Genomic DNA, 141,294 nt, shown 5'->3' with positions numbered 1-141,294 from the left:
GAGGGTGCTGAGATGCACCCCCTGGGGAGGGTGCTGAGACCCCCCCCAGATCACTCACTACTATAGCCAGGCCTGCCTGGGACGCCTCCAGCAATAATATTTCATTTAAAAAAATACTGATTTGGTCATTTTCTGCTTCCAGTCAGGCTAGGGTGAAAGGAAAGAGACAGGAGGAAGACGGCCCCCACACCCCTACCCTCCCCCTCCACCACCCTGGCAGAACGTGCAGCGGGCAGACCCTGTGGCCGTCACGCCCTGCCACTCTGGGGCAGGGAGCCAGGCTGAGCCTCTGCCACGTGGGAGAGGGGCTGTTTCCAGCCACCACCCAAAAAAACACCAAGGGTCAGTCCTAGCCCACCCGACGGCTTCCCTTCCCAAGCAGGGGTTTCACGACAGTGCATCAGGGAGAGCCACTGACAGGCTTGGGACGCGTGCCCAGCTCCTAGGGGGTTGGGAGGTGGCCGGGAGGGGAAGGAGATTCCAGTTAAACTACACGCCCAGGGCTCCCAGCTCCCAACCACCCTTTAGCCGCTTCCAGAGAAATAAGGCTCGGAGCTGTCTGAGGTCAGAAGAAAGAGGTGCCAGACGCCCTGTGGCAGACAAGAGGGCAGGGGCATCTGAAATGCCTCCCAGGGCCAGGCCGCAGCCGCTGACCCGAGGGGAGTAGGGAACCCGGGCGGAGGGGAGAGTGGGGAGTCCATAGGGGTGACAGGTGGGGGCACCGTTTTCTCTGGGGTTTCCAGTTTGAAAGGCAAGGGGGTTTGCCTCCCGCCCCGGAGCCCACCTGGAGGAGAAGGGGTTAGCAGGGAGGGTTGGGAGGAGCCGCCTCATGGGCAGGGGTGGGGAAGAGCGGGCAGGGGTGGGGAAGGGCGGGCAGGCTCTAGTACTCCCAGAGCGAGGCGGGGTCCACGGTCTCTGCCGAGGCCTTCAGGACCCCTGCATGGTCGCCCTTCAGGTAGCGCCCACCCACCTTGATGGCCACCTTGTTGTAGTCGCAGAACTCGAAGAAGTCCACAGGAGCGTCGCCGCTGCTGGTGACCGCGGAGTCACTACCCACCGTCCAGTATTTGCCTGTGGAGTCTTTGATGTTGCAGGCGCCATCGTTGAATTCCAGCTGGAAGACGTCATAGCTGGAGCGGTTGGCTCCAGGGTGCCCGTGACCTTGCGGCAGCCGATGAAGCCGTGCTCCCCGCGCGGAACACGATGATGGGGCGGTTGATGAGCTTCATGAGGAAGAGCTCTGAGTCCCCTGCTGTCTCCACCGAGGCGGCCAGCTGCCCATTCTTCTTGGAGGTCACAAACTTGCCATTGGACGCCCGCAGTGTGATGCGCCGGTCACGCCACTCGATGTCGAAGTAGCAGCTGGCATTCTTGGTGGAGGCGGTGGACTGCACGTCCCCGGTGGCTGTCAGCGTCCAGTACTTGCCCGTGTGGGTACGGAAGGCACACTTTTTGGTGTCGCGGTCAGTCTCCAGCTGGAAGGTCTCCTGGTCGGTCTCCTCGTCCTGATTGGCAGACAGGTCCATACCCTGGCGCGTGGACACGTTCCTCTCGTTGGCCGCCTGCAGCACCACCTGGACGCAGCTCTGCTCCAGGGCAAAGAGCTCGTCCTTGCCCACCTTGGTGGCCTGGCCCGCCTTGAGCGTGCCGCTGGGCCTCGACGGCGCCAGGTAACGGCCCTCGCAGTCGCGGAAGGCCACCTTGCCGGAGCGGAACTCCAGCATGTAGCCAGTAGCCTGCTCGGGGCGCGCCACCAAGCGCCCGTCGTGGCGCAGGAAGCGGTGGTCGGCGGTCTGCACGCTGTAGCGCTGGTCCTGGAAGGCGAGGGTGATGAGCGAGTCGACGCCCCAGGGCACGTCGCGGTCCACCGCGATCTCGTCAGCCGGCCGCGCGCTCAGGTGCGCGTAGCGCTTAGGGGTGACGCTGTAGATGTTGACCTGCGGGTGCATGGCGATGTGCACGCTCCACTTCTCGGCGGGGGACACCGTCTGCGCGAAGCACGATAGGCGGTCCTCAGTGCCGCCGAAGTAGCGCCTGTGCGCCTCGGACTGCAGCGACCAGCGGCCGTCGTCATGCGCGACGATGAGGAAGCGGCAGTAACACGGCCGCGCTGCCCGCCTCGTCGGGGGGCTGCTCCAGCGTCCAGATCTGCTTCTTCTTCAGGCTGCTGGCAGACGCGTTCACCTTGAACCCGAACGCCTCAGCCGTCAGGTACTTGTTGCCGCAGTTGATGAGGCCGAACTGGATCTGCACCGCCTCGGCTGTGCCGTTGGCGGTCATGGTGGCGGTGGACCGGAGGCCGCGGCGCGGCCCCGGGAGTTGGGTGGCGGGTCCCCGCGGCGGCGCCCCTGCTCCTTTGTTCGGCAGCCGCGGCCCACGCGCACCCTCCGCAGCGCTCCACCTCAAGTGATTCTTGTGCTTCAGCCTTCCGAGCAGCTGGGATTACCGGCATGCATGAGCCATCACATTGGCTACTTTTTGTATTTTTAGTAGAAATGGTGTTTCACCATGTTGGCCAGGCTGGTCTCAAACTCCTGGCCTCAAGTAGTCAGCCACCTTCAGTCTTCCAAAGTGCTGAGATTACAGGCGTGAGCCACCGTGCCTGGCCTTTTAAGCAGTTTTCATTTACAGAAAAAAATTAGGCTGGGCATGGTAGCTCATGCCTGTAGTCCCAGCACTTTGGTCGGTCGAGGTGGGCAGATTATCTGAGGTCAGGAGTTCAAGACCAGCCTGGCCAATATGGTGAAACCCCTTCTCTACTAGAAATACACAAATTAGCAGGGTGTGGTGGCTCACGTCTGTAGTCCCAGCTACTCAGGAGGCTGAGGCAGGGTAATAGCTCAAATCCAGGAGGCAGAGGTTGCAGTGAGCCGAGATCATGCCACTGCACTCCCGCCTGGGTGACAAAGCAAGACTCCGTCTCAAAAAAAAAATTAGCAAAAAGAGCAAAGTTCCCATAACATCCCCACTCTTCCTTCAATTTCCCCAGTTTTTGTTTTTTTGGTAATTACAAAATTGCTTTTATTTAAAAATCCCCAATTTTTAACATCTTGCATTAGTGTGGTATGTCTGTTAGAATAGATGAGCCAATACTGACATTTTGTTATTAACTAAAGTCCATAGTTTACATTAGAATTCACTCTTGGTGTCATACATTTTACAGGTTTTGACAGATGTCTAGGTGTACATCTGATATAGCAGGTTCAGTTATGGGCCACTGGAATAAAGTGAGTATCACAATAAAGCAAGTCACACAATTTTTAGTTTCCCAGTACATATAAAAGTTATGTTTACACTGTCACACTGTAGCCTATTAGGTGTACAATAGCATCATGTCTAAAAACAATGTGCATACCTTGATTTTAAAACACTTTATTGCTAAAAAGTGGTAACAATCATCTGAGCCTTCTGCTAGCTGTAAGCTTTTGATTGGTGGAGGGTCTTGCCTCAATGTTGATGGCTACTGACCAATCAGGGTGGTGGTTGCTGAAGGCTGTGGTGGCTGTGATGACAATTTCTTAAAATAAGACAATGAAGCTATTGACATCAGTGGATTCTTCCTTTCATGAAAGATCTCTCTGTAGCACACAGTCCTGTTTGATAGTATTTTACCCACAGGAGAACTTACAAAATGACAGTCAGTTCTCTCAAACTCTGCTGCTGCTTTAACAACTAAGTGTATGTAATATTCTTTATCATCTGTGGTCATTTCAACAATGTTCACAGTATCTTCACCAGAAGTAGATTACATCTCAAGAAACTACTGTCTTCGCTCATACATAAGAAGGAACTCCTAGTTCATTAAAGTCTTATCATAAAATTGCAATAATATAGTCACATCTTCAGGCTCCATTCTAATTCTAGTTCTCTTGCTATTTCTTTTTTTTTTTTTTTTTTTTTGAGATAGAGTCTCGCTTTTTCACCCAGGCTGGAGTGCAGTGGCGCTATCTCGGCTCACTGCAAGCTCCACCTCCTGGGTTCACACCATTCTCCTGCCTCAGCCTCCCGAGTAGCTGGGACTATAGGCATCTGCCACCATGCCCGGCTAATTTTTTGTATTTTTAGTAGAGACTAGGTTTCACTGTGTTAGCCAGGATGGTCTCCATTTCCTGACCTCATGATCCACCTGCCTCGGCCTCCCAAAATGCTGGGATTACAGGTGTGAGCCACTGCGCCCCACCTTCTCTTGCTATTTCTATCACATTTGCAGTCACATCCTCTATTGAAGTCTTGAATCCCTCAAAGTCACCCATGAGAGTTGGAATCAACTTCTTCCAAACTCCTGTGGATGTTGACATCTTTACTTTCTCCCATTAATCACTAATCTTCTTGATGGAATCTAGGATGATGATTCTTTGCCCACATTCATCAGAGAAATCACTATCTATGGCAGCTACTGATTTACAAAACATTTCTCAAATAATAAGATGTGAAAGTCAAGATTACCCTTTGATCCACGGGCTGCAGAATAGATGCAAGCATGCAGGAAAACAACATCAATCTCTTTGCACATCTCCATCAGAGCTCTTGGGTGACCAGGTGCCTTGTCAATGAACAGTAACACCTTGAAAGAAATATTTTTTTTCCTGAGCAGCGGGTCTCCACAGTGGGCTTAAAATATTCTGTAAATCATGCTATAAACAGATGTGCTATCATCCAGGCTTTGTTGTTACATTTCTAGAGCACAGGCAGAGAAGTAGATGTAGCATAATTCTTAAGTACCCTGTGATTTTCAGTATAGTAAAGAGCACTGGCTTCCACTTAAAGTCACCAGCTGCATTAGCCCTAACAAGAGTCAGCCTGTCTTTTGAAGCTTTTAAGTCAAATATTGGCTTTTTCCCTCCAGCAATCAAAGTTCTAATGGCATCTTCTTACAATAGAAGGCTATTTTATTTACACTGAAAATCTATTGTTGGCCCTGCACAGTGGCTCATGCTTATAGTCCCAGCACTTTGGGAGGCTGAGGTGGAAGGATCACTTGAGCCCAGGAGTTTGAGACCAGCTGGGGTAACATGATGAAATCCCGTCTCTACAAAAAATACAAAAATTAGTAGGCTGTAGTGGTGTGTGCCTATAGTTCCAGTTACTTGGGGGACTGAGGTGGGAGGATCGATTGAGCTTAGGAGATTAAGGCTGCAATGAGCCATGATCATGCCACTGCACTGCAGCCTGTGTTACAGAAGGAGACCCTGTAAGAAAAGAAGGAAGGAAGGAAGGAAGGAAGGAAGGAAGGAAGGAAGGAAGGAAGGAAGGAAGTCTACTGTTCGTATAGCTCCTTTCATTAATAGATCTTCTGGATCACTTGCTGTAGCTTCCCTATCAGCACCTGCTGCTTCACCTTGAAATTTTTTGTTGTAGAAACAGCTTTTCCCCTTAAACCTCATAAACCAACCTCTGCGAATCTCCAGCTCTTCTTCTGTAGCTTCTGTACTTCTCACAGTCTTCACAGAATTGAAGAGAGTTAGGGCCTTACTCTGGATTAGGCTTTGGCTTACGGGAATGTTGTGGCTGGTTTGACCTATCCAGACCACTCAAACTTTCTCCATATCAGCAATAGGGCTGTTTTGCTTTCTTATAATTTGTGTTTTCCATGGAGTGGCACTTCTAATTTTCTTCAAGAGCTTTTCCTTTGCATTGACAACTTAGCTGTCTGGCACAAGAGGCCTCTCTCAGCTTTCAAAATATTTTTCTCACTAAGCTTAATCATTTCTAGCTTTTGATTTTGCTTTTGTTTTTTTTCAGAGACAAGTCTTACTCTATTGCCCAGGCTGGAGTGTAGTGGTGCAATCATAGCTCACTGTAATCTGAAATTCATGGGCTCAAGTGATCCTCCTGCCTCGGCATCCCAAGTAGCTAGGACTACAGGTGCATACCACCACGGCCAGCTAATTTTTAAAATTTTTTGTAGAGACAAGGTCTTGGTACGTTGACCAGGTTGGTCTTGAACTGCTGGCTTCATGTGATGACCTCAGCCTCCCAAAGTGCTGGGATTACAGGCATAAGCCACTGTGCCCAGCCCTCCAGCTTTCGATTTTAAGTGAGAAACAGGTGACTCTTCCATTCACGTGAACACTTAGAGCCCATTCTATGGTTATTAACCAGCCTAATTTCAATACTGTTGTGTCTCAGGAAATAGTAAGACCCTAGGAGAGGGAGACAGGAATATGGCTGGCTGACGAAGCAGTCTGAACACACACCATATTTATGTATTTATTTTTTATCCTCGCCAAGCCGGCCAGCATGCACTGCCCAAGCCGGCAAGGCTCACACGCCACATTTACAGATTCAGTTTGACTTTGTGGTGCCCCAAAACAATTATTATTGTAGCATTTAAAGATCACTGATCACAGATCACCATAATAAATATAATAATTTTTAAAATATAATAATTTTTAAATTTGAAATATTGCAAGAATTCCCAAAATGTGACAGACACAAAGTGAACACATGCTATTGAAAAATACGGCACCAATAGACTTGCTCAATACAAGGTTGCCACAAACCTTCAATTTGTAAAAAAAAAAAAAAAAAGAAAGAAAAAAAAAGTATTATCTTCAAAGTGTAATAAAGTGAAGTACAATAAAACAAGGGATGCTTGTACAATGGCATGTATCCACCACTACAATATCACATGGAATCACAGTGTTGCTGCTCCAAACCTCAGTGCTCCCTCTATTTATCCCAACCTCCTTTCCCGTGCAACCTGTGGCTGTTTTCCAGCTACCATAGCAGAGTTGATTAGTTGGAACAGAAATGTATGCCTTGCAAAGCCCAAAATTTTATATCTGGCTCTTTAGAGAAAAAGTTTGCTGACCACCAAGATACAGAAACAAGCTAAGAGCCATTAGTGGGTAAATGGATAAAGAAAATATGGTAGAGATACACAATGGAGTACTATTCAGCCTTAAAAAAGAAGAAAATTCTGTCATCTGTGACAAATGAAGAAACCTGGAGGACAGTACGCTAAATGAAATAAGCCAGGTATGGAAAGAAAAACACTGCATAGTCTTACATGTGGAATTTCAAAAAGTAGAGCTTACAGGAGTAGAAAGTAGAGTGGTAGTTACCAGAGGCTAGGGATGCAGCCGGGGCAATTGGATGGGAGGGGAATATGTCAGTCAAAGGGTACAAAGTTCCAGTTAGACAGGAGGAGTAAGTTCCCAAGATCTATTGCACAGCATGGTGACTATAGTTAATAACTCCGGGCATGCTGGCTCACAACTGTAACTCCAGCACTTTCGGAGGTCGAGGCGGAAGGACTGCTTAAGCTCAGGAGTTCGAGACCAGCCTGGGCAATGAAGCAAGACCTTGTCTCTACTACTAAATAAAATAATAATAACCCAGGCATGGTGCTCTGTGCCTGTAGTCCCTGCTACTCAGGAGGCTGAGGCAGGAGGATCACTTGAGCCCAGGAGGTCAAGGCTGTAGTGAGCCATGATTGCACCACTGCACTCCAGCCTGGGTGACAGAGCGAGACCCTGTCTCGATAATAATAATACTACTACTGCTAACAGTGTATTATATATTTTGAAATTCCCAAATGAGTAGATTTTAAATGCTCTCATTACAAAGAAATGATAAGTATATGAGGTGATGGATATATTAATTAGCCTGACTTAATCATCCTAACATGTATACATTTATCATAACATCACATTATACCTCACAAATATACAGTTATTATTTGTCAATTAAAAATAAAATTAAAAAAGAAAGTTTGCTATCTATGACCCCTGGAAGAGACAATCATTAAGGTTCCTTCCAGTTTCCAAAAGCAACTACCAGAATTGACTTACCATTAAAGACAGTGTACCATATGTCCACACAAACACTTGTACACACATGTTCACAGTAGCATTATTCACTACACCCAAAAGATGGAAACAACTCAAATGTCCATCAACTAATGAGTGGATAAAATGTGGTGTTTCATGCAATTCCTTTTCTGGCCATAAAAAGGAAAGAAGTACTGAAACATGCTACAAGATGGATGAATCTTGAAAACACTATGACAAGCGGAAGAAGCCAGACTTAAGAGGGTCTATATTGGATGATTCCATTTATATGAAACATCCAGAATAGGCAAATTCAAAGAGATAGAAAGTAGAAGAATAGTGGCTCTGGGTTTAAAGGGTGGGGGATGAGGAAGTGTTTCTTTTTGTAAGGTGAAGATGTTTTAAAATTGTGGCAATTGTTGCACAAGTCTGTGAATAAGCTAAAATTAAACAAGCTAAAACCACTGAATTATACTCTTTAAATGAGTAAATTGTATATTAATAGTATACAAATTATATATCAGTAAGGATTTTTAAAAATTTATTAAATTTTTTTTTTTTTTAAGGCTCTGGCTCTGTTACCCAGGCTGGCATGTTCTTGGCTCACTGCAGCCTCTCTCCAGCTCAAGCGATTCTCCCACCTCAATCTCTTCCTGAGTGGCTGGGTCCACAGGCATATGCCACCACCATACCTGGTTAATTTATTTGTATTTTTTGGAGAGACAAGTCCTCCCTGTGTTGCCCAGGCTGATCCAAACTCCAGGGCTCAAGCGATCCTCCTGCCTTTCAAAGTGTTCAGATTACAGGCGTAAACCACCATGCCCGGCCAGGATGGAACTTTTCACTATACATCCTATAGTGCCTTTTTAACTCTTTCATGTTGAGAATGTATTTTTTTTTAAGTAAGGGGGGAAAATGACATAGAAGAATCTGGTTAAGAATTAGTTTTATCAATAACTCGGTAATGAGAAGAAAATTTGTTTTTGTTTTGAGACAGAGTCTCTCTCTGTTGCCCAGGCTGGAGTGCAGTGGCAGATCTCGACTCACTGCAAGCTCCGCCTCCCAGGTTCACGCCATTCTCCTGCCTCAGCCTCCCGAGTAGCTGGGATTACAGGCGCCCGCCACCACGCCCGGCTAATTATTTTCTATTTTTAGTAGAGATGGGGTTTCACTGTGTTAGCCAGGATGGTCTTGATCTCCTGACCTCCTGATCCGCCCGCCTCTGCCTCCCAAAGTGCTGGGATTACAGGCGTAAGTAACTGCGCCCAGCCCGAAAATTTGTTTTTTTAAAAATGGCATTTGTCAGGAATTGGACGTTTTTCACTTGTACACACATTTTTTCCCCAAGATTCCGTAAACCTTGTATCGATTCAGAAGAGAACCTGGATTTATACAGCCTGTGAGTGAGAATGGTGTAAGTCTTGAGGGTGGGCTTTGTCCCAGATTTGTTTGGATTCTTAGGAAAACCAGGCATTAAAAGGATTTATACTGAGAAGTAAAGAGCCCAAGGGTTAAAAATGGAAAACTCTGGTCTGAAGAAAATGTTCTATGGAGGTTTAGCACAGGTCTTAAAAAAGAGAAAAAAAAGTTCACATCCTTTGATCCAGTAATTTCAATTATAAGAATCATGTCCAGGATAAAAACAAACCAAAAACATAACTGAGGAAGAACAATGCAAAAATGTTTATTACAGAATGAATTCTAACAAAACTAAACAGGAAACGACTGATTAACGTTCAACATTAGGAGACTGGTTAATTACAATATAACCGTATTGTATACAATATAATTGTGTAAAACAATTCAGTCATTCAAAATTATGTTTATAAAAACCTTGGTGACATGGAATAGTATAAGAGGCAGGATTTAAAAAATTATGTTTATCATGACCTTAACTCTATTTTTAAGAGTCAGGGTTCTTAGAAAATACCAAAAAGTTAGTAGTGGTGCCTGTGGGTATCAGCATTTGGGGATTTTTTTTTTCCTACTTCCCTATACTAATATACTTTATAAATGTTCTATAATGGCATTTATCAGGACCTGGACATTTTTCGCTTACACACACATGTTATTCCAAAATTCTGTAAACCGTGCATCAATTCAGAAGAAAACCTGTATTTATACAGCCTGCTAGTCAGAATGGTGAAAGCGTGTATTATTTTTACAGTTAGGGAAAAAATCTAAACTGAAGAAAACGCGTCACTGAGGTTGTCTCATGCCACTACTTAAGTTTACAGAAAAGATACTGTAACCTTCAAGAGCCGAACTATTGTCCCGCAAGTTGAAGCACTTGATTCCAAGGGAAAACAAGCGAGCCACACTCTGCCAGGTTTCCAGGCCGCGCGCTCAGCAGCGGGACTACGCCGGGCCGGGCCCGGCCCTGCCCACCGCCCGCATTCCCAAGCCTCCCGGTTTCCAAAGAGGAACCGAGTGACCCAGACCGCCCCCATGCGGTCTGCGGAAATTAAGGAATTAGGGAAACGTCACATTCCTTTCCTTCCAACCAAGACCTCAAAATACACTGACTCTGCCATTCTCCGACCTCCCCCTAACGCCTGTCCCTTAACGCCCACCCGGCAAACCAAGGTCATCGCCAGGCGATCGGGGGCGCGCCCCGAGTGCTGAGCGGGCTCCAAGCCCAGCCGCCCGGTACTGCGCGGCGCGCTCCCAGGTCCCTAAGCAAGGAGGACCGCGGGAGCGCACAAAGGGAGGGTGCCGCCGGCGAAGCCTCTCAAAGAGCCCCACCTCCAGGCAGAGGCCGCGTGCTTGGCACTTACCTGGGCCTCCAGCGGATGCTGCCATGGTGATGACGCCCGCCGTCCGCGCAGGCGCCCAGCGGCTGGCACCCCTGCTAACCGGGCACTGGTGGCAGGGAAATTCGACTCCACAAACCACAGGCCTCCGGCAGGGGAAGAGCCAGGCGGGCGCCAGGGAAGCGGAACCAAATGGAGCCGCGGCACGCAGGCGCAGAGGCTGGCGTTCGAGGTTCGCTTTCGCGCCGGTTGGCCGTGCAGGTGTTGGCGAAGCGCTCCTCCTCCGAAAGGTTTCGGAAGCAGGTGGTAGCTCTGAAGATAACGCTGCGTTAGGGAATACGGCGGCGGAGGATGGAACTCCGATTGAAAGCAGTTGCTGGAGTGGAGCACGAATTTCAAAAGTTGTATATATTTTCTTTTAAATGTTAGTAATATCCTAAAAGGGTGTGGAATCATTACTGATAAAAATCAGTGTTTCTGGCCGGGCACGGTGGCTTACGTCAGTACTCCCAGCACTTTGGGAGGCCGAGGTGGGCAGATCACTTGAGGTCAGGAATTCGAGACCATCCTGGCCAACATGGTGAAAACCCGTCCTTACTGAAAATTTTAAAAATTATCCGGGCATGGTGGCGCGCGCCTGTAATCCCAGCTACTAGAGAGGCTGAGGCACAAGAATGGCTTGAACCGGAAAGGTGGAGGTGAGCCGAGATCGCACCACTGCACTCCAGCCTGGGCGATAGAGGTAGACTCTGTCAAAAAAAAAAAAAAAAAAAAGTTTTTGTACAAAGTTACCGAGCAGATAACCTGAAGTTTTCTTCTCCCCTTCTGTCTCTCTACCAGTGTTCACTCAGAAAACGCTCCCAGCAACTGGGTTCTCCCATCCACTGTCTTTCTAGGCCTCCTTAACTCATTACTTTCTGATGCCAAACTAGTGATCAGAATTAGTAACAAAGCTCTGCCATTTTCGGCTTCTGTGACCAAAAAACTCAATCTGCCAGTGGTAGAGTTAGGATAACTATCATCACCTGACACATAATACAAAGGGGAGCGATTCTTGCCCAGCCTTTCAGATAAAATATTTTTCATCACTCCAAAGCAACCACTCTCCATTTACCCTCTTCCTACCCCCAGACAATAATTCATCTACTTTCTGTCTCATGAATTTGCCTATTCTGGAATTTGATGTAAATAGAATCACAGACTGTATGTATGATCTTTGTATCTGGCTTCTTTCACTTGGCATGTTTTCAAAATTCATCCATGTTTTAGCATGTATCAGTACTTTCTTCCTTCTTATGTTGGAATAAATTCCAGTTTGTATATACCACATTTTATGTGTGTCCATTCAACAGCTGATGGATATTCGGGTTGTTTCCACATTTTGTCTTTTATGAATAATGCTGCTATGAACATTTATCGACAAGTTTTGCTTGGACATATATGAACACATTTCTGCGTACATATCTGTGTACATACCTAGGAGTGGAACTAACTTGTTCATATAGTAACTCTGTTTAACTGTGTGAGGAACTGCCACTTTTGCAAAGCAGCTGTACCATCTTTCATTCCCATCAGCAGTGTATGAAGATTCCAGTTTCCCCCCATCCTCACCAGTACTTCTTATTATGTGTTTTTTAAATTATAATCCTAGTAGATAGGAAGTACTACACCATTATCTTGATTTGCATTTCCCTACTAATAATGTTGAGCCTATTTTCAGGTGCTTATCGGTCATTTATATATTTCCTTTGGAGAAATGTCTTCTCAAATCCTGTGCTCATTTCAATTGTGAGAATTCTTTGTATAGTCTCAATACAAGTCCCTTAACAGATAATTTGCAAATATTTGCAATATATTCTCCCATTGTGCAGATTGTCTTTTCACTTTCTTGATGGTATTGATTGCAGTACAAATCTTCTTTAAAAAACTTTTCTTTTTTTTAGATGAAGTCTTGCTCTGTTGTCCCAGGCTGGAGTGCACTGGCACGATCTCGGCTCACTGCAACCTCCACCTCCCGGGTTCAAGCGATTCTCCTGCCTCAGCCTCCTGAGCAACTGGGATTACAGGCATGCACCACCATGCCTGGCTAATTTTTGTATTTTTAGTAGAGACAGGGTTTCACCACGTTGGCCAGGCTGGTCTTGAACTTCTGACCTCAAGTGATCCACCCCTCCTTGGCCTCCCAAAGTGCTGGGATTACAGGCATGAGCCACTGTGCTCAGCTATCTTTTTATTTATTTATTTATTTATTTTTTAACTTTTAACTTCAGGGGTCCAAGTGCAGGTTTGTGGTTTTTTTTTTTTTTTTTTTTTTTTTTTTTTTTTTTTTAACTCCAGGGGTCCAAGTGCAGGTTTGTTATATAGGTAAACTGTGTTATAGGGGTTTGTTGTACAGATTATTTCATCACCCACGTATTAATCCTAGTACCCATTCATTATTTCTCCTGATCCTCTACCTCCTTCCACCCTCCACCCTCCAAAAGTCCGAGTGTAGTGTTCCCCAATCTGTGTCCATGTGTCTCATCATTTAGCTCCCACATTTATAAGTAAGAGCATGTGGTATTTGGTTTTCTGTTCCTGCATCAGTTTGCTAAGTTTTTATGACATATTGGTCACAATATTACCACAATATTTTCATATATTTTACAATATTCCTCTTCACTGTCCTTATTTTTAGAGCTGCATATTGAAGTGTGAGGCATGAAAGGATATGTCTGATATTTGCTTTAAAATGCTCCAGCAAAGAAATTAAGGGATGGATGAAGCAAAAGAGGCAAATCTTGATAGTGTTGACTTGGAGGACTTTGTAAGCTGGGTTTTCATCCTACTATTTCCTTTACTTCTGAGTGTTTGGAAATTTTATGGTAAAAATAAGTCTAATTACTTTTTTGGCACAAAACAACGGTTTTGTAAGTTAAGGGTACATGCTGCACTGGGGAAAGAATATAACAATTAGAATGTGACAACAGGCCCCAGTTTGAGTCTGGGGCTGCTTTTGGTGACATCTAAACAGGAATAAAGGCGAGGCAGGGTGGCTCACACATGTAATCCCAGCACTTTGGGAGGCTGAGGCAGGAGGCGGCCAGGACCTTGAGACCAGCCTGGGCAACACAGTGAGACCCATCTCTACAAAAAAATAAAAAATGAGCCAGGTGTGTTGGCATGTGCCTGTAGTCTCAGCTAATCAGGAGGCTAAGGTGGGAGGATTGCTTGAGCCCAGGAAGTCGAGGCTGCAGTGAGTCATGATCACACCACTGCACTCCACCTGGGCCACAAAGCAAGACTCTGTCTCAAAATCAAAACAAAGCACTGCATGAATACAGCTTACCTCATTTTCAGAGAATCCTAATAGCTAGAAAGTTTTCCCTTAAATTCCAATTTAGTTTCTAGCTGTGTGACTTTGGTCAGATTACTCTCTCTCTGAGCTTGGTATCTAGTCTATGAAATGCAATCATAAATCACAGGGGAACTGGGTACAGTGGCACGCACCTGTAGGCTCAGCTACATAGGAGGCTGAGGCAGGAGGATGGGTTAAGAGCCTAAGTTCAAGGGCTGTAGTGTGCCATGACTGTGCCTGTGAATAGCCACTGCACTCTAGGCCTGGGCAATACAATGAGACCCTGTCTCATAAATAAATAAATAAATAAATTAATTAATTAATTTAAAAATAAATTACAGGTAATATTCCTTGTTCTGAAGTTTGCTTTGATAGCAAAATAACCACTCCAGCCCGTTTTCTTCTTCTTTTTAGTGTTTGCATGGAATATCTTTTTCCAACCTTTTACTTTTTACCCTGCATGTACCACTGTATCATAAGTGGCTTGTATAGATAGCATGTAATTTAGGTTTAAAAAAAATCCATCTGGCTGGGCATGGTGGGTCATGCCTGTAATTCCAGTCCTTTAGGAGGCCAAGACAGGCAGATCAGTTGAGGACAGGAGTTCAAGACCAGCCTGGGCAAAATGGTGAAACCCTATCTCTAATAAAAAGAAAGAAAATATTAGCCAGGCATGGTGGTACATGCCTGTAATCCCAGCTACTCAGGAGGCTGAGGCAGGAGAATCACTTGAACCTGGGAGGTGGAGGTTGCAGTGAGCCAGGATCATGCCACTGCACTCCAGCCTGCATGACAGAGTGAGAGTCGATCCAAAAAAAAAAAAAAAAAAAAAAAAAAATTCCAATCTATGTGTTTTAGTTGCCATATTTAGACCATTTACATTTAATGTAATTGTTTTTTATTTTTATTTTTAGGGACAGGATCTTGCTCAGTGGTCCAGGCTGGAGTACAGTGGTATGATCACAGCTCACTGCAGTCTCAAACTACTGGACTCTAATGATCCTCCCACGTCAGCCTCCTGAGTAGCCAGGACTATAGGCATGCACTACCATGGATGGCTAATTCTTTTATTTTTAAATTTTATGTAGATACAGGGCCTCACTACATTGCCCAGTCTGATCTTGAACTCCTGGCCTCAAGTAATCTTCCTGCTTCAGCCTCCTAAAGTGTTGGGATTATGGACATTAGCCACCACACCTGACCTACTGTGATTTTTGATACAGCTGGATTTAAGTGTACCATTTTATCATTTTTTCTTATTGGTCCCTTATTTTCTTTACACTTGTTTTCCTTGCTGACTTTATTCTGAATTAATTATTTTTCCAAATTCCACTTTATATGTTGGCTTTTTAAACATATCTCCTTGCATAGTTTTTTAAAATGGTTGCTCTAGAGATTATCATTACATACCAAACTTTTTGTAACCTACTTAGAATGTTTTACCACTTTAAGTGAAATTTAGAAACCTTACCATGTAGGTCCTTTTACTGTCCCCTTGGTTAGGATGCAGTTTTCATCTGTATTACATCTATATGCATTGAAAATCCCATCAGATGATGTTACAAATTTTTTGTTTCAGCAGTTACATATATTTTAACAAACGAATAAATTTATTTGGTTTATCCAGAGATTTGCTATTTTGGTTGCTCTTCCTTCTTTGCAATCATTTTCCTTCCCCATGAACTTCCTTTAGCATTTCTGTTACAGGAGGACTACTAGCAATGAATTATTATAGCTTTTCTTTCTTCTGAAAATGTCTTTATTTCGGCCAGGTATGGTGGCTCATGCCTCTAATCCCAGCACTTTGGGAGGCCGAAGCAGGTGGATCACCTGAGGTCAGGAGTTTGAGACCATCCTGACCAACATGGTGAAACTCCTCTCTACTACAAATACAAAAAAAGTAGCCAGGCATGGTACCACGCACCTGTAATCCCAGCTACTCCTCAGGAAGCTCAGACAGGAGAACTGCTTGAACCAGGAGGTGGAGGTTGCAGTGAGCTGAGATCGCACCACTGCACTCTAGCCTGGGCAACAGAGCAAGACTCCATCTCATTAAAAAAAAAAAAAGGAAAGAACAAAGAAAATCTCTTTATTTCATCTTCTTTCCCAAAGAATATATTTGCTGGATAAAGGATTCTGTGTTGATGGTTTTGCTGCTTTTTAAAAGCACTTTATAAATGTTGCTCCATGGTTTCTGATGAGAAATCTGCCATCACTGAAATATTTGGTTCTCCTATATACAAAGTATTGTTTTCTGCCAGTTGCTTTCAAAATATTTTCTTTACACTTGGTTTCATCACTTTGATTATGATGTGCCTGGGTGCAGTTTTCCTTTTTGGGATTTGCTGTGCCAGTAGACCTGCTTTAAATAGAATACTTATGTAAATGTATGTAAATACTTGTCTTTTGCCAAATGTTTGGAAGTTTTCAGCTATTATTTCTTCAGATACTTTTTTCTTCCAGTTTTTCTTTTTGGACTCCTAAGACATGAATATTAGACCGTTTGATATTGTCCTACAGATCCCCAAAGGTCTTCTCATATTTTTCACTTTTTTCTCTTTGTCATTCAGACTGGATAATTTCTGCTCATGTATCTTCAAATTTACTGACTCTTCCCTCAGTCATCTTCATTCTGTTGTTGAGACCTTCCAGTAAATTTTGTTATTGTATTTTCAGTTCTACAATTTCCACTTGATTCTTTTTATAGCTTCTATGCTGAGACTTTTAGCTTTCCATTTATTTCAACAGTGTTTACCTTTACTTTATATATTTCCTTTGGAGAAATGTCTTCTTTACTTTGTGTAGCATGATTAAAATAACTAGTTTAACGGCCAGGTGTGCTGGCTCATGCCTGTAATCCCAGCACTTTGGGAGGCCCAGGCAGGCAGATCACTTGAGGTCAGGAGTTTGAGACCAGCCTGGCCAACAGGATGAAACTCAGTCTCTACTAAAAATACAAAAAATTATCTGGGCATCGTGGTACACACCTGTAGTCCCAGCTACTCAGGAGGCTGAGGCAGGAAAATCACTTGCACCCTGGGGCTGGAGGATGCAGTGAGCCAAGAGTATGCCACTGTACTCCAGCCTGGGTGATAGAGACTGTCTCAAAAATAAATAAAATAAAAAATAAAATAACTAGTTTAAGTCTTTTTCTGATAATTCTGACATTTGGGTAACCTTAGAGTTGGCTCTTGTTCATTGTCTTTTCCCTGGAGAGTTGCTTAGGTTTCACTAGTTCTTTGCCAAGTAATTTTGGATTGTTTCTGGGATATATTTGGAATATTGATATTCTCTATCCTGTTTAAATCTTCATAAGAATGTTTTTGTTTTGTTTTTTTGTTTTAACAGACTATCAATCCAGTTAAGTTTCAGAGCACACATCCTAGCCATTTTTTTGGTGGCTGTGGTTCCAATGTTAGTTTTCACTGCCTTTGTTAAGCTGTTCTCTGCCCCAATTGTGCACCATCTGGTGGCTAATCTGAAGCCTGGACAGTGGCCTACACTGTAATTCAGGGTCCAGAACCTTTGCTCACCTTGCTTCTGGTGAGTTTCACACATACACAGCTTGGGAGATGATCCCAGGATTTTATTCACAGTTTTAAGGGTTCCTTTCCTTTAGTTTCCTCCTATTTGTGATCTTACCTATACTCTGGTTTCTAGGACTCCATTCTTGGTTTCTGGCTAGAAAGTCAGGGCTTTAGCCTCCCCACACCATTGCCAGTGTTCTGCCCTACAATGTCTGCCGCTAGTGCACCAGGGGTAAGAGAAGAGTGATACCTCTTTACTGCTGCGCGATTGATGTAGAGCAAGGAAAGTCCAGAAGGTTCCAAGTCATTACCCATGGTGTCTACTGTTGGGGAGGTGGGTCTTACTACATCTTTCCTGAGGCTTAGAATAGTACAATTAAATTAAAAACGGTTTTGTCCCATAGCCTCCAACCTCCTTTCTGGTCCACTGACTAGAAAGAGCAAATTGCTTCTTGGACTCTTTTTCTCTGTCAGCTAGCATTTCCAGTTGTCCTGTTAAATGTCTTTTTTCTTTTTCCTTTTTATTTATTTATTTATTTTTTTTGAGACAAGGTTTTGCTGTGTTGCACGATCACAGCTCACTGAAGCCTCAACCTTTTGGGCTCAAGTGATCCTCCCACCTCAGCCCCCATGAAGCTGGTACCACAGGTATAGCCACCACACCTGGCTATTTTTTAAAATTATTTTATTTTGTAGAGACAGTGTCTCCCTGTGTTGCTCACTCTGGTCTCAACCCGAGCTCAGTGTGAGCCACTGCACCTGGCCCTGTTATGTGTCTATGTGTGGATTTTCTAGTTTATTCTGTTTGGGATTTGTCTGGCTTCTACAATGTATGGGGCCATGTCTTTCATCAGGTTTTAAAATTCTGCATTCTAAGTATTTTCTCTGTCCTATTCTCACCTCTCCTCTCACAGCTAATGAAGCACATTAGAATTTTTCACTGTAGGCCGGGCGCGGTGGCTCAAGCCTGTAATCCCAGCACTTTGGGAGGCCGAGACGGGCGGATCACGAGGTCAGGAGATCGAGACCATCCTGGCTAACACGGTGAAACCCCGTCTCTACTAAAAAAATACAAAAATCTAGCCGGGCGAGGTGGTGGGCGCCTGTAGTCCCAGCTACTCAGGAGGCTGAGGCAGGAGAATGGCGGGAACCCAGGAGGCGGAGCTTGCAGTGAGCTGAGATCCGGCCACTGCACTCCAGCCTGGGTGATAGAGCGAGACTTCGTCTCAACAAAAAAAAAAAAAAAAAATTTCACTGTATTTTCTACGGGTCTTCTGGTTTTTTCCAGCTGTTTCTCCCATGTTGCTCTGTGAATAGTTTCTCCTGAGTTATCTTCCAGTTTATAAATTACCCCTGATTGGCTGTTCTATTACATCTATTTACTGAGTTTTAAAGTGCAGTTTTTAATGTATATTCTTGAAATGTTTATATTCAGTTCTTTTCCAGATTAGCTCCACAACTTTTTATAGTAGTTTCCCATTTCCTGCAAGTACATTCACACACCTAACTTTTTCTTAAGCAAAGAAAACAAATCTAATACCTACATCTGTGAGTTTGTTTTCATTGCTTCAAGTAATTCTTGCCTCTGGAATCTAGTTTCCTTATATGACTACTTAGTTTTTTACTATGTGTTACTAGACATATTTGAAAAGTAATTTGAGGACTACAGAGAAATTACTTTTCCATGGAAAGTATTTACATTTTACTTTCTCTGTCACCTGGAGGCATTACTAGTGTGGGAACACTTAAAGGAAATTCAGTGCTTAAGATTCTTTAGATCACTGGGGCAATTCTAAACTTGCCTGTTCTTTTACATTGATTCTTCCACCTCTGATTCATTATCATCCGAAAGGTGAAACTATTTGGGGATCTCAGCCTATTGTGTGGAGGGTCTCCTGTTAGGTGCATCACCTTATATGGGCCCTGAACTTTAATTTCTGTCCCCCTCACTCATAAGGTTTTCAGAGTAAGGGTCCACGCTCGCTTCTCTTATTCTCTTTACTTTTGGACTAGGCATTCCTTATTGTCTGGAAAATCTCTTTGATGTTTTAAGATTATTCTTGTGTTTTAATCAGGAATTGTTTTCAACAGGAACATGATGTAAATATCCAAGCATGCAATTTTCAGAAACAGGAAGTTTCCCACAATTGAATCTTTGTTCCTACATGGCCAAATCCTACTCTTTCTGTTGTCATACTCTGCACTTAAGCGCATACTACTTGTGGCATGGAATCCATAAATGTTGATAAAGAACTATGTCTAATTCTGTCAGAACAATTAATCATTTTTAGAAATTTTTGCTTAGAAACCTGGTAAAGTGCTCTGCATGTAGCAAGTATAAAAACACAAAGTTTGCTGAACAGCTGCATAAAACAGATGGGCTAGATTTTACTTCATATTTCAAAATTCAGAGAAAGAGAGTAGTATTAAAAGACATAAGCCAAAAATAGATCATTGCAGACTGAGTACAAAGAACTATTCTATTTCTTCACTCTTAAAAAATTAAAATTTCAAATTACGTACCAATGACCAAATAAGTAACATTCAGAAACATACTATATATCTACAAAGAATACTTCAAAATGTGCCTCCAAACTTCAGGCACGTAATTCCAATTTTTATTGAATGTAGAGATTTTAAGAAAACAATAGCTATGGAATCCAAAGCTATTCCATCATGTAAGAGCCCTCTACCATTTGGTTATTTTAAGACTGTGCAGTTACTTACACGGCAGAATACACACACTATATTAAGAAAACATAAATTGGGTTTGATATGCAATTGTTTTCATCTTACACCATTTCAATACATTTCACAAATTATAACAGGTTGCCATTTTAGTGAATATCTGCAACACTTTACATTGTTCATGAAGTAGCTACTTCCAGAAGGCTGATATTCTCCTCCAAATTGTCTTTGGCTAGTACTACAGATGTGATTCAGTCCAAACTATATGCCCAAACTGATTAAAATTCTCAGTCTCTCCTAGCTTGAGACCTCAGATCCTGAGTTATAACTTTGACTTGATCTTCAAGTTGAGATGCTTCATAAATATTTTTCTTAAAACAGGGCTATTTAACATAATTTATTTTTCTTGAAATATATGAGTGTTTTTGATACAAAAACATATTACACATAAGAATGTTTAAAGCATCAAAATAATGATTAAATTTTTTACATAAATGACAGGACTACAGTATGCCCCCCACTTTTTTGATGTTTGAAGAGGAAAGCTCTGTAACAATTTCAAATACATAGGATTTAACTTATGTTAATATCCTGTTATAAAAAATAACTACCATATAAAGAATTTAAAATATGCAAAAGTAATTAGTTTATTTAAATTTATACTTATACATTGGTGTCAGTGAAAATATGCTGAGTTGCCAAGAAATTTCAAAGGATTAAAGTGGAAGTGAAAAAACCTGTTTCAGGCTTCATTTATTGCTACATAATGACTACTTCAAGGGTCATCTGGCCTGTCGTCAGTCACTCTTAGAAGTGGTAAATACAGTGGTATACTTTGGAAGGAAAGGAGGAAAAAAATAATGCACTGTGATACAAAAATATTACCTATATATAAATTATTAAAGATTTATAAAACACATTCAGAATATGTTCTTGCTATAAAAACAATATACTTAAATATAGAAGCAAAAAGTCCTGAAGCACCCACAATTATTTTAATATCCATTTAATCAGGAAAAACTATATATATGGATATATAATACATACATATATAATAATTTGAGAAGAAAAAAGGCAAAATTCTGATTTTAATCCAAAAAGAGTTTATCTAATTATGGAGGTAGGTCTCCACTCCAATTATACAAATAAGTTATCAGCTTTATTCAAAGAATTATAAGTCTAAGATCTCGAAACTGGTTTTTGTGCCACTGAAATACAATTTTGACAGACTTTAGAAACCAGTATTCTAACTGGCATATACACAAAACAGATATTTCCTTCATAAGGTTACATCTGAAAAGAGCTTCATTAAAATCATTATTGGCATAAAGAGGTATACCTAAGTGCAGATACTTTGGCTTAGCATTTAAATAACACAGTAAATGCTACAAATTTCTTAGAAGAAATCTTTGTCTTTTTAGTACTTACATTAATTGTAAAGCTTCAAAAAGTATGGATCTCTTAAATTTGTAGATATTTAAATATTGTGCTAATGATCTGAAAAGATCATTCCTGCCTAAAGAGCAAAGCTTATGTGTTTCAAAAATCAGACATATTTATACTTTTAGTGTTTGTGGCATTTCAGCTTTAGTGCTGGAGTTAGTTTTAACAAATCAGGTTGCAATATGTAATACGGCACATTCTTTCACTAAAAAAGATGTTCTATAATGAAAAACACTAATTCTATTTCTAATGGTAAACTAGAGTTGGAGGTCCCACCATGGATCACAGGTATCAGAGCACTATCAAGATCATTTAGATAATGCTGAGGCAGAAGTTGGCCTTCAGATCCTGCCTGAAATTCAACCTGGAAAAAAAAAAATCTTGATAAGAAAATGAGCAATCTTGTCTAGCTCAGAATGTGAATATAAAATAAGTGAAATATTTTAAAATATCAGTTCAAGTATGTTAAATAAAATATTGATATATTTATTTTAAAAATTCTACATTCTCCTGTATCTTTTATCTGTCTACTACATAAATTATAATTGTCCCTCCCCATATATCATAAAGATAAAATTCCACTATGTCATACTTTATGTTTCCTCTAAATGAACACATAAACAAATTAGAGGGATTAAGCTTTGAATAACTGCCAACACTACTTAAATTAAAAACCCCATGGTATTAAAAATACTTAAATTTCAAATTTGTTATTGCAATAATATTTAATATTAGACTCTAACATTGGTGCAAATTACATTTTAATACATTTGGCTAAAAAAAATTTACAGTGCTTACTCAAATATAGTGGGTGCTTCCTTGAAAAGAGGGCTTTTAATAGTGAGATACAAACAAAACCCCTTTTCCAGTGAGAACTATGAGTAAAACATATCCTGGCTGGAGAAAAGCAAACCTTCAGCATATGAACTCACCCATGTTTAGATTAACTATTCTAATGAAGTCTCTGATTTGAAAATCTATACTGGATGTTGGAAAGAGTTACTTGGATGTCAGAAAGAGAACTTTCAGTTCAAATCTGTTAGGAAAATAAATATTCCTATTCCTAAAAAATTAGAAATATTTTCCTAACAGATTTCAACTGCAAGTTGAGAGAAAAACCAATTGTTTTTACATGCAAGATGATCATCACTCCTTGTTAAGAGAAATATGCATTAAAATAACACCGGGGGCCAGGCGTGGTGGCTCATACCTATAATCCCAACACTTTGGGAGGTCGAGGCAGGAGAATTGCTTGAGCCCAGGAGTTCAAGACCAGCCTGGGAAACACAGTGAGACCCCATCTCTTTAAAAAGTAATAATATTCATAATAATGCAGTATTATTTTTTACCTATCAAATTGTCCAAGTTCAAAAGTTTGATTATATACTTCTTTGATAAGGATGTGGGGGAGGCCAGGTGCAGTGGCTCACATCTATAATCCCAGCACTTTGGGAGGCCAAGGTGGGCAGATCACATGAGGTCAAGAGTTCAAGACTGGTCCAGCCAACATGGTGAAACCCCATGTCTGCTAAAAATACAAATATTAGCAAGGTGTGGTGGCACATGCCTGTAGTCCCAGCTACTTGGGAGGCTGAGGCAGGAGAACTGCTGGAACCCAGGGGGTAGAGGCTGCAGTGAGCCACAATCATGCCACTGCACTCTAGCCTGGGTGGCAGAATGAGACTCTGTCTCAAAAAAAGGATGTGGGGGAAAGAGCTCTCACAAATTGCTGGAGGAAATAAATATAAATTGACATAACTTCTATATGGGATAATATGGTAACATCTATTGAGTATATACTCAGGCCTGGAAATTCTACTCAGAATTTTTCTTATAGATATACTATGTAAAAGCAAAATATTGTGGACAACCTGAATGTCTATCAACATATATCAAATATGCATGAATAACGAGTTAGATAAATTATGGTACATTTATATAATCAACTACTATGCCACTGTTAAAAAGAACGTATACCAGTATTAATATCTTTAAGATATATTAAAGAAGGTAAAAAAATCTGTAAAAGGGGGAGATGAAAAAGGAGGACACACACTTATTTGCTTGTACATGCATAAAATCACAAAGAATACATAAGAAATGAGTAACACTGATTGCTTGGCTGGAGAGGGAGGATAAAGAAAAGTATGGAGGTGAACTGATGGGTTGGATGTCAACAGTAGGAAAGATATTTCCAAGGCTGTTGCCTTATACAACTCTACTGGGAACCATTTACATTGCAGTTTGGAGTTATTATCTCGAGTCCACCAGTTACACAGAATACAGTGTGAATGCTGCTGTCTGCAAATATTTGGTGAGGTGGTCCTGTTATATATACACTTTTAGACTTTTAAGATTTAAATCATGTACATATAGAATCTAGTCAGAATCAGTAAAATTTAAAACCTACCTATAAAAGGCAGAGTAGTCATGGAGAAGGGTTCAGTAAACTATGGCCTACAGGCCAAACTTGGCCCCACTGGGTAAACAAAATTTCACTGGAACATAGCCACACTTATTTGTTTACATACTGTGAATGGCTGCTTTCCCAATATAACAGTAGTGTTGAGTAGTTGTGAAAGAAACCATACTGCCTACAATGTCCAAAATAGTTACTGTCTGTCCTTTTACGGAAAAAGTTTGCTGACCCCTGTTGTGGAGATTAATATAGATAATATATGTGAAGTGTGTAGCACACATTTGATGCTCAACAAATTTTCATTCTCTTTCATCTCAAAAGGTTGAAGAAAAATTTGACTATTTTAATATGCAATACATTCATTTCAAAAATACATCACAAAAACAGGCCTCACCATATCAGTGTCAGTGGAAACTCTGAGTCCAATTTTATTCATCCCATTACTCTTTAGAGTTTTCAGGTGAGGGCACAGGGCAGCACTACAAGCCATGGCTATTTCTTTTGCAAACTGATAACAAGTTGATAAAATAGATAAATCCTGGTCCTTTAGAAAGTAGAACACCTGAAATGTATTTAATTAGGCAACAAGTCATGATTAAAATTAAAAGTAACTTTAAAATGCAACAATTGCTGCTTTCAATTCAAGTTTAAATTCCAATGTAAAGTACCATGAAAATCATTAGTTGTGAGAATTCAATATCAATAGCTTGATCTGTACTATAAGTAAAAACATAAAACCAAAAGTTATGGTAAATATGGAAACATCTCAGCAATTTTTGCCTGAAGTTAATTTGTAGCAAGGAAAGCCTTGTTAAATCAGTATGAGTCTATCCTGTAAAGAACACCTATATGAAGTTAAGATAAAACAAATCATGTTCCATTGTGCCTATATTCTCTATAGGTTCTATTTTGCACATGTAATAAAATCACAAAGAATGCATAAGAAATAAATATGAGGGGGAATAAGGAGGTAGACTAAGGAGTTGGGGGTCTACAGTTTCATATCTAATTTAAAGAAAATACTAAAGCATGAAAAAATAACTTTCATATGTGAATGCTGATTATAAATAAATGACAATATCTTATTTTTCATAATATCTGAGGAAAATGAAAATACGGTCAAATAATATATTACAGTACTAAGATGGCAATGCTGCCAACACAGATGGTAGGCAGTACCACCATTTGATAGCCTGAACTAACCCTATAGAAATCCAATTCTGGTGTATAAAAGTCTGGGGTGGAAATGTGTATGTCTCCAAGTGTAGCAATAAAAAGTATAATAAGCTACACATAAATATTTAGAGGTTGAGAATGCACAATCTCCAAAGAACAAAAATCATACTGAAACACAGCATGTAAAGGGACCTTCTTTCTTAGCTACCTCGGTACACTTTACAATCTTCTCATCAGTTTCAAAATCTGCTTCCAGTTTTACTTTTTCACTTGGAAATCCTTGTAATGATATTCCATCCACTGAACTGGTAACACTATGAAATAAAACATAATACAATAGAATTATTGGCACCAATGTGTTTTTTGAAATGAATTATTAGATTTGAACAGACGGAATGAGGGAAAAAATATAAAAGAAGATATCTCCATTATATACAAAATAATTAAATCTGTAGTTCATATTCATTTACCAAGATTTGATTGTGTAGTAATCTTTTTTCGTTCATCAATAAATTATATCTCCTTTTTCATATGCCCAATTCAGACCTGAAGTTTAAAATACCTTAGACAGTCTAATAAAAAAGCTGCCTCATGAATTCAAAAACTCTATTTTGGAATCCTTCAGCCCTCTTCTTCCTTCTTTGCTCCAGACCCCTTAGCCAATCTCAAAAAAAGAAAGAAAATGGGTAACTGAAAAGAGGAAGGAGTGGCAGTAATAATCTGTAAGGCCTCTAATGTAAATATTATTAAATTCAGTTGTTTGTATTTATAGTGAATCAAAATAATACAGTATATATCTTCCAAAGGGAATCTTTTACTTATGTGACAAAAATAGGTACCATCTGAAAGAAAAAGTGTCTTGCCTTTCTCAGCTGTGGCATCAAGCCCACACTGCTACACAATGGATGTTTCATCATCAAGCCCCTCCCAAATAGACCATCCTGGCCCCAAAACCACACCACCATTTATGAAGTTAGTTAGGTACATATTTGAAAAACAGATTGCATTCATTAATTTGAGTAAAGGCATTTAAATTGATGGTATAAAAATTGATTTGTTCATAAAATATTTAATTTTATTAATAGGATGTTTTAATCCTGCACTTCCCTTCAAATCAATTATATTTTAGCATTTAAAAATTCCTACCCTTTGTTTCCTTTTTCTTCAGCATCTACCCAGCAGATATCCACATATTCTCTCAGGTCTACTGCATCAACTTTCCCACATGTAATTTTAAAGTCTTTCTGCTCTCGTAAAGCTAGCCGCAAGCCATTCATGGTCTCTGGAGTTATTTGTACCATTAAGCCATCTAGAAATGAGAGTAAGTTTCACATTTCTTTTGCCAAATACCAATGTGTATATCTAAGCCATAAAATTTGCTACCAAAATATGTTCTGTGTAAGATTCAAGTTTTAAATCATTTGCTAATCATCTTAATGGTTGTTTTCCACTAGGAAATAAGTATTTTGCAAAGTTAAGAATTTTTTTTTAAGGTTGAAACAAAGATGAGAATTTCTGCTTCTGGCTATGATGAAATAACTCATACCAGATAGCCCTTTCATGACAACCAATCCTAAGACTAGACAAAATATATGAGATAACTGTTTTTAGGTTCTGGACAATAGGCAGTGCAATACTGAGATCCCTAGAGGGAATCTGAAGAGGTTAAGCCCACAGTTATCTCCAGGTACAGAGAGGAAATTATTCCCAGACAGACAGCCCTTACTCTCTGCCCTGGGCTCTCTGCGTGGGGATAATTTCTTCAAGGTGACCCACTAAGTCTACAATGGCCCTATTGGCTGAGAGCTCAGAGATAAAGAGTTTGGTGAAGCCTAGAATCTGCAGTCAGGACACTTAAGAGTGGGGCACTAGAAAACTGCATGGAAGACTTTGAAGTCTTTGGACTAGAACTGGGGACACAATGACAGAGACTAGATGAGGCTTAAACATAGCATAGTGTTATAGCATGGGGAACAGAATGGAGATAATAGAAGTTAAATAATGTTGGGGAATTTGGTCATGTGGACCAACCAAAGTGAATAGACTTTATTAACACCTCATTAACAAGCATTGTAGACAAGCCAAAATGAAGCCCTTACAAAATCTATAGGCAAAATAGATTTGAAGACTGAGTACTGTCAAATTAGTGGGGACTGGGAAACACCTTAGGATTTCTACAAATCCATCTTAATAAAGTGAAAAATCAAGTCTAGGCAATGTCAAGCTTATCAACCATGAAACTGCCTACTAAAACATAAACAAACCTTCTTCAGCAAAATGTAATTAGAATCTAGTTTCTAAAGCACGTAACAATGACAAATACACAATCAAAAATTACTAGACAGGCCAGGTATGGTGGCTCACAACTGTAATCCCAGTGCTTAGGGAGGCCAAGGAGGGAGTATCTCTTAAGGCCAGGAGTTCAAGACCAGCCTGGACAACACAGTGAAACCCCATCCCTACAAAACGTTCAAAAATTAGCCAGGTGTGGTGGTGTGCACCTGCAGTTCCACCTACTCAGGAGGCTGATGCAGGAGGATCACTTAGCCCAGGAGTTCAAGGCTGCAGTGAGCTATGACTGTACCACTGTACTCCAGCCTGGGCAACAGAGTGAGAGCCTGTCTCAAAAAAAAAAAAAAAAAATTACTAGACAGAAATGAGAAAATGTGACCCCTTCGGCAACTGAAACCAACTTCAAGATGGCCAATTAAGCATATAAAAATTTTAAAAGAGCTATAATAAATATATTCAAAGACAGGCTAGGAGCGGTGGCTCATGCCTGTAATCCCAGCACTTTGGGAGGCTGAGGCGGGCGGATCATGAGGTCAGGAGATCGAGATCATCCTGGCTAACACGGTGAAACCCTGTCTCTACTAAAAATACAAAAAATTAGCCAGGCGAGGTGGCGGGCGCCTGTAGTCCCAGCTACTCGGGAGGCTGAGGCAGAAGAATGGCGTGAACCCAGGAGGTGGAGCTTCCAGTGAGCCAAGATCGCGCCATTGCACTCCAGTCTGGGCAAGAGAGTGAGACTCCATTTCAAAAAATACATACACACACACACACACACATATGTATATATATGTATGTATATTCAAAGACCTACAGGAAACACATTCAAAGAATAAAAAGCAAATATAGGCTAAATAAAGGTATAATAAATCTTGAGAGAAATACCAACTGGAAAAAGAAACAAAAAGAAATTCTGGAACAGGAAAGTACAATCTAACTAAAACTGAAACCTCAAAGGAGAGACTTAACAGTAGACTAAAGAAGGCAAAGAAAGAACTGGAGAAAATAAAGAAAAATCAGAATAAATAAAGAAAAGTATGCAATCTGAAGAACACAAAGAAAAAACATTGAAGAAAAAATGAGCAGAGCATCCAGAATCTATGGGATAACACAAAACAATCTAACACACACGTACATATATTTGCGTACACAGACACACACACACAGTGACAGAGTCCTAGAAGAAGAGAGACTGGGATCTAGGCACACATAGTTAAGCTGATAAAAAACAAATACAAAGATGGTATCTCAAAAACAGACTGATGCCAGTGGCTCATACCTGTAATCCCAGTATTTTGGGGAGGCTAAGGTGGGAGGATCACTTGAGTCCAGGAGATTGAGACCAGCCTGGACAACATAGGAAGACACCTCATCTTTACAATCTTTTTTTTTTTTTTTTAATTAGCCACGCATTGTGGCATGTGCTTGTAGTCCCAACTACTCAGAGGCTGAGATGGGAGGATCGCTTGAGCCCAGGAGTTCAAGCCCCAGCCTGCACGACATAGTGAGACCTTGTCTCTACAAAAAAACAAAACAAAAAAAATAGCCAGGTGTGGTGGTGTGTGCCTGTAGTCCTAGCTACTCAGGAGGCTGAGGTGGGAGCACTGCCTGAGCCTGGGAGGTTGAGGCTGCAGTAAGCCATGATCATGCCACTGCACTCCCACCTGGGTAAGAATGAGATCCCGGGTGAGAATGAGTCTCAAAAAAAAAAAAAAAAAAAAGAGAGAGAAAGAAAAGAAATGAGAGGAAAAATATTTGGATATCTCAAATTCCATTATCAGAGTGACAGATATGGCACATAAAAATTAAACATGGATCCAGACAGGTGTGCTTATGATTATTGCTTCTATTATATTAAGAGTCCCAGTCAGTAACCAAAATAAATAAAGAGCATAAGAATTGCAAAGAAAAAAGCAAAATTACACAATTTGATTATATAATTTTAGCTACACAGAAAAGTCTAAAAGAATCTACAGATAAATTATTATAAATAAGAGTATATAATGTAGCTGAATATGTTTAAAAATGCAGAGATAAATTCATTTCTACATACCAGAAACAGATTACAATTTTAATTTAATAAGATACTATTTACATCGGCAATAAAATCTATAAGGTAAAGGAATAAATCAAGAAAATATATACAAGGCCTAAACCAAAAATCATAAAGTCACATACCACAAAACAACATTTCAGTCAATGAGGGATCACATATACAACAGTAATCCCATGAGATTATAATACAGTATTTTTTTTACTGTGCCTTTTCTGTGTTTAGATATGTTTAGATACACAAATGCCATCATATTATAATTGTCTACCATATTCAGAACAGTAACATGCCATAGAGGTTTACAAACTAGGAGCAATTGGCTATACCATACAGCCTAGGTATGCACTAGACTATACCATCTAGGTTTGTGTAAGTGCACTCTGTGAAGTTTGCACAATGACAAGATTGCCTAATGAAACATTTCTCAGAATGTATCTCCATCACTAAGCAACATATAACTGTAGATTTGAAATAAGGTGAGAGTCTACTATACGGATAGGAACACTGAAAATGGAAAATGTGCCAATTTTCTCAAAATTAAGCTAATGATTTAATGCAACCCCAAATAAAAATTCCCATAGACCTTTTGTAAACCTGACAAGTTGATCCTAAAATTAATATGAAAAATCGAAGGACTTACACTGGCCAGGACACCACTGAAAAGAAGAATAAAGCATATGGGTGCCATCAACCTCCTGAGTAGCTTGGGGTACAGGTGCATGCCACCATGAAGTTTTCATTTTAATTGTTGTAATTTTTAACTCCAGAATTTATATATTTTTCTTATAATTTTATCATTTCTATTACTTCATTGATATTCTGTTTGGTTACACATCATTCTCATGCTTTCCTTTGGTTGTTTAGACAGAGTTTCCTTTAGTTCTCTGAACATATTTTAAATAATTGATTTATACTCTTTGTCTTGTAAGTGTAATGTCTTTGTTTCCTTAGGGACAGTTCCTGTTACTTGCTTTTCCCTTCACGTATAGACCATATTTTCCTGTTTCTTTGCATATCTGGCAATTTTATGTTGAAAATGAGACATTTTAAGTAATTAATAAGGCAACCCTGGAAATCAGATTTTGTCTTCTCCACAGAGTTTGTTTTTGTTGCTGTTTGTTGTTATATGGCTTTTTTGAACTAATTCTGTAAAATCTTTGTCATACATATGTAGTCACTAAAGTCTCTGCTGAGTTAGCTTATTAGTTGTCTAATTATTGAACTGAGATATCCTTAAATGCCTGAAACCAATAACTATCCTAGTCTTTGCTGGAAGGTCTATGTGCTTGTTAGGGCATGCCTTCAACATTCAAGTCAGGCAGTGGACAACTCCACCTTGGCCATCACTTCCTGCTTGTGCAGAGGCTCAAGGTCCATCTGAGGTGGACACATATGACATTCCCAGGTCTTTCCTGGGCTTGTGCACAGCCTTGTACTTGCAACTTGCATGTGACTCCTTACCAACATAGCATTCTCCAGCTTTTACTTTTAACCTTTAGATTTGCCTGTTGTTTGCCTCAATTGTTATCCACAGCTAGAGGCTGGTTAAATGCTTGCTGTATGCATAATCATTCAATTTTGACAAATGCTCCCTGAGAAAAGATTTTTCCCACTGGGTAAGCTTGGAGTCAGGACAAGTAAAACAGCCTTGTAAGTAGGGTCTTCCAGGAAACCACCTGAGAAGTCAAATAATGACAACTGTCTGATAGTAAGTTTTTGAAGGAGCTCCAACCCCTTACTGCCCCCTGTTGGTTTTCAAGGATTCTGCTGTGCTGCAGATGAGAGGATAGGTATAGGGCAAGTTAAAATAACAGAAAGCTTGCTATTCTTACCAAGATTCTGTCATTTTTTCTTTAATAAACCATCCCCAATTGCTATAAACTTTTGGTTAATTTCCAGAATTCTGAAAGAGTTGCTTCTGATTCTTTGCCAGTTTCCTCATTCCTTTTATGGGGCAGAGTATTTTTTGAGGTTTTCAGTGTGGCAACTTTCACTAATGTCATCCTCCATAGTATCTCAGTTACAGAGCTTTATAGGAAACCCTTTTATCCAAAGAAATAGGAAAATATGGCCTATACACGAAGGGAAAAGCAAGTAACAGGGACTGTCTGTAAGGAAACAAAGACATTACATTTACTAGACAAAGGGTATAAATCAATTATTGTAAATATGTTCAGACAACTAAAGGAAACTATGTCTAAAGAATCAAAGAAAGTATGAGAATGATGCCTAACCAAACAGAATATCAATGAAATGATATAAATTACAAAATTATAAGAAAAAAATTCAAATTCTGGAGTTCAAAATTACTATTAAAATGAAAACTTCACTAGTGGAGTTCAACAACAGATTTGACTAGGCAGAAGAATTTGTGAATTTGAAAAGAGACCAACTAAGACTACCTGGTCTGATGAACAGGAAGAAAAAAGAAGAAAAATGAACAGACCCTCAGAGACGTTGTGGGTATATCAAGAATACCAACATATGCGGCTCGGCAGAGTGGCTCATGCCTGTAATCCCAGCACTTTGGGAGGTTGAGGCAGGTGGATCACCTGAGGTCAGGAGTTCGAGACCAGCCTGGCCAACATGGTGAAACCCTGTCTCTACTAAAAGTACAAAAAATTAGCTGGGCGTGGTGGTGGGCGCCTGTAATCCCAGCTAACGGGAAGCTGAGGCAGGAGAAATGCTTGAACTCAGGAGGCGGAGGTTGCAGTGAGTCAAGATCGTGCCATTGCACTCAAGCTTGGGCAACAACTAGGAAACTCCATCTCAAAAAAAAAAAAGAATACCAATATATGCATAATGAAAAACACTAATCTGAACATCTAAGAATCACGGAGAATTCCAAGTACACTATAAATGCAAAGGGATCCAGCCCTAAACACATCATAGTCAAATTGTGAACGACAAAGAGTGACATGAAAGCAGCAACAAAGCAAATCATGACATACAAAGGATTTCAAATAAAATTAACTGCTGATTTCCTAATCAGAAATTACGTAGAGACTAGGCACAGTGGCTCATGCCTATAATTCCAATGCTTTGGGAGGGTGAGGCAAGAGGAATGCTTGAGCCTAGGAGTTTGAGACCAGCCTGGGCAACACAGTCAGACCCTGTCTCTACAAAAAATAGAAAAAAATTAGCTAGACATGGTGGTACATGTCTGTAGTTCCAGCTACTCAGGAGGCTGAGATGGGAGGGTCATTTGAGCCCAAGAGTCAAGGCTATAGTGAGCTGTGATTATGCCACTGCACTCCAGCCAGGGTGACAAAGCTAAATCCTGTCTCAGAAAAAAGAAAAAAAAAGAAAGAAAGAAAGAAAAGGAAAAAAAAAAAAAAAGAAACCACGGAGGCCAGAAGACAGTGGAAAGACATATTCAAAGTGCTAAATGAAAAATATTATTAACCAGAAAGTCTATGTCCAGCAAAACTCTCCTTCAAAAATGAAGGAGAAATTAGCACATTCCCATATAAACAAAAACAGAGAAAATGTGTTGCTGGCGCATCTCAAGTACAAGAAATACTAAAGTGAGTACCTCACACTTAAATAAAAGGATGCTAGACAGTAACTTGAATGCACATGAATAAAAGAATAGGTAAGGTAACTACATAGGTTAATATATAAGAACATACATGTATTTTGGGTTGTAACGCTTTCCTCTTCTCATTTAAAAAACATCTGCATAAATCAATAATTATAAATCAGTGTTGATGGGCACATAATGTATACACATGTAATTTGTATGGCAATAACAACACAAAGGAGGAGAGAGGAAATGATAAACAGGAGAAAACTTTTTATATACTATGGAAATTAGATTGGTATTTATCTGAATTATATTATTAAACATTTAGGTATTAACTGTAATGCCTATTAAATAACTAAAAAATATATATTAAAAGAAGTGACAAGTGAATTAAAATGGTACACTAGAAAATATCTAACACAAAAAAAATATCTAACACAAAAAAAACAGTAGGGAAGGAACAGAGAAACAAAATATAATTGACAAACCTTTACTAGAATAACCAAGAAAAAAAGAAGATTCAAATTACTAAAATCAGCAATTAATAAGGGGACATTACTACCAATGTCACAGAAATAAAGGATTATAAGGGAGTACTACGAAGAATGCTATGCCAACAAATTAGATAACATAAATGAAATGGATAAATTCTTAGTGATATGGTTAGGCTTTGTGTTCCCACCCAAATCTCATTTTGAATTCTAATCCCCATAATCCACACATGTCAAGGGAGAGAACAGGTGGAAGTAATTGAATCATGGGGGCAGGTCCCCCCATGCTGTTGCTGTGATAATGAGACAGTTCTAGAAAGATCTGATGGTTTTATAAGGGACTCTTCCCCTTAGCTCAGCACTTCTACCAGCCGCCTTGTGAAGAAGGTGCTTTGCTTCCCCTTCACCTTCTGCCATGATCATAAGTTTCCTGAGGCTGTGCTGAACTGTGAGTCAATTAAACCTCTTTCCTTTATAAATTACCCAGTCTTGGGTATGTCCTTATAGCAGCATGAGAACAGACTAATACAGTAAATTGATACCACACAGAGTGGGGTGTTGCTATAAAGATACTTGAAAATGTGGAAGTGACTTTGGAACTGCGTATCCAGGCAGAGGTTAGAACAGTTTGGAGGGCTCAGAAGAAGAGAGGAAGATGTGGGAAAGTTTGAAATTTCCTAGCGACTTGTTGAATGGCTTTGACCAAAATGCTGATAGTGATATGGACAATGAACTCCAGGCTGAGGTGATCTCAGATAGAGAGGAGGAACTTGTTGGGAATGAGAATAAAGGTGACTGTTGCTATGCTTTGGCAAAGAAACTGGCAGCATTTTGCCCCTGCCCTAGAGATCTGTGGAACTTTGAACTTGAGAGAGATAATTTAGGGTATCTGGCGGAAGAAATTTCTAAGCAGCAAAGCATTCAAGAGGTGATTTAGGGGCTCTAAAAAGCATTAAGTTTTACGCATTCACAAAGAGATACTTTGGAACTGAAACTTATATTTAAACGGGAAGCAGAGCATAAAAGTTTGGAAAATTTGCAGCCTGACAATGCTATAAAGAAAAACCCATTTTCTGAGAAGAAATTCAAGCTGGCTGCAGAAACTTGCATAAGTAATGAGAAGCCAAACATTAATCCCCAAGACAATGGGGAAAATGTCTCTAGGGCATCTCAGAGACCTTCACAACAGCCCCTCCCATTACAGGCCTGGAGGTCTAAGAGGGAAAAATGGTTTTGTGGGCCGGGTACAGGGCCTTACTGCTTTGTGTAGTTTCAGGACTTGGTGCCCAGTGTCTCAGTCATGGCTAAAGGGGCCAACATACAGCTCAGGCCATTGCTTCAAAGGGTGCATGCCCCAAGCTTTGGTGGCTTACAGGTGGTGTTGGGCCTGTAGGTGCACAGAAGTCAAGAACTGAGGTTTGGGAACCTCCACCTAGATTTCAGAGGATGCATGGAAATGCCTGGAGGTCCAGGCAGAAGTTTGCTGCAGGGGTGGAGCTCTCATGGAGAACCTCTGCTAGGGCAGCGTAGAAGGGAAATATGGGGTTGGAGCACCCACAGAGAGTCCCCACTGGGGCACTGCCTAGTGGAACTGTGAGAAGAAGGTCACCATCCTCCAGACCCCAGAATGGTAGATCCACCAACAGCTCGTACTGTGTGCTTGGAAAAGTGCCAGATACTCAACGCCAGCACATGAAAACAGCTGTGAGAGGCTGCACCCTGCAAAGCCACAGAGCCAGAGCTGCCCAAGGCTGTAGAAGCCCACCTTTTACATCAGCATGACCTGGATGTGAGACACGGAGTCAAAGGAGATCATTTTAGAGGTATAAGATTTGACTGCCCTGCTGGATTTCAGACTTGCACGGGGCCTGTAGCGCCTTCATTTTGGCCAGTTTCTCACATTTGGAACGGGTGTATTTACCCAATGCCTGTATCCCAAATGTATCCGGGAAGTAACTAACTTGCTTTTGATTTTACAAGCTCATAGGCAGAAGGGACTTGCCTTGTCTCAGATGAGACTTTGGACTTGGACTTTTGGGTTAATGCTGGAATGTGTTAAGACTTTGGGAGACTGTTGCAAAGACATGTTTGTGTCTTGAAATGTGAGGACATGAGATTTGGGAGGCGCCAGGGGAAGAATGATATAGTTAGACCTTGTGTCCCTACCCAAATCTCATTTTGAATTGTAATCCCCATTAATGCCCGCATGTCAAGGGAGAGACCAGGTGGAGGTAACTGGATGATGGGGGCAGTTTCTCCCATGCTGTTCTAATGATAGCAAGTAAGTTCTCACAAGATCTGATGGTTTTATAAGGGGCTCTTCCCCCTTAACTCAGCACTTCTCCTTTCTGCTGCCTTGTGAAGAAGGTGCCTTGCTTCCCCTTCACCTTCCACCACGACTGTAAGTTTCCTGAAGCCTTCCCAGCCATACTGAACTGTGAGCCAATTAAATCTCCTTCCTTTGTAAATTACCCAGTCTCAGGCAGTTCTTTATAGCAGTGTGAAAACGGACTAATACACTTAGAAAGCCACATATTACCACAATTGATTAAAAAAAAATTAGAAAATCTAAATGTATAGACAGAAATGTATTCCCCCAGAATTCATATGTTGAAGCCCTAACCCCTAAATGTAACTGTATTTGGAGTTGGGCCTTTAAGGAGGTAATTAAAGCTAAATGAAGTCATAAAGGTGAGGCCTTAATCTGAAAGGACTGGTGTTTTTTTGTGTTTTTGTTTTGTTTTGTTTTGTTTTTTGAGACAGTCTCTCACTCTGTCACCCAGGCTAGAGTGCAATGGCATGATCTCGGCTCACTGCAACCTCTGCCTCCCAGGTTCATATGATTCTCCTGCCTCACCCTCCCAAGTAGCTGGGATCACAGGCACCCACCACTATGCCCAACTAATTTTTGTATTTTTAGTAGAGATGGGGTTTCACCATGGTGGCCAGGCTCAAACGCCTGACCTCAAAAGATCCTCCTGCCTCAGCCTCCCAAAGTGCTGGGATTACAGGCATGACCCACCATACCCAGCCTAGGACTAGTGTTCTTATAAGAAGAAGAGATACTGGAGCTCTGAGAGTGCACACAGAGAAAAGGCCATGTAAGGACACAGCCACCCACAAGCCAAGGAGACAAGCCTTACCAGAAACCAACCTTGTTGGCACCTTGATCTTGGACTTCTAGCCTCTAGAATTGTGAGAAAATAAATACATGTTTTTTACATTACTCAATCTGCTGTATTTTGTTATGGCAGCCCAAATTGATGAAGATGAAGTAATCCCAAAAAAACCTGAAAATACTCATAATTAAAAGAGTAGACATAATTATTTGCAGTGACTGGATCTTATTTGGATACCGATTTGAACAAACATTTTAAGTGAGAAAATTGGAGTAATGTGACTACTGATTGGATATACAGGAATTATTGATATAATATTTATGTGTGATAATACAGGTGTCCCTTATCAGAAGTGCACAGGGCCAGAAGTGTTTCAGATTTCAGATTTTTTTTTTGGATTTTGGAATATTTGCATTATATACTTGGCAGCTGAGCATCTGAAATTGAAATGTGAAATCTGAAATGCTCCAATTTTTGAGCACTTCTATAGAGTGTCATGTCAGCACTCAAAGAGTTTAGGATTTTGAAGCATTTCAGATTTCAGGTCTTTGGATTTGGAATGCCTAATCTGTAGTTTTGTGCTTATGCTTCTTAAAAAATACTTTTTCTTTTAGAAATATATATTATTTGTGAATGAAATGATATAATAAAAATAATACAATGAGAGGAGAGTAGGTAAGGAGTATGGATAAAGTAGGATTGGCTACAAATTGATAATTGTCAAAGGTGGGTGATGGTTCCATTAATGTTAATCATATTATCCTTTTTTGCTTTTATACATGCTTGATTTTTTCATAGTAAAAGTGAAAATGTTTACAATAATAATAAAATAGTACGGAATTGGTACAGAGTTAAGCAAATGGACTAAAACAAAACAAAAGCTAAGAATATATAGCCCAGAAATGGACTATTGTGCAAGTAAAACATGCTATGTGACAGAGATAGCATTAACAATTACTAGGGCAAAGGGAAAATTCAATATCTGATGCTGGATCAACCCCTATTCAAATGACAAAAAAAGTCACTGGATTTCTCTACCTCACACAGCACACAAAATTAAATTCCAGATAAATTAGGGACTAAAGTATGAAAAGCAAAACTTTAAATCTTCAAAGACAACATAGGAGAGTATCTTTCAAAACCATATGATAGACTTCTTAAATAAAAAACATTAGCCATAAAAGAGTCATAAATTATACTGTATTAAAATGAGAACTTCTATTTAAAAAGACACTAAAAATGGGAGAGGAGGAATATAAAATACATAAAATTGTGTAACTACAAGTCAGTCAGAAAAAGACGCACAATCCAATAGAAAAAAGGGCAAAAGATACGAATAGACATTTCACAGAAGAGGCAACATGCATATCCAATAAATATGTAATAGGATGCTCTGCTTATTAGTAATTAGGGATATGCTAATTATGACTATATTCAGAGACACCTACAGGATTGACACAAATTAAGCAGTCTGATAATATCATGTTTGGAGAAAATGTAGACCAATCATAAATTTTATATATTCTGATGGTAATGTAAATTAGTGCAACCAATTTGGAAAGCAACTTAGCAATACTTTGTAAAGTGAACATTTACTAATCTATTAGCCCATAAATTCCACTCTTGCATATATATTTTAGAGAAACTCTTGAATATATTCTTAGAAGAGAAACAACCCAGAAGTTCATGATCAGGAGATGAATATACTGTCATACATTCACAAAATATTTAATAGCATTTAAAATGAATAAGCTATAGTTGTAAGAAACAATATGCATAAATTTTAGAAACTCATGTTGTATGAAAATAGGGAATTCCACCTAAGTATGTGAAGAATGATTTCACTTTTATTTATCTCTGAAATAAGCATAAACAATATGTTGTTTAGGCAGATGTATATACAAAGTGAAAAACAATTAAGCAAGAGACTGATAAACACCGTATTCAGTCTAGTCACTAATTCCTGGGGAAAGGCAGAAGAGAGAGGTAAGTCTTCTACTTCTTGTGCTGGTTGATTTCGTAAGTTTGTGGTACTGTGCTTTATAACTTACGTATGTTCTTGTGTAAATATCAAATATATTTTTAAAAGGTTACAGAAAAATTACTCTACATTAAAACATCATTAAAAATGAAATTCATACCTTCAACTATGCTGGACTTAGCAAGAAATCCTGAAGATGTTTTTAGAGCTCCATTGAATACCACAAAACTTGCACCTGTCACTGATCAAGAAATACAACAATTATTTGTTTTAAACTGCTCATTTTTATGTTACACATTTGTTAAATGCAGAATGTGGATTGCACATAAGTACTCAATAAATGTTATACCCACACAAACTAGAAAACTAATTAAAAAAACAACAAAAAAAAGATAAAATATTACATTAAAATAATGCGACTGGACGCGGTGGCTCATGCCACCAGATTGGTGGCTCAATCCCAGCACTTTGGGAGGCCAAAAAGGGCGGATCACCTGAGGTCAAGGGCGGATCACCTGACCAGCCTGGCCAACATGGTGAAACCTCGTCTCTACTAAAAACACAAAAATTAGCCAGAAGTGGTGGCAGGCACCTATAATCCCGGCCACTCAGGAGGCTGAGGCAGAACTGCTGGAACCCAGGAGGTGGAGGTTCCAGTGAGCCGAGATTGCGCCACTGCACTCCAGCCTGGGCGACAGAGCAAGACTCTGTCTCAAATAAATAAATAAATAAATTTATATTTAATAAATTAATATTTTTATTAACAATTGATGGAATATTATACTGTTTTAAATGTTTGAGGGTGTAGGAAATCAAACATTCACTACTGGTGACAGCACAAATCAGAACAGTCTTTACGGAGCCCTAACTTGGCATTTTTCTATTAAAATTACAAGTAAATGTATCCTTTGACACACCAATTCCACTTCTAGGAATTTATCTTACAGATAGGTTCAAATGTGTACAAAACAGCATGTGTACAAAACTATTCACTATAGCGTTTTTATAAATAGCCCCTAAGGATTGGTAACAACTTATGTCCACCAATAAGGGACAGTTAAATGACATACAACATATAAAATGGAAAGTTCTGTAGAATATAAAAGCTCTTTATATACAAACATAGAATCTCCAAAGTGTGTTAACAACAACAAAAAAACAAAGTATAGAATGGAGCAAATATTAGGACTTGTCTAAAAAAGTGGAAGAAAGAGATAGATGTGTGTGTGTGTTTCTTAAATATATATTAAAGCAAAAATGTCTCTGAAAGGACATATAAGAACTGATAACACTGGTTTGGTTGCCCGTAGGGGAAGTAAGAGGATGGCTGGGTGGTCAAGGGAGGAAAGGAGATTTTTCACTATAAATATTAATAACTTAAATTTTACCACATAAAAATATACCTATTCAACAAATAAATATTAAAAAGTTGTTAAATTTTAGTGGCAAAAATGCCAATATCATGTTAAGTGATAAAGTACAATATAAAAGTATAACTATCCAGTATAAAATCATCTATTTAACATATATGTTAATATAAGAAGGATATGCAGTAAAATGTCAATAGTGATCATATCTTGGCACTTTTCTCTTTTACTACTTTTGTTTTTTCTTGAGATAGAGTCTCGCTTTGTCGCTCTGTCACCCAGGTTGGAGTACAGTGGCATGATCTTGACTCACTGCAAGCTCCGCCTCCAGGGTTCAAGCCATTCTTCTGCCTCAGCCTCCCGAGTAGCTGGGACTACAGGTGCATGCCGCCACACCCAGCTAATTTTTTGTATTTTTAATAGAGACGGGGTTTCACTGTATTAGCCAGGATGGTCTCGATCTCCTGACCTCGTGATCCGCCTGCCTCAGCCTCCCAAAGTGCTGGGATTACAGGCGTGAGCCACCACGCCCGGCCTCTTTTACTACTTTTCAAAATGTATTTTCCAAGCTGACTACAAATAAGTATATATTACTTTTATAAGCAGAGGAAAAAATTTTATTAGCAGCCAGGATGTCAAGACTTTTAAGTATGTTATCCTATAATAATGTATTAATTTCATGAAATGCTTCCATTTGACTTTCAATTTGTTAGGCCTTCTACTGCAAGGGTTTGGTAATCATAGCAATCACTGAAGCCATTCAGCCAGAACCGAGAGTAATGTCATTCAGATACTGCTTGTTATGTTTTATAAATCATTCTTATCCTTATCATCCTGTGCTCCCCAAACTAAGAGGAGTCAGAGCAGAGAGTGAACAAATGTGAAAAGAAATACCTTATTTCAGAAAGAAAGTACTCAAAGAAAGACTCCCACCCTATGGGATATACTAAATCTAAAGATATCAAAAGGAATACAGTCTTCCAAGTCTGTAAGCCTAATGCAGTCCAAGAGAAAAACAAAAATTAGAAGCAATTTTAAAATCTGTTGTATAGCTAAAATTTCAAAGCATACTGTTTTATCACCAACAATTCAGCAAATAAGTAAATATACATATATTTCCCCCTTGAAAGGAATTCTATTAATTGAGGTGGTTTTGTAAATTAGCACTAGGAACCATGATGCTCACCTTTTCTAGGATGGCCAGTGGCACTGTTGGCCTGGGTTTGATAAATTCCATCATTCTGTATACACACTAGATGAGAATCTGCTTCTGTACTGAAACTAGCTCCAATGCTAATGACATGCTCATTAGAAGAATTTAGTACTTTCATTACCTGGAAAAAAACAAAAACAACATTTGTTTAGAAACACTTTTAACATTGTATGCCTATTCTAAGAGCCACGTTCCTGACCAGCTTCATAACTGTCAAGCTTTGGTCTGGACAACTCCCTGGGAATGTGACAGAAACAAATGTTTTAAAATAAAATCACTTGAACAGTAATCACCTCAATAAAACAGTAAGGAGAAAAAAATATGATCAAACAGATTATTTACTAGCAAACAAATTCTATAATTTCAAAAACAATGTTTGTTGCCATAATACATTAGTCTAATGCAAAACAAAAAATTTAATGTGACACAATTCTAAGGAACTCTAATGTTCAATAATTGTCATTTGAATAAAACAATTATACTTACATCGCTGTACTTTTTCCGTGGTATTTTTATGCAGCTTTTTCCCATTTCCATATGAATCAATAGTTGATCTATATTATGCAAGGTATACTGGTAATTTCGAAGGTCCTACATAGAATAATCGCATTACCATAAACTACTAACCATGAGCATTTTTCCATCCATTAAATCCTTCTTTAAGAAATCCTTCTCCACAACAGTAATAAAGAATATGATTCTCAGGAAAAATTTTGTAGTATTTAGGGTATCTCCTCTTTCTAGTTACAGAACTTCCAAAACAGAAAAGGTCTTCAAACTATGCATGGATAAATACAAGTGAGTCCACTGAAATATTTTTCTATGGTAACAGGGAAACACAAAATTACAAAAAGTATAAGTGGAAGGGAACTTTAGGTATCATCTAATCCAACATTTCCTATTATAAACGAGAAAACTAAGGCCATAATTTGCTCAAAATCACAAGACTGACTGACTTTACTAATACATTTACAAAAGTTTCAACAACTTTCAGAGGTCTGTATAGAGTTATTACATTACCTAAACATCCAAGAACTGCAGGAGAATGAATCAAAAGGCAATTAGAATCAGGTGCACACACATGAGGAGATAGTATGTTCTAAAAAAGCAATTCATCAAAAACTGAGCACTGATATGTTAAAATAATTAGGATTTATTGTAAATGAATGGTCATTATACCAAACATGGCAAATTAAAGTAGGAAAATATAAATGTGTAAACTTTGCTAAATGAAGTTTTAAAGTAACAGTATAAAAACACCTAATAAAATAGTTCAATTACTCACAACAAGTAAGTTCATAATAGTGTGTCCTATTTCTCCAAAAAGAGATTTTCGGCCTCTGATACTTGTTAGAGGAGCAGGATATGCTATACATAAGAAAGGAAAACTGGTTACTATAACAAAAAAAAAAAGCCCAAATTATTGAATTTATTACCTTCAATGCTCATTCTACAAACAAACATTATGTAAAAATATCACCCAATCAGTTCTTAAGGGAGAGAGATAATTTTTTTTTTTTTTTTTTGAGACAAAGTCTCACTCTGGTGCCCAAGCTGGAATGCAGCGGTGCGATCTCGATTCATTGCAACCTCCGCTTCCAGGATTCAAGCAAGTCTCCTGCCTCAGCCTCCCAAGTAGCTGGGATTATAGGCACATGTCACCACGCCCGGCTAATTTTTGTATTTTTAGTAGAGACAGGGTTTCACCATATTGGCCAGGCTGGTCTCAAACTCCTGACCTCAGGTGATCTGCCCACCTTGGCCTCCCAAAGTGCTGGAATTACAGGAGTGAGCAACCACACCCAGCCAAGAGATAATATTAACACTTACTGTGTATCTATGTATCTACTAGATGCTACATTGAACTGGGAACTATACATACGTTATCTTATTTAAATCCAACAACAACCTAATGAGTATGTCTATACTATTTCATAAATGAGAAAGTTGAGACACAGAAATGAATCAACTTGTTCCTAGTGACTAAGTTAATAATTGGTGAAACAGATTTGGAACTAGGCTTATCTGATTCCAAAGTATTTCATCTTTTCATTATACATCTTGTTTCCGCAAAATTATAGGGGGTGGAAAATTACGATAACTGGTTAGAACTCTACAAATTTCTGATAATTTAAAGATAAATACAAAGAACTAAAGACTTTTAAGGCATTCATAATTAATATTCATTTGTGCTAATTTACGAATGGTAGTAAACTTTTAAAGTTCTTGGTTCAGCATGATAAAAGAAATATACAGATAGAGTCAGGGAAACTAATGCACAAAAAGGGAAGGATCATGAGGTTGGTTACCTAACTATTTTCTTTCTTTAGAGCACCATAAATACTGGACACCAAAAAGGAAAAGAGACCTTACTGGCAACACAGCAGGGATTCTGAAGGAAAGAAGGCAAGACTATTTCTATAGTGATAACACACAGACACATCTGTAACCTTCAGTTCTCAAGTAAACTAAACTCTTTAATGCCTATTACACAAATACACTTCTTTAAAATTCTAAAGAAGCACCACATATCCAACATAAGCTGCTTTAAAGACTTAAGTCAAAGTAGTCATATTCTTGCTAGTACAAACATATTTTGTAATTCTAAAAAGGCAACTAAGTTATTTGAAGGACAGTGGGTCTAGATTAGAAAAAAATACAAGACATTAGTGTTAAAAGACATACAAATGATAAAGGACATGATTAACTGCTAACTTTTTGCCTTATATGAATAAGGGGCATCCTTTGCAATATGAAGAGGTAATTTTGTTTAAAACACTGTTCTCAACAGGTTATAGCTTAGAATGACACACTATCTGAGTTACAAAGGGACCTTATAAATCATCTATTTGAACATTTAATGGTATTCAAAACCAGTGATCTCAGCATAAAACCACAGATATTTTCAAAAGCATTTAAAAATTACTAATTTGAGACAGTTACTTTCAGTCTTTATTCTTGGGACTTTAACTTTCACATTAGTTTTTTCAAATGTACGTTACCTCTGTAACAAAACACACACACACACACACACACAGAGTTCACATCTAAAAAGACATGGGCACCAATAATGTCAAAGTGCCAGTCTATGTAAAATCTAGTAGAACAGAAAGAATTCAGAAAACAGCTGAGGCGAATTAACTATTATATATAACTGACAATTTCCCCTCATTACTACTAAATAGCTTATCATAGCTTTGCAGTTCCAATCCCTATGATTTATGAGAAGCCCTTCATATTGCTCCATGATTCTCCAACCTTCAGTGTGAGAAAACCAGACTATCTAGAAGTGCTACTGGCAAAAATACTGGCCATACTTACAGACATGTTCCATAATAATTTGATTAGCTAGTTTATTCCCCTAATCTTCTATTAAAAAATATTAAATCAGAGGCAAAATACTGGGCTGAATTGATGAAACACTTGGCTTAAAGTGAAATGTCTTAAGCTCTTTGGTTCACACAGTACAAAACCTGAGATGCAAATTAAATTTTGTTACTTTTCCCACAAGTTAATGGCATCACACATGTAAATCTTAAATGGTAAGGAACACCCATCCCCAAAATCACAATTTAATAAAATTTGCCAAATAGATTATCTCCTCTTTTCAATTTGTCTATTCTGAAATAGTAATCACCACTTTTATAGCTTCTCAACATTTAATTTTCCTCCAAGAAAATCCCTACCAACTTATATTAGAATCAAATGTCTAAAAAGTTAATTAGACGTGATGTACTTCAAATGCAATAAATATACTTCTTTAAAAAAGTCAGAGATAAAAGATACAGGAGGAATTCAAAAAAGTTTAACACTAGAAATGATTCTAACTCAGAAATAACCATATATATAAACATCACAGCAGCTTTAGAATCACCAGTTGTATCAAGGGTAGATAAGTAAATACACACACATGCCCATACACATGAATGATACAGGCTATATCACCTTTGAGAGATAAACATCAGAATATAAAAATAAGAATAATCAAGCTTAGAAAAATAACCACAATTTTTAAGTACTTCCTTCCCTAAAAATAGTTAGCTTTTAATTATAGTCAGTAACTGAAAACAATAGCACTGCTAACCCAAAAATCCTTTATGTTTGGCTTTATAATATAGAAAAATGGAGAGAGGCAATGATTTACCTTCTTAATATGCAGGCAACATAACAAACTCCCAACAGTAGATACTTTTAAGAAAATTTTAGCAAAAGTAATTAACACATGTTGAACATCCCAAATTTAAAAACCAAAAATCCAAAATGCTCTACACTCTGTAACTTTTTCTTCTTCTTCTTTTTTTTTTTTTTTTGAGAAATAGTCTTGCTCTGTCACCCTGGCTGGAATGCAAAGGCACGATCTCAGCTCACTGCAAATCTGCCTCCTGGGTTCAGGTGATTCTCCTGCCTCAGCCTCCTAAGTAGCTGGGATTACAGGCACCTGCCACCTCACCCAGCTAATTTTTGTATTTTTAGTAGAGACAGGGGTTCACCATGTTGGCCAGGCTGGTCTCGAACTCCTGACCTCATGTGATCCACCCACCTTGGCCTCCCAAAGTGCTGGGATTATAGGCATGAGCCACTTGCCCAGCCTATAGCTTTTACAAATGCCAACGTGATGCTCAAAAGAAATGCTCACTGGAGCATTTCAGACTTTGAATTTGGGATGCTTAACTGGTATGTATTCTGTGAATATTCCAGAATCTAAAAAAGTCCAAAATCCAAAAAACTGATCCAATACATTTCAGATATGGCATACTCAACCTGTACTGTGAAAGTTTTCTGTTTTGTTCTGAAATTTAAGAAGAAAAGTTTTAGGTAACAAAATAACTTATGAACATCTAGAAACTTGAAGATATACCACAGTTATCTAGACCAACCTGGTAGCAGAAGAGGGTTATCTTAGAACTTTAAAAGCATAGCAAAATAAAAGTTAATCCATTAATCCATTAAAATTGATGTTAATGATTCCCTGAAAGTCTTTACATTCTTTGAAAATATGCAATTTAACTTATTACTCTAAAACTTACCTTTATATTCTGCACCCAATCTCAACATTAAACGCATAGGAAAAACCTTTGCCCAGGGAATCTCAAGCTTCTGGATAAGAATTCCACAAAGAAAAGGATTACTTGGTAATGGGAGATCATCAAGTTTCTGAAAAGTAGGTGTAATAAACAGGAATCCTCCGTGATCCTTGCTACTGAGAAAACTCTCAGTAAAGGTAATACTATCCAAGTTTTCTATGTATTTTCCTGCAAAATAAAATCATTAGTAAAAAGATTTTAAGTTGTTATTGTTTTGAAGAAATGTTCTGAGTTTGAATGTCCCAATATAAACTGTCTTAAGACACTACAGATTTTTTTTCTTATTTTTGTTCTTGCAAAAGCATCTATTAAATACCTTCTGTACACAAAGCTCCCAGTTATTCCTGGATATTGGGGATTATGAACAAAAACTTGAAAATGTTTCCAACCTTTCAGTTTTTCTCCTTACTGCATGGTCATGTAAAAAATTATCAAATCTCCTAGTCTTGTACAGACAGTAAGGAAATTACATAGATACATTTAAAAATCAAGGAGGCAAGCCAGGCACAGTGGCTCACGCCTGCAATCCCAGCACTTTGGGAGACTGAGGCGGGCGGGTCACTTGAGATCAGGAGTTCTAGACCAGCCTGGCCAGCATAGTGAAACCCTGCCTCTACTAAAAATACAAAAATTAGCTGGGCATGATGGCAAGTGCCTGTAATCCCAACTACTTGAGAGGCAAAGGCAGAAGAATCGCTTGAATCCGGGATGCAGAGGTTGCAGTGAGCCAAGATGGTGCCACTGCACTCCAGCCTGGGTGGAGACACTGTCTCAAAAAATAATAATAATAATAATCAAGGATATATTTCCATTTTTTAAATACAAAAATCTGCATATAGACACTAATCACATAAAATGTTAGTTTTAAAAAGACAAAATAATTATTAAGCTATTTTCAGAAATCAGCAATCTCTTCAAGAAATAATTCTTTAGTATAGCTAGCACAGGCAAAAGCATAAATGCCTTTAACTAATTTATCCATTCCCTAGTCTGAACAGTTCAAAATAAAATGCCATACCTTTTAGAGCATCCTTATATATGGTGATAAATAGTCTGAAGATGTCCTTAGGAATAGTATCTTCTTTTGGCAAACATAACAATAGAATAATAATTTCTGCCTGTCCCAAGCCATGCAATCCATTGGTTGAAAAGTACCAATATTTGTCTGAGGAATCTTAGATGATAAAAGAATATAACAATTAAGGTCAACTTCTATTAACCAAGAAACTAAGAACAATTGTTTCTGCATTTAACTTTTCTTTCTTTTTTTTTTTTTTTTTAAGCAGAGACAGGGTTGCGCCATGTTGGACAAATTGGTCTCGAACTCCTGACCTCAAGCGATCCACCCACCTCGGCCTCCCAAAGTGCCAGGATTACAAGCATGAGCCACCGCACCCAGCCATAACTTTTCAAATTCCTTGTGTTCCCAAAGTTCTCCTTATGAAAACCTTAAATTGAATTGTATAAGATTCATATAAAGTAAGAAAAAGGATTATCATAGGGAGCCAATTAACAAATAACACTAAAATAAAAGATGCACTAAATGCTGAAATGTAGTGGATAAGAATCTAGTTTCAAATAGAATGAAAAGCTGATAGATGCATTATGGAGTAGTGAGGATTATTAATCATTAAGGATTACTTCCTTACTCTTTAATTAGGTCACATGTCACTTATTTAAAACTGTCTTTATTGCTACTAAATCAGGATTGCTGCTTATTTCGGTTACTAAATTTCAATTTATCTAAAAGCCACAGGACATATAGTCAATTGTATCATGAGAATCAAAATACAGCTCAGCTATATAAGCTCATGACCTAAACCTAAGATTGACTGAGGGATGCTAATACAAATCTGTAAGCTCATGTTTCAAGTCCTACTGAACATAAATTTGCAAAATTTATTTACAGTCATGTATGGCTGAAAAACCAATATCCAATCCTGCTTATTTTTCACCATTGCCAGTCAAAATCTAACCTGAAGATGTAATTAATTGAGAAATCCTGCTTACCAATTAAGGAAATAAGGATAAATTATTACTTACAAAATACGAATTTGACATTCACGAGCAGATTTGCATTTAGGACAAATGTAACAGGATGAAAGCCTTCACCTTCAAGAAGCAAAATGATCTGCTCATGAGATGGATGTTCTTCTACTACAGGCACTAAATGATGAAAGTAATATATTAATCAGGATAAATATCCTGTTAAATGTGCTTACAAATGAGAAAAAAACAAATTTATAAATCCACTAGTGGCCTGATCAAATTTAAAAACAAAAGCAAACATGTTTCATAAAATCAGTCAACAACCTAGACAACTGTTAAATAGTAATCTTTACTTTTCTTTCCATGTAAAGTTATTAATACTGTAATGCATATAGTATATTTATACTATGTTGATTAAACAGCAAATGTATACAATTTTAGCACCTTCAAAGTTTTAAGACAAACGTTTTTATAAAATGGATTCCAGTTTGGTAGGCACTCCATTTATAATTTTTGAAATTTACAAGTCTGTGAAAGTAGTCTAGACCCACGTTACATACGCTGCTTGCTACCACACGCCTGTGTCAGCTACTTGCTACCATATGCCTATATCAGTAACCAGGTAGCAAAAAAATAAATAAAAATAAAATAAAAAATCTTGACAATCAATAGAAAGATACGCATGGCACACAAAGAACAGGGCTTACTATATTTTTGCCACTAAAGCTAGATTCATGTAATGACTCCTGCTGATAGAACAGAGATCCGAAGCTTCATTCCCCTACGCTATCACACAGAGAACCGCCATGTGACATAATGCCTGGAGTGACAAGTGTCTATCCTAGAAACCACTTTGGGGTGGGGGTTAGCCATAGAATCTCCTGCTTGAAAAGGACCTTAGAAATCATCTAGGTTCTCTCTATTTACGAAGGAAACTGAGGCCCAAGGAGATTAAATAACACATTACAAGTCACAGATGTAACAAGTAGCAGACAAGGAACTAAAATTCCTAGCTTTGCCATCCAATCTAATGCTCTTTTCTTCAGGTATCATGCTCATTAAAAAAAAAAAATATTAATACAGTGCCAAAATTCTAATACAATGGAAACATTTCTTCAGACTAAAACTCTATGAGCTTCCCTATTACACTGGAGTTTGCATCATTTGAAATTAGGGAGCCAGATGTGATAAATGGATCATAAAAGTTCAAATACTTTTAGAATTTGTTTTTAATATAGTAAGACTTTCTGTAAACAAGTTACCAACCCTAGTACATATTGCAACCAAAGTAAGTTTTAAAAAAATCCATTTCATATGTCACAGACAAAACTGATCAATATATATTTTTTAATGTTTTTAAATTTAAATAACTGCTCTCCTACCTGATCCCTTTTCTCCAGATGCAACCAGAAGTGGGGGCAAACTGTCCTCATCATTAGGTAGAAGACTAATCTTATTGCAAACATACTTGTTAATATCACACAGTAACCTATAATCTGAAATACCAGCAATAGGTAAATTGCTGTTAACTAAGGCAACAGTAGCACTAGATGGTTCTTCAATTTCTGCAAAAACATCATTATCTAGTGTAAATGAACCAGAAGTAGGCAACCCCTCATTTCCTGTGTTTATAGGCAATTTTTCCACTGATGGAACCTGAGAAATAGGACTCTGAATTATCTCATTTCTTGTAATATCTCCTGTCTCATTGTTTGGTTTTTCCACTGTAGTAGAATGGGAATGATCCACTGTGTTTACTGTCTGTAAAACATGGAATAAAAAAATTAACAAATCAGTTCATATTCTCTGTTCAACTATGAAATGAGATCACTATAGCCAAACATCTTTTTAGTAAGAATAAAACCAAAATGGGTTCAGAAATTCTCTTAAAGTCAAATTTCCCAAGAAACAGTACCATTTTGATTCTTCAAATTCAGGAGCATAACGTATTTAGAAGTATAAAGTTTTAGTTTTACTGCATGCTCAGTTAGGTATTAATGACTTAATATTAAGACTGGAAAAAATGAGGCAAGAAGAACTTCAAGATCCCATACCACATCACACAGTGAGCAAGCTTAGTTCAATCCAAGGCTCTCCCCTTCTTATGACAGCCAAAAACCCTTGGGTGGGTAGGGAGGAGGGACAAGGCAGGAAGAAGGGGAGGGAGTGGTTAGGAAGCAGCGCATTAGCTATATTCCACAAGAGTAACCACCTGGAATACACTACCCATAAAGACTATTTCAAAAAAGCCTTCTTCTTTTTAGACTGTACAAAGTCAATATGAAATAAGAACCATTTATGAACTCAATATTTACTAGCCTGTTCAGAGTTTTCATTAATATAGATTGACAGTAGGTGCTAGCTAGGAAACATACCCATGGTAATTACAGCTATTTGTAAAGTATAGCTCATGAACTCTTAACAAACAGCATATGTTTCTACCAAATATAAACTTCAACAGAGCCGGTAAGTATCCATCTTTTTTTTTCTTTTTTTGAGATGGAGTCTCACCCTGTTGTCAGGCTGCAGTGCAGTGGCGCAATCTTGGCCCACTGCAACTTCTGCCTCCTGGGTTCAAGTGATTTTCTCCTGCCTCAGCCTGCCCTAGTAGCTGAGATTACAGGCATGCGTCACAACAGCTGGGTAATTTTTGAATTTTTTTAGTATAGACGGGGTTTTGCCATGTTGGTCAGGCGGTCTCGAACTCCTGACCTCAGGTGATTCACTCACCTTGGCCTCCCAAAGTGCTGGGATTACAGGGATGAGCCACCGCAGCCAACCTAGTATCCATCTTTTCTAATATATATATGTAGCTAGAATCACCCAGGTGACTGGCACAGAGTAGATGCTCAATAAATCTATTTAATGCATAAAACATTACTAATTCATACATTTATACTTGCTTCTATGAGTATGTGCCACTTTACAATGAGAATTCTTAGTGATCTGGGGTTCTGTATTATATATCTTATGTTTAACACCTAGCACATTTAGGCAAATGCAAGCATAAGTATCATCATCACATACTTTCTTGAATGTTTTAAAATAACTAAATAGATATTAGTATAAATTAAATTACTAAATCTGTTACATTTCCCCAAACCAGTGGTTCTCAAAATGTGGTCTAGAGATCCCTGGGGTCTCCAAGACCCTTTCAGGGAATTGGTGCGGTCCTACGATTTTTTTCATATAATTTAACCAAAAAAAAATGTATCACAACACACAGAATGTAGAACCAGATGTGTGAATATGTCTTCTATTAAGTCAGGCATTAAAGAAATTGGCAAAAAGGCAAAACAATGCCTCTATTCTCACTAAATTTTTGTTCTGAAAAAATTTTTTCATAAAATATTATTTCTGCTAATGTAATAGCCTTATTTTGTAATTAGTTAATAAATATTTAAATTTCTGAATTTTAATTTTAATATAGTAATTATCAATAGGTATAACCCACGAAACCTATAGTGCTTTAGGGTGCTCAATAACTTTTAAGAGTATAAAGAGGTCCTGAGGCCGAAAGTGTGAGAACCAGTCCCTTAAACTGACATTTAAAAAAGTAAAATCTGGGCCAGGTGTGGTGGCTCACTCCTGTTATAACTAGCATTTTAGGAGGCCGAGATGGGCAGATAACTTGAGGTCACAAGTTTGAGACCAGCTGGCCAACATGGTGAAACCTCGTCTCTACTAAAAATACAAAAATTAGCCAGGTGTGGTGGTGGATGCCTGTAATCACAGCTACCCGGGAGGCTGTGGCAGGAGAATCACTTGAACCCGGGAGGAGGAGGTTGCAGTGAGCTGAAATTGCGTCAATACACTCCAGCCTGGGCGACAGAGACTCCATCTCAAAAAAAAAAAAAAAAAAAGATAAAATCTGCCAGGTGTGGTGATTTATACCTGTAATCTCAATGACTCAGGAGGATGAGATGGGAGGATTACTAAAGATCAGGAGTTTGAGACCAGCCTAGGCAAAATAGTGAGACCATGTCTCTTTTAAAAAAAAAAAAAGGTAATTTAAAAAAAATCTTTTTTTTTTTTTTTTTAAACAGTAAAGTCTAAACCAGGCATGGTGGCTCACATCTGTAATCCCAGCTACTTGGGAGGCTGAGGTGGAAGCATCACCCGAGCCCAGGAGTGAGTGGTAATTATGCCACTGCACTCCAGCCTGGACAACACAGCAAGACTATCTCTCTTTTCTTTTAAAGGCGATAAAATCTAAAATGTATCAATACATCTCTTATTTTAGGAAGCTCAAAGTGTTTAAAAAAAAAAAGTACTCTAATAATCACACCAGGAATTATCTACGAAATAAAATTTTATTTAGTCAATAAGTTATTCTTTGAATTCCTTACCACAGGCATATCAGGTGAAAGAGGACTAACGTCTTCAGAACATCTTTTACTTCCAGATGATAATTTTGTTGTATCTGCAACTTCACCATTGGGCAATATACCATCTGCAAACCATACTCTCTTCTGTTCTTTGGAGCACAGTCCTAGAATCCCAATTGAAAAAGTAAAACATTTTAATCTGGTAATATGACAATGATTTAATGCCAAATAGATTAGGAAATGTTTTCAAAAGCTTTTTGCTATGCACTGACAATCCCTGAATTCTCAGGGCTACAAAGGTCTAGAGAAATAGCCTTTTGTGATCCCTCTACCCTGAGTGGAGTCTGCTTCTATCTAATTCATACAAAGGGAGCATACTAGACCAGGAATGGCCTTGGCAATCATATACTATGAAAAGCAATAGACAGGAGATCTATATAATTTGAGAGCATATTAGACCAGAGGTGGCTCTGGGAATCACTCTGAAGAGGAGTAGACAGGAAAGATTACACCTTAAAGACAATGGGGAAGGAAGATTTAAAGCCTATATTATTGAGACTAAGTTTTTGTGAGTACGGAGTGGAGACTGAATAAAACTTAGGGACTAAGGTACAGTGATGAAAAGTGGAGTAGACTGAAGCGCATATATATATATATATTGCTTATCTATATATTCCTCATATATATATATATATATATAAAGAAAAAAGAAATTTAAAAACCTCAAAAAAGGTAACAAGATCACTTGAAATGTCTTAATATCACAGGACATTTCTTACTTTTATTTAACAAGAGAAGTATAACATTTTTTGTTCTTATAATGCAGATAATGAATTTCGTTAATACTTATTATTTCCTTCCAAATTTGAAGGAAATAACCAGACATCAGCATAAACATTTTTCTCTTTTCTTACAAAACATCCACAGAGGAAGGTTATGAAAATCTCTGCCAGATGATTTTAGAACAATATTTTTTTAAAAAAAGGTCCAATGTCTACTTTCCAGAATATAATAAAGATAACTCTGAAAAAATTGGAATTATATATATATATTTTTTGCAATGTAGGTAGACATATTAAATAACATATCTTTCTTGTATTTGCAACATTTTTATAATTTAATCATTTGGGTTATCAATATAAGAATATGTACATACTTTCAAACACAAATTATTCATCTTTAGGCTATAATATACAACCATATAATGCTGAGTCTCCTTATTTCATTATAATAAATGGAAAATAGTTACTGAGTAATAAAAGAGAAGTCCACAAAAATAGAAGGATCCAAATTTGCCATTATCTGACATTTATGGTTTTTTTCCAGCATGTAAGAGACTAATAATTCATATGTAAAGACATACATGTGCCTTACTCAAAATGCTAATTGGTTGTAAAAACGAGCAATAACTCAATGATTTAAAAATAGATTTAAAAAACATTATTACTGTGGTAAAATACACAACTACAAATAGGTTTTTAAGGAAAAGGAGATAGAACAATTATTTATCTATCGCCTCTCAAACCCAAGCTCACCCTCTAAACTGGGCTCGTGGATGCCAGGTTGGAAGTCTGGAAAGTGCAATTCCCAGACTCTTGTTACTGGCTTTGGTCAGCTTTTTCCAATAGCAGGCGCTGGTGGGAGACCATAAGGTGGGAAGAAATGAGAAAGAATTCTTTGTTTCTGGATCCTGCCAGGATCTTTGCAGCAGCAACACCGCTAGATACAGCTGCTAGACTCATGATTTTCAGTATTCCTAACATCAAATCTGGAGCTCTACTTCAGTCATCTGAGCACCAACTTTATGAGGCCTCTTGATGGTGCTGTGACCATGGTTTCTGACTCCCACATCTGAGATCCAAACACCTCCTGGTGCTCCTACACTGAGCTCTAGCCTCTCCCCTTTTGTAGCCCCAAACTCCAGTTGTGGTGGTTGCTGACTGCAGTTACTAATTGCTGAGGCACTTGAGCACAGACTTTTTGCTCTTCCAGTCTTCCAGGCTGCATGTGTAACCAATTCCCTGTATTAAATCCCTCTTGATATCTAATCTGGTTTCTGTTTCCTGACTACATTAGAGAATTTCTGGCTACATTAGAGAATTTCTATTTTGATAATTTATCTTTAGGCTTAGACACAGCATTTTCTTCTATTACCTTCAACATTTGGTTGTTTAAGTGCTGAGATTGGCAAAGTTGTTGGTGAAGGTATACTGGACGTCTGGTTCTCCTGAGGAGACTGGACAATAGTACATTCATCGGAATGATTAGATTTAAGATTAGAACCAGTTGGACTCATCATCCTTTCAAATGCCTGAGCTATAAAGGGGAAAACAATAGTGTTAAAATCTCAGATGTTTTTGTAATTTACTTCGAAGTAAATTTCAATAAATATTCTATTTTTCAAGTTGTAAGGAGAAAGAAAGAAATGGCTAATCAAGAAAAAGAAGTAGCACTTGGCAAAGATACTGTCTGAGTTGGCAGCATGCCACTTTGATAAGCTACCAATAAGTTATTTCAATATTATATCTAAGGTGTATATTTGATATCTACAGAGAATAACCCTTATTTAACATGACTGTCTCTGTTTTTGTCCTTGTACCCCTAGAGTCTATTTCCAACATAGTTTAGAGAGATTCTTTTAGACATAAATCATATCTCATTATTCCCGTTTAAAATATTTTAATGGCTAACTAAAGTGAAAATTTAAGTTGTTACAATGGCTCACAAGACCCAACATAATTCATCCTTACCTCCTCTACTTTCCCAGTTACCTGTTTGACCTCATCTCTCACTACAATCCCACTCATTCGCTATGGTCCAGCCACCCAGACCTCCTTGTTCTTCAAGTAAGTACTCCTACAGCTTAGAATCTTTGCTCCTATTAGTCCCTTGGCCTAGAATGTTCTTCTCATACTCACACAGCTTTATTATCTCACCTCCTTCAAGACTCTGCTCACATGTCATATTACCATAAAGCCTTACTCTGACCACATTATAAAAAATACTACCTAAGGCCAGGCACAGTGGCTCACGCTTGTAATCCCAATACTTTGGGAGGCCAAAGCAGGTAGATTACTTAAGCTCAGGATTGCTCTGAGACCAGCCTGGGAAACATGGTGAAACCCCATCTCTATCATAAATACAAAAAATTAGCTGGGCGTGGTAGTGTGTGCCTGTGGTCCCAACTACCAGGGAGGCTGAGGTGGGAGGACTGCTTGAACCTGGGAGATGGAGGCTGCAATGAGCTAAGATCGCACAATTATACTCCAACCTGAGTGACAGAGTGAGACTCCATCTCAAAAAAAAAAAAAAAAATTCCTTTTGCCACTGATCTGTTAACTATCTATCACTCTTACAGTTTTTAAATTTTTTAATTTAAGGTAGTATCACCATCTGATATCTTTTTGTTTACTATCCATCTCTACATACATTCATAAATTTCATGAGAATATAGCTTCTATTTTGCTCTCAGCTTGAGCTTCAGAATGCAGACTAGTGCCTGAATACTGTTGAGTGATTCTTCATCCAGAAAACAAGGTACATTGATAGCTCTCCCTTCAGCATTTCTCCAAACTGATCTGCTATAAATGTTGCCACTGCTAAAACAATCTTCCTCAAGTGCCACTGAATGATGGCACTCATAAAATGGCTTCCATTAACCAAGTGAAGTCCAAATATCTTACTCTCGATTTCAAAGTAATTTCTAACTTGCCTCAAATCTACTTACTTTACATTCACATGTGCGCTTCCTTGAAACTCACATAATCTCAGGACAGCTTTCTCATTACCTATTATCTCTATTCAAATTATCTTTTTCTTCCAATCTTTCATGTAATGTGTCTCACAACCCATGAACCATCTTTCTCTTCTCATTTGATACCATTATTTTAAAAGATCACTTCTATTATTTTCAACCCTAAAGCTGATGTTAACTTTTATTTATGCTTTCCTGTGGCATATAAATTAATAATAAATAGCACCGTAAATGAAACTATATGCTATATCAAAATAGGATAAATTTAAACAGATAACTAAATAAACTAATTCCACAGTATTTTATTTGATAAACCAAAGCTTGATTTCAGTATTCTACTGAATTTCTTTAATGATCATATCTTCTCCCCTCCTGGACCCTTAAAGTCAAAATATGTCTGAATGCTCACCCAAAAATCTGACCTGTCAACATAAATAACGTTTCAAATCTTCATGGATGCTTAATTTATTTTTAACTGGGGGAGATAATTATGTGGGAGCTTGCTCTAAAATTTCTGAATTCTAGCAGATTGCCTTGGCTAACAGCACCAGCAGTCATCTTCTAGGCTACTGAAACAGCATAAGAAAAAAAAAAAACAACTATAAGCACTTAAACTGACCTCTTCATAAACAATGGCGGTAACATGGAAACATAAAAAGATTTACACTTTGTTATCTTCCAGAGCAGAGGTCAACAGCAGTGAGAAAAGCAGCTTACCTCAGGCTAACAGACTGACATCAGAGCTTTTTGGAAAATTGCTGAAAAAAGTTATCTTCATTCAAAAGAGAAAAACAGATTATTATCAGGTATTCATTCCCCTGGCTAACAGGAAGCAGTGCCTGAGGTAGTGCACAAGTCTGGTCAAAAAAGGCCCAAGTAATATTTGCTGGGAATTAAACTGTCAACGAATCTTTGAAAATGCCAAGTGGTACTCAAAAGAATAAACATGGACTTGGGGGAAAAAACACAACACACACACACACACACCCCACACACACACAACCTGTGAGAACTCAAAGACCACCAGGACAATTCTAATAACTGTAGCTAATTAGAGAGCCAAAGAAATAATGGGAAGTATACATATGCAAAATTCTAAAGTTGAGAAAGCAAAAAAAGATGAGACAAAAATGTGCAAATAGTGTGGCAGTCCTATGAATTTATAAAATCATAAATATTACCACCTTATCTTGTACTATCATTTTAGGTTGTTATTTTCTATAGGGTTTGAACTATTATCTTGCCCTATGCTATTAATAAATAATATTGAGTACTACTTATTGGTAGGTATCTACAAGTGTTTATTTAGATTAAGATGATGAACATGACAATGATGATGACAAAAACAAATAGGCAGATGAAATGCAGCATTTAGGGACTTGGTACCTGTTAAAAGTTAATGAACTGCCACTCCAGAAACTGAATGCTTCCTTTCCAGATTGGTAGTATTAATTGTGAGAGTGGAACAAAAAGAAGAGAAACCAAGCCTTGGGATGTCCCACCTAAGCCAGATAATTCAACACTAGGTCCTTGCCTTAAGAAAATAAAGAAGTTTATCTTTGTCACAATCCAATTAATTTTAACATATATTCAATTACTGGAAGAAAATACATCAAGTTAATACTCACCTTTACTAATAGTTTCATAGCAGACTACACATACTCTTGCTTCCTTTTCTAGATATTGCAGTTTACTCTTCCTATTACAACAGACACCACAAAATACCTACAAAGAATAAAATATCAAATTTATTTTTGTTTCAAGAATACTTATACCATCTAGAACTAGAAATACCATTTGACCCAGCCATCCCATTACTGGGTATACACCCAAAGGATTATAAATCATGCTGCTATAAAGACACATGCACACGTATGTTTATTGTGGCTCTATTCACAATAGCAAAGACTTGGAACCAACCCAAATGCCCATCAATGATAGACTGGATTAAGAAAATGTGGCACATATACACCATGGAATACTATGCAGCTGTAAAAAAGGATGAGTTCATGTCCTTTGTAGGGACACAGATGAAGCTGGAAACCATCATTCTCAGGAAACTATCACAAGGACAGAAAACCAAACACCACATGTTCTTACTCATAGGTGGGAATTGAACAATGAGAACACTTGGACACAAGAAGGGGAACATCACACACCGGGGCCTGTCCTGGGGTGGGGGGAGAGATAGCATTAGGAGATATACCTAATGTAAATGACGAGTTAACGGGTGCAGCAGCACAGCAACATGACACATGTATACATACATAACAAACCAGCACGTTGTGCACATGTACCCTAGAACTTAAAGTATAATAATAAAAAAAAATAATAATAATAATACTTACACCTACTGGAGGCAGTGTGGAGAGGTCCTAAACCTAATTAACCAAAACTCTTTTTCCTTATTATATAAATCATTTCCTAATCACCATAATCATAGGTGGAATTCTTAAATGATTCTTTTTTTTTTTTTGTAACTTAAATGAAGTTTCTACAATTTGATACCGTATTTCTGATAAGGAGAATTCCTCTAAATCAATTCTGTTCATTGGAAAGGGAACAAAAACTATCTTTAATGAATACATTTACAATATTAAAAGTTATCTAATTCTTCATTTAAAACTTTTTAAAGTAAAATATTATTTTGTTAAAAAAAATAGGACTGATCTGAAACCAACATATTACTGAAAAATCTGAATAAAAATGTAATAGGATTTCTATAGGCAAGCCTTAGAATTTATAGACAGTCTTTTTATCTTGACTATTACCAGTCAGAACTCAAGGTCAGCCTCAGAATTCTGAACCCTGTGGAAGCCAATTTGCTCCGGAGTGTTTCCCTGGGCACTGATCACAACGCTAGCTGTAGATTGGTCTTGAAATTAAATGTTTGAGGACAAAGCGGAATCTGACCAAATCTGGAATATTCAACGTGTCAATATTACAGAGATAAGAACAAATATTCTTAAATGTCACAAAAATTAGTAATTTAATAATTATTTCTCATTTCCCAGCATATAATTAATGCCCCGACAATGTAACATTTATTCAACCATCAACCAATAGGCAAAATAACACTGCTTTATTTATTTCCCTGACTGGTAGATGAAAAACACTGATTTTAAACTAACTCAATCTTGTAATTATCTGTTAATCAGCCTTTTCTATCATATTATATTTGTTTAAAATGTCTCAAAAGAACAAAAGATTTAAAGATTTTTATAACTTACTTTCCCACATGCTCGGCAATGGTGTCGTCTTTTTGTAAAAGTAAATTTGACTTGGCAGTTCATACAGTTTGGAGCTTCTGAATCAGGAATCCAAGTAGGCTGCTTCTGGCCCAAAACCAAGCCTTCTTTGCAAGTGTTTTCAGGTAGAGAATCTTCATTTGCAGTTACAGAACAAGATCCACCTTCAGAATTACTTTCTATATCAATGTAATTAGAGTTGAAGCTAACCTGAGGATCAGCTGTAGAATCCACAGCGCAAGTGACTGGAACAATGGCATCTGCTATGCTGGGTTCACTTTCTATTGTATTTGGAACATCTGGCTTATTTAGGTCTTTTGAACTCCTTGTTCTTGATGGAAGGCCAAACAATTGCTTAGGTCTGGCCCCTCCAACAGATTGACTATTAATATCAGAGACTGATAATTCATTTGTAATCTCAGACTTACTGGTAAGTAAGCCTTGTTCAACTGGAATTGTGCTTTTTTCTCCTAAAGAAAGGCCATTTTCTATTGTATTTTGTTTATCAACTGTTTCACAAATTATATTAATACCGTGACTTTCCCCAATAGCTCCTGCTTCTGCATTGAAATATGCATTATTGATGTTTCCGTCATCTAAGTCTTTCATATCTATCTGATTCATTTGCAATTTAGAGTCATTTACATTCTCTTCAAAAGACTTTATGTTAGTGGTCTGAAGATACTGTTCTGTCAGAAAGGCATCAAGTTCAGCATCACTAATTAGTGTGCCACTTTTTGTGCCTTCATCAATATTAAAGTAATCTAAGTCTTGTCCATCCATATCATTGCTTGAAAAAGTATTAATAAAACCTTCACAACAATCGGAAGACTCTAGGACATTAGTGCCAGAAAGCCCCTCTTGAGATTCTACAACTGTAGAATTGGTGTCACCACCATCCAAAGACGCAACTCTGATTACCATCTGGTCAGGATCTATCTTTCTGTCTTCAATTAATGGCTGAAGGACTATGTTTTTACATTTTTCCTGTTTCAAAAGATCAGTCTCCTTGAATGGTTCCCCACCTACAACAACACTGTTCTGTATTTCTTCATGTATAGTCGCGGCATCTTGTATATTATCTTTATGTTCATGCTGAGGTAAAAAATCACCCCATGCTTTACTTTCAACTAATGATCCACACATAGACCCAGGTACGGGAAGACAGGACAATGAGGACTGCAAATCTTCACCTGAAACATGTAAAGCTGAAGAGGAATCTTGGATTACATCATTATCCTTAAGGTCTAAATTTCTTGAGTCTTCTTGTGCAGATTGTTTTATAAATGTAACAGTCTTATCTTCCTGAAAGGAAAAGTCAGGTAATTTGAAATTTTCATCTCTTGAATTTAAATCATTTAAGCATAAATCTTCACTTTTTGGAAGGCTGAAGGTCAAAGCACTTGTCTTGCCCTCTTCTTTTAAACATTCTGCAGCTGTTATGACTGCCACATCTATTTCCTCTTTTACTAAGCCATCATCTTTTAGTAATTCACATGGCTGGCTCTTGTGTTGTAGCTTGTCTTTGGCATCAAACATTTTGGAACTTTGCTGAGTCAAAGCAGATGACATGTTAAAATCAACAATTGGTTCTAAGTGATTAAAGATCTTTTTATCTTTTAAATTTTCTGTTCCACTGTAATTACAGGAATCTGAAAGTGTATCTACTTTTATACCCAATTCTTTTATTCCTCTGATTTCTCTATTTTGTAATTCAGAACTGATATCATTCTGTGGTTCTCTGACAGTATCACTATCATGGTCTGTTGAAGAAACACAAGGAGTATCTGACACTGAAGATAAATCCAATCCAATTGAGGAATTTGCATTAGACTTAAAATCATCTGGCAATAATTTTTTAATATCTTCTTCACTATTAGTTGCATGAACTAAGTTACCCATGTCACTTATCAGATCACAGATAGGTTTACTACATCGTCTCATATATAAAGGCTGGATTTCATCTGAAGTACCACCATCCACAGAAGAAAGAAGATCAAGTCCTGTTACATTTTTTTCATTTTGTATAGAAGTAAGTCCCTTGAGTGATTTTTCATTGAGGGAACTCTCATTCGTTTCATAGCTTGTTTCTGATGAGGTACAACTATTAACGCATTGTTGGTCTCTTGGGAGCAATGAAGTTGGCTGTGAGGAAGTCAACTCTGAAGAAACTGAGCAGTGGTTAGAATCATATGCATTTTGCACATCTTGAAGATAATCTTGTTCATCTGAAATAGAGAAACAGTGTTATTCGGGAGACTCAAATCAAATAAAAATTATTAAACATATTATGTTTCCCAAGACTTCTAAACTAAATAAGCTTTTTTTAAAGAACACAGATTATCCTTTTGCAAAGCAGAAATAACCTCCAAAACTACTTTTTTATTTCCTTTACAGCATTTATTTTTATCTGAAATTATCTTGTTTATGATTGTTGGCTGTTTCAACCACAAAGTAAGTGTCACAAGTGCAGGGACCTTGTCTCTTTTTTTCTGACTTATACCCCCATTGCTTAGAATAGTTCCTGAAACTTAAGTGTTCAAGAAATGACTGACTGAATAAATGAACGTTGTTAGATCTTCATCTCATGCATAGTTGCTCTAATAATTTGATCTTGATCTTTCCTTTGTTTGGGAGGACTCCTCAAGTTGGTTTTCTACTTGTTCATTTTTCTATCACCTGGATCCTACCCTTGCTCCCCTGTGGTGCTCTAACTGAGGCTGCCAATTGTAGTAGCATCACATACTATGGCCATAGTGATGGGCATGTGATTGTTTCAAGCTGGGCCACTTAGAGGCATTCTCCTGATACTCCAAATTTGAAGAAAGGAAGGACACTTCTCAGGGGACAGTGTGAATCTGGGGCTGTTGGTGGCCATAGCCACATCCAGATAAAATAAGCCAATAGTTCTGCATGGCCAGGGAAGCCTCAGGAAACTTATAATCGTGGCAGAAGGCAAAGGAGAAGCACCTTCTTCACAAGGTAGCAGGAGAGAGAACCCAAAGCTATGTTTATTTGATTTTAAAGTACTTTCTAGTTTTTACTTTGGAATGCAGATATCATAAGTGATAAAAATTCCACTCAAAATAACTTAGTTGTGGCCCCGCGTGGTGGCTTACAACTGTAATCCCAGCACTTTGGGAAGCCATGGTGGGAGGATAACTTGAGACCAGGAGTTCAAGACCAGCCTACAACACAGTGAGACCCCATCTGTAAAAAAAAATACATATTTTCAAATTAGCCAGGCATGGTGGCGCACACTTGTGGTCCCAGCTACTCAGAAGGCTGAGGTGAGAGGATTGCCTGAGCGCAGGAATTCAAGGCTGCAGTGAGCTTATGACTGTACCACTGCACTCCGGCCAGGGTGAAAGAGCAAGACCCTGTCTCTCAGAAAAAAAAAGAAACTTAGTTGCACTATAAAAACCAGACTAAGGAAGAGCTGAAAAAAAATCTAACCTCTGTGTTCTGTCTTCCAGTTTCCTAGTCTTCATTTTATAGAAAATACCAGCCAGGCGTGGTGGCTCATGCCTATAAGCCCAGCACTTTGGGAGACTGAGGCAGGCAGATCACCTGAGGCCAAGAGTTTAAGATTAGCCTGGCCAACATGGTGAAATCCCATATCTACCAAAAATACAAAAATTAGGCTGGGAGCAGTAGCTCACGTCTGTAATCCCAGCACTTTGGGAGGCCAAGGCGAGTGGATAACAAGGAGTTTGAGACCAGCCTGGCCAATATGGTGAAACCTTGTTTCTACTTAAAATACGAAAATTAGCTGGGCACGGTGGTGGGCGCCTGTAATCCCAGCTCTTTGGGAGGCTGAGGCAGAAGAATTGCTTGAACCTGGGAGGCAGAGGTTGCAGTGAGATGAGATGGCGCCACTGCACTCCAGCCTGGGCAACAACAGTGAAACTCCATCTCAAAAAAGAAATAATAATAAAATAAAATACCATCTCTTGTAATGAAATACCAATTTATGCAGAACTCTTAGGTTGCTTTTAGCTTGTTCATATGTTGGTTTTAAAGGTCTTTCTGGGGCCAAGCAGATGGCTCATGCCTATAATCCCAACATTTTGGGAGGCGGAGGCAGGAGGATTGCTTGAATCCTGGAATTCAAGACGAGCCTGTGCAACATAGGAAGGTCCTGTCTTTACAAATAATTGAAAAATCAGCCAGCATGGTGGCATGCACCTGTGTTACCACTTGGAGGCTGAGGTGGGAGGAATGCTTGAGTCCAGGAGGTTGAGGCTGCAGTGAGGCTGATTGTGCCACTGCACTTTAGCCTGGGTGATGGAGTGAGACTTTGTCTCAAAAAGGGAAGGGAAGGGGAAGGGGAAGGCGAAGGGGGAGGGGGAGAGGGAGGGGGAGGGGGAGGGAAGGGAAGAGGATTTTCTTTTTTTTCTTTTTTTTTTTTTGAGACGGAATCTCGCTCTGTCGCCCAGGCTGGAGTGCAGTGGCTGGATCTCAGCTCACTGCAAGCTCTGCCTCCCAGGTTCACGCCATTCTCCTGCCTCAGTCTCCCGAGTAGCTGGGATTACAGGCACCTGCCACCTCGCCCGGCTAATTTTTCTTTGTATTTTTAGTAGAGACGGGGTTTCACCGTGTTAGCCAGGATGGTCTCGATCTCCTGACCTCGTGATCCGCCCGTCTCGGCCTCCCAAAGTGCTGGGATTACAGGCTTGAGCCATCGCGCCCAGCCAAGAGAAGAGGACTTTCTTATAGCTAATTTGTATCTAGAAAAAAACCTTCTAGGTTCCTTACTTCTGTTTCTGGCTATGGGTCCCATTCAGTCTAAGAATCAACTAACATCTTATTATGAAATAAATGAACTTTTTGCAGAAGGCAACAATGTGACCAAAATTGAAAGAAAATTTTGCTAATATTACTATATACCTGAGATAACTTAATTACAGATATTTTAAAATCCCATTAGTGGCAAAAATGGAAAATCAACAAACCTGGGTTCTGTTCAAAATCATCAAGGAGTTTGTCCAAGTCACTGACAGCTGCTTTAAAATAACTGTCCATCCTACCTGTAGACTTATTCAGAATTTAATTCTTGTATGCCTAAAAAATAAAAAGTATAATAATATTTCATTTAATTCTGTAACATAAATATTATCCCATGTATTCCATGCCAGGAAAAACAGTCAAGAAATTGACACAGAAATAAAATTTAAGAGTGCTGCTTTAAGGAATATACAATTTAGTTGGGGAAATTGCCCCTGTATATGTAAAAATGACATGAAAACCAACTCTAACAACATAATATTTGCCTCTAGAAACTATTGTAAATTTTTAAACACTTACCTAAATAACTCAAAGGTTAAAGAACAATTCAAAATGTAAAGCTAAAACTACTTATAAATACAACATATGAAACTACAAACACATAAAAACATGCACATAAAAACTCTGGGATTCAGTAAAAGTGGTACTTCAAGAGATACTTAGAGACTTGAACTTTTTTTTTTTTTTTTTTTTTGAGATGGAGTCTCGCTCTGTCACCCAGGCTGGAATGCAGTAGTGCTACCTCCGCTCACTGCAACCTCCATCCTCCAGGTTCAAGCGATTCTCCTGCCTCAGCCTCCAGGGTAGCTGGGACTATAGGTGTGTGCCACCAGGCTCAGTTAACTTTGGGGTTTTTTTTTAGAAGAGTAGGGTTTCACCATTTTGGCCAGGCTGTCTTGATGACCTCAAGTCATCCGCCCGTCTCAGCCTCCCAAAGTGCTGGGATTACAGGCATGAGACACTGCTCCTGACAAAAGAAGACTGAAAACTAATAAACTAAGAGCAAAATTTTAAAAAAAGAAAACAAGCATACAAGAGAGTTGCACAAGAAAACTAAAAGTTAGTTTGATGAAAAGATGAAAAAAGTAGGCAAACCTCTGGTCTGGAACAGAAACTACACCAAATAAGCCTGAGAAACCTCACAGGAATCTGTCAATAAGTAATGGGATAATATCAAAAGGATAAAAGTCAAGTTGAAGGGCACCGGCTTAAATGGGACAAGTGAGCATCAAATGAATGAAGACTGCAAAGGACTAAACATAAATCAAATAGATTAAAAAAAAAAAAAAGATAAAATAATACTAAAGACAAAAACAAAACATACCACTCACTGGAGGGGTAGCAGGGCACTAACCAATTACTCTAAAAATTGATCAATTAAGGGAAAAAAATCAAGAATTTATCCTACCCAAGGACATGAACAGGCACTTTTCAAAAGAAGACATTTATGTGGCCAACGAACATAAAAAGGCTCAACATCACTGATCATTAGAGAAATGCAAATTAAAACCACAATGAGACACCATCTCAGGCCAGTCAGAATGGCAATCATTAAAAAGTCAAGAAACAACAGATGCTGGTGAGGTTGTGGAGAAACAGGAACACTTCAACACAAAGACAGTGTAGCGATTCCTCAAAGACCTAGAATTAGGCAGATCATTTGTCACAGCAAATTCCAATTACTGGTATATATCCAAAAGAATATAAATCATTCTATTACAAAGATTCATGCATGTGTATGTTCACAATAACAAAGACATGGAATCAACCCAAATGCCCATCAATGATAGACTGGATAAAGAAAATGTGGTACATATAACACCATGGAATACTATGCAGCCATAAAAATGAACAATATCATGTCCTTTGCAGGTACACAGATGAGGCTAGAAGCCATTATTCTCAGCAAACTAATGCAAGAACAGAAAACCAAACACCTCATGTTGTCACTTAAAATAAGTGGGAGCTGAACAATGAGAACACGTGGACACAAGGAGGAGAACCAGACACACTGGGGCCTGTTGGGGTGGAGGGTGGTGAAGGGAGAGCGTCAGGATAAATAGCTAATGCATGTGGGGCTTAATATCTAGGTGATGGGTTGACAGGTGCAAAAAACCACCATAGCACATGTTTACCTATGTAACAAATCTGCATGTCCTGCACATGTATCCCAGAACTTAAAATTTAATTTAATTTAAATATATATATATATATATATATCAATCTGGGGAACACTGTCCTTAATAATATTGAAATTTCCAATTCACGAGCATGGTATATGATGTGATTAAGCCTTCTCTGTTATATTTCAACAAAGCTTTGTCACTAAAAACATGAATTTATCCTGCCCTTTATTTACAAAATATACTTTATAACAAAATAATTACTGATGAAAAGTTCTTTAGATAAGAATTCCAGTGAATAAATGCAAAAGGATATTAAAAATTTTTAATTCATCTCTTCATAATCCCTAATGCAATAAATAGACTATAGGCAATGGCTATAAATGGATGTTTAAAGGCTAGAGGAAAAGGTTTATGGGGAGTTTTACAACGGTGGGATCAAGTCAACACGTCCAAACCCAACAATCAATTTCACCATCAATAAATGTGGAAGAACAGTATCACCTAAAAAATATTACTGCTTAAAAAAATTGAATTAGAATGTAATCAAACTAACTGCTTGTTTACAGGAAATTCAAGCATAAGGAACAAGTTAAATGACATAAAAAGAAAGCAATCAGCTAAGCTAACCTGGAAGGTGAAACACTGTACAGCAACATTCCTCAAACTGCCTATGGTAAGTATTTTTCTTACACTTCTAATCCATTGCAAACTGTTACTTTTTAAAAATACAATAAAACTAAACAAATTTGTAATAATAAATATACACAAAAGAATATACATTATTAAACACATCTGTTTGGCTACCTGGCATGGGGACTAGGAATAGGAAATGGGGGTAAAAGACAACAAACGAATGACAGGGCTTTACAAGAACTAATTATGATTGTGTGCCATCAACTAAGGACATCTGAGGTCCAGAAAAAATAAATAAATAAACAAAAAAGAGATACTTTAAAAATGGGCTTGAAAATTAGGCAGAGCTTAAGAGAGAACTGAATGACATCGAAGACCTATCTGAAGAAATTACCTAACATAATGCCCAGAGGGACGAGGAAGAGAAAAATATAAAAACTAGGTTAAAAGGTATTGATGACAAAATGAGAATGGAGTACTATAAGGAGAAAAGACAGCATGGGACAACTATATTTGAAAAGATAATGCTGGGAGTTTTTCCAGAATTGATGAAAAAGCTAACTCAACAGATACAGGTAACAAATTATACCAAACAATACAAAAAGAAATCCACATTTAGACACACTACTGTAAAACTACAGTAGTCTCCCCAAAGATAGAATAACCAGAGAGAAAAGGTCACTTTCAAATGAACAATAATTGTGCTGGCAACAAACTTAAAACTAACAGGTACACTTCAGAAGAATTTTCAATAACACTGGTATGGCATCTTAATTCAATAAAGCATGTTACCTTTTTTTGCTTCAATTTTTAAACTGTGGTTGTACCATACACACAGAAGACTGCACAAAATAAACAGACACCAAACAAACAAAAGGAATTCGGAGGCCAGATGTGGTGGCTCATGCCTGTAATCCCAACACTTTGGGAGGCCAAGGCAGGTGTACTGCTTGAGGTTAGGAGTTCAAGACCAGCCTGGCCAACATGGTGAAACCCCATATCTACTAAAAGTACAAAAATTAGCTGGGCATAGTGGCGCACGCCTGTAATCCCAGCTACTTTGGTAACTGAGGCAGGAGAATCACTTGAACCTGGGAGACAGAGGTTGCAGTGAACCAAGATGACACCACTGCACTCCAGATTGGGCAACAGAGCGAGATCCTGTCTCAAAAAAAAAAAGGAATTTGGAGGAAGACACAATGCAAGAGGCATAATAAAACTTCAAAGAAGCTAATATTCTCAGAGACAAAAAAGCAATGCAACTATGAAACAGGAACACGAAGCCATAAATAAGAACTATATAGAGAACCAAAAAAGATCATGGAACTTGATTGCAGAAATCTTAAAATTCAAGCAAGGCTTGTGAGCTGCAGTGAAAGCACTGCTTAAGGGACAGTGACAGCACTAAAAATGCACATATTGAAAAAGAATTTGGGAGGCCAAGGTGGGTGGATCACCTGAGGTCAGGAGTTTGAGACCAGCGTGGTTAACATGGTGAAACCCCATTTCTATTAAAAAATACAAAAATTAGCTGGGCATGGTGACAGGCATCTGTAATCTCAGCTACTCAGCAGGCTGAGGCAGGAGAATCACTTGAACCTGGGAGGTGGAGGTTGTAGTGAGCCAAGATCCGGCCATTGCACTGCAGCCTGGGCAACAAGAGTGACACTTCATTTCAAAAGAAAAAGTAAAAGAAAAAAAATCTAACGTCAATAAGCTTCCACCTTGGGAAACTAGAAAAACAAAAACAATTTTGGCCTAAAACAAGTAGGAAAATAAAAATTAGAGCAGAAATAAATGAAATTTAAAACAGGAAAACAATAGACAAATAGAGAAAACCAGTAAAACAAAAAACTCATTCCTTTAAAAGATGAATAAAATTGATAAACCCAGTTAATTAAGAGAGAAACAAATGTTCAATTTCAGAAATAAAGGAGGAGTCATCACTACTGATGCCAAAAAGGATAATAAAGGAATATTATTAACATCTCTGCCCACAAATTTGGTAATTTAGATGAAATGAACCAATTCCTCAAATGATACAAACCGCCAAAAATCATACAAGGAGAAACAGATAACCTAAAATCCCTACATCTATTTTAAAAGTTAAATCAATAATTAATAATTTTCCATAAAAATAAATCACCAGATCCAGATGGATCAACTGGTGAATCCAGATGGATCCAGATGGATCAACTGGTGAATTCTGCCAAACATTTAAGGAAAAAATAATAGCAATTCTCTATAATCTCTTCCAGAAAAAAGAAGTAGAGGGAACACTTCTAACTTATACTATAAGACCAGCATTACCCTAATATCAAAACCAGATAAAGACACTGCAAAAAAGGAAAACTACGGACCAATATTGCCCATGAACACAGATATAAAAATGCTCGAGAAAATGGTGCCAAATTGAATCCAACAATGTATTAAAAAATTATATATCATGACCAATATAATTTATCCAGGTATGCAAGGCTGGTGCAACATTTGAAAATTAATCTATGTAATCTACCATATTAACAAACTAAAGAAGACATATATAATCACATAAATTAATGCAAATAAAAACAATATCCAGGCTGGATGCGGCACCTCACTCCTGTAATCCCAGCACTGTGGGAGGCTGAGACAGGCAGATCACAAGGTCAGGAGTTCTAGACCAGCCTGGCCAACATGGTGAAACCCTATCTCTACTAAAAATACAAAAATTAGCCTGGCGTGGTGGTGTGCACCTGTAATCCCAGCTACTTGGAAGGCTGAGGCAGGAGAATCGCTTGAACCCAGAAGGCGGAGGTTGCAGTGACCCGAGATCACGCCACTACACTCCAGCCAGGGAGACAGAGCGAGATTATCTCAAAAAAAAAACAAAACCAAACAAACAAACAAAAATACCCATTCATGAGAAAAACTCTTAGCAAACTATGAGTAGAGGGAAACTTCTTCAATTTGATAAAGAATATCTATAAAATACCTATAATTAATAGCATACTTAATAAGAAACTGCCTTCCCTCAAAGATTGGGTTCCAGGAAAGGGTATCTTCTCTCATCACTCCTATTCAATATAATACGGAAAGCCCTAGCTAGTGCAATAAGATGAGAAAAGAAAACAAGAGGTATACTATTTGGAAAAGAATAAATAAAATGGTCTCTATTTGCAATTTGCAGTTACATAATTCTCTATGTAGAAAATACCCAAAAATTGACCCCAAAAATGTCCTGAGTATAGTAAGGTTGCAGGATATAAGGTCAGTACACGAAAGTCACTTGCATTTGAATGAACAACTGGAAGTTGGACTTTAAAATACCATTATAAGAGCACCTTTAAAAAGTGAAATACTGCACACTTGTAATCCTAGCACTTTGGGAGGCCGAGGCGGGCAGATCCCTTGAGCCTCCCTTGAGCCCAGGAGTTTAAGACCAGCCTGGGCAACATAGTGAAACCTCATCTCTGCAAATACAAAAAAATTAGCCAGGCATGGTGGTGCACACCTGTAGTCCCAGCTACTTGGGAGGCAGAAGTGGGATGATCACTTCAGCCCAGGAGGTTGAGGCTGCAGTGAGCAGAGATCACACAAGTGCACTCTAGCCTGGGCAACAGAGTGGAAAAACAACAACAACAACAACAACAACAACAACGAAATGCTTAGGTTATAAATCTAAAAAATATATACAGGATCTATATGTGCAAAAGTATAAAACACTGATTAAAAAAGAAAGAAAGAAAAGAAAAGAAAAATTAAATAAGGGTAGGCACAGCGGCTCACGCCTATAATCCCAGCCACTTTGGGAGGCCGAGGTGGGCAGATCACCTGAAATCAGGAGTTCAAGACCAGCCTGGCCAACATGGTGAAACCCTGTCTCTACTAAAAATACAAAAATTAGCTGGGCATGGTCGCGGGCGCCTGTAATCCCAGCTACTTGGGAGACTGAGGCAGAAGAATCGCTTGAACCAGGGAGGCAGAGGTTACAGTGAGCCGGGATCACACCATTACACTCTAGCCTGGGGGACAAGAGCGAGACTTTGTCTCAAAAAAAAAAAAAAAAAAAAAAAAAAAAACCCACAAAATAAAATGGGGCATATTCCATGTTCAAAGATGGGAAAACTCAGTATTAAGATACGTGCCAGGTGCAGTGGCTCATGTCTCTAATCCCAGCACTTTGGGAGGCCAAGGTGGGTGGATTACTTGAGGTCAGGAGTTAGAGACCAGCGTGGCCAACATGGTGAAACTCCATCTCTACTAAAAATACAAAAATTAGCTGGGCGTGGTGGTGCCCACCTGTGCCTACTTACTCAGGAGGCTGAGACAAAAGAATCGCTGGAACCTGGGAGGCGGAAGTTGCAGCGAACTGAGATTGTGCCACTGCACTCCAGCCTGGGCGACAGAGCTAGACTCCATCTCAAAAATAAAATAAAATTAAAAAAAAAAAAAAAAGGCTGGGAACAGTGGCTCACACCTGTAATCCCAGCACTCAGCACTTTGCGGGGCTAAGGTGGGCAGACCACAAGGTCAGGAGTTCAAGAAAAGCCTGACAAACATGGTGAAACCCCGTCTCTACTAAAAATACAAAAATTAACCAAGCGTGGTGGAGTGTGCCTATAACCCCAGCTACTCAGTAGGCTGAGGCAGGAGAATCACTTGAACCCAGGAGGTAGAGGTTGCAATGAACCAAGATCACACCACTACACTCCAGCCTAGGCGACAGAGAGAGACTCTGTCTCAAAAAAATAAACAAACAAACAAAAACAAAGATATGGATTCTTCCCAACTCGATCTCTAGATTCTTGTGCAATCCCAACTAAAATCCTAGCAAGTTATTTTGTAGGCCTCAAGAAACCAATCCTGAAGTTTAAATGAAAAGACAAAGAATTGGCCAGGTGTGGTGGCTCAAGCCTGTAATCCCAGCACTTTGGGAGGCCGAGGCGAGTGGATCATGAGGTCAAGAGTTCGAGACCAGCCTGGCCAACATGGTGAAACCCTGTCTCTACTAAAAATAAAAATAAAAAAAGAAAAGACAAAAAATCTAGAATAGAATAGCTAACATGATACTGAAGAACAACAAAGTTGGAGGACTCACACTACCTAATTTTAAGATGACAAGAAGGTTCTAATAATCAGGGCAATTTGGTATTGGCAAAAGAACAGACACATAGATCAATAAAACAGAAGAGACCCCAAAAATGGCCAGGCATCGTGGCTCACGCTGTAATCCCAGCACTTGGGAGGCCGAGGCAGGCAGATTGTTTGAGCCCAGGAGTTCAAGACCAGCCAGGGCAACATGGAGAAACTCTGTCTCCACAAAACATAAAAAATAAGCTGGGCATGGTGCCATGCGCCTGTAGTCCCAACTACTTGGGAGGCTGAGGTGGGAGAATAAGCTGAAACCAGGGAGGTTGAGGCTGCAGTGAGCCATGATTGCACCACTGCACTGTAGCCTGGGCAACATAGTGAGACCCTGTATCAAAAAAAAAAAAAAAAAAAGGCCCTAAAAATAAACCCACACAAATGTAGTCAACTTATCTTTGACAAAGGAGCAAAGGCAATTCAATGGAGAATGCACAGTCTTTTCAATAACAGGTGCTGAAAAAACTGGACATCCCTATGAAAAATATGAACCTAGACACAGACATTACACCTTATATAAAAACATATTCAAAGTGGGTAACCTAAACTTAACATGCAAAACTGTAAAATTTCTTCAAGAAAACATAGGAGAAAATCTACATAACCTTGGTTTGGTGAGCAGTTTTTCAATATAACACCAGTACCATGATCCATCAAAGAAAAAAATTGGTAAATTGGATCTTATTAAAATGTAAAACTTCCACTCTGCAAAAGATACTGTTAAGAGAGTAAGAAGACAAGTCACAGACTGGAATATTTGCAAAACACATATCTGATAAAGGACTTGTATCTAAAAATCTAAAAAGAACTCTTAAAATTTGGCAAGAAGATAATCCAAGGCCAGGCACGGGGGCTCACACCTGTAATTCCAGCACTTTAAGAAGCTGAGGTGGGAAGTTCAATTGAGGCCAGATGTTCAAGAGCAGCCTGGGCAACATAGAGAAACCTCATCTCTAAGAAAAAAAATTAAAAATTAGTTGGGTGTGGGGGTGCATGCCTATAGTTCTAGCTACTTGAGAGGCTGAGATGGGAAGATAGCTTGAGCCCAGGAGTTCAAGGTTACAGTGAGGTATGATTGTGCCACTGCACTCCAGCCTGAGAAACAAAGTCAGACCCTGTCGAAAAGAAGGGGGGGGGGGGGGGGGAGGGGAAAAGAAAGGGCAAAGGAGAGGGGAAGGGAGAGAGGAGAGGAGAAAGAGGAGAGAAGAGAAGAAAGGAAAGAAGAAAAGAAAGAAGAAAGGAAAGGAAAGGAGAGAAAAGGCAAAAAGTGAAAGGAAAGGAAAAGAAGAAAGAAAACAATCCAATTTCAAAATTGGCAAAAGTTCTGAATGGACATCTCACCAAAGAAGATATAAGAATGGAAAATAAGAATATGAAAAATACTGAACATCATTTGTCTTCAGGGAACTGTAGATTAAAATAATGAGATATTCACCTCACATCTACTAGAATGTCACTGAGGACACCAAACAAGAGAAAATCTTATTATTGCCAGTGGGAATGTAAAATGGCATAGTCGCTATGGAAGACTATTTGGTGGTCTCTTACAAAACTTAATACTACCATATAATCCAGCAATCATGCTCCTAGGTATTTACCCATCTGATTTGAAAATTTACATTCACACAATAACTTGGATGTGAATGCATATAAACATAACTGCCAAAAACTGGAAGCAATTAGGTATTTGGATAAACAAACCATCACACATCTATCCAATGGAATATTATTCAGTGATATAAAGAAATGAGCTATCAAGCCACAAAAACACGAGTGAATCTTAATGTATACTGCTAAGTGAAAGAATTTACATACTACATTATTCTAATTATATAACATTCTAGAAAAGGTAAAACTACAGACAGCAAAACACCAATGATTGCCAGTGGTTTACGGGGGGGAGAGCTGGATATGTGAAGCACAGATTTTTTAGGGTAGTAATGGTGAACGTAAGATTATCACGTTAATATCCATAGAACTTCACAGAAAAAAGAATAAACCTCAACACGCAAATTTTCAAAAAATTATTTAGGGAATGGGGGAATCCCAGATTGGCACTCAGACTGTGACAAAGAGTTTAATTGTATTCTTAATGTATGAAACAACCTCATCACAGGGGATGGAAGAATAAGGTGCTGACCTTTGGCAATGAGTGGAATACGTAAGACTAAAGAAAGGAAAGACAGGCACTCTACCCTAGTTGATAAAGTTGTTTTCCACAGTGGCACAGGTTAACAATTCTGAAATCACTATACCTGTATACTGAAACTGAACAAGTAAGTACATGGATGACTGATCGTGGAAGCCAAGTTTCTCACTGTTGAAGGAGGTGGTTACGGCTATACAGGGGAGAAAGATAAAATAATCTATCTGGTAATGGATTTGAATTGAAGACATCAATATAAATTCATGTTTAGCTTAATATGGATACCGATGGTCACACATAGAAATATTTACAGATATGTGTAATACAGGTTAGTATGAACACATATACTAACATATATACTAACATATCTCCTTGTGTTTGTCAGAGGGCCTAGAAGCAATACCATCCCAGGGGAAGGAAACATACTTAGCATCCAGATCTTGGTTTCTAATAAAATTCTCCAAAGAAAGGAACCAACGCTCCTTGGAAAAATGGCTGCTTCTAAAACTAGGACAGGAAATAAACAAAATGAGCACAAAGCATCTTGTAATGCCAAGAAGTAAAAGTTCATGTACACACATACAATAACGGGAGTATGTCAAAGAGATACAAGACCCAAGTGAAAGAGCTCCCAATGGCCAAAGCTGGGACAAAATAAAAGAGCAGTACTGAAGTATAACCCAATACATTAAAAAAAAAAAAATCAGCTGGGCGCAGTGGCTCTCGCCTGTAATCCAGGCACTTTGGGAAGCCGAGGCGGGCAATCACCTGAGATCGAGATCGAGACCATCCTGGCCAACATGGTGAAATCCCGTCTCTACTAGAAACACAAAAATTAGCCAGGTGTGGTGGTGTGTGACTGTACTTCCAGCTACTTGTAAGGCTGAGGCAGGAGAATCGCTTGAACCTGGGAGGTGGAGGTTGCAGTGAGCCGAGATTGTGTCACTGCACTCCAGCCTGGGCAACAGAGTGAGACTCTGCCCCCCCCCAAAAAAATCTATGTGTTCATAGTGATGTAAGTAAATGATTAGATAAATAATTGGGGAAAAGACAAATCTCCCATGCAATTTAAAAAAATCCAAATAATTTATGTATAAGATTTTTGCTCTCAAGGAAGTAGAACTCCCCATTCCTTAAGTGTTCAGTGCACAGTGACTTTCTATTGAAGAATACAGGAGAAAAAAAGAAAATACTAACTTCAAAGTGAAGAAACCTAACAAACACTACCTCACATCAAGTGATCAAGGTTAACATTAAAAGTGGCAAGTTGGCTGGGCGCAGTGGCTCTCGCCTGTAATCCCAGCACTTTGGAAGGCTGAGGCAGGTGGATCACAAGGTCAAGAATTGGAGACCAGCCTAATTAACATGGTGAAACCCCACCTCTATTAAAAATACAAAAATTAGCCGGGTGTGGTGATGCGTGCCTGTAATCCCAGCTACTCGAGGCTGAGGCAGGAGAATTGCTTGAACTCGTGAGGCAGAGGTTGCAGTGAGCTGAGATTGCACCACTCCACTCCAGCCGGGGTGATAGAGCGAGACTCCAAAAAAAAAAAAAAAAAAAGTGGCAGTCACATTGACAGTATATATTGATGAAAATTGTACTTCATCTTTGTTGCCTTTCTCCCCAAAACGCACCACCCCAATATAATGAGAGACGGCTGGGCATGGTGGTTCACGCCTGTAATCCCAGCACTTTGGGAGGCCAAGGCGGGCGGATCACATGGTCAGGAGATCAAGACCATCCTGGCTGACACGGTGAAACCCCGTCTCTACTAAAAATACAAAAAATTAGCCAGGCGTGGTGGCAGGCACCTATTGTCCCAACTACTCTGGAAGCTGAGGCAGGAGAATGGTGTGAATCCGGGAGGCGGAGCTTGCAGTGAGCCAAAATCGCACCACTGTACTCCAGCCCCGGCGACAGAGCAAGACTCCGTCCCAAAAAAAAAAAAAAAAATTAAAAAAAACAATGAGAGAAACATGAGACAAATTCCAACTGACATTCTACAAAACATCTGACCAGTAATCCTCAAAACTTTCAAGAGCATCAAAAACAAGGAATGTCTGAGAAGTATCACAATCAAGAGGTGCCTAAGGAGACAGGACTACTCAATGTAATGTGGTATCCTGGATGGGATCCTGGAACAGAAAAAGTGTATTAGGGGAAAAATGAGGAAATGTGAATAAAGTATAGCCTTTAGTTAACAATGTATCAATACTGGTTCACTAATTATAACAAATGTACCATATTAATCTAAGATGTTAAAATAAACTGGGTATGGAGTGTATAGGAACTCTATACGGTCTGCAGTGATTCTGTAAATCTAAAACTGTTCCAAAATAAAATGTTTATTTTTAAAAATGCAATCAAGGTGTTAGAAAATAAAGTTGAGAAACTATCCTAGAAATCAGAACAAAAAGAATGGGATGGAAAACAGGAGAGAAAATATTAGAAATCAGAGAATCAATCTAATGAGGTTTAATATTCTAATAAAAGAAATCCAGAAAGAAGGAAGGGAGTGAAAGAAGAAATTGTCAAATAAAACACCACAGATATGGTCTCCAAATGGAAAGGGCCCATTTGGGGCCCAACACATGAATGAAAAACTCTTATCAACCAACATCATTGTGAAATTTCAGAATACCTGAATGGTTGAAGAGAAGATCACCCCATTTAATACTAAAGTCTGCATCCCCTACCTCTCCTTTCCCCAGTATTCCTGAACTTCCCACCCCATCCTGCTCTCCTTTTTTCTCTTTTCTAAAGCAGTTATGTACTTTACAAACTCCCAATGTTTTGTATAATTTATTATATTTGCGGTTGAACAACTCCTTCCTCCCTAACTTTAAGCTCCACAAGGACATGAATCTTGGATTTTTGTTCACCTATATATTCAAAATGTCTTGGCCAGTGCACAGCTAGCACATAAAATGTGTTTAATACATACTTCTTGAATAAGTGTAAAAGCTTCCATAGAGATATTACAGGTCATAATCAAAGGATTGGTTATAAATGTGAGGGTTAAATAAAAAATGTTTGGACATGCAAGAACCTAAAATATGTGCATCCCATTCAGTCTTTCTCAGGAAGCTACTGAAAGATGTACTCTGCCAATATAAGGGAGACACCAAGAAAAAGGAAAACCTGAAATCCAGTAAAGAGGCTACCCACATAGAAGAGACAAATGCAGTTCACAGATGACTGTAAAAGGGCAGTCCAGGAAGACAGTTGTGCAATAGGCCTAGAGAGCAACCCATCAAGATGGAGGCAGGATGACCAGCACATTACAGGAAAGATGTTACAAAACCAACAGATTATCAGATGTGTTTGAATCTACTAAGAGGAGATTGACGTATCTGGTTCAAGAGGTTAACAGATCAAATAAAGAATATAAAAGACACATTAAAAAGATATAAAACATATATTTATAAAGAAACATAAAAGGTACATGTACAAAAGAATTAAGATGATTATTAACTAGGAAAAACAAAAATTATACAAGAAAGGAAACAATCTCACACTTACCTGGTTCAGCTACATACAATATTTACATAGTTAAAATGAGGTAAACACCAAATACCAAAAAGTTAACGTACAACTAATCTGGTAATAGAGAAGGGAGAGGAGAAGTGAAACGCAGTGTTTAAAGGTAGGAGTTGGTGCAAAAAACCTAAACTCCCATCTTCTGTAACAGGAAATTAGTAAACGATACCTAAAATTACATTAGGATGGGAATGGGAAGGGGATGTCGCCATATATCTAAATATGTTATTTTTAAAAACTGGAAGTGATAAGGAATTGAAGTCACTGACTCTGGAGCAGCCTTTCTCAATTAAGGTCCGGTGAGAGAATCAATCTTTAATGCCCTAAGGCTTCCATTTTATGTAAAAAACTAACTTCTCTCCTATGCATCTATCATATTAGCTACATACTCTCCTTGAGAGAATTAAGAAAATAGTTGCTCAAATCATTTTTCTTGTTCAGTGATTCACACAGAAAGCACTGATTGAGAAAGACTGCTTCTGGAGAATGGGATTCAGGGGTACTGGGGCAGAAGATTGTTGTTTTCCTCTTTCTTTTTTTTTTTTTTTTTGACAGAGTTTCACTCTTGTTGCCCAGGCTGGAGTGCAACGGCGTGATCTCAGCTCACTGCAACCTCCGCCTCCCAGCTTCAAGCAATTCTCCTGCCTCAGCCTCCCGAGTAGCTGGGATTACAGACACGCGCTACCAGGCCCGGATAATTCTGTATTTTTAGTAGAGATGGGGTTTCTCCATGTTGGTCAGGCTGGTCTCGAACTCCCGACCTCAGGTGATCCGCCTGCCTCAGCCTCCCAAAGTGCTGGGATTGCAGGCGTGAGCCACCACGCCTGGCCCTCTTTTCTTTTTTGAGACAGGGTCTCAGTCTGTTGCGCAAGTTGCACTGTAGTGGTAGGGTATCAGCTCACTATAGCCTCTGTGGCCTCAAGCAATCCTCCCACCTCAGCCTTCCAAGTAAATGGAACAATAGGTGCGTGCCACCACGACCCAGTTAATTTTGTTTATTTTTTGTGGAGACAAGGTCTCACTATGTTGCCCAGACTGGTCTCAAACTCCTGGGCTAATGTGATCCTCCTGCCTCAGCCTCCCAAAGTGCTGGGATTACAGGCATGAGCCACTGCACCCAGACAGATTTTCATTATAATCCTTGAAGTATTATTTGACTCTTTATGAACAGGTATCCCTTTGATAAATACAAACATTAAATTTAAAATAAACATAATAGTAAAAAGTAGTAGTAAAGGAACTCTGAATATAGGATGTATTTAATGAATAAAGCATAAAAACTGAAAGGTCTAGAAGTAGTTTCTTTTTAGTAAAAGTCAGAGAATTTTTTAGAAATAAATTATGGAACTCATTAAATAACATCTACTTATAAAACATTCCTATCTATATAGCAATGTTTTACTAAGCATTAAGTTATTTGAGGTGCCAAGAAATATATGAAAAAGATAATATAATTGTAAAAGGTATGACAATGTAAATATGGTACACTGAAATGTTTTAACATGAAACCTTATTAAGCTGTATACATTTCCCATTTAAATCAATCAGGACGTACTTTTTGTGCCAACAAGCTACCATATCCAGTAGAAGACATAAAAGAAATATAAGATATACTTCCTTTTAAAATAGGTTTATTTATGTGTACATATAGCTGATTTTAGGTTTTTACTCACTTGGCTATTTATATATTTTTAGATTTAAGACAACTTCTTCATAATATTTACAATAAAATGGCTTTCAAAAATCTCTTCATGATTACAAAAATTGGCAGTAACATGGAAGATTAACCAGAAAACCAACAAAACCAATAGCAAGGGGACACCTAAAATGGTTAAGGTAAGAGATGAAGGCCTGAGCTGAGATAGTGCCGTGGAGAAAAAAAGGAAACAGATATAAAGATGGCTAAAATGAGCCAGGCATGGTGATGCCCGCCTGTGGTCCCAGCTACTCCAGAGCCTGAGGTGGGAGGATTAGCTTGAGCCCAGGAATTTGAGACCAGCCTGGACAACACAGTGAGATCCTGTCTCAAATAAAAATAATAAAATTAAATAAAAGTGGCAAAAGAATGAGAACTTTTGGAGACTGAAAGCAAAGGAGAAAGCTGGATTAGTGCCAGGTTTCCACCATGAATGGCTGGGGTAGATGGTGGTGCCACTGACCATGACAGGCAATACAAAGAGGAGCAGGATTAAGGGAAAACATGAGTTCACGTTTGGACTGTTTGAAGTACCTTGAGAACATCCTGGGAGAGATATCCAAAAGGCAGTTGAATATAATAATCTGGAATGCAGGAGAGAAGTCTGAGATAGATAAAGATTTGGGAACTGGCAACACACAGCTGTTAATGGATGAGATCACCTAGGAAGAGAATACATTTAGAAGAGGACAAGAGTCTGCCATCAGGTAACTAAAGATCACAATTCATGTTCCTAAAACCACCCAGGATAAAACTTTGCCCAGTTATATGGACTTCGGTAGAAAAATATCCAACATATAATGTTAGATGAAAGAAAATCAAATCACAAAACTTTATGCATTGTGCAAACCTATTTTTACAAATAAGTTGTAAAAAAATTAATAAAGGCACAGTAAAAAAAATATGAAGGAACAAACATTAATGATGTTAGTAACACTATAAATGTAGGAATGGGATTATGTAAACCTTTCAGAGCTACATGATATGTCTTCATACTATTTTACTTTTTATAAATAAGCATGTACTCAGCCAGTGTACTCAGGTGACTCGCGCCTGTAATCCCAGCACTTTGGGAGGCCGAGGCAGGCAGATCATGAGCTGAAGAGAGATCGAGACCATCTGGCCAACATGGTGAAACCCCATCTCTACTAAAAATAAAACAACAACAACAATTAGCTGGGCGTGGTGGTGTGCGCCTGTAGTCCCAGCTACCTGGGAGGCTAAGGCAGGAGAACCGCTTGAATCCCGGGAGGCAGAGGTTGCAGTGAGCTGAGATTGTGCCACCGCACTCCAGCCTGGCGAGAGAGCGTGACTCCATCTCAAAAAAAAAAAAAAAAAAAAAAAAGATATGTGCTCTTGCAAACAGAGAAAACATAATTTTGTTCTTTTCCTTAAAAAAACGTACAGCACGTTTCCTAAGGCCGGGCGCAGTGACTTATACCTGTAATCCCAGCGCTTTGGGAGGCTGAGGCGGGCGGATCACGAGGTCAGGAGATTGAGACCATCCTGGCCAACACAGGGAAACTCCGTCTCTCCTAAAAATACAAAAATTAGCTGGGCGTGGTGGCGTGTGGCCATAGTCCCAGCTACTCAGGAGGCTGAGGCAGGAGAATGACCTAAATCCGGGAGGCAGAGGTTGCAGAGAGCCTAGATCGCGCCACTGCACTCCAGCCTGGGCAACATAAGGAGACTCCACCTCAAAAAAAAAAAAAAAAAAAAAAAAGTACAGCACGTTTCCTTACAAATATTACAATTTGAGAAGATAAAAATGTGTTAGAAAAACACTTGGACACTGGACTATAAATGGACAAATAACATCAACAGACAACCAGTAAGATTATGAAAAATATTCAGTGCACTAGCAAGGTAATGAGAATTAGAACATATACCATTTATTGTCTGCTAAATTAAAACAATTTTTTAAAATAATAAAAGTATTCAATGTTGGTAAGGGTGTGCGTGTGTGTGTGTGTGTGTTTTGTTTTTGTTTATGTTTTTTAAGCATGACAGACACTGCTGACAGGAAATAAACTGGTACTATCTCCCAGGAAAACAATGTGACAATATGTACCAATAGCCTGAAAAAGATTCCTAATATTTGATCTAACAATTATCTTTTTGGAAATTTTAGAAAAGAATCCATGTGTTACAGCTCTTTTAGAATGTATTTAGCAGTTGTCTGGTTTTTACTGGACTTCTTCCAGCCCCCCCAAAAAGAAAATAATTCAAAACAACTAAAAACATGCAAAGATATTTCACCAAATCATTAGTTGAAACAATCGAATCACCAACATTAGTGCACAACAGAAAATTATACAGGCATCAAAAGTAATGTGTTCAACAAACTTTTAAAAAAAAAAAAGCAAAACTCTATGACCTAGCAATTCTACTTACAGAAAAACACTAGCACGCATACATCAGAAAACATCACAAAGAACGTTCACTGTTGTAATGGTTGCAATAGTGTACAATTTTAAACAACCTAACAGCCCATCAATCCAAAAACGGTTAAATCAGCTTTCTCAAACTGTGGTCTCAGGACCCCTGGATGTCCCCAGGAGCCTTTCAGCAGGCTTGTAAAATTTTTCCTTTTCCTACTACATATCTGTGCAAGACTGGTGTTTTCTTCATATGCTTCAACCTAAACCAGATAGCACAACAGACGCAAATATGAAAATCCAGCTGTCTTCCATAAATCAGACATTAAAGTGATTTGAAAAATTTAAAACAATGCCACGCTCCTCTAAGTTTTGTTTCAGAAAATAGTTTTTTCACTCAAAAATTATTTAATATGAGTCTGTTATTTTTAAATGAATAAAACATCTTCAGTTTTCTGAGTTTTAATTTCCAAAATGGCAAATATACTGCAGCATTAGGAACCGAAAACTCTATTGGTTCTCAATAATTTTTAAGCGTAATTATCCCCAATCATAATGTTAAATGAACTGTAGCACTATTCTATCATGTAACATTATGATTGGGGATAATTAATGGGAATTTGGCTTTATCTGTAACATAACTTTCAAAAGATACTTTGCTCATATATATTCAAGAAGTCATTTTTATGAAGCTTTTTAAAAACACGGGGAAATGCTTACAACGTAATTTAAATCAAGGAAAGCAGACAATCCAACGATATAAAATCTCAAGAAAATGCACAGGGAAAAAAAGACTCAAAGGAAAAAAGTCAAAACATTAAACGTGATTGATTACTATAACATGGTGGAATTATGGTTGATCATTTTTGCTTATTCTTTATTCTATTTTTTCAATTTTTGCCACTAAGCATGCAGTTTAATATCCAGGGGAGGGAAAAAAAAGGAAGAAATTAGGCGGAAAATTATATATAGTTCTACTGGATTAAACCATTAAACTCCTGCCAACTCAAGAGACGACAAGCTCAAGTGAATAAACGGAGGAATCTGACTGAATCAACAAAGTGCCTATTTTTTGAATTGAAAAGATTAACTTAATATCAAATGTATGGACTAGCCAAACTAACAAGAAAGAACATTCTTAGTCTGGAACATAACATTTGCAATCACGGTAGTACAAATAAGAGTTAAAAATAAGGTCCTCTTTTGGACTTTCTCAAAATACCAAAGGAAAGGCAGCGGGAAAGACAGCCACTGCACCCTTCTGTTCTCTAACGAAGAGAAAATGCATGGGTGCGGGAATGGGCAGTGCGAGAGCACCGGCAGCGATGAGACTCCTCCGCGGGGACCGAGCCTCTTCCACTCCTGAAGAACCAGAGTCCCCTCTGCACTCGCAGCCCCTCCCCAGGCGGGACGGCGGCGCCAGGGCGCTTCTCCCTCCACCCGCTGGGGTCTCTCCCCCAGGAGCGCCGGCCACTCCGGCGGCCCGGGAGGGTGGAACCGGGCAAACAGCCGCCGTGATTGCCCTCCCGGTCCAGTCCGGTCTGGCCCTTCAGGCTCCAGGAGGGGACATCAGATTGGAGCACCAGGGTTCCCCGGCCAGCTCCGGGGGCTCGGAAAAGGAATTGGTCGCAGAGGAAGAGGGCCAGACCCAGCGCCCAGGTCGGCGGGTCCAGCGGTCACCCCGCCCCCTCCCTCTGTGGGAACAGCAGGGCTGAGGGGAGGCCGAGACGACCGGTCACGGGGGGCTCTTACCTCCCCTACAGCCCCGGCGGAGCTTTTTGGGAACTCGACACGACGTCACGCTGAGGAGTGAAGAGCGACCCCGGCCGGGAGTCCTGGGAGTGCCAGCCGTCGGCTCAGCGTTTGTTTCCCCGCCCCCCCCCGGGCAGCGCAGAGAGCGCAGGCCCAGAGGAGGCTTTCCTCTTCGGCTCACACGCCTCCTCCCTCGGCGTCCCCAGCTGTCTGCAGGCCTGGGGCGCCTGCGCACTACGATGCAGGTTCCGAGCAGGGGGCGCTAGACTTCTTACCGGAAGTGCCTGAGTGGGTTCTCGGGTGACGGTGATGCCTGATTATTCTGCCTTAGATCGGGACTCGGTTTTCCACTCGACTCCGGGATCGGGAGGCCTCTCGCGTCAGCGTCTGACGTCCTTTACCCTTCGCTAACCTAGAGGCAGCTTCTCCAGCCCCAGCCGTAGCCCTCTGCTGAGCCTGCGCGGCGTTCCGGTCTCTACTGGACAGACCTGCCTTCCTGGCAGCTGGCTGGGCCTGCTCTCCGCGCTGCTGGCCCCTCGGAAAACCTAACTTTTTGTTTACTTCAAACTGATTTTACAACAGACTGCCCCCCCCCCCCCCTCCCCCGCTTCCCCTTCTTCCTCCCGGCAGCAATAAAAATGCTCCCAGCCAACCCCGAGCTCCAAGCCACTTCAGCTGACTGGACATCCCTTTCCTTCCCTTCGCTGCGTTGGTTCTGAATGTTTTGTTTCGTTTTTTTAAAGCGGCCACTAGAACAGCTGCCTCCCTGTCTAAAAGCAAAAGCTGACTGCTCTGATGGAGAAATAAAATGTCAACTCACTTGATGTATATTTGCTTGTTGAGCTTTGCTATTTTTACCACAAGTTTCCAATAAAATGAGAGACCGGGCGCGGTGGCTCACGCCTGTAATCCCAGCACTTTGGGAGGTCGAGGCGGGAGGATCTCTAGAAGTCAAGAGTTCCAGACGGGCTTGGGCAACATAGCAAGACCCTGTCAATACTAAAAATGAAAATTAAAAAATTAGCCGGACGTGTTGGCACGTTCCTGTAGTCCCAGCTACTGGCTCACAGTTTGAAGTGGGAGGATCACTGAAGCCCAGGAGGTCAAGGCTGCAATGAGCTCTGGTGGCAACACTGCATTCCAGCGTGAGCGACAGAATCAGACCGTGTCTCTAAAAAAAAATAAAAATAAAAACAAGGGAAGAGACATACATATGGGATCCAATACAGACAGATACAGGGAAAAAGCAGTTCCTCAAAGGTTTAACAGCTCACAGGTCATACTGATCTTTCAAAAATTGCAAGAATTGGCCAGGCGCTCACGCCTGTAACCCCAGCACTTTGGGAGGCCGAGGCAAGCGAATTACCTGAGGTCAGGAGTTCGAGACCAACCTGGCCAACATGGTGAAACCCCCGTCTCTACTAAAAATACAAAAATTAGCTGGGTGTGGTGGCCGGCACCTGTAATCCCAGCTACTCGGGAGGCTGAGGCAGGAGAATCGCTTGAACCCAGGAGGCGGAGGTCGCAGTGAGCCAAAATGGGGCCACTGCACTCCAGCCTGGGCGACAGAGCAAGACTCAGTCTCAAAAAAGAAAAAAAGAATTGCAAGAATTGTAATTTTTCGAGTATTCCAGCCACATGTGATTTGTGACGAAAGATTTGAGAATCACGGTTCACATCTTAAATCTGCAGTTTACAGCTATAGTTCCTGATCTTTGAAAGATATTGAATCTCTAACCTTTGTTTTCCTAAACAACAAATGAAATAGCAAAACTTTTGATTGCCTAAAGTAATGTATGTATTGAGCATCTGCTTTGTGACAGTGTGTTAGATGCTTTGCTTACATTATGTCATTTAATCCTAAGAATAATTCTACAAAGTACAGTATGCCTTTTTCCTACTATGTGTTAGGCATTCTTCACAGATAAAATAAAATGGGGCCACTGCCCATGGGGAACCACAGTCTAGAGCAGAGTAGCAGAGACTCATATACACAAATGCATATTGGGGACAGAAGTATTTATATAGTAAAGTGTGAGGACAAAGAGAATAGAAAAAAGACACAAACACCTTAAATAGATCAATGGGGAAAGTATATACAATGGTCAGTTCACAAAATATGAAATTTAAATGCCTACTACACATTTTACCAATCAATGTTCAAAGTCATTAATAATAAACAGAGACAAAAGAGAGGTTATTTCCCAGGCATCTAATTACCCAATCTGTTTAAAATGTGAATAAACTCCATGGGTGACAGAAGAGTAAAGCGGACACTTACACCCTGGGAGGGATATAAATTAGGACAAAGATTTTGGAAAGTTATTTGTCAAATCATGTCAAGAACTTTATGAGTGTTCACGTGACCTAATTTCATCATTTCTCTTTTGGAAATCATAAGGAGATAGTCCAGAACATGAAGATCTCTATGGAAAGATACTTAACCATGGTAAATAAATTGATAAAAGTCGAAAATCCAACATTAAGAGAATGGTTAAAATAATTACTGCATATATGTAATTAAAACTATTAAAATTTTGTTTACAATGAATTTTTAATGACCTGAGGAAATTACCTCATGAAAAAACATTTTAAATATTTAAAAATATTTAACATTGCCTATGTAGTATGAGGTCAGCTACAGTATACAATATATGTAAAAGAGTGAAGAAAGTATATCAAAATGTTGACAGTAGTTATGTCTATCTGATTATAATATAGATGTTATTGGCCTGGACAGTCTACATTTTCTACAATGTCTATATATTACCTTTATATTCTGGAGGAAAAAGAAAAAAACCTCTAATGTAACAGGTGTGATAATTTGCCTAGGAAACATAAAAATCCATTTCCCCTGTCATTACAAGTATGGTCTTTAGAGTCTGATTAACTGAATTTGAATTCTAATTCTATAACCTACTAGCTGTGTGACCTCAATTTCCTAAGCTTAGATGCTCCTATAGTCAAATGCTAATAGAACTAATACATTGAGATAATCCATATAAAGTACTTAAGCACTGACTGTAAATGAATAACTGTTATTCTTTTTTTTTTTTTTTTTTTTTTTTTTTAGACAGGATCTTACTGTATCACTCAGGCTGAAATACAGTGGTTGGATCATGGCTCACTGCTGGGGCCCAAGTGATCCTCCTATCTCAGCCTCTGGAGTAGCTGGGACCACAGGTGTGCATCACCATGCCCAGATAATTTTTATTTTTATTTTTTTAGAGACGAGGTTTCACTATGTTGCCCAGACTGGTCTCAAACTTCAGGGTCCAGGCAATCCTCCCAACTAGAAATCAAATTCAGGTAATCAGGCAGCCAACCTCCCAAAGTGCTGGGATTACAGACATTAGCCACTGTGCCAGCCTAACGATTGTTATTCTTGATGGTTATATTTCTTTTTATAAATTGATCAGTTACATTCATGTTGTTATATCAGTATCCTATGAATTTGGCTAATGCATGTATAAGTTCCCCGGAGCACAATTACTTGCAAATACATTTTAAAACTGAATTTCTTAGTCTACTAAACTGAGAATAAGATACAGGGACTTGATGACCACTCCACATGTTTGTCACTATATAAAGACTCGTTTGCTTTGTTTTTGTTTCTGTTTTTGTTTTTTAAAGAAAAGTAGTAAGTTTGTTCATATAAAATATATAGCCTTTGATTACCTTTTAATGCCAAATGTCTAATAAAAATTTAATCTGCTAACAAAGCAATTGCAATACTTTTAGTGGATGTTTAGAAGTATAATAACCTTTCCTAATTATGCCTTGAAAGAGTATTTAATTTGGGTTCCACAAAACTTCTGATCTATAAAGTAGCAAAAATAGATGAAATCAGCCAACTAACCAAAGTTTAAATCAATGACTACTACTTTAGCCCAATAGTTCTCTGTGGAGGTAAGGGTGATTTTTGCCTCCCAGAGGACGTTTGACAATGTCTGGAGGCATTTTTGGTTGTCACAAGTGAAAGAATGCTACTGATATCTAATAGATATAGGTCAGGGATGCTGCTAAATGTCTTGTAATTCATAGGACAACTCCCAACAGCAAAGAAGTTTTCAGCCTAAAATATCAACAGTGCCAAGGTTGAGAAACCCTGATTTAGCCAGTGAGTTTAAAGCTAGTATATTTCTTCCAATTCCTAGTAAACCGTTCCTTTTTTTTTCCTGATGACCACAGCAGCACAAATGTGAGTTCAGAAGAACTGGGTTTTGAACTTCTACATAAGGCCCTATGCCAGTGAAAATTAAACTTTGTACCAAGCAGTACACAAAGTTGACTAGACTAGAGAGAAAAAAATCTACAATGACCAGCTTTATTGAGCAGATATCTGGTCAGTTGTACTCTGGCACAGAAAAATGATCCATTCCTATTGTTCAGTTCTACCAGACACACATATCATCACTTATTACTAAGAACCACTTTATAAATAGCTGTCATGTATTGATCACCTACTACTTTCAGCCTTTATCTAATAAGTAAACCAGATATTCCTGCAGTATGAACATTGTTGCTCATCCATAAACAAAACCTGAAGTGCAGGAATTCTCCCCGCTGTTATAACTACTTTGTTAAGTACAGCAACACTTACTGGTCAAGGCCTTTATCAAAACAGCAAACTGAAGAACACACTGTCAACAGCCCATTCTACTTTTGTACAAAGTGCTATAATAGAGTATTGGTTCTTGTGAGAGATGCTTTTCAATTCTCTAAGGTAAGTTTTAGTTGTAGTGCTCAGACAATCACTGTACATCCTTGTATATAATACAGCAACTGTATTTACTTAAAGTTATAAAGTCGGAAAGCTCCAATAATCAATATTTTTTCTGAGTTCTTTAGAAATATATGACAAAGAATAAATTAATGACATAGCAATGATTTATTGATAAACATTATAAATCTTATGAACTTTCTATGTCAACAGTAAAAAAGAGGAATAACTGGTGTTTAATTCAACAAATACTTATTCATTTTTTGTTTTGTTGTTTTGTTTGGTACAGGGTTTCACTCCCATTGCCCAGACTCGAGTGCAATGGCTCGATCTCGGCTCACTCGCCTCAACCTCTGTGGTCCAAGTGTTTCTCCTGCCTTAGTCTCCCAAATACCTGGGACTATAGGCCCATGCTACTGCACCTGGCTAACTTTTGTATTTTTTGTAGAGGAAGGGTTTCGCCATGTTGCCCGTGGCTGATCTGGAACTCCTGGGCTCAAGCCATCCACCAACCTTGGCTCCTAAAGTGCTGGGATTACAAGAGTGAGCCACTGAGCCCAGACAGTTTATTAAACCTAATTGCATTGTTTTTCCTATTGATCACGCAGTCATTGCAAGATCTTGCTGTGCTTTTGAATTGACAAAGAAGATAGAGATAAAGTTACATGAATTTTTAGAATTAAATTGTGTTTTATTATATTAAGGTGATTTCCTTAATCATTATAATAAATGGAAGCTTATTCAGTTAAACTGGTCTAACCCCTCTCTACACATATATTGAATAAGCAAAAAGAAATGGTCAGTATGGCATAAACCTTAAATTACTTTTAAAACCAATTGTTATTTTATAATATATTGATTATATTATTTTGTTAACAGATTCAACAATTGTAGCTATGTTAGCTAGTGACTTCATGTTATTTTGTAACATGTAGCTATGTTACTTTGGAGATTCATGTTACTTTATAACACTAAATACAAGAAACGTGGCTTAGTTTTTGGCTTTGGGACTGAGTAATAAGGAAAATCAACAAGCTACTAAAAACTCGAATGCCTTTCACACACAAATGAAACTGCATTCTGTATTACCTTTATTTGTTTATGGGTGTTTCTTCTTCCGTGCAGTGCATTATGCTAGGAGTTGGAAGAATTACAAAGGTGAATAATGCATATTTTTTTGCCATGAAGAAGTTCACAATCCACTATATCATTCATTTATTTACTAACAAATATTTGAGAGACTGATGGAAGATGATAAAGTTACAAGATCTTTGTGTAGATTCTTGGTCAAGTAAATTTTCCGTGAATTCCTTTGTTGATTGAAATGAAAAAGAAATTTGCATATCGAATTCAGTGTCAAATCAAATATTAACGAAAAAGAACCCTTGGCAAAGTTTGGATCATAATTGCTAAAAAATTCCGTGTATCAGCTTTGACCTCTAAAGAGCTCAGTTTATAATAGTGGTTTCTGCATTTGAGGAAATCATCCCAAATGTAACATGTCTGGGCAATTTATTCCCTAGATCAACTAGCCATGATTGACTAATCTACAGTTATTATTATTATTATTATTGTTATTATTATTATTCTTAGACAAGCTGTCACTCTGTCACTCAGGCTGGAGTGTAGTAGCCCAGTCATAGCTCACTGCAGCCTCAAAATCCTGGACTCAAGTGATCCTCCCACCTCTGCTTCCCAAGTAGCTGGGACTACAGGCACTTACCACCACACCCAGCTGATTTTTAAATGTTGTTGTAGAGATGGTGGGAGGGGGTGGGGGGGGTGGTTGGAGTGTCTCATTGTGTTGCCAAGACTGGTCTCAAACTCCTGGTTTCAAGTGATCTTTCCACCCTTGCCTCCCAAAGTGCTGGGATTACAAGGCGTGAGCCACTGCACCCGGCCAGTTTTTATTATTTTCAAGAGAAACAGGTATCTTGATGATTTTAAGAGGCTTAAATTCCACAATAATATGAACTCTCAAAACTATTCCTTTTTCATAAGTAACCTGGGTAAAGAAAATACCAAAAGCAAATTGAACTCAACTGCGGTATTGCAATTTTTCATTTCTTTCCTGTTTCTTGGCTGGTCTTATGCTAACGAGCAATTTTAGAACCAGGGATTCTTTGCCACAATGCACAGAATGTGACCTGGAACTGTTAGTTAACCACTGGTATTTAAGTGCTATGCAACCATGTTAAAACACTCATTTCAAGAAAAAGGGATTTTAAATTTTTTTAAAGATAAGACCTTTGTTAAAATTATCTGCTGGTCCACGGCCATTAAGATCAGCTGTTTGGAGCAATGCCACTGCTATTGATTGACTATGTCCTCCAAAATTCATGTGTTGAATGGCCAATATGATAGTATTAAGATGTGAGGCCTTCAGGAAATAATTAAGTCATGATGAGGGCATGGCCTTCATGGACAGGACTAGGACCGTTATAAAAGGGCTTGGAGTCTGGGTAACATAAGGAGACCCCATCTCTATAAAACACTTTTTTGTTAAATTAGCCAGGCATGGTGGCGTGTGCCTGTGGTCCCAGCTAGGGAGGCTAGGGAAGAAAGATTGCTTGAGCCTGGGAGGTCAAGATCTGCATGTAGTGAGCTGTGGTCACACCACTGCACTCTAGTCTGGGTGACAAAGCAAAACCCTGTCTCAAAAAGAAAATTTAAAAATAAAAAATAAACAAAAGGGCTTGGTGATATGGTTTGGGTGTACTTGAATTGCATCCCAGAATTTCCACGCACTGTGGGAGGGACTCAGGGGGAGGTAACTGAATTGTGGGGCCAGTCTTGTCCATGCTATTCTCATGATAATAAATAAGTCTCATGAGGTCTGATATGGGTTTATTAGGGGTTTCGGACTTTTGCTTCTTCCTCATTTTCTCCTGCCGCTGCCATGTAAGACGTGCCTTTTACTTCCCACCATGATTCCAAAGCCTCCTCAGTCATATGGAGCTGTAAGTTCAATTAAACCTCATTTTCTTCCCAGTCTTGGGTATGTCTTTATCAGCAGTGTGAAAATGGACTATGAAATGTACTTGGGTTCACTCTCTTCCACTCTTCCATGTGAGGACACCAAAACACCACTGTATAGAAGGAACAAACCTTCCCCAGACAAAAAACCTCCTGACACCTTGATCTTTGACTTCCCAGCCTCCAGAACTTCAAGAAAATTAGTTTCTTTTCTTCGTAAATTATCCAGTCTCAGGTATTTTGTTACAGCAGCACAAATAGACTATGACAGTCACTAATGAAAAACATGGTTACAGTTTTGGTGATCATGAGAACTAATTTTTTAAATGCAAAGAAAAGTTTGGAAAGAAATCCACTAAAATATTAACTGTGACTATCTTTGGATGGTAAATCATGAGTGATTTCCCTCTTCTTTCTGAGAAAAAAACACTTGAAGAATTGAACACTTTCTTTTTAAAAGTATTGCTAAATTCACAATTAAGACAACCTATTACCTCACATTTATTATGCAATCTCTGCACACAATATATTGCATGACTGTGCATCACAAGCCACAAATAAACCAAAAGGACGAATGAGCACTTGTGTCTGGTTGCTGCCTTAGAGGTGGCAATAAGAAACAGTCATTCCCAAGGCTCAAGTATAATACAGCTTCAACATCATGACACAGGTTCTCTCATCAAATTATTTGCCAAATATTTTCAGTTCTCCTTTCTTCTGGTCATATGATGGCAGTGTACTTCCTGGCCCCCTTGAGGTTAAATAGGGCTGTGTGACTGATTCAGGCCAATAAATTGTGAGCAGAAATGACATGTCATTTCTGGACTGAGTTCTTTACTCACCAATGTGAGATCCTCCTGAGCCTACTTTCCCTCTGGCATAACAATAGACAAGATTTGATACTATGACTGCTCCATCAGCCTGAGTCCCTGTGGGATTTCAATGAACAGAACACATCTAGAAGAAGAAAAAAAAACCTTGTTGTTTTGTGCCCTGGGATTTTGAGAGTGCTTTAGTATCGCAGCATAATTCAGTCTGTCCTTGAAGATAAACTGGAACTTTGTGTTATGCCCCTGAGATTTGTGGCTGGCTATTCTGATTGATACACTGAGATAATGCTTCAAAGAGACTATCTGCAACAGCATTATTTCCGAACATGTTTTTCCTTTGCAAGTGAATTACTCTATATTCATGGCCACAGATCTTATTTTTATCTATACACCCACCCATTTGATCCCCTCTCCCCCACAATTAGATTATCTTGAGGCAAAGCTCATTTATTATAGATTTTATCTCTAAATTTTTCTACATGTATATTTAAAAGATAAGTAGAAAACCTACAAAGTGGAAATAATGCAATCAAACCCCTTGTAGCCAATCCCATAATCCAGCTTCAATATGGATAACCTAGTTTCATCTGTTCCATTACCCACCCATATGATTTGAAAGCAAATGCCGTATGTTATATTATTTCATCCATAAATATTTCAATATATATTTGCAAAAAACAATAACTCTGCCCAGGGGCAGCGGCTCATGCCTATAATCCCAGCACTTTGGGAGGCCAAGGCAAGCAGATCACCTGAGGTCAGGAGTTCAAGATCAGCCTGGCCGATGTGGCAAAACCCCGTCTGTACTAAAAATACAAAAAAAAAAAAAAAGCTGAGCGTGGTGGTGCACGCCTGTAATCCCACCTACTCGGGAGGCTGAGGCAGGAGAATCACTTGAACACAGGAGGTGGAGGTTGCAGTGAGCCGAGATCGTACCACTGCACTCCAGCCTGGTAACAGAGCAAGACTCTGTTTCAAAAAAAGAAAAAAAGAAAGAAAAGAAAATAACTCTTCACAAAAATCTAATAATACCATAATCATTCCAGAAAAAATTTAATAATAATTCTCAATATTACCAGATATTTAGGTACTGGTATTCATATTTCTTTTTTTTGTTGTTGAGATGAAGTCTCCCTGTCTCCCAGGCTGGAGTGCAGTGGCCCGATCTCTGCTCACTGCAAGCTCCGCCTCCCAGGTTCATGCCATTCTCCTGCCTCAGCCTCCCCAAGTAGCTGGGACTGCAGATGCCCGCCACCTCGCCCGGCTAATTATTTGTATTTTTAGTAGAGACAGGGTTTCACTTTGTTAGCCAGGATGGTCTCGATCTCCTGACCTCATGATCCACTCGTCTCGGCCTCCCAAAGTGCTGGGATTGCAGGCGTGAGTCACCGCGCACTGCCTGGTATTCATATTTCTAATTGTTTGATAAATGTCATAATTTTTTAATGGTTTAAATGAATCAAAATCCAAATAAGATCAACATACTGAGATTAGTTCATGTGTAATAACGTTTCCTGTTCCTTTTTTGTTCCTAGCAATTTATTTTTGAAAAAAAGTGTCTTTTGGCTTGTAAAATTGACAATATCTAGATTTTTCTTTTTTGCATACATCCTCCCTATTGTATCTTTTAACATGTTTCTCTCCCCGCTGTGTTTCCTGTGAACTTGTAGTTAGGTCTAGAGGCATGGTTTGATACAGGCTCAGTGTTTTGGTAAGGCTGGTTTATAAGCGGTGTTGTGCACTTCCATCAGGAAACACATAATACCTTGTTAGCTCTCATTCGGTGATGTTAGCAACCATTAATAATTGCTTCTTGGGGCCAGGCGCGGTGGCTCAAGCCTGTAATCCCAGCACTTTGGGAGGCGGAGACGGGCGGATCACGAGGTCAGGAGATCGAGACCATCCTGGCTAACATGGTGAAAGCCCGTCTCTACTAAAAAATACAAAAAACTAGCCGGGCGAGGTGGCGGGCGCGGGTAGTCCCAGCTACTTGGGAGGCTGAGGCAGGAGAATGGCTTGAACCCGGGAGGAGGAGCTTGTAGTGAGCTGAGATCCGGCCACTGCACTCCAGGCCCGGCGACAGAGCAAGACTCCGCCTCAAAATAATAATAATAATAATACTTGCTGCTTGGATCCATTCTTTGATTTGGGGTTTGCAAATGATGACATTCTTTTTTTTTTTTTTTTTTGAGACAGAGTCTCGCTCTGTTGCCAGGCTGGAGTGCAGTGAGGTGATCTCGACTCACTGCAACCTCTGCCTCCCAGGTTCAAGCAATTCTCCTGCCTCAGCCTCCCGAATAGCTGGGAATACAGGCATCTGCCACCACGCCTGGCTAATTTTTTGTATTTCTTAGTAGAGACGAGGTTTCACCGTGTTGGTCAGGCTGCTCTCAAACTCCTGACCTCAGGTGATCCACTTGCCTTGGCCTCCCAAAGTGCTGGGATTACAGGCACAAGCCACCAGGCCTGGCCCAAATGATGACGTTTTAATTTATCATTGCTTCTTGGAATTGACTAGACCTTTTTTATATAGTTTAAAATATCATTACATATATTTTTTTAAGTTCCCTTAACAACTGTTTAGTTCTCCTGAAATAAAGTTTATGTAGGAGGCCGGGTGTGGTGGCTCACACCTGTAATCCTAGCACTTTGGGAGGCTGAGGCGGGCAGATCACAAGGTCAAGAGGTCGAGACTATCCTGGCCAACATGGTGAAACCCTGTCTTTACTAAAAATACAAAAATTAGCTGAGCATGGTGGTGCGTGCCTGTAGTCCCAGCTACTCTGGGGGCTGAGGCAAGAGAATCGCTTGAACCAGGAGGCGGAGTTTGCAGTGAGCTGGGGTCGCGCCACTGCACTCCACCCTGGCGACCCAGCGAGACTTCATCTCAAAAAAAAAAGTTTATGCAAGAAAAGGAAGTAAAATATTTATCCCTTGATTGATAGTTTTCAGAAGAATGAGTCAGTTCCCTTGTATTTTCTAAAGAAGATCAATGTAAATGTAAATATACAAAAATATCTACATATATTAAATCAGATATCTAGATTTTTTAGTATTTTTGTAAACAAATTTAAGCATTTTAACCATTCTTCAACCAAATGTTAAATACTGTAATAAACATGGCATGTCCATTGCCATAGTCATAATACTACAAAATATTTAAATGGTCAAAAGAATCATAATTTAATTTGTTTAAGACATGGTCTTGCTCTGTCACCTAGGCTGGAGTGTGGTGGCACAGTCACAACTCACAGCATCCTCAACCACCAGGCCCAAGCAATCCTCCCTCCTCAGCCTTCTGTAGCTAGGACCACAGGTGGCTGCCACCACACCCAGCTAATTTTAGTTTTTGTAGAGATGGGGTCTCACTGTGTTGCCCAGGTGGGTCTTGAACTCCTGGGCTCAGGTGATCCTCCCACGTTGGCTTCCCCAAGTGCTGAGATTAAAGGTGTGAGCCAGTGCATCCCATCCATACTTAAGTTTAATTCAGATTAGGATTTAGTTATAATTATAATGTTAGATTTCTACCTTCTTACTTTCCCATCGAGTCATAAAACAGGTTCAGTAAGAACCAGTTCTTAGTTCAATTAGTTACTTTTATATATATCTAAGGATAGTCACAGCGGAATTCCTCTACAAAAACTTTGAAGATATAGACATATTTCTTTCGGAGGGTGATAACTGGATCTGTGGATGCTGCCCAGGAGCGGGAGCTGTTGCATCTCCTCCTGTTTTCCACTTCCCACTGCAACTAATAAAGGCCATTTCTACCATTAAACTATCTAGAAAGATATAGGCATAAAAAGGAAACTCACAGGAGCTTAAGCATGTTAAGATGGAATTGACAACGTCAGGCAATCGACTGAAAGAAGAGCCGGTTGTTGGCCGTCTAATTCCACTGCTAGTTAGCATGTAAACTGGAGCCAGAAAGAGAACTGAAATTCAAGTGAGAGAAGTGAAATTAAACATTCTACTTGTTAGTCACTTGAATCATGATATTTTGTGAGAACAACTGAAAACATGGTTCTTTCTGAGTTACTTAAGTTTAACATTGTGAATAGCTAGGAGAAAAATATTAACTGGGGTTACCTTCTCCTTCCATACTTATACTCAAGAAAAGACATCATGTTTCCAAACATTGGAAGAAAGACTTTTAGCTTTCTTGAGGTGAGAAGAGAAGGAACTCACCACAGAGTGGCAGAGACCAAGTCTTGGGGCATGCAGTGACTCTCTCGCTAACTTGGCTGTGGCTGTCACAGTTTGAATACAGTGAGAAGGTCTCCGATAGGTGCGTCTCTGAGACTGTCTGGAGCCTCAGTGCCCAAGAGGCAGGCTTCAGGCTCTATAACAGCATCCTGGAGTCAGCAGAGCAGTGACAGCAAACATGAAGAACAAAGGACCAGCTCAACCTCTTGATTTTGACATTACAGAAACCCAACATTCTGGTAGGACCCCACCAAGGGGGCAAAGGGAGTCCCAAAAATGATTGTTTGGATTTTCCCTTCAACCTCAGAACAGATTACATTTGATTTAGGAAATACGAGAGTGTGATATTTCTTGTACCCTGGCATTTTAGAATAAAACTTATGCTCATTATATGTAGTTTTATAATAGCGATCTCTCAACAAAAAGCATATATACTAAATAGAATTCTGTCCTCTATCACAAGAGCTCATAATAAGTCTCTCATCAGTTTTTTGTCTCAGATTTTTATTATTAATTTATTTATCTATTTGAGACAGGGTCTGGCTCTGTCACCCAGACTGGAGTGCAGTTGTGTGATCTCAGCTCACTGCAAACTCTGCCTCCCAGGCTCAAGCCATCTTCCCACCTGTGCTTCCCAAGGAGCTGGGACTACAGATGTGCGCCACGATACCTGGCTAATTTTTGTAATTTTGGTTGAAACAGGGTTTCACCGTGTTGCCCAGGCTGATCTGGAACTCCTGGGCTCAAGCAATCCTCCTACCTTGGCTTCCCAAAGTGCTTGGATTATAGGCATGAGCCACGGCACCCGGCTTGTCTCTGATTTTTAAAGATCAGCTGACACTTCTTACTTCGTGAAACCTTCTCTTCTATTGGATTCCATGACACCACATTTTTTGTGAAGCTCTTTGTAAATTTCCTGTGTGAGCTTTTCCTCCATCAGAACACAAAACAACAGATCTCCTCAGGGCCCCTTTCCACTACCACACCTAGATGACTTCATCTACTGCAGGCTGCAATTATCACCATGTACTGAAGATTCCCATGTCCCTTTTCTGTGCAACAAACCTTTATACTCAACTAATTGCCGATGATTTTTACTTACATTTCTCATGATAAGGTATTATAATACTTAGCACAGTGTCTGTTACATAATAGAATCTCAATAAGTATTAGCTAATTGACAAATATACTTACACAGTCCCATTAAAAAGATAGACATATAGAATTCCCTTTCATTTTTGAACTTAGAATTTTTCTGTATGTTATATAAGCTAATAATGTTGTGTCCTATGAAAGAAACAAAAGAACTAAAATTTCCCATATTAAAATTTTAAATTATTATCTTTCTCACCCAACCAGGTTTTCTCCAGTGTTCACTGTATTTGTGAACTGTACTTACTTATTTGCTCAAGACAAAAATTTAGGAGTCATCCACTTTGCCTTCTTTTCCCAAACCACTACCCTCCCACCACAGACCCACACACACAGACACACACACACACACACACACACACACACACACACACACAGTCTCTCCCTCTCCCTCTCTCTCTCTTATTCACAGGCCTATGAAGTTTCTTCTAAACATGTCTCTAATCAATTGTCAAAGCCTCAGCCCCCAACCCTCTTGATTTATTGGGGGCTACATGATCTGATTTCTTAGCCGTCATCCTCTCTCTGACCCCAACTCCTCACTCAAGCCAGGGTGGCTTCCATGTTCTGCAAACAGGTCAGTCTCTTCATAGCCTCACAGCCTTTGCTCTTCCCTCGACTTGGAATGTTCTTCCCCACCTTCCCCCACTTTCTTAGTGAAACTTCCCTGATTATGTCATGTAAAAGTGTAACACCTGGCACTTAACATCTCCCTTTCCAACTAATTTTTTTGTTACCTTAGACCACCCAATATATTTTACCTGCTTATCTTGTTTGATATGATCTTAATAGAAAATAAGCTCCATAAGAGTAGGATTTTTTAGAGTCAGGGTCTTACTCTGCTGTCCAGGCTGTGGTACAGTGGAACAATCATGGTTCACTGTAACCTCAAACTCCTGGGCTCAAGTGATCCTTCTGCCTCAGCCTCCCGAGTAGCTAGGACTACAAGTGTGTGCTACCATGCCCAGGTACAGCAGGATATATATATATATACATATATGTTTATTTATTTATTTATTTTGAGCTAGAGTCTCACTCTGTTGGTGGTCCAATCTCAGCTTGCTGCAAACTATGAACTACTTTCATAGTTGATAGATCAAAGAGAGCAGGTTTAAGTGTGTTTGAATTTGGCAGTGCCATTAGTGGACAATTTGAGAATAAGTAACCATACTGTCAGGGCTAGGGGAAGGGGTAAATGTGGAAGTTTGTGCTGGGGATATGTAAGTAAGAAAAAGTCTTATCTAATGCATCATCAAGTTAAAAGACAATGTCTAAATTTGATGTATCAAGATATAATGTATAAGTGCATTATTTATAAATATGAAAGTTACTAACAAGAAGAACTGGCACTGTCAAAGAGTTGGGTATAATAGCTTCCAGTTGGAAAAAATGGCGCAGAGGACTGTTCATTTCTATTATAAATGTTATTGTACTCCATTGCCTTATTTAAAAAATGAATATAATAATAGTACTTACTTTATATGGTTGTGAGGATTAAATAAGATAATTTCCATGAAAGGCTAAAAACAATGCTTGGAACAAAGTAAAAACTCAATAGCTATTAACTATTATTACTAATACTTTTAAAATTCTTAACATACACATACATTATTTTGGTTAAACTTTTTTTAATTTTAAAAAAGTGAGGAGTTGACATCACTGAGCAAAGATTACTGTTTACAGAATCTAGTTAGATTGGATTTTTTTAGGTTAGTTTCCTAAATTCAGTTAGTTTTAGTTTAGTTTTTTTTAAGATTAGAAAAACAAGTTTATAATGTAAGGGGCTGATGGGTAAGACCTGGTGAAGTGCAAGAGGCTTAAGGTTTAGAAAATAAAATATATAATTGATAAAATAAGATCATGCAGGAGGCAAAAGAAGTTGAATTTTAAAGTCGATGGAGTATTTTCGTTGCTTTTAAAAAAGTATCCCCCTAGATTGCGACATCTTTGAGATCAGTGTCTTGCTAATCTTGTCAGTCACCTAGGACATATCATAGTACCTAAGACAAAGTTGGCATACCATAAATATTTATGAATGAATGAGAGTGAAAAATAAGAATGAATCTAGATGTCCTCTTTTGTCTTGAGTGGAGTTAGCTGAATTGTTGTATTCATAATAAAAAAATAATAAGAGTAATAGATTTGATTTGGGAAGAAGACGATGAGTCCATATTTAGAGATGTTGAGTTTTGAGTTGCCTGTAGAGATACCCAACAGAGATTTAGAAGTTTGAGCAGAGGTCAGGAGGTATATTTGGGATCCATGAGCACATAGGTAGGAATCAAAACTCAGAATTTAATTGTGATCCTTAGTTACAAACAACAGAAACCACACTGGATATTTTAAAAGGAGAAAAGAAAGTTACAAAAAATATATTGAATATCACAAATAATTTTCAAGAGGGCTGGAGAACTAGCATCAGGTCACAGATAGAAATAGGATCCAAAATCCTGCCATAGAACTGGTATGGTATTACTGCCACTAGATATTGGAGATTGATTGCAGCCCTGTTGCCAGTGGTGTCCCAGGAATTTACCTTTCTACAACCACTGTCTCTTGGAAGTTCTTATGATTGCTATTCCACATTGAGTGTATACGATTGGTAGTCCCAGTTATACACTTTTATCCTGCCCTAGCTATAAGGAAAACTGAGAAAGATAATTCCTACCTTATTTTTTTCTTTGAGGGAGAAGTCAAACATTAACTTCTGCCAAGGTTTATAAGATGGAGAAATTATCTGAATATGGGAAAAGGATCCAGATACTAGCCATGATAATAAAGGTTTACTATAGAGGATACAGAATGAAAGGAGAAGAGAGTCAAAGATGTAACCCTAGGGGAAGACCAATATTTACATGGTGGACAGAAAGAGAACCCAACAAAAATCACAGAAGGACAAAAGGAGTAGGTTGAGAATTAGGAGAGCTAGTTATCATGAAAGTCAAGGAAGAAAAGATTTACAAAGGTCAATATTGTCAAAAGGAACAAAGAGGTCAAATAAGATAGAGCTGTTGGTAATTTTCTTAAGATCAGTTGCAGTGAATAGATTGGGGATAAAGGAGGAAAATTCAAAGATTGAGGAGAGAATCGTGGTAAACAAGTAAAGTCAGATACGAACCAGTCTTTGGAAACTTTGGTTACGCAGGAAGAGGAAAGCCAGGATATAAAAGAAAATGAGTAAAATAAATACGTTTTGTAAAATAGGAAGGCCTTTTGGCAGTGAAGTCCAATTTAGTTGAATGTATTGAGTTTGAGATGTTGGCAAAGTTGTGGACAGGCAGACAAAAACTTGTTTGAAGCATAGGTAAGAGAGGTCAAAAAAACGATCTTTAGCTCAGAACTGAAGATTATTTTCATGGTAGTCATACTTGAAACTTAAACAGTGGAAGTGCTATCTGAGAGAGTAGAAAAGGAAGATGAAAGGCCTGAAACAGGAAAGTGCCTAGTTAGGATGTGGGTGCAGAATAAAGGAGTAGAGAGGAAAATGGTAGGTGAACTTGGCACATGTAGTGCTATGGTTTGAATGTTTGTGTCCCCCTAAACATTTGTATTGGAACTGAAGACCCAACACAATATATTAAGAGGTGAGGCCTTCAGGAGGTGGTTAGGCCCTTATAAAACGGCTTGAAGGAGTGAGTTTGTCCATTTTTAGCCCTTCTGTCCCTTCTGCCATGTAAGGACACAGTTTTCATTCCCTCCCGGGGACACAGCGACAAGATGTCATCTTGGAAGCAGACAGCAAACTCTAATGACACTGAACGTGCCGGTACCTTGATTTTGGATTTTGGACTGTGCAAAATACATTTCTATTATTTATAAATTACCCAGTCTAAGGTATTTTGTTATAGCAGGAGCAATGGACTAAGACACAGGGTGACTCTGAAAAGGTGGACTGAAAGGGCTTTGGGAGAAAGGAGAAAGTCTGGGGCCAGAGTAAGTCTAAGAGATGGTCACCAAAAGGTTTGGTGAAGAAGAAGGTCATGATCGCCTCCCAGGGGGCGATTTTAGTGAAAGAGGAAAGAAACTGAAACCAGGATGCAAGAAGTTAACAAAAGGCTGCTGCAGTGTTCTGAACTGCTACCTCTGTGGGAGCTATTTAGCTAAGGCTAGTGGTTTAATATACCCAAATGAAACATTTAACAAAGTAGATGATCCTCCTAAACAAAATGTCTAACATAGTAATAAAATGAAACATAGGCACCAAACAAAAAAGTTTAGTTTCCCTGACAACCATATCTTAATGTGAAACTGAGGATGGTGAAACCCAAGCTAGAGAGGAAAAACGTAATTGTCAGTATTTATCATGTTAGTGGCATGGCGAAAGCATATGCTCTGGAGTCAAACCAATTTGTTTTTATCCTGGCTATGGTGTGTGACCTTGACTCTGAACTTCTCAGGGACCTAGTCCTGGTCTGCTCTCATAAGTTGTTCTCACATGTAAGGCATGTAGGACTAACACTTAGCAGAGAGTAGGTAAACAAGAAATCTTCGATATTGCTGTATTATTACTACACAGGTCATTGGAATCCAACAAATGGTATCTCCTAAAATGTAAACCAAGAAGTAAATGTGTTAATCTCAATTTAAGAAGGTACAGTTGCCTAAGTAGACTACAGGTTTTTGCTAAGAAGCTGCAGTGGACTATAAGGATACGTAGAGCCCAAAATCATATTTTTAAATCCCTGAAGTTCTGTGAGTGAAAGTGAAAATTCAAGATCACAACAATTATGGCAAAGCTTTTCATACTTGCATATCTTGAAGGCATCTTAAATTCAATATGTACAAAACTAAATTCGTGATTTCCTCTTGTTTCCCTTGGTAGACCCCCCTCCCGCCCCCCACCCAGGTAGTCTCATATTTTAAACCAGACACCTGGGAATCACCCTTGGGTATTCTTCTTGTCTCATCCCCATGGCCAACCTGTTGCTAAGTGCTGTCCACTCCTTTCTATCTCTACTGCTGTTGCCGGAATCCAGGCCATCTTCCTGTTCTTCTGCAACAGCCTCTCACCTGAGCTCTCTGCTTCCATCTGGCCTCTCTCCATTCATTCTCCACACAGAAACCAGAGTAACAGTTTAGTTCATCTTACTTCCCTGCTTGAAACTTGACCAGGGTATGGCGTAAATATCTAAATGATTTTTGATTTCCCAAAGAATTAACCAATTGCCTTACCACCAATTATTAAATAGGCCTTCCTCCTGCCATTGACTGTGAAGTGGTACACATATTTATTAGACATTTTGGCATATGGTTGTAGGAAATCTGTTTCAATCCATTGATTTACCAGTACCATGCTGCTGAAATTAATAAAGATTTATAGTAGATTTGTACATTTTTAATGTCTAGTTGGGCTTATTTTCCGTAATTCAATGGATAATTTTTATACGCAGATTTTGTCAAGCATTCAGTTTATGTAAGTGCCAATTACATATCTATCTGTTTAGCACAACCACAAAATAAATGGTTTACATCAATTATTGTATTAATAATACCCAAATGCAATCTCATCTAAGTAACTTCTAGTATAACTGCTAACAATATATAATTAACATAATTATAATGCTATGTATATAGCAATATTCCCATAATATATCAAAAGATGGCTAGCTTCTTTTCTGTAAATCTGGCACAGAATTAAAATTATGTAGCCTAATATTCAGCACCAATATCATGAAAATGACTAAGAAGTGCCTGACTGTACTTAGTATTCTGCATAAGTTCTAGGCTCCATAATGTTAATTACTTTGACAAGAAAAAGAGCTGTAAAGTAATATAGTTCTTGTATACTTCTGCCAAGATATAAACTTCTGGCAAAGTCCAACTATCATAGTTTTTTGGGTTGAAGTTAAAAAAAAACAAACCTATTATTCCTAAACTTTGCATAACAAATTAGAATACACATACAAAAGAAAGGAAATTAAAAGAAATATGTCTCAAATGTCAATTGCTTCTGCTTAACATTTAACAACTGGTTATTGTCATTTCTTAAAGAACCACATTTATAGATTCTATTTTTCCTTAGTCAATCTGTTTCCTATTTAAAATATTTAAATTCTTGAGTAGATTTTCAAGATTCTTTCTAAATCATGTAATGTCCAGAGTTTTAGAATGTTGGTCAAAAAATACTTCATATGATTTTTTTTTTTTTTTTTGAGACAGAATCTCACTCTGTTGCCCAAACTGGAGGGCAGTGGCTCCATCTCGGCTCACTGCAGCCTCTACCTCCCAGGTTCAAGTGATTCTCCTGTCTCAGTTACCTAAGTAGCTGGGACTACAGGCATATGCCACCACACCCGGCTAATATTTATTTATTTATTTATTGTATTTTTAGTAGAGACCGGGTTTCACCATGTTGGCCAGTCTGGTCTCAAACTCCTGACTTCAAGTGATCTGCCCAGCTTAGCCTCCCAAAGTGCTAGGATTACAGGTGTGAGCCACCACGCCCAGCCAACAAGTCATACAACTTTTAAATACAATTTGCAAATGAAATGTTTCTCTTTATTTATTTATTTATTGTTTTGGAAATGGAGTCTCACTGTTGCCCTGACTGGAGTACAGTGGCATGATCTCAGTTTACTGCAGTCTCCGCCTCCTGGGTTCGAGCGATTCTCCTGCCTCAGTCACCTAAGTAGCTGGGACTACAGGTGCATGCCACTACACCCAGATAATTTTTTGTATTTTTAGTAGAGACGGGGTTTCACCATGTTGGCCAGGCTGGTCTTGAACTCCTGACCTCAAACGATCCTCCTGCCTCAGCCTCCCAAAGTGCTGGGATTACAGGCATAAGCCACCATGCCTGGCCTGCAAACAAAATATTTCTAATACACAATACCAACATATCTTTTGTAGAATGTTTTTCCGTGAGGTTTGATTACATAAGCTAATCCTGAGAATTAGAAATACCCAGAAAACAGGCAATGTCCCAAGTTATATTGACATTCAGTCTTTCTTAAAGGACTCGATATAAATATCTTTAATTCTGATATGAATTGGATTTTTGTCTAAGTAGCCAACTCCTGATAGCAAAAGATGGCATTTTAACAAGTATTTTTGTGCAGTTTGACATAAGGGATTTTGGATTAAACCAATGCAGCCCTTGGGAGTAAAAAATTGGGAATTTGAATAAACAAGATCATGTAAAACATAGCATTTTGAAGCTTTATGGCAGTGATTTTTGGATGAAAAACTTTTCCTTGAACAATTTCTTTATTCTTTGTTGCAGTAGCTTTTTTTTTCTTCCGTGCCTGAGCAAGTGACTAACTTGTCTTTGATTAGCTAAAGGCACTTCTTTATTATTCATCAAAACGCACAGAAATTTAAAAATGTGTGAACTTGTCAGTAAACCATAAACCATACAACCATATTGAGAAAAGAAGTTATTATAGCTATTATTATAGCTTGTAATTGTAATTTTAATCTTTCGTCCCTTAAACTGTCAATCAATATAAATAATTAGGTGTCTACTGTTTCCCAGACATATTCTCTACATATCATTGAAGATTTATTTATTCATTTATTTAGAGAGGGAGTCTCACTCTGTCGACCAGGCTGGAGTGCAGTGGCACAATCTCAGCTCATTTCAACTTCCGCTTCCCAGGTTCAAGTGATTCTCCTGCCTCAGCCTCCTGAATAGCTGGGATTACAGGTGTGCACCACGACACTCAGCTAATTTCATTGAGGATTTAGAAAAGAAACTAATGGTACTATTTTTTAGTGTTTTAAATTAGAACATATCTTGACTCGTGAAGCTTTAAATTATTATTTTCAGTTTCTCCCCATGAAGCGCTCTCGTCTGACATTTGTTTGGAATCGTGCCACTGCCGGTCTGCACCAGATGTATGTACCATCCTTTCCAATACGATTTTTCTGTCGTACTATGTAGTGGATTCTGCAAATCATCTTCCCCACCTAAAAATGTCTGAATGCTAACATAAATAAATTTTATAACATGCAAAAATAAATAAATAAATAAATAAGAAACTAAAGACAACTTTTTTTTTTGAGATAGAGTCTTGCTCTGTCACCCACGCTGGAATGCAGTGGTGCAATCAGAACTCACTGCAGCCTCAAACTCCCTGGCTCAAGCCATCCTCCCACCTCAGCCTCCTGAGTAGCTGGAACTATAGGCATGTGGCCTCCATGCCAGGCTAATTTTTTTTTTTTTTAATTTTCTGTAGAGACAGAGTCTTGCTATGTTGCCAGGGCTGCTCTTGAACTCCTGGCGATCCTCCCGCCTCAGTCTCCCAAAGTGCTGGGATTATAGGCGTGAGCTACCACTCTCAGTCTTCTTTTATTATTTTAAATAAATATTCATAGGTGTAATTACATATTTTTGAAAGAAAACCTTCCAAATTATTTCAGCTTCAGGCCCCATAAAATATGATCACCCCTGAAAAATAGATAGGAATGAACTAATATTAATTCATTGCTAAACTGATGAGGAAACTTTTAGTAAAGGTAAGACAAGTAACACAAGGTAAAGAAAAAGGCAAGAATTTTAAGGCAGAGCTTGCAAATGCAAATGCCTATTGGCAGGACCTAGTGCAACATAAAAATTCGTGACTCCTTGATCAAGGATTTTAATGAATTTCAAGATAATGATAGCAGAACTTTAAGCCAAGCACAAGTCTCTTCTAAGCATGCAGGCCAGAAGGACTGTCTATGACCCACATGCATGAAACCAGCCTGTGGGCACCATTAGGTAATAGAAGCAAGAAAACCTCCAACTAAAAACGCTTGGATCCTGCTTAAAGGACCCTCAGTGACTTAGCTTGAGTGACAGTTGTCAGGCCAAGCCCAGTGTTGCCACCTTTGTCAATCTATTAAGAGAAGTCAGAAATCTGGATTTCTTTATGCAGTCAGCTGGTTTTTAAATACTGACTATTCATATTATCAAAAACAAAAAACAAAAACATTGTACAGACCATAACAAATTTGTCTGAGTGGGTTAATCATGGTGTTAAATACAGGCTGCAAACCTTTTTCTGGAATCTTTGCTTCAGAAGCAGAAAGATCTGGATTTGCATCTTGACTTTTTTCTCCACATGGTGACTGTTTGGTCTTTTCTGAGATTTATTTTCCTTATCTAGCTCAGAGCCTGGCATATGGAAAGTGCTCTGTAAAAGCTAGTTCAATATTTCACACTCTCAAACACATAGCTGGTTGTTCTTTGAATTATTTCATTGTCATAGAAGGCACATCTTGTTATAGTAGTAGATATTTTTATTTAAAAGTAAAAACAATTCAGAAATCTTTTTTCCTTTGGATGCTATGTAAGTGGTAGACTAAGGAAATGCCCTCCCTCCAACTCATCTATCTAATCCTTAAACAGAATACAGTTATGGGGCTCATATGCTTATTTTATTTACTGCATAAGAAACTATGGTTAGAAAAATAATCAGACAACCTGGTACTCAAATCAACAGTAAATGTTCAACCAAGTACCAATTTCCTCTGTCTATAAAAGGAAATCTGTGTACCTATTTCTACTGTCTAAAACGGAAACATTTAAAACAACCTAATTCATAGCATTTCTCAAAATTTCATAACCAAAGTCTTGTTGCTAAGAAGTCTGTAAAGATATGATGAAAACTGTTTGAAATGGAAAAATGTTTATATAGATGAATTGTTTTATAGACTTCGATACCGTATTAGTCAGCTATTACAATAATAATGTTCCGTACAAACCACTGCAAAACTCAGTGACTTACAACAATTAGCATTTGTTTCTTGCTCACTGATCTTTGGATCTGTTGTGGTTCAAGCTGACCTAGGTTGGACCCAGCTGGGCTAGGCTCCAAGCTGTAGGTTGGGTCCAAGTCTAACCCATGAATTTCTTTTTCTTTCTCTTCTTTCTCTTCTTTCTTTCTTTCTCTTCTTTTCTTTCTTTCTTTCTTTCTTTCTTTCTTTCTTTCTTTCTTTCTTTCTTTCTTTCTTTCTTTCTTTCCTTCCTTCCTTCCTTCCTTCCTCTCTTCCTTTCCCTCTCTCTGCTTCCTTCCCCCTTTCCTTCCCTTCCCTTCCCTTCCTTCCCTTTCTTCTTCCTCTCTCTCCTTCCTTCCTTCCTCCCTCCCTCCCTCCCTCCCTTTCTCTCTCTCTCTTTCTTTCTTTCTTTCTTTCTTTCTTTCTTTCTTTCTTTCTTTCTTTCTTTCTTTCTTTCTTTCTTTCTTTCTTTCTTTCTTTCTTCTCTTCCCTCCTTCCCTGCCTCCCTTCCTCCCTCCCTCCCTTCCTTCCTCCTTTCTCCCTTCCTCCCTTCCTTCCTTCCTTCCCCTCTTTCTCTCTCTCTCTCCTCTCTCTCTTTCTTTCTCTCCTTCCCTCCTTTCTCTTTCCAGACAGAGTCTTGCGTGTTGCCCATGCTAAAGCACAATACCTATTCACAGGCACCATCATCGTGAACTACAGCCTTGAACTGCTAGACTCAAGCAATCCTCCTGCCTCTGCCTCTCCAGTAGCTGACACTATAGGCATGTGCCACCACACCAGGCTGCCCCACAGATTTCTTCTCTTCCTTGGACCAGCAGCATATTATTTTCATGGCAAAAGGCAGAAGAGGAATAGGGCAGACCCCAATGCTTATTTCAAACCTGTGCTTACAAGGCCCTTGGCATTCACTGACCGAAGTAAGTCATATGGTTAAGCCCAAGTTACGGGATGAAAAGGTCTACTCCACCAGTCATGGGGACATTGTAATGGTGAGGATGGAATAATAAGAGAACGAATAATTGAGTTTAATAATTCAAATATTCCTCAAATGCCTTAATAAAACTGAAATATTTCTAAGCTATATCTTTCAGAGTTTTATCCTCCACGGAACATTATTGAAGTTTGCCTACATTTGTTTTGACTTCTTTTTTTTTTTTTTTTGGACCAAAATGATTGCTATGGATATTCTGGTGTAGAACACTGAGATAGCAAGTCAGGAGTAATGCAAATGTTAGGGGAAATCGAAGTCTACCTCTTAAGGAAAATCCCTGACTTTGCATATTGATACCTATTCCTATGACCTACTTACATGCAGACATGGGGGTCTTCTATCCTACCTCACCACTGTTAATCAGACCCCATCTGTTTGCCAAAGCTCCTGGCTCTGCCTTCATCAGCTACACAGAATGCCAACATTCCTGAGTCTTCCTCAGACTTTATTTATTTATTTATTGAGATGAGTCTCACTCTGTCACCCAGACTGGAGTGCAGTGGCACAATCTTGGCTCACTGCAACCTCCGTCTCCTGAGTTCAAGCAATTCTCTTGTCTCAGCCTCCCAAGTAGCTAGGACTAGAGGCACGTGCCACCATGCCCAGCTAATTTTTGTATTTTTAGTAGAGATGGGGTTTCATCATGTTGGCCAGGCTGGTCTAGAACTCCTGACCTCGAGTGATCCACCCACCCTGGCCTCCCAAAGTGCTGGGATTATAGGCGGGAGCCACCGTGCCTGGCCCAGACTTTATTTTTATATCAAAAGCTCAGATGAAAGAAGTAGTTCTTGAGGAGTCATCTAGGGTAATATTTTCCATAGTCTTCCTTGGTATTCTAAGTATTTTCTTTGGGTTAAATTATATTTCAACCAGACACAGTGGCACACACCTGTAATCCCAGCACTTTGGAAGGCCGAGGCGGGTGGATCACTTGAGGTCAGGAGTTCCAGACCAACTGGGACAACATGGTGAAACCCCATCTCTACTAAAAAATACAAAAAATTAGCTGGGCATGGTGGCGGACACCTGTAATCGCAGCTACTCGGGAGGCTGAGGCACGAGAATTGCTTGAACCCGGGAGGTGGAGGTTGCAGTGAGCCAAGATCACGCTACAGCACTCTAGCCTGGTGACAGAGCAAGACTCTGTCTCAAACAAACAAACAAACAAACAAAAAGGCCGGGCGCGGTGGCTCACGCCTGGAATCCCAGCACTTTGGGAGGCCAAGGGGGACAGATTGCCTGAGCTCAGGAGTTCGAGATCAGCCTGGGCAACATGGTGAAACCCCATCTCTACTAAAATACAAAAAATTAGCCAGGCCTAGCAGCATGCGTCTGTAAATCCAGCTACTAGGGAGGCTGAGGCAGGACAATTGCTTGAACCTGGGAGGTGGAGGGTGCAGTGAGCAGAGATCACGCCACTGCACTCCAACCTGGGCGACAGAGTGAGACTCTGTCTCAAAAAAAAAAAAAAAAAAAAGAGTCACCACTACTGAATTAAGATTCGATGTTATATGCTCAACTTTTACCAAAGTCATTATAAGAGAAAGTCATATAAAACTTGATCTTGTTTTCGTTATCAATCACTGAAGGTCATCTTCTTGCTCAATGGCCTCTTGTAATCCTTTGTCAGAAATTGCTATTATAATTTAATGCCAGAAAGAATGATGCATGTTTTGAGAAATAAGTATGCTTCCTCCTTTCTGAAATCTACTCTGATTTGGTTTGGTCCTGGCTGCCAGGAAGTTAAGAGGCAAATCAAATGGTCAATCACAGTAAGTTCACAGCCCAGCCTTTATGATCACTTTTTACCTTCTTTCATGGCTAATTTTCTGTTTCTGTTTCACTGTATGTAAACATATAGAAGGTAGCTGACTTGCTAGATCTCCTTTAGGATAAGTTACAAAAAATATTTTAAGGAAAGAGATACCTTCTACTGTGCCATGTATCTTTTTTTTTTTTTTTTTTTGAGACAGAGTCTCACTCTGTTCCCCAAGCTGGAGTGCAGTGGCGCAATCTCGGCTCACTGCAACCTCCGCCTTCCAGGTTCAATCGATTCTCCTGCCTCAGCCTCCCGAGTAGCTGGGACTACAGGCATCTGCCACTACACCCAGCTAATTTTTGTGTTTTTAGTTGAGATGGGGTTTCACCATGTTGGCCAGGATGGTCTTTATCTCCTGACCTCGTGATCTGTCCCCCTTGGCATCCCAAAGTGTTTGGATTACGGGTGTGAGCCACAGCGCCCAGCCTCTTCTTCTTTTTTTTTTTTAATGTTAAAGGAAATGTATCATTCCAGTTATTGTAAACACATAAGAAATACTGGAATTAGGGTTAAAGGTTTAACAAATGTTAATAAGATGTTTAGAATTATCTTCTCAGAATTTGAGTACTGTAACAACAAACATTCAAACATATTCTAAACTTCAATTTAATCTTTCTTGAAAATGACAAATACATAGTTTTAAAAATTAATTAATTTTTTGAGACGGAATCTTGCTGTCTTGCCCAGGCTGGAGTGCGATGGCACGATCTCAGCTCACTGCAACCTTTACCTCCTGGTTTCAAACGATTATCCTGCCTCAGCCTCCCGAGTAGCTGGGATTACAGGTGCATGCCACCATGCCCAGCTAATTTTTTGTATTTTAGTAAAGATGGAGTTTCACTGCATTGCCCAGGCTGGTCTCGAATTCCTGAGCTCAAGTAATCCACCCGCCTCGGCCTCCCAAAGTGCTGGTATTACAGGCGTGAGCCACCGTCTGTAGATTTAAATTGTTTTTAAATTTAAATTATTATTTTATTTAAACTGTTATTTGATTGGCATTACTAATTTACACATCATGAATTCTGTAAAATAAAATAAAAAGGCCATGTGCAGTTGCTCACACCTATAATCCCAGCACTTTGGGAAGCCAAGGCAGTAGAATTGCTTGAGCCCAGGAGTTAGAGACCAGCCTAGGCAACAAAGTGAGACCCTGTCTCTACCAAAAAATATAATAATATTAAAATTAAATTAAATTAAATTAAAAGTCGGGCATGGTGGTTCAGGAGGCTGAGGCTAGAGGATCCCTTGAGCCCAGGAGGTTGAGCCATGTTTGCACCACCTTATTCCAAGCTGGGCAACAGAGAGAGACTCCGTCTCAAAAATAAATAAATAATTTTAAAAAGTTAGAATTGTTTTTATGTATTGAATACTTAGCAAAAACACAGTCTCTATAGAATATGACCTGCTTTGGGAACAGAAAACCAAATACCACATGTTCTCACTTATAAGTGGGAACTAAATGACCAGAATTCATGAAGACAAACAAGGGAACAACAGACACTGGGGCCTACTTGAGAGTGGAAGGTGGGAGGAGGAAGAGGAGCAGAAAAAATAACTATTGAATACTAGGCTTAGTACTAGGTGACAAAATAATCTATACAACAAACCCCCATGACACGAGCTTAACTATATAACAAACCTGCACACGTACCCCTTAACTAAAATTAAAAAAAAAAAAAAAAAGAATATGGCCTGCTTTGTTTAGATTGCAAAACCTCTTCAATTGTAATGTCATTCTCCGTGCTGTTTTTATATTTTGCTTAGAAAATGCAGTGCAAAGGCCAGACATGGTGGCTCACACCTCCTGTAATTCCAGCACTTTGGGAGGCCAAGGCAGGTGGATTGCCTGACCTCAGGAGTTCGAGACCACCTTGGGCAACATGGTAAAACCCCATCTCTACTAAAATACAGAAAAGTAGCTGGGTGTGGTGGCTGGCGCCTGTAATCCCAGCTACTTGGTAGAGTGAGGCAGGTGAATGACTTGAGCCTGGGAGGTGGAGGTTGCAGTGAGCTGAGATCATGCGACTGCACTCCAGCTTGGGCTACAGAATGAGACTCCATCAGAAAGAAAAGAAGAGAAAGAAGATAAAGAAAAGAAAGAAAGGAAGGAAAAGAGCAATGCAAACAAGCTGAAATTGCCATAAAATTTTGGTAGGCTTCTAAGGCTAAAGGTATACATAAAGGCCTATTTTATTATATACAATTCTAAAAATTAGTAGACTGTGCTTTAAAGTCGTTTTAGGTTTATAGGAAAAATTGAGCATAGAGTACAGAGTTTCCACATACTCCTTCTGTCCACCACCCACTGTCTCATGTATTATTTCATTTTTCACTGGAATAGTTTGTAAAAGTTTTCAAGCCAAAATGATTTTATCTCATCCTTAAATGTTCCCTCCAGAATTTCACACATGCTGCATTGGCTAAGTAAATCAAATAAATAAATTCAACGGTGTGTTTCATCAACACTGTCAATATTACTTCTGGGGAGTTGTCCTTTAATTACATGCAGCTTTCATTACTCCTGTCCACCCCAACTAAATCTGGTACTGTTCACATGAGACAGTAGAGTATAAAGAAGTGATTCTACTCTTTATGTGAAAAGATGATTTCATTGTTACAATAGACCATTGGCAGCTCTGACCTCCAATGACCTCCTTTGTTATTTTATTCAGAGATACTAAATGGTTTAATGGATCACATTGTAAATGTAACATTATAGATTACAATGCTTAAACTGAGCATAGCTGAAATAAATACACTTATGTTTAATGAGAAAACATTACATTTAATTATCATTATTAGAAAAATATTTTTACATCCCCTTTAAGGCACCTCCAATTTATCTGTTCTGATTTTCTTTTTACACATTTCACCATTTGTGCCAGTTTTAGTGCCCGGTTCTTTTTCTTTGTCAATTGTTTCTCAAAGGCAATTTGGAGAACATCTTCAATTATATCAGCTCCTTCTTTACTCTTCTTCAAAAGTTCCGACTGTTGTTGAGATACTGTTTACCAGGTGTCAGAGATAAACTCAGGATAATTCTTGACTGAATTCTGAGGATGATGAGTGGGTGTGGGATCCTGGCCTCTATATCTTCCTGGGTGGAACACTGAGCCCAGACTAAGTCTGATTTTTGCCTGCCCATTCATATATACAATGTGGAATTAAAGTATGCCTAGAAGTGTGCATGGGTGTGTAGCAGGACAAGCTACAGACAAAACTCTTCAGACATCAGGTTAAAGATAGAAGGAGGCTTTATTCTGCCAGGAGCTTTGGCAGATTTATATTTCAAGAGCCGAGCTCCCCAAAAAAGAAATTCCTGGCCCTTTTAAGGGCTTACAACTCTAAGGGGTCCATGTGAAAGGGTCATGATAGATCGAGCAAGCGTGGGGAACGTGACTGGGGGGCTACATGTATCAGCTAACAAAATAAAGTTTTGCAGAGCTTCCTCAAACAACATCTGGAATTTACAGATAATACAAGTAGTTTAGGTCGGGGTTATTATTATTATTATTATTATTATTATTACCACCAGGGCTGGGTGGTGGCGCCAAGGTCATCTAGCTATTTATCTTACTTCTGTTTCTTTTCAACTTTTGCTTTCTCCCTTTTTGCCCTGTCTTATAAACTAGGGAACAGCAGGGGGCGGCGGGGGTGGGGAGGGAAGGACAGCAGGAGAAGTGGTGTCTCTTATTTCCCTGCTTTGAGAATTTCACTTTTTAGTGGGAGTTCTCAGGTGGAGCTTGTGAATTTGTGGGGAATTACTATGGAGTGATTATGGACTCAGATACTCCTGTGGGAAATTCCTAATCATTGGTATCTGTAGGAATTTTTTTTCTTTTCTTTTTTTGAGATGGAGTCTTGCTCTTTTGCCCAGGCTGGGCCCAGCTAATTTTTGTATTTTTAGTAGAGACGGGGTTTCACCGTGTTGGCCAGGCTGCTCTCGAACTCCTGACCTCATAATCCACCTGCCTCTGCCTCCCAAAGTGCTGGGATTACAGGCGTGAGCCACTGCTCCCAACAAGGAATTTTTTTCTTGAGTGAATCAGTTTTCCCAAAGAGTAGTAAGTACCCAAATCTCTTGTGGTTGGGGGAAGGGTTGGGGAACAGTGAATGGGTAAATCTTGTCTGCCAGCTTTCTCAGAATCAAAGGAAGGAAGAAAGATGGGGTTCCATGTTTGGACGTATAGACTTTCACTTAATAATTTCCCTGGTTTCAGTAGTGTGCCTCCTGCACTACATTAAAAAATAATAAAAATGGCAGTTTTGAAAAGGATCCTTTGAGAACAAAAAGTTTTAAAATTTGGCGTATCAAAAAAACAAATTCTTGCTATCCTCCCCAAATCTTGCTATCCTCCCCAAATCCTCTCTTGCAGCTTGCTCATCTGAATAAATGATGGCTTCTAGTTGCTCAGCATAAACTTGGGGCATCATTCGCCACTCTTTTTTTCCTCTCGCACTTGCGCCTGATCAATCAGTAAATTCTCTTGACTTCACCCTCAAAATATATCAGCATCTCACCATCTGGTTCCCGTCACCATCATCTCTAGTCTATTGCAGATTGTTCCACTGACATTGATTATCGATCTGTTGACAATGACGAATCTATTTTATCTGCTTAGAAGAATAAGCCATTTCTTGTCTTTGTGTTTTTCTGCTATAGTTTCCTTCTCTGGACTTGAAGAGATACTCTAATCTAACTTGTGGTAACTATTAGCCTTCTTGTCTAATCACAGTTTTGGATCTCAGTAACTGGACTTGCCCTGTGCAAAATCCTGGGAGGGAAGGCACTGATGGTGAAGAAAGGAAAAAAGCAAAAGCAGTAAACCACCTGCCTTATAATCCTGTTCCAGGCCATGCAAACAATTCCTCAGAAAATAACTGTGAATGCCACTGTGCTGGTCATTTGTCCACTTGGTCTCAGACCCATTCTCTGCCCTTCCTTTACTCTGCTCCAGATTGCAGGGCACTGACCTCTGCAAACTGCATTTCCAAACCAGTTCCTCTTTGACAACTGGTTTATAGTTAGAATTGACCAGTGGGGAGGCAATGACTGGAGATCGGTGGGTGGGAAGGGAGAAAGCCAGGTTATTTCTTCTCCTTTCTCTCTCTCTCTGCTTTGTGTGGAATCTCAGGCAGGGCTTGAACCTTTGCCATGGTTCCAACTCTCTCCAGGCTTCCTAAGCTCTGCTTCTACCACTTCCTTTGTTCCTCCCACCTTGGGAGCAATAGCAGTTTCCTGACATTTGTAAACCCTTTGTTGCCTCACTGACCTCTGATTCCTCTCAGCTCTCCCATCGCTTTTGTGACCAGGTCCCCACCTTGAATTTTTCTATGAAGATACTTTGGTTCTGTCTTCCTGCCTGGGCCTTCAATGATACTGCCACCTTTCAAATTCCTGCCACATGCTGCTAATACCTGCTCTCAGATCTATGCTTTTAACTAGACTTCCCCCCTACCGCCAACGCATTTTTTTTTTTCTTTTTTTTTTTTTTTTTGAGACGGAGTCTTGCTCTGTCGCCCAGGCTGGAGTACAGTGGCGCAATCTCCGCTCACTGCAAGCTCCGCCTCCTGGGTTCACGCTATTCTCCTGCCTCAGCCTCCCAAGTTGCTGAGACTACGGGCTCCCGCCAACACACCCGGCCAATTTTTTGTATTTTTAGAAGAGACGGGGTTTCACCGTGTTAGCCAGGATGGTCTCAATCTCCTGACCTCGTGATCCGCCCGCCTTGGCCTCCCAAAGTGCTGGGATTACAGGCGTGAGCCACCACGCCCAGCCCTGCCAATGCTTTCTTAATATTTATTTGCTTTCATATCTACTCTGAAAGCGTAAAATAAAATTCTCCACCTTTTATAAAAGTGAAATATTTGTAGAATCCTACCCTAAGTATTTACTTCTAAAAACCAGAAATTGCAGCTTCCATTTTAGTGAATCTCTATCAAGTGTTTGTACAGAGCTAGACACTGCAAAAGTATTTTCTGGAATCCTCACTATAACCTGCAAGGTAGTTACTACTTCCTGCTTATAGAAAGAGAAAGCTAAGGCTCCGATATGTTAAGTAACAGGATTGCACAGCTAGTAGATGGTGAAGTGCAGCTGCATCCTTTCATCTCTGTGCTACAAGCGCTTTCCACTGCCCTAATCCACTTTCCTAACTCGTTCCATGCCTGTCATTATGTTAATCCATATTTGCTTATCCTTTCGATTTTAATCAGCACAGTAGGTTTTATTATTCCCTCACATAGCAATTTCAGGGTCACATGAAAGACACATGAATTTAGGAAACATTAAGCACAAACAGAGAACCAATTGTGTCTTGGTTACATCAATAATTGTACATGGTTGTAAATGTCATTCCAACTACTATTTGTACACTTGAACCATGGAAACAAAATCTATTTAATCAGTTAATTCTATCATCTAGAATTAATCATACATTTTAATACCCTTTGAGTACCACAATAAAGTTAATACAGAACAGGTACTTTCATTTATTTTACAAAAACATAGAGAACTGAAACAGTTGTTGCTTTACCTAATTATTGAACCTCTGTTTTGAATGGAGGAAGCTGCTTCCTGAGAGAAGCGGCCCATTTTAGCAGAGGAACAGGAGTTATAATGGAAGCAGGTCCTAGCCACTGCAAACTTGAAATCCAAAAAGCATCCTAATGCTTTATTTGCCCACAAACACAAAGGCATGCACACAATTTATGTTATTTTCAGCTCCATGTCCAAAGAAACTAGAAAAATAAGCATAAACCAAAGAAATGCTGAGGCCAGCATATCAAATGAGAATTAACCACAATTGAGAAAGAATAAATTTCATAAAATATGATCCTATCTTCCTCCTTTTTACTGTCAAACTCTCGAACAATGGCATTCATTTTCAATAGTTACAAATCCTCAGAAGAAATCTGGCCTAATTTCACAGGTATATATGTTCATATACACACATGTAGATTTTGGATTTGGTGGATTGTGGATTTTTCTGTGACAAATTAATATTCCATACTGGTTTCTCCCTGCTGCCTGGCATTCGGTGTTGCCAATTCCTTCCAGTCTTGGCCACCACGTGTTAAGAAATAACAAATAATAGTATATTGTCGGCCGGGCGCAGTGGCTCACGCCTGTAATCCCAGCACTTTGGGAGGCCGAGGCCGGCGGATCACCAGGTCAGCATATTGAGACCATCCTGGCTAACATGGTGAAACCCCGTCTCTACTAAAAATACAAAAAATTAGCCTGGCGTGGTGGCGGCGCCTGTAGTCCCAGCTACTCGGGAGGCTGAGGCAGGAGAATGGCGTGAACCCAGGAGGGGAGCTTGCAGTGAGCCGAGATCGAGCCACTGCACTCCAACCTGGGCAACAGAGCAAGACTCGGTCTCAAAAACAAACAAACAAAAAACAACAACAACAACAACAAAATAGTATATCGTCAAGTGAAACACAAACACTCAGTAAACCTCTCCAATTTAAAAAAAAAACATAATCTTATTAAACATTTCAAGGCAAAGAGAAAAAATTTCTTGGATGATCTACTGTTCTAAAAATATCTGTGCCCCTAATCCCTTATAATAACAAAGATGATCAGAAGTTAATAAAAATTACCCTGATCTGGTCATTTTACAATGTCTGCATGTATTGAAACATCACATTACCCCATAATATGTAAAACTATTATATGTCAATTATAATTTAAAATTAAATTAAAAATTTTTTACATTGATTATCTTTGCTTACCCCCAAGGCAAAGTGAAGATATGTAGAATTAGTTCTGATAAACTCACAAAAACTGGGGTAAAAATAATCCTTTTTTAAAAATACACATTTTAACAATAAACAATAATTATTTACTTTCCCAACAAATTCCGATTTCTACCATTTAATAGAAACATTCTGTTCACTGTATTAGGCAATGCCTTTTAAAGTTTCAAATGTTTTCATGTGGAACTTATTATAAAATTATTTTCCAGATTTTTATTGGCTATAAAATATATTCATTACTAAACAGATGGGTTTGTTTTTATACTATCCCATTTTTAGATACTTCTGGGAAAGACTTTGCATAACTTCTTGTGATTGAGGGCTGCCTCTAGGATAGCTAATCCTGTCTTATTTACCCCAGCACCCTTTTTGCTGGTTATCGGGAATAATGGTGCATGAATTTGGGAGTGCAGATATTTCTTTGAGATACTGATTTCCATTCCTTCAGATATATACCCAGAAATGGGATTGCTGGGTCACATGGCAGTTTTGCTTTTTGGTGAACCTTCATACTGTTTATCTCCTTCACTCTTTGTAGTTGTATAGTACTCCATTCTATGGAAGTATAACCCATAGTTTATTTAATCAATCTCCTGCCGTTGAATAGTTGTATTGTTTCCAGTATTTTTCTCCTAAAAAAAGTCTGCAATGAAAAATTTTACATTGTTTCATTTCTTATGTGTTTGGATATATCTGTAGTATAAATTCTCAGAAGTGGAATTACTGAGTGAAAAGGAAAAGTGAATTGATTAGTATATTAGACAGCCTGTTTCCCCACAGACCTGCCGATAGAGTATATTTGCTGTATATTCTATAAACAGAAAGTGATTGTAAAAGAATATTTTTACTTCCATTATTAGAATACAAAGTATACTTTTTTTTATATTTCAAATCACTCTTAAAAAGAATGTAAGAATGTGATACTAAATAGTTTTGTTTTGTTAAATAGAGTCAGGGTCTATGCTGCCCCAGCTGGTCTCAAACTCCTGGACTCAACTGATAATCCTGCCTTGACCTCCCAAAGTGTTGAGATTACAGTCAGGAGTCACCATGCAAGGTCACCAAATTGTTTTTTGTTTTGGGGGGGTGTTTTTGCAATGGAATCTCACTCAGTCACCCGAACTGGAGTGTAGTGGTGCAATCTTGGCTCACCGCAACCTCCACCTCCCAGGTTCAAGCAATTCTCCTGCCTCAGCCGCCCGAGTAGCTGGGATTACTAACTCTCCTGCCTCAGCCTCCCAGCTAATTTTCTGTATTTTTGGTAGAGACGGGGTTTCGCCATTTTGGCCAGGCTGATCTCAAACTCCTGACCTCAAGCGATCCTTCTGCCTTGGACTCCCAGTGTGCTGGTATTACAGGCGTGAGCCACCACACCTAGCTGACCAAATTGTTTTTAATTAGAGTGTTTAAATACACTCCTATACCATCATACTTATTAATTTCTTTAGGAAAAAAAATAGTACCAGAAATGATGTAACACTTTATGTGCCTATTCTCTTTATTTATGTTTTAATTCTACTTAATAAGTATTGTTGCTTACTAGTCCAAGCTCAAAAAGCATGCATAAAATATGGTTTTTAACCACTGATGCTAGACAACTTGAGAAATTTAGGGACTTATACAAATTGTTTTTCAAAAGAAAATTTTATTAGAGTATAACCAAATTTTTAAAATATGGTTTTTATGCATGCTTTTTGAGCTTGAACTAGTAAGCAATAATACTTATGAAAAAGAATTAAAACATAAGAGAATACGCACATAAAGTATTACATCATTTCTGGTCCTAATTTTTTTCCCAAAGAAAATAAGTAAGTATGATGGTATAGGAGTGTATGTAGACACTCTAATTAAAAACAATTTGGTCAGCTGGGTACAGTGGCTCACACCTGTAATCCCAGCACTTTGGGAGGCCGAGGCGGGCAGATTACAAGGTCAGGAGTTTGAGACCATCGTGGCCAACACGGTGAAACCCCGTCGCTATTAAAAATACAAAAAATAGCTGGGCATGGCGGCAGGCGCCTGTAATCGCAGCTACTCAGGAGGCTGAGGCCGGGGAATCGTTTGAACCTGGGAGGTGGAGGTTGCAGTGAGCCGAGATTGGGCCATTGCACTCCAGCCTGGGCGACAAGGCAAGACTCCATCTCAAAAAAAAAAAAAAAAAAACACACACACACATTTTAAAAATTTCGTTATACTATAAGAAATATTCTTTTGAAAAACAATTAGTATAAGTTCCTAAATGTCTCAAGTTGTCTAGCATCAGTGACTAAAATAATACAGAAAAGTGAAAATGGAAAAAAGAGCAGTAGTCAATAACTCACCACTTAAACATACAGCTTAAAATAGAAATTCCTAGGCAATTCTATGGCACATACTTGTGGAAAATGTTACATTCAGCAGTCAGAATTGGCCCTGGATCATCAAAACAGCGGTTGTTACCATCATTTATTAACTTGAAGCTTCTCAATTCGAGGTGCTATGTAAATTGAAGGCATTCGTTTTCTATCCAAAAAACACCACAATTTGGGTTGAATTCTAGCTCTGCCACTTGCTGCTTGTGTGACCTTAAGCATATTAACCACTCCAAGCCTCAGTATTTCCACCAATAAAATAAGGCTGCTGTGCTCACTTGGCAGCATATATATGTGCTCACTTGGCAGCATATTGGGACGATACAGAGAAGATTAGCATGGCCCCTGCGCAAAGATGACATGCAAATTCGTGAAGCATTCCATATTTTTAACAGACAACCTACAGAATAAGAGAAAATTTTTGCAATCTATCCATCTGGCAAAGGTCTAATATCCAGAGTCTACAATATCCAGAGTCTACAAGGAACTTAAACAAATTTACAAGAAAAAAACAAACAACTCCATTAAAAAGTGGGCAAAGGACATGCATAGACACTTCTCAAAAGAAGACATCCATGCAGCCAACAAACATATGGAAAAAAAGCTCAACATCACCGATCATTAGAGAAATGCAAATCAAAACCACAATGCCATACCATCTCATGCCAGTCAGAATGGCAATTATTAAAAAGACAAGAAACAATAGATACTGGTGAAGTTGTGGAGAAAAAGAAACACTTCTACACTGTTGGTGGGAAGATTAGTTCAACTACTGTGGAAGACAGTGTGGTGATTCCCCAAAGACCTACAAACAGAAATACTATTTGCTCCAGCAATCTCATTACTAGGTATATACCTGAAGGAATAGAAGTCATTCTGTTATAAAGACACATGCACGCATATGTTCATTGCAGTACTATTCAGAATAGCAAAGATATGGAATCAACCCAAATGCCAAGTCATTCTGTTATAAAGATACATGCATGCATATGTTCATTGCAGTACTATTCACAATCGCAAAGATATGGAATCAACCCAAATGCCTATCAATAGTAGACTGAATAAAGAAAATGGGGTGCATATACACCATGGACTACTATGCAGCCATAAAAAGGAATGAGATTATGTCCTTTGCAGGGACGTGGATGGAGCTGGAAGTCGTTATCCTCAGCAGACTAACGCAGGTACAGAAAACCAAACACCGTGTGTTCCACAAGTGGAACAAGCTACCCCAAGTGGAAGCTGAACTATGAGAACACTTGAACACATAGGGAGAAACAACACACACTGAGGATTGTTGGAGATGGTTGCAGGGGAGGGAGAGCATCAGGAAGAACAGCAAATGGGTACTGGGCTTAATACTTGGGTGATGGGTTGATCTGTGCAGCAAACCACCATAGCAGACGTTTACCTATGTAACAAACGTGCACATCCTGCACATGTACGTCAGAACTTAAAATAAAAATTGATTTAAAAAAATAGGGCTGCCAGGCATCTTGGCATATGCCTGTAGTCCTAGCTACTTGGAAGGCAGAGGCCTGAGGATTACTTGAGCTCAGGGGTTCCAGGCTGTAGTGTGCAATGATTGTACACTACTGTACTCCAACCTGGAGTACTCCAACTGTACTCCAACCTGGACAACATAGTATGACTCCATCTCAGAAAAAAAAAAAAAAAAAGGCTAAGAGTAGTAGCTACTCCATAGAATAGCTCTTCTTGGAGAAAATTTAATTGGATAGTACTTATAAAGTACTTATCAGAGTGTGTAGTATATAGCATGCCTTCTACTAATAGTAAGAATAATGAACATTCTTCTGATTTCAAGTTTTTTCCAACATATTATGTTGCATTGGTAATCCTTCATTAAAAAATGGACTTGGCCATTTGAGGTGCCTTACACTTGTAATTCCAGCAATTTGGGAGGCCATGGGGGAGAATCACTTGAAGCCAGGAGTTCAAGACCAGCCTGGGCAAGAAAGTGAGACCCTGTCTCTACAATAAATAAATAAATAACTGAGTGCAGTGGTGTATACTTATAGTCCCAGCTACTCAGGAGGCTGAGGCAGGAGAATCATTTGATTGCCCAGAAGTTTGAGGCTGTAGTGAGCTATGATTATGTGACCGCACTCTAACTTGGGTGATACAGCAAGACCCTGCTGCTTAAAAAAAGGACTTAAAAAAAATTTTTTTTAAACCTTACACAATCTGATGTGAGAAAGACTGCCTCTGAAGCCAAGGAAATTTGAGTAACAAATATGGATTTTTGGCCCAATGGTCTAGTACTCTAGATCTCCGTTTTTCAACCTGAGCTCTGTAGAATCTTAAATTTGTTGTTGTTGTTGGCTTTTTTTGAGACAGAGTCTTGCTCTGTCACCCAGGCTGGAGTGAACTCATGCAATCTAGGCTCACTGCAACCTCTGCCTCCCAGGTTCAAGCGATTCTCCTGTCTCAGCCTCCCGAGTAGCTGGGATTACAGGCGCCCGCCACCACACCTGGCTAATTTTTGTATTTTTAGCAGAGCTGGAGTTTCACCATATTGGCTAGGTTGGTCTTGAACTCCTGACCTCAAGTGATCCACCTGCCTGGGCCTCCCAAAGTGCTGGAATTACAGGCGTGACCCACGGTGCCCAGCCCAAATCCTAAGATTCTAAGGAGGTTCTTTAGAGGTTCACAAATATTTGATTAGAATTTTACATTAAAACTGTGATTTAGGGCCAGGTCCGGTAGCTCATGCCTGTAATCTCAGCATTTTGGGAGGCTGAGGTGGGCGGACTGCTTGAAGACATAAGTTCAAGACCAGCTTGGCCAACAGAGCAAAACCACATCTCTACTAAAAATACAAAAAATATTAGCTGGGAGGAATAGTACACACCTGTAGTCCCAGCTACTCAGGAGGCTGAGGGACAAGAACTGCTCGAACCTGGGAGGCGAAGGTTGCAATGAGCCGAGATTGTTCCACTGCACTCCAGCCTGGGTGACAGAGCGAGACTCTGTTTCAAAATAAATAAATAAATATGTTAATTAATTAACTAAAAAATAAAAGTATGATTTAGAAAACAAATTGAATTCTCAATATGTTGTACAAAAATGTCCTGGAGGTTACCAACCAATTGATTCTTACACTACCAGATAATTCATTTTGTATAGATCTCAGAATAAAGCTTCCTCTGCCGTCTGTTTAATTGAAGAGCATCAAGAAAATCGAGTTATAAAATATCTGCTAGAATGTGAATGAGTTAGAATGTTCCCCACACTTTATAGCCAAAACAAATGCAGATATAAATTATATGTGAAGGCCATCTATAACACTTGATTTCATATTTGATCTGATTAAAACAGCCTTGTTGTTCTTGCTGATTTACTTGCTAAAAATAAATGCTGTACTTTGGCATTAACTAAATTCATGCTATAAAACAGCTCATCATTAGATATTGTCTGTGAAAAAACAATCTCCTGGTTAAGAATGTATGGAGCTGGGTGTGGTAGGTCACGCTTGTAATCCCAGCACTTTGGGAGGTCAAGGTAGGCAGATCGCCTGAGGTCAGGCGTTCAAGATCAGCCTGGCCAACATGGCGAAACCACACCTTTACTAAAAATATAAAAATTAGTGTGGCGTGGTGGCAGGCACCTATAATCCCAGCTACTGGAGAAGTTGAGGCACGAGAATTGCTTGAACCCAGGGGGGAAATGTTGCAGGGAGCCAAAATTTCACCATTGTATTCCAGCCCGGCAACAGAGCAAGAGTCCATCTCAAAAAAAAAAAAAAAAAAAAAAAAAGTATGGAAAGTACTTCTCAAACAAACTGTAGAAATGTGTTTAGAATAGAAAAAAAAAAAGTTGATTTTATAGGTACAGATTTTTGATGGAGAAGAAAAAGCAGGCAAATAAATAATAACAAGAAAATATGAGCTGAGAAGATGGAAAAAATAAGAATTTAATAAAGCTTGCTGTCAGGTGTGGTGCCTCTCATCTGTAATCCCAGCATTTTGGGAAGTGAGGTGGGAGGATCACTTGAGCCTAGGAGTTAGAGGCCAGCCTGGGCAACATAGTGAGACCCAGTTTCTACAAAAAATATAAAAAATAGCCAGGTGTGGTCGTGTGTGCCTATAGTCCCAGCTTCTTGGGAGGCTGAGGCAGGAAGATGGTTTGAGCCCAGGAATTTGAGGCTGCAATGTGTCATGACTACTTCACTGCACTCCAGCCCGGGTAACAGAGCAAAACACTGTCTCAAAAAAATAAAAAAAATAAAAAATAGGCTGGGCATGGTGGCTCATGCCTGTAATCCCAGCACTTTGGGAGGCTGAGGCTGGTGGGTCATTTGAGGTCAGGAGTTTGAGACCAGCCTGGCCAACATGGTGAAACGCTGCTTTTACTAAAAATAAAAAAATTAGCCAGGCGTGCTGGTGGGCGCCTATAATCCCAGCTACTCGGGAGGCTGAGGCAGAAGAATCACTTGAACCCAGGAGGTGGAGGTTGCAGTGAGCCAAGATCTGCCACTGCACTCCAGTCTGGGCAACAGAGCAAGATGCTGTCTTAAAAATAAATTAAAATAAATAAATAAAATAAGATAAAGTTTGCAGTTAGATCGTGTAGAATAAATGTACAATTGAAGATAAATGTGTGCATATATATATATACATATACATGTATATGTGTGTGTGTATATATGTACAAGTAAAAAATGTGGAATGGGCCAGGCACGATGGCTCACACATGTAATCGCAACACTTTGATGGGCTGAGGTGGGTGGATCACTTGAGTCCACAAGTTCACAGTTAGCCTGATCAATGTAGTGAGACCCCATCTCTATCTAAAAGAAAGAATAGAGAGAGAGATAAAGGGAGGAAAGAAGGAAGAAAAGAAAGAAGAAAAAAAGAAAGAAAAAGGAAGGAAGAAAGAGAGAAAGAAAGAAAGAGAGAAAGGAAGGAAGGAAGGGACAGGAGAGAGGGAGAGAAAGAAGAGAAAGAAAGAAAAAGAAAGGAAGAAAGAAAGAAAGAAAAAGAAAGGAAGAAAGAAAGAGAAAGAAGAGAGAGAAAGAAGAGAAAGAAATAAAAGGAAAGGAAGAAAGGAAGAAGGAAGGAAGGAAGGAAGGAAGGGCGAAGGAAGGAAAGAAGAAAGGAAGGAGGGAGAGAAGAAAGAAAGGAAGGGAAGGATAGAAGAAAGGAGGGAGGGAGAGGAAGAAAGGTTGCAGAATTTGATAAAGAAAATATAACATTATATACTCGTTCCTCATGCCTATAATATTTGTAGTTTAGAGAATAAGCAAACAATATCCCTAGTGGCATGGAAAAGGGAAAGTTTAAATTATCCCTGACTACGGATTTGTGGTCATGATGAGCTACCAAGGGATTTAGAAGTAGGTATTGTTCTTAAAAGGTGAGGCAGGCAGAGGTGGGCAGGGAAATGAAAGGAATCACAATTCCTGGGCCATGAAGCAACGCAGCTTTATGATGAGTTTAAGCACACTAAGACTCGCCTGTTTTACTTATCCTAAGAATAGAAATGGACTGCACAGTCAGAAAAGTGAAAGAGGAAGCACATAGCTTCAAAATGTGAGTTGTAGCTTCCTTCTACAGAGAGGAATCTTGAGATTGATTTGGGCACCAAGCCTTATGATTTGAAGCAAAATGTCAAATAACCATTAGAAGAAGAGTCAGCACACTGTAACTTCCCCCATAAATATAAATGTCATATTCTTTGAGGAAAATTCTACATTAGATTGCAAGTAAATCATATACCACCAATCTATGTATATCCTGTAAGTCACAAGTTACTAGATATATATGATAAACCCAGAAGTCAGGAATCATATTAAATTAAAAAGGGCTGCCAGGCACAGTGGCTCATACCTGTAATCCAAGCACTTTGGGAGGCCAAGGTGGGTGGATCACTTGAGGTCAGGAGTTTGAGACCAGCCTGGCCAATATGGTGAAACCCCATCTCTACCAAACATACAAAAATTAGCCGGTGTCGTGGTGCACACCTATAGTCCCAGCTACTTGGGAGGCTGAGGCAGGAGAATCGCTTGAACCCAGGAGGCAGGGGTTGCAGTGAGCTGAAATTGTGCCACTGCACTCCAGTCTGGGCGATGGAGCAAGACTCTGTCTCAAAAAGGAAAAAAAAATTAAAAAGGGCCTAGAAAAAAGTCATGCTCAACAGCATATTAATTAACACTAGAAAGGAGATTTTATAACAAATACTATTTAAAGCTTATTTGCATTAAACAAGATCACATACAAAAATCTGTCTTAAAATCTTCACTTACAGAGTTATATACACTGTTACAGAAAGCTGTCCAAGATATAGTGCCCTTGATAAGGGCAGGATACAAAATGGATTGTTCATTTCCATGGAATATATAAATAAAATAATACATAGGCCTCAATTAATGACTTTAAATTGTTCCTGAAGATCTTGTCGTTAAATGAAAAAGTATTTTCATTCATTTTAATGGAGAAAAATTATGATCACAGTGTATTCCATCCTAAGACACCCAAACAATTCTTACAAATAGAAAAATCAGAATAATGAAAACAAAATGATGTAAGTAATAAAAAGTGTTTGAAGGTAAATGAATACACTTTGAACATAAAGTGTAGTAAATGAAACTGTATCATATTCACCAAAGGAAGAAGATTCCTATTTTGATGGAAGAAGGAAGTGGAGTTTTTCTTTGGAAGAGGGTAGAGAAGCAGATGATTAATTTTCAAACTGGCAACTCTTTGTGGGTTCGTGGTTATCTTGCACTCAAACAGCTCACAACCAACTGGAGAGTGGTAGCCACTATTGTAAAAAACAGTTTAAAATTTGGAGATAGATAGATACAGATATAGATATAAAACACAAAACAGTGGGGTTGTCAGACATGGGATTATTAGCCACTTTTACTTTCTATACTATATACCTTAGAAAATTTAAGATTTACAATGAGCATGCATTTTTGTTCACAGGAAATAAAAGCTGAAGAAAAAATTGTTTATTGTAACGTGTAACCAAAGCTGATACTCTTGTTATATATAAAGCTAATATATATAAACTGACAGGACTGGCTATGTAATTTGTGGAGACCCATGATTTCTGGAGCCCAGTGCAAAATGAAAGGTGGAAACTTCTGTCCTAAAATTGTTAACAATTTCAAGATGGCAACAGCAGAGCATTAAACCGAGTTCGAGGCCCCTGTAAGTGTGGGGCCCAGTGTGAATACACAGGTGTGGGCCCATGAAACTAGCCCTGAAAATTGATAAGGAAAACACAAAGGCTCTAGTATACAATGGAAAAAGGATATGAAAAGACAATTCATAATACAGGAAGTTAAAATGATTAGTAAACATATAAAATGTTCAAACTCACCAGTTATCATAGAAATGCAAATTAAAATAACATGCCATTTCTTCCTTATCAAATTGAAAACAGCATATCTTAAATGATAACACCTAATGTTGGACTGGAGGGTAAAATGAGTATCCCATTAATTCCTAGGAGATTCTACACTGAAATAATCCTTTGAAAAATGATTTCATGCTATCTATCAGGAGGTCTAAAATGTTTTATAAACTTTGAGTACTTCTCCTTTTAGAAATTTAAGGAAATAACATGAAAGAAACACAAAAATATATAAACAAAGATATTTTCACCAAAGCATTTAAAGCCCAACATTAAAAACATGCAATAGATTTTTTAAGCATTAAAAATGTCAACTATAACTAAATAATTTTCATACTTATAACCCAGAAATTCCATTTCTACTTGTCTACCCTGAAGAAGCATATATTAAAGAAAATTCATTGCAGCAATGTTGGAATAGGAAAATAGTGGAAATAACTCAGGACAATGACTAAATAAACTCTGATATTTTCATACTGAGGAAACTTCTATGTGGGAGTGGTGTTCAAAATTCTAGTGATACCTATCCTTACACCTAAATACTTTAATATTTGAAAAAGGAGACATTTTATTCATGTATTACATGCATGATTAAATTAAATTATATGTTTACATTTTTAAAGATGGAGAAAATGCTTATCATGTGATGTTATGTGGGAAAAAAGCAGAGAACTCAATTGTGCATACATCATGATGTGGAATGTATACAGAAACCTCTAGAAGGATACAACCCAGAATGTTATCAGTAACTAGTTGCCTCTAGATGGGAGGATTATGGTTTGTTGGGTTTTGTTTATTCTTTGTGCTCTGTTTCTTTTGTACTTTCCTTTTTTTTTTTTTTTTAACCATAAACATGTATTGTAACAAAATAACAAGGACAAAACTACTATCTCTCACCCACCCCCCAAAACCCAGACTCTAATATATATGAATCTTCTGGATCAAGTCATTGAACCTGATCTTGAAGCATTAGAGACGCATGACTGAGCAAACATAGAACAAAATATATTAAGCTGATGCATGTGATTTTTTCAATAAAAAAGAGATTACTATAAGATTATTACATTTGTGAGCCTAGTTTCAAGTCAGACTAACATAAAACACCAATACATTTAATATCTAATCTGTAATAACCATAGAATTCATAATTACATAAATAAACCTAAGTAAGTAATATAACATTCTAGACATCTTTAAGGGTATTTTTTTTTTTCAAATAAAGGGAAGTGCAAAAGAACCTCTCAGTTTTTAACATCCCTCCCCTCCCCGGTATGTTGGTCTAAATGATGACAAAATATACCAGTGGAGAAATAGGTATGAAACTTAGCAGATGTAACAATTCTTGGGAATGAGACTTGGGAATAAGAGAGAGAGAAAGGGAGACATTGAGAGAGAACTTAAGATAATTAGGAGGCAATTGAAGAAGAGGAGGGTGGGACAGAGGTGGTTAGTCTAGTGTTTTCCAAATGACCGAGTGACTACCACATAAGGCCATTGTGAAGGTTTCATGGACTAATTCATGTCACATGCTTACCATAGTAGGCACTCAGTAACAGTTAACTATTATAACTTTTGATGGTTATATTTCTTATTGTGAATTAACACATTAGCATTCTTGCAGCTAGATTAGTCTCCTGTATTTTTGGTTAGGGTGCATATATGCACCATGTAGATGATCCAATATACTGAATTTCCAAGACTATAAAACTAAGACAAGATGCTGAGACATACTGATGTTTTACTAGATTGCTACCCTATACAGATCAAAATTTTGTAAAATGAGGAATGAAAAATGCACACTCTTGATTCTTAAATTTAGTGCCAAAGAACTTCATGATAAGGATTTAATTCTGAAGTTGACCAAGAAAATTGCAATAATTTAGCAGATCTGTAGAAATGTAATGATGTCTGTTTCGTATTTCGAATCAAACATGGAGAATATTGGAAGCAATCTTTGAAATGAATGTTATTTTGCCAGTTAATGACCTAGTAGTTGAGAAAGAGAAACGCAGGCCTTGACATCAGAAGCTGGCCTGGCACTGGCAGTCAGGCTACAGTGTTTTCCTGTGAAACAGAAACAATTTGACCGAACATAACATCATATAAAGTCACTCTGTGACCATGATGGATAAAGACAAAAATAAGGCCTCCCCATAATCACGTCTGACTACAGACAAAGCATGAACATTGCCCAAGCCTCAAAATACCAAACATCTCCCTATCCTGGCAAATATTAATATAAGTGCCTGCTTTTTTTTTTTTTTTTTTTTTTTTTTTTTACCAATTACACCTTTAGCGTGGGTTTGGTTTTCCCTTCCCTTAGATAAAATACGGTAAGATACCTAATCATAGAATCGCCTCTACATCCTGAAAGTCTCCAATCAAGAGCAAACCCAGCTTCCTTAAACCCTTCAAAATCACCTAACATAAGCCCAAATCCTAGGAAGTTTTACTAACACCCCTGTGCTGCAATATCCCACAGTCCTGTGGTGTCTGTTCTCCCTCACTGCAATGAGTGACGAACCCAATTTGTTTAAGTGTAAGAATATTCCTAATGGCTTTTGGCTAAGAGCACTGATACAGTCATATTTGAAATACATCTCCCAATTTTTCTTTTTTTTTTTCTTTTCTTTTCTTTTCTTTTTTTTTTTTGAGAAGAAGTCTTGCTCTGTCGCCCAGGTTGGAGCACAATGGCGCGATCTCTGCTCCCTGCAAGCTCCGCCTCCCGGGTTTACGCCATTCTCCTGCCTCAGGCTCCTGAGTAACTGGGACTACAGGTGCCTGCCACCACGCCCGGCTATTTTGTGTGTGTGTGTGTGTGTGTGTGTGTGTGTGTGTGTATGTGTGTGTTTTCAGTAGAGACAGGGTTTCACCGTGTTAGCCAGGATGTTCTCGATCTCCTGACATCGTGATACACCCGCCTCGGCCTCCCAAAGTGCTGGGATTACAGGCTTGAGCCATCGCGCCTGGCCTGTATCTCCCAATTTTTATAAGTAGTTCACTTTGGCTTTGACAAAACAGGCACAAAAAAGTGCATTCAGATTTCAGCTTTTGCTCCTGGCATGGAAATAAAATGATATTCCTATGCCAAACTCAAAGAGGCCCTTCTTCTAAGCTAGTTCACATAAACTTTAACCACAAAGTATAAATTTCTGATGGCAAGTTTATGAACAGAAATGTTCCAAAAAGTAGTGCTATGGTCTGAATGTTTGTGTTCCTCCCCCCACCCCCCAATTCATATGTTGACACCTAATCCCCAGTGTGATACGAATATGAGGTGGGGCCTTTGGGAGACGATTAGGTCATCAGGGCAGAGCTCTCATGGGGTTAGTGCTCTTATAAAATCGGCCCACGGGAGCTTGCTCCTGCTTTCCACCACATGAAGGCACAGCAAAAAGGCGCTGTCTATAAATTAGAAAGCTCTCCCCACCAGAATCCGCCAGTGCCTTGATCTTGGACTTCCCAGCCTCCAGATCTGTGAGAAATAAATTTCTGTTGTTTGTAAGCTGCCCAGTGGATGGTTTTTTTTTATGCCAGTGCAAACGTACTAAGACAGAGTGAAAGCAACTCCTACCCACTGATTATAGCCATTAGTTTCATATGCAGAATTACTCATACCAAGAGCCTCCTCACTGTCTTTTTACAAACTCCTAATTGTTAACAATTTTAGTCTTTAGCTGTGATCCAAACCTACACATCACTAGTTCTTCTTGGTGTTAAGACAGTTGTTTGTTAAGTAGGAAGACAGTGCCTCAAGAACAGACCATCAGCTAATAGTCCATTGTCCTTTTGTACCCAATACTATTTTTTATTTATTCTTCTTGTTAGAGCTGCTTTTTCAGTGCTCTAAGGACACTTACATTTGCAATGTCTATAGCCATACTCACTTGGGATCCTTGGGAAGAGTGACAGAGTAATTCCTTATACATTCAACATTCCAAAGATGAAAACATCCAAATAACCAGGTTTTTGAGAATGAGAGGGGTTGGGGTCAGTAAACAAGATAACATAAAATTAACTAATTATCTTACTGAATTTCTGGCAGTAATATAGTTAGCATAAATTTATGTAAAATTTTTATACTTTCTACATCTTTAGTAAAATGTGGGACTATCTGTTGTTCAAGTTAACAACATCTGTCACTTATTGATTGAATTATGTTGTCACTTTTATTGATGATCCTGATGCAGTCATTGCAAAGTCCTGAAATGCCTTGTAAATTATATATACATATATATAAAAGATAGTGTGTATAACAATAGAGGCAAGTTTTTAAAAATGTTTTACTCTTTTGAAAATTAATAATGCATATATTATGTATTGTGACTCATTCATATTCTAGATAGTCTAGATAAATGAAAACTTCCTCTAAATCCACTCTGACATTCAGTTGTAATCTCCTTTTTTTTTTTAACGACAGGGTCTTGCCCTGTCGCCCAGCCTGGAGTGCAGCGGCACAATCACAGCTCGCTGCAGCCTTCACTTCCCTGGCCCAAGTGATCCTCTTGCTTCAGTCTCCCAAGTAGCTGGGACTACAGGTGCATCACCACATCCGGCTATTTTTTGTATTTTTTTTGTAAAGATGGGATCTCACTATGTTGCCCAAGCTGGTCTTGAACTCCTGGACTCAACCAATCTACCCACCTTGGCCACCCGAAGTGCTAGGATTACAGGGATGAGCCACCATGCCCTTCTGAAAATGACATTTTTTAACCTCTGTAATCTCCTTTCATATCTCATAACCCAATTTAACCTAATGAGAAAGCCAGAAGATGAAGTCCCATAGTGGGACATCCCACAACATAACTGGCCAGTACTTCTCAAAACTTTCAAGTTTATCAAAAACATGGAAAGTCTAAAAACGGTCATAGTCAGGATGATATAGTTTGGCTGTGTCCCCACCCAAAATCTCATCTTAAATTATAATTCCCATAATTCCCTTTTGTCAAGGGCAGGATCAGGTAGAGGTAATCGGATCATGAGGGCAGTTTCCCCATGCTGTTCTTGTGATAGAGGGTGAGTCTCACGCGATCTGACAGTTTTGTAAGCACTGGCATTTCCCCTGCTTGCACTTCTTCCTGCTACCTTGTGAAGAAGGTGCCTTGCTTCCCCTTCACCTTCCACCGTGATTGTAAGTTTCCTGAGGCCTCCCCAGCAATGCTGAACTGTGAGTCAATTAAACCTTCCTTTGTAAATTACCCAGTCTCTGGCAAGTCTTTACAGCAGTATGAAAATGGACTAATATACAGGAGAAGCCTAAGGAGACGTGACGACTAAAGGTAATGGGGGACTCTGGAACAGAAAACAAACATTAGTTTAAAAACAAAAGAAATCTGAAGAAAGTATGAATGTTAGTTAATAATAAACAAACAAAAATTGTGAATTTTCACTCATCTTGTATTACGTCGAAACATACTTATTTCAGAAGATGTAGTTAGAGTTACAAGTTATGGTCTGTTGCCACAGAACTGAGTAACTCATTCTGCAGGTCATCAGAACCTCGGCTATTTTTCTGTCTTATTCCTGTTTTGGCAGACCAGAAAATAATTTTTAACAAGTGTACTTTCTTTTCAGAAAATAATTGAGTTGTTTTCTTGAAATACAGTTGTTTTAAAAGAAACACATGCTACCTCAGGTGATCTGCCCGCCTCAGCCTCAGCGTGGTGGCTCATGCCTATAATCCCAGCACTTTGGGAGGCTGAAGCGGGCAGATCACCTGAGGTCAGGAGTTTGAGACCAGCCTGGCCAACATGATGAAACCCCAATTCTACTAAAAATACACAAATTAACCAGGCTTGGTGGCAGGTGCCTGTAGTCCCAGCTACTCGAGTGGCTGAGGCAGGAGAATGGCTTGAACCTGGGAGACAGAGGTTGTGGTGAGCCGAGATCACACCATTGCACTCCATCCTGGGCCACAAGAGTGAGACTTCATCTAAAAAAAAAAAAAAAACTGCAACAACAACAAAGAAGTTTATTGTAGTAAGACCAATTAAAAAGCAATGAACATTGAGAGGTAAACTACAAATAGCTCAGTGTTATATGCTTCTGGTATTTTCTCCATCCAGGTTATGTATGAGTGGGAAATGGCTTACTTATAAACAATATGATTTTAGAACATGCTACTAGGTAATTTAAATTCTTAAAACCATCAACAAAATTTGATTAACATTCAAAATCATGAAGCATTGATGATTCCTTAAGTCCAATCAGTTAGAAACAAATGAGATCCTCTCCAGAATTCTTTTAGCAGTTATTTCTCAAGTTACATTAAGAGATTCTTTTTCATTAATATTTGATTCAGTACTACATCTGCTGTACAAATTTTTTCTTCATTTCAATTAACACATGAAATAATAGAAAATTTAATTGACCAAATCTGTTCCAAAGTCTCTGAAGTCTTTTCTCAGTATATGCAAAGAGAGAAATAATCAATAATTCAAAATAATTGTCACAATGTTGTAATTCACCAAATCCTTCACTCCTCAAGAGCAAAAACATCTATTGCTTATCTTTCTGATTCTCACTGACTCTAACTTAGTGTCTTGCATGCAATAAGTACTCAAATAATAGTGAAGAAATAAATAATAATTTAAAGGGCAGTTTCACTTTGTGAAAGACATTGGAATTTTTGGTAGCCCACTTACTTTCCTTATGTTAAAATTTTTTCTATTTCTTGACAAATGCCAACTAATGGCAGAGGGTAGTACCTTAGCTTGTTATAAAAGAAAAGCTAAACTGTGACAAAAATATTTTTTTTTGTAGTTAATCTATAAAATACCCAAATCATACACAAGTAACCAAAAGTTGACTATGGTGTCATTACACTATGTAAAATAAAATAAATAGACAAAAAACTAGCATGAGTTATATTATTAAATATTGCTATCTTTGAATGATGGATATATTTTTGGGTTGACATTAATAGAATCTGGAATAAGGGGTAGCTATACTTTTAGATTTTAGGATCTATTACTTCAATATTATTACACAATATCTCTGAGTCTCCCAAAATATATTTCAAGTGACATGGTGCAAGAGCATTATTTCCTCATTATGCTTCTCTAAAACATGTTTTTCCTTCATAAGTAAATGACCTCATACTTATTCCTGTTATAACTCTTCAGGTAAATATATATTGCATAAATTTCCATGCACATATGTAATTTTCCAGGGTCATGTTGAATTCTAATTCAGTTCCCCAGGATATCAAAGATCCCTCCTAATTTTTTTTTCTTTTTTTTTTTTGAGACAGAGTTTTGCTCTTGTCGCCCAGGCTGGAGTGCAATGGCGTGATCTTGGCTCACTGCAATCTCCACCTCCCAGTTCAAGTGATTCTCTTTCCTCAGCATGCTGCATAGCTGGGATAATTTTTGTATTTTTAGCCCAGCTAATTTTTGTATTTTTAGCAGAGACAGGGTTTTGCTATGTTGGCCAGGCTAGCCTCAAACTCCTGACCTCAGGTGATCCGCCCCCTCAGCCTCCCAAAGTGCTGGGATTACAGGTGTAAGCCACCACGCCTGGCCCAAGATCCCTCCTAATTCTGTATCTTTAACATGCCTAAGCATTTTCACAATTCTTCATCAAAATACCTAATACATGCAATAATCACAAGTAGCATCCATTGACATAATCCCAATTCAAAAACAGTTATGATAATGATGCCATAAATAGACAGCACAGGTTAAATTCAAATCCAAGTAGGGTCTAGTTATGATTCTGTTAGGTTACTATTTTTTTTTTTTTTTTCCTTTCGCTAACACAAAGTGCTCTAGAGAAAAACTTTTTCAGGCCAGGCACAGTGGCTCACACCTGTAATCCCAGCAGTTTGGGAGGCCGAGGCAGGCAGATCACCTGAGGTCAGGAGTTTGAGACCAGTCTGGCCAATATGGTTAAACCCTGTCTCAACTAAAAACACAAAAAAATTAGCTGGGCGTGGTGGCCGGCGCCTGTAGTCCCAGCTACTGGGGAGGCTTAGGCAGGAGATTCGCTTGAACACAGGAGGCAGAGGTTGCAGTGAACCGAGATCGCACCACTGCACTCCAGTCTGGGCGACAGAGCGAGACTCCGTCTCAAAAAAAAAAAAAAAAAGTAAGTTTGTTTTTGTATGTGAACTGAATGCTTGACAGTTCTATGCCAGGAAACTCACACTAGGACTCAAAATGGTCCCCATTAAGGTCTTAAAGGGTGCTTGCAATGGTTCCAGTTTACAAAGGGACTAAGCTTATGTAGGACTTCATTCTCTCTGTGGCATTTTCTCTCTCTTTATGACCATTTCTATCCAGTGTCCTTTTAAGGTCAAGGGCTCCTGAACAAGATCTCTGGCTTAGAACAGATCTATAGAGAGAACAGCTAACTGTTGGTGACCTAATTCTCTTACCACTTACCACTTACGCTGAAGGCAGAAACAGATGTGAACAATAAGTTATTCCTTTCTTGAACAAAGATATTTTTGAAAGAGAAGGATGAAAAATATGACTAAGACTAAGATATTTTTTGAGTTATATGAACAAACTGGGTGAGTTATTTTTGAAATACCTCAACTGGAGGCAGTATATCATGTGTTCATCCCAAGATTAAGAAGTATGGCCCAAGACTAAGAGGTGGAGTTTGTAGCTTCTTTCGGGCCTGGAAAGGCAACAGGAAACTATAGGGACCACCTGGTGGCAGAGGACCAGAGAACGTGGGCATGTTCTAAAGTCAGTGGGGAAGATTAGGTGAGAATTGTCCTTGAAGCTGCTTGCAGCCTCAGTGCCCATCAGACAGCAGCTCTGCAGAGCCACTGTAGCAACCACCTAGGACAAAGGGCCAGCCCCTACCCCGCTATTTTCTGAGACCTAGGAGCCCAGAATTCTTGTGTAATTCCATTGAGGTAAAGAAGGAGCCCCTAACTAACTGAGGCTGACTTTGTCCCTCAGTTTCACTTCAAAGCAGATTAAGTTTGATTTAGGGAAATAAGGCTCTGTGGCTTTTTGCATCCTGCTGTTTAGTACCCACTAAAAATGGTTTTGGTTTTTTGGGGTTTTTTTGTTTTTTTTTTGAAGACAGCACTGCCCAGACTAGAGTGCAATGGCACAACCAGGGCTCACTGCAGCCTCAACTTTCTGGGCTCAAGTGATCCTCCTGCCTCAGCCTTCCTAGTACCTAGGACTACAGGTGTGTGCCACCATGCTTGGCAAAATTGTTTTAAAAAAATTTTAGTAGAGATGGGGTCACACCATGTTTCCCAGGCTGGTCTTGAACTCCTGGACTCAAGTGATGCTTCCACCTTGGCCTTCCAAGGTGCTGGGATTACAGACCACTGCACCAAGCCACTAAATATGGTTTTAAATTTCTCAGTAAAGAAAGCCGGAATAGAGTAGGAATACTGCTGTCTGTATGAGTATTCCCAACTACCCTGATTAGCATTTTCTCTTCCTGGAGTGTAGTGATCAGTAAATCTTAAATACTGTAATGGGCACAAGATGTGTTTTCCCCCTCTCTACTGTTTAGCTTTTTTTTTTTTTTTTTTTTTTTTTTTTACAAAGTCTTGCTCTGTGGCTGGAATGCAATGGTGCAATCTGGGCTCACTGCAACCTCCACCTCCTGAGTTCAAGCCATTGTCCTGCCTCAGCCTCCTGAGTAGCTGGGATTATAGGTGCCCGCCACCACACCCGGCTGATTTTTGTATTTTTAGTATAGACAGGGTTTCACCAAGTTGGCCAGGCTTGTCTCAAACTCCTGACCTCAGGTGATCTGCCTGCCTCGGCCTCCCAAAATGCTGGCATTACAGGTGTGAGCCACTGCACCCTGCCAATTTTTGTGTTTTTAGTAGAGATGGGGTTTCACCATGTTGGCCAGGCTGGTCTGGAACACCTGACCTTAAGTGATCTGCCCACTTCAGCCCCCCAAGGTGCTGAGATTATAGGTGTACACCCACAGAGACACACACATGACAGCTAAACAGTTAAAGAAAAGTATGCAGTAAATGGGAAAAGGGACACTTTATGTGCCTGCTTCCCCATTAAGGTCTTACAGGGCGCTTGCAGTGGTTCCAGTTGATAAAGGGACTAAGCTTATGTAGGACTTCATTCTCTCTGTGGCATTTTCTCTCTCTTTATGACCATTTCTATCCAGTGTCCTTTTAAGGTCAAGGGCTCCTAAACAAGATCTCTGTCCTTTGTTAGCTTGATGTCAGTAAATTTCCTTATATGCTTTTTTCCAAAATGGAATTTTCATCCTTTTAATCTGTTTTTGCAGTTTTGCTGATGGCCTGTATCCCCATTGAGTTCCTTCCTGAGCTTTTCTTGTTGCCTCTATATTTGAAACTGGAGACATTGAAACATCTCTTGGAATAAGAATAACACTATTATGCCAGGTGCAGTGGTGCACGACTGTAGTCCCAGCTACTATGGAGGCTGAGGGAGGAGTGCCTGAGACCAGGAGTTTAAGGCTGCAGCAAGCTATAATCACACCTGTGAATAGACTCTGCACTTCAGCCCAGGCAACATAGTGAGACTCCATCTCTAAAATACAAAACAAAAAAAGGATAACTCTATTAATTTTGTATATATAGACTCAGTGGGCTCTGTGGCTGTTCAGATCCAGACAAAGGACTGTCTTTAGATCAGCAAGTTTTGAAAGTAGAGAAAGGATATTCAGTCACCCCTAAAAAACACTGGTGGTGATCACATTGTCATTTGTGTAACTTTTGCCCATAAAACTGAAAGCAAAGACTCTTCCTTTGACCATGTTAAGACAGAAAAAGAAGATGGTCATCTACAAGCCTAGGAGGGAAGCCTCTGAAGAAACCAACCCTGATAACACCTTGATCTCAGGTGTCTGGCCTCCAGAATTGTGCGAAAATAAATTTCTGTTTTGTTTTTTTGACGGAGTCTCGCTCTGTTACCCAGGCTGGAGTGCAGTGCTGTGATCTCGGCTCACTGTAACCTCCGCCTCCCAGGTTCAAACAATTCTCCCACCTCAGCCTTCTGAGTAGCTGGGATTACAGGCACCCACCACCAGGCCCAGCTAATTTTTGTATTTTTAGTAGAGATGGGGTTTCGCCATGTTGGCTTGGCTGGTGTTGAACTCCTGACCTCAGGTGATCCACCTGCCTCGGCCTCCCAAAATGCTGGGATTACAGGTGTGAGCCACCATGCCTGGCCAAATTTCTGGTTTTTTAAAAAAAGACAATTCCTTAACTCCCGTTCTTTCTCTTTCTCTTCTTGGGAAAGACCTCATTTACTGTTTGTATTTCCCCACCTTGACCATAGCTGCCATCCAGTTAGGAATTCAGCCAATTACTTCATTAAACTGATTTTAACTGCTCTTGGTAATGCCACAATGACCTCCAACTTCTAAATTCAATGGATATTTTCCATTCTCATCTTATGTGGTCTCTCAGCATTTGACAAACCTGACCACTCATTCCTCCCTGAAGCAGTCTCTCTTTGATTCACCTGGAAGCTTCTTCATGTCTCCCTTGAACTCTTCCATTTTTATCAGATTATTGCATTTTGGAGGTCCTCAAAGCTCTCTGAATTCTCCTTTCACGATGTCACACTAGTCTAAATGATTGCGTCCACTACCATGGTTTAATGACCACTTATGTGCTAATGACTCCCAAAGTCATATCCTTAGGCCAGGCTCTGCTTCTGAACTTAGGATCACATATTCAACTGGTTGCTGGACATGGTCAAGAACTATGAATGGCCTGAGATCTTACCTTAGTTTCAAGTTAACTAATTAATCTGACACAATTTTATAAGCTCTGCCAGCAGACATGAGACTCTTGAGTCAAAAACAAAGGGAGGGCCAGGTGCAGTGGCTCAGGACTGTAATGTTAGCACTTTGGGAGGCTGAGGCAGGTGGATCACCTGAGATCAGGAGTTTGAGACCACCGTGGCCAACATGATGAAACCCCGTCTATACTAAAAATATAAAAATTAGCCAGGCATGGTGGCGCACACCTGTAATCCCAGCTCCTCGAGAGGCTGAGGAAGGAGAATCACTTGAACCCCGGAGGTGGAGGTTGCAGTGAGCTGAGATTGCACCACTGCACTCCAGCCTGCGCGACAGGAGCGAGATTCCATCTCAAAAAAACAAAACAAAACAAAAACAAAGGGCTTTATTATTCACAGAAGAGGAAGCATGACCTTCATGTTTGCATATGTGCATTTACCCCCGAGACTCCACAGTGGCGATGGGAAGGTGGGCTCAGGTAGATGCTGCACAGTCTGTGGGTTTGTCTTACAGCCAAGGAACCCTGAACTTACCTGAACTCAGGAAGTCCCGATCTTTTTTTTCTTTTTCTTTTTCTTTTGACAGAATCTCAACCCTGTCACCCAGGCTGGAGCACAGTGGCACAATCTTGGCTCACTGCAACCTCCACTTCCTAGGTTCAAGTGGTTCTCAGCCTCCTGAGTAGCTGGGATTACAGGTGCCTGCTGCCATCCCAGCTAATTTTTGTATTTTTGGTAGAGACAGGGTTTCACCATGTTGACCAGGCTGGTCTCAAACTCCTGACCTCAGGCGATCCGCCCACCTTGGCCTCCTAAAGTGCTGGGATTACAGGCGTGAGCCACCATGCTTGGCCCCCTCTTTTTTTTTTTTTTTTTAAATACAATGTCTTGCTCTGTCACATAGGCTGGAGTGCAGTGGCATGATCACGTCTCGCTGCATGCAGCTTTGACCTCCTCAGGCTCAAGTGATCCTGTTACCTCAACCTCCTGAGTAGCTTGGACTACAGGTGTGAGCCAATACATCCAGCTAATTTTTGTATTTTTTGTAGATATAGGGTTTCACCATGGTGCCCAGGCTGACGAACTCCTGGGCTCAAGTGATCCACCTGCCTCAGCCTCCCAGAGTGCTGGTATTACAGGCATGAGCCACTGCACCCGAACCTGAACTCTCAATCTTTTAAAGGAGCTGATATCTAACCTACCCAACCTTTACCCTGGAGAGAAACATTATTGGAGAAATATCTTGGATGGTAAAAAAAAAAAAAAATCCTGCTGTCTTCCCTAGAGGGAAATGCTGTTTCAATCTTTCAAGGCTGTTCACCACACAAACACCTTTCAAGGAGGTTGTCCGGAAAATAAAAAGCTACCACAGTAACTCCAAAACCCATGAAGAATTATCTCCCAACAGATATCTCTCCACGTTTCTTTAACATATACCTCACCTAATACCTGGCATAAAACAGATGCTTAGTAAAAAATTGTTGATTAACATGCCTAAGGAAAACTAATGTTTAAGGAAGAGGGTCAAAGGTATCAAGCATCACATAGAGATAAAATAAAAGAATAATTGGAAAATGCCGCTGAATTCAACACTGAGAAAGTCACATCAGGGCCGGGCGCAGTAGCTCAAGCCTGTAATCCCAGCACTTTGGGAGGCCGAGACAGGCGGATCACGAGGTCAGGAGATCGAAACCATCCTGGCTAACACAGTGAAACCCCGTCTCTACTAAAAATACAAAAAGTAGCGGGGCGAGGTGGCAGGCACCTGTAGTCCTAGCTACTCGGGAGGCTGAGGCAGGAGAATGGCATGAACCCGGGAGGCGGAGCTTGCAGTGAGCTGAGATCTGGCCACTGCACTCCAGCCTGGGGGACAGAGCGAGACTCTGTCTCAGAAAAAAAAAAAAAGAAAGTCACATCAGTAAAAATTTAAAGC

At 39.1% G+C, this 141,294-nt stretch overlaps 3 protein-coding genes and 1 pseudogene across 7 annotated transcripts in view; 1 reads left to right on the top strand and 3 right to left on the bottom strand.

The window, feature by feature from the left end:
• The window catches only part of FAM151B (family with sequence similarity 151 member B), a 57,614-nt gene extending 46,504 nt beyond the window's left edge, over positions 1–11,110 (bottom strand). The window contains exons 1-2 of one of the 2 annotated variants that reach the window (XM_026454263.1): positions 10,553–11,110; positions 4,447–4,564 (exon numbers count right to left, since the gene is read on the bottom strand). In XM_026454263.1, coding sequence (XP_026310048.1) covers positions 4,447–4,564; positions 10,553–10,984 — 550 coding nt within the window. In that variant the 5' untranslated portion in view covers positions 10,985–11,110. The remainder of the gene's footprint in view (positions 1–4,446; positions 4,565–10,552) is intronic. The other variant, XM_026454264.1, reaches the window with a different exon arrangement.
• On the bottom strand, positions 881–2,286 carry LOC111544440 (fascin-like). Its single transcript, XM_023214954.2, is given in 4 exon segments — positions 881–1,146; positions 1,149–1,194; positions 1,197–2,097; positions 2,099–2,286. Coding segments are annotated over 4 exon segments (1,395 nt in total). The 5' UTR covers positions 2,281–2,286.
• Positions 11,111–19,748: 8,638 nt separating the features above from the next.
• On the bottom strand, positions 19,749–84,297 carry ZFYVE16 (zinc finger FYVE-type containing 16). Of its 4 annotated transcripts, XM_023214948.2 has the most exons (19): positions 83,748–83,991; positions 80,152–80,279; positions 64,516–64,624; positions 59,543–61,788; positions 57,941–58,037; positions 54,713–54,874; positions 52,580–52,722; positions 49,613–49,991; positions 48,285–48,407; positions 47,260–47,415; positions 46,185–46,409; positions 42,443–42,525; positions 41,644–41,748; positions 41,131–41,278; positions 38,738–38,818; positions 26,265–26,427; positions 25,327–25,432; positions 24,337–24,504; positions 21,729–21,887 (listed from the first exon to the last, which is right to left on the bottom strand). In XM_023214948.2, exons 3-19 carry the CDS (start codon positions 64,583–64,585, stop codon positions 21,729–21,731), a joined length of 4,614 nt encoding a protein of 1,537 aa, XP_023070716.2. In that variant the 5' UTR covers positions 64,586–64,624; positions 80,152–80,279; positions 83,748–83,991. The 4 variants fall into 4 exon arrangements, with proteins under 4 accessions (XP_023070715.2, XP_023070716.2, XP_023070717.2 ...); XM_023214947.2 differs by lacking the exon at positions 80,152–80,279 and having other exon boundaries at positions 19,749–21,887; positions 83,748–83,990; XM_023214949.3 differs by lacking the exons at positions 80,152–80,279; positions 83,748–83,991 and adding an exon at positions 84,023–84,297.
• A 36,255-nt stretch (positions 84,298–120,552) lies between these two features.
• LOC111544524 lies at positions 120,553–120,648 on the top strand (annotated as a pseudogene).
• Positions 120,649–141,294: the final 20,646 nt, after the last annotated feature.

This window comes from Piliocolobus tephrosceles, chromosome 4 (assembly GCF_002776525.5).
Source record: "Piliocolobus tephrosceles isolate RC106 chromosome 4, ASM277652v3, whole genome shotgun sequence".
Lineage (NCBI taxonomy): Eukaryota > Metazoa > Chordata > Mammalia > Primates > Cercopithecidae > Piliocolobus > Piliocolobus tephrosceles.
This window is presented reverse-complemented; position numbering and strand designations above follow the sequence as displayed.

Excerpts from the sequence above, each read along its gene's own strand:
- ZFYVE16 (XM_023214949.3), bottom strand. The coding sequence starts at position 64,585 with ATGGACAGTTATTTTAAAGCAGCTGTCAGTGACTTGGACAAACTCCTT. Across the intron at positions 49,992-52,579 it reads TTTCACCTGATATGCCTGTG|ACAGTAAACACAGTGGATCA; the intron begins GTAAGGAATTCA and ends CATGTTTTACAG. Across the intron at positions 21,888-24,336 it reads TTTCCACTGACACTGATATG|GTTGAATTTCAGGCAGGATC; the intron begins GTGAGGCCTGTT and ends TTTTTTTTCCAG.